The 143,146-nt window shown below is 40.5% G+C and overlaps 6 protein-coding genes and 1 long non-coding RNA gene across 17 annotated transcripts in view; 3 read left to right on the top strand and 4 right to left on the bottom strand.

The window, feature by feature from the left end:
* LOC138953839 (dimethyladenosine transferase 2, mitochondrial-like) overlaps positions 1-7,640 on the bottom strand; it is a 10,513-nt gene extending 2,873 nt beyond the window's left edge. The window contains exons 1-9 of one of the 6 annotated variants that reach the window (XM_070325796.1): positions 7,568-7,640; positions 5,967-6,462; positions 5,543-5,611; positions 4,758-4,849; positions 4,253-4,400; positions 2,493-2,641; positions 1,394-1,495; positions 730-780; positions 162-313 (exon numbers count right to left, since the gene is read on the bottom strand). In XM_070325796.1, coding sequence (XP_070181897.1) covers positions 162-313; positions 730-780; positions 1,394-1,495; positions 2,493-2,641; positions 4,253-4,400; positions 4,758-4,849; positions 5,543-5,611; positions 5,967-6,255 — 1,052 coding nt within the window. In that variant the 5' untranslated portion in view covers positions 6,256-6,462; positions 7,568-7,640. Of the gene's footprint in view, positions 1-161; positions 314-729; positions 781-1,393; positions 1,496-2,492; positions 2,642-4,252; positions 4,401-4,757; positions 4,850-5,542; positions 5,612-5,966; positions 6,578-6,969; positions 7,211-7,253; positions 7,473-7,567 lie in introns of those variants that run through there. The other 5 variants (XM_070325793.1, XM_070325798.1, XM_070325795.1 and 2 more) reach the window with 5 other exon arrangements.
* Positions 7,641-7,852: 212 nt separating this feature from the next.
* On the top strand, positions 7,853-31,280 carry LOC138953092 (mucin-4-like). 3 transcript variants are annotated; one of them, XR_011451480.1, is made up of 18 exons: positions 7,853-7,947; positions 9,844-12,131; positions 12,542-12,598; positions 13,087-13,190; positions 13,594-13,621; positions 16,009-16,813; positions 17,299-17,482; positions 17,788-18,432; positions 19,844-20,214; positions 20,774-20,825; positions 21,272-21,358; positions 22,141-22,361; positions 23,419-23,572; positions 24,102-24,209; positions 24,548-24,654; positions 25,117-25,234; positions 28,298-28,686; positions 28,758-31,280. XR_011451480.1 is itself a non-coding variant. In XM_070324872.1 (17 exons), the coding sequence occupies exons 2-17, from the start codon at positions 10,133-10,135 to the stop codon at positions 28,628-28,630; spliced, it is 5,352 nt and encodes a 1,783-aa protein (XP_070180973.1). In that variant the 5' UTR covers positions 7,853-7,947; positions 9,844-10,132; the 3' UTR covers positions 28,631-31,280. The 3 variants fall into 3 exon arrangements, 2 of the variants coding, with proteins under 2 accessions (XP_070180973.1, XP_070180972.1); XM_070324872.1 differs by having other exon boundaries at positions 19,865-20,214; positions 28,298-31,280; XM_070324871.1 differs by having other exon boundaries at positions 28,298-31,280.
* A 53-nt stretch (positions 31,281-31,333) lies between these two features.
* LOC138953095 (isoaspartyl peptidase/L-asparaginase-like) lies at positions 31,334-40,416 on the bottom strand. Of its 2 annotated transcripts, none has more exons than XM_070324878.1 (7): positions 40,277-40,416; positions 36,752-37,080; positions 36,131-36,273; positions 35,139-35,299; positions 34,448-34,578; positions 33,828-33,938; positions 31,334-32,874 (listed from the first exon to the last, which is right to left on the bottom strand). In XM_070324878.1, exons 2-7 carry the CDS (start codon positions 36,990-36,992, stop codon positions 32,672-32,674), a joined length of 990 nt encoding a protein of 329 aa, XP_070180979.1. In that variant the 5' UTR covers positions 36,993-37,080; positions 40,277-40,416; the 3' UTR covers positions 31,334-32,671. The 2 variants fall into 2 exon arrangements, with proteins under 2 accessions (XP_070180979.1, XP_070180978.1); XM_070324877.1 differs by having other exon boundaries at positions 40,254-40,409.
* Positions 40,417-42,781: 2,365 nt separating this feature from the next.
* Positions 42,782-47,332, top strand: LOC138953860 (uncharacterized). 2 transcript variants are annotated; one of them, XR_011451628.1, is made up of 3 exons: positions 42,782-42,920; positions 45,122-45,427; positions 46,609-47,332. It is a non-coding gene; the product is annotated as an uncharacterized lncRNA (long non-coding RNA). The 2 variants fall into 2 exon arrangements; XR_011451627.1 differs by lacking the exon at positions 42,782-42,920 and having other exon boundaries at positions 44,812-45,427.
* A 3,528-nt stretch (positions 47,333-50,860) lies between these two features.
* On the top strand, positions 50,861-57,277 carry LOC138952385 (palmitoyltransferase ZDHHC22-like). The gene is made up of 2 exons (XM_070324048.1): positions 50,861-51,681; positions 53,658-57,277. The coding sequence occupies exons 1-2, from the start codon at positions 51,309-51,311 to the stop codon at positions 54,236-54,238; spliced, it is 954 nt and encodes a 317-aa protein (XP_070180149.1). The 5' UTR covers positions 50,861-51,308; the 3' UTR covers positions 54,239-57,277.
* A 9,636-nt stretch (positions 57,278-66,913) lies between these two features.
* Positions 66,914-77,929, bottom strand: LOC138952384 (UBX domain-containing protein 1-like). Its single transcript, XM_070324047.1, has 11 exons — positions 77,789-77,929; positions 77,440-77,493; positions 75,664-75,737; positions 74,560-74,647; positions 74,120-74,251; positions 73,732-73,851; positions 73,197-73,268; positions 70,213-70,264; positions 69,652-69,756; positions 69,054-69,234; positions 66,914-67,482 (listed from the first exon to the last, which is right to left on the bottom strand). The coding sequence occupies exons 1-11, from the start codon at positions 77,839-77,841 to the stop codon at positions 67,439-67,441; spliced, it is 975 nt and encodes a 324-aa protein (XP_070180148.1). The 5' UTR covers positions 77,842-77,929; the 3' UTR covers positions 66,914-67,438.
* A 2,754-nt stretch (positions 77,930-80,683) lies between these two features.
* Positions 80,684-119,943, bottom strand: LOC138953093 (calcium-independent protein kinase C-like). Of its 2 annotated transcripts, none has more exons than XM_070324873.1 (16): positions 119,425-119,943; positions 119,049-119,112; positions 110,470-110,517; positions 105,013-105,166; positions 103,302-103,333; positions 102,441-102,526; positions 101,669-101,798; positions 101,024-101,163; positions 100,351-100,429; positions 95,638-95,852; positions 94,386-94,559; positions 91,315-91,469; positions 90,319-90,457; positions 89,592-89,780; positions 88,925-89,074; positions 80,684-88,367 (listed from the first exon to the last, which is right to left on the bottom strand). In XM_070324873.1, exons 1-16 carry the CDS (start codon positions 119,761-119,763, stop codon positions 88,194-88,196), a joined length of 2,268 nt encoding a protein of 755 aa, XP_070180974.1. In that variant the 5' UTR covers positions 119,764-119,943; the 3' UTR covers positions 80,684-88,193. The 2 variants fall into 2 exon arrangements, with proteins under 2 accessions (XP_070180974.1, XP_070180975.1); XM_070324874.1 differs by having other exon boundaries at positions 95,638-95,831.
* Positions 119,944-143,146: the final 23,203 nt, after the last annotated feature.

Raw genomic sequence — 143,146 nt, 5'->3', positions numbered from 1 at the left:
ATTGAGAACTCCATTCATACACTTATTTGGGTCATGCACTCTAACTCAGCTCACACACATACAACAGAACACAGAAAACCTTAACCTTTAAAACAAAAATGAAGAAACAAATCTCAAAATACACATTCCACCATTGTAATGGTACTTGACTTCCAACTTACTCCATCTTTGGAATGAAACGTTGCTTCTTCTTGCTCATCACCTGGCTGAGAAAACTTAAGAACACAGGGATCTGTGACAGTGGTAACTGCTGCTCAACATGGGGCCGTAAGCGTATCAAGTACCGCATGCTTGGTGACATAGTGTCGTCTTCCTGCATGGATTTGGAAAAAATGCAGATCAGCTTCACGTAGAGAGGTTTTGAAATTAGTAAAGAAACACGGATGAAAGTTCATAACTAAACATCTGGAGTTCCAGGTTTTTTCAATGGTTTTCAAATAAGTTTCCGGGATTATGAAAATATAAAAATCACTGTCCACAATTCGATCATCTATTATTTCAATACATTTGTATCCATCTTCACTTAAGATGAATCTGGCAGCCGGCCCTGTACCTCTTGCTTTTTCCCCTGATTTTCTATTTTTCCTAATTTCATTCATACTGCATCAATACCATCAACTCTTGCAGAAAAGAAAAAATTCTGTGTTTGAAATATCACTCAAAAGAGGTAAAAGAACACAGGCATTATACTGTTAACACGTTCAGGTTAACACTTTATGTTGTTCTTACCAGCTTCTGCCTTTTCTCTGGAAAGCTCGGGGTGAACTTCCACGCTGGTAGCTGCAAAAGAAACAGCAAACAAACTGTCAACAGGTACAAAAATAAATATGTGTGGCTACCACTGAAGCAAGGCGTAACAAAAAAACAGTTACCCCCGTCCATTTCCAGGTAAGGTAGTCAAGGCAATTTATTATACATTGTAATCCCGCGAGGAAATTGGGTTACTTTCTCTCATGGTACATATTCCAACCAAATAATTCATTTAAGACAATTTCTCAACATCCAAAAATAATACAGAAAAAAAGAGGAAAATTATACAAAAATTACTGAAAGGCAGGAACAAAGAATGACTGTAAGGAAGAACACAAACCACTCAGTCAACGACCAAAGGATATACATATGAGGGGACACACACACTATCATGCACCCATGAGCAAGCACACATTCCCGTGCACACACACACACACACACACACACACACACACACACACACACACACACACACACACACACACACATTCACAGAGAAGGAAACAAAGTACTGAAGTTCCTCTGCAAAAAGATGAATTTCAAAGACAAATTGAAGCACTCTTGTGCGCGCGCGCACGCACACACACACACACACACACACAACGAGAAAAGAGAAGGAAACAAAGCACTAAAACTTAATTACCTCTGCACAAAGACGAATTTCAAAGACAAGGTGAAGCATGATGGCCAGACGACTGAAGGATCTACTGGTCCGATTCTTATCTTCCTTGACAGTGACCAGATGCTGTAACACACACACACACACACACACACACACACACACACACACACACACACAAATCTAAAGTTCACCATCATAGTAGACGATGTTGGAAAATAACTTTGTCACAGTCAGGATTTTCAAGCAGTGTGGCAGATTAAGCGCCCCAGAATGTAAGGCGGAAGTTCTCCATGTTCACCGCGGCTTTTACCTGCGATCGCTAGAAACAACTTACTGTGTTGGGTATGCAATGCAGTGTGCACTTTGTATAAAACCTTTTTCTTTAAAAATACAAAAACAAATCAGAGGCATGCCGACTGATTGCAGTGGTCGGTAAAGCATGTGTGGTTTTATAAACTCACGTGACCTCAAGCCAAACCCACATGACTTCAAACAAAACATGTTGTCAGGGAACACTGCAGTCTATCGCTTATTACAGCAACAACAATCGGCAGCGGATTGTTGCTTCAATGACCATATTTTCGAAAGAAAAGGGTGTCATATTAAACGCACACAGAACAACATACGCATTACAGTAAGTTGTTCATTGCGGTAGCCGGTAAAGGCCGCGTGCACTTCAGCTTCACATTCTTGGCCGCTAACTCTGCTAATCCGCTTGAAAATGCTGACCAAGTTATTTCTAGAAAAAAACTATATTTTTCAATATATTTGCACTTTTTTAATTCTCTCTCTCGTTAAACATATTTATCTTTGAGTCAGGGTTTATCTCAAAAATAAGTGACATATACTGTTCAATCTTAAGTTACTGTAGAACAGAACTGATGATTTGAAAACCTGAGATTCTAAACTGCACAGGATATCATCCAGTAGTAACATTAAGTGGCATATGTAAAAGTACCTTGAAGAGAGATCAATGCTATCCATGTAGGGACATACCTTAAAACACACACACACACACACACACACACACACACACACACACACACACATAAACAAACAAACATTTATAAAGATAATCTTATCAAAACAGCTTTCTTGTGTACATGTATCAAAGTATAACCTTGTATGTAGCAGGGGAAATGACAATAAACCATTCAGGCCGACCAAGCAAGAAGAGCCCATATTCTCTTGCGCATGAGTACAAGAGATGATGCAGGAATACGTTGTCTTTTTTGTCTGCAAGTACTCCAACTACTGAAAGCGGAGGACCTGTGACAGGAAGACATATATTTTGACAAATACACATCACAAAGAAATCAACAAAATAAAAACAACAAAAGTTTCAACTGAAATCTGTATTACCTCATAGCCCTATCCTTTACACACACACACACACACACACACACACACACGCACACACATGCATGCAGCACATAACCCATCAACAATCCTCCACAAGGTCAATCATCATTACACATTTTCACAAACTACAGAGAGCTTGAAACAAATTTTCCCATTTTCATTTTGCTCCCTCTGTTAAAAAATGTGTGTTAAATCATTTCGCCATCCATTTTCTACATTTAAACTCAGAGAAACTAGACTAGTACAGAGAGGTTCAAACAAATGTTCCCATTTTCATTTTGCTCCCTCTATCTGGTTTAAAGATTTCGCTATCCTTTCTCTCAATCAAAACGAAGGGAAAACATGCTAAATACGATTCACAAAGCAATTCTAATTTAGTTGGACGATCCTGCAAACAGTGCCCAGATTGATTTTCATTTTACTTTTCAGTGGTGTATGAACACAAGGTGTTATGTCCGTCATGGTCTTGTTTTTAATGGTGTTTTTTCATTTAAGAAGAGCATTGAAAGACTACACGTGTCTTCCCTTCTGGTATACATGTTTTAGTTTTTTTTCTTCTCTTTTCTCTGCTCTCTGCCCTAAGACGGACTTCAAATGGCAAACAGAAAATACAGGGAGATGAACTTAGACCTGAGAAAGAATAGTTGACTGGGAAATGATGGAGCAGGAATGGATCTGCGGCTACCTAGAAAGACTTTCAGAAGACAGACCTCAGTGACAACTCTAGCTTGTGGAAACCTTGTGCGCAGCCCCGTACGAGGACAGAGTATACCGTAAAGTAAGCTTTTCTCTCCCCGTAAATGTGGGTGCATAGGATTTATCTGTCTGTTTGTTTGTCAGTTTGTCAATCAATCAATCAATCAATAAGAGGCTTATATCGCGCGTATTCCATCGGTACAGTTCTAAGCGCAGGGATTTATTTTTATTTTTTTTATATCTTTTTATTTTATGCAATTTATATCGCGCACATATTCAAGGCGCAGGGATTTATTTATGCCGTGTGAGATGGAATTTTTTTACACAATACATCACGCATTCACATCGGCCAGTAGATCACAGCCATTTCGGCGCATATCCTACTTTTCACGGCCTATTATTCCAAGTCACACGGGTATTTTGGTGGACATTTTTATCTATGCCTATACAATTTTGCCAGGAAAGACCCTTTTGTCAATCGTGGGATCTTTAACGTGCACAACCCAATGTAGTGTACACGAAGGGACCTCGGTTTTTCGTCTCATCCGAAAGACTAGCACTTGAACCCACCACCTAGGTTAGGAAAGGGGGGAGAAAATTGCTAACGCCCTGACCCAGGGTCGAACTCGCAACCTCTCACTTCCGAGCGCAAGTGCGTTACCACTCGGCCACCCAGTCCTTCTGTCCTCACTCAGATCTCTGGTGAGTATTGGCCAATTGTTTCTACCTTTAACGGAAGCGGGGGATACACCGACGACACGTTCTGGTTTCACTTGGATCACTTTTGAAAGTTTTAGTTGTGTTTCCTTCTGCTAAACTTACTTTCCGCCCAAGTTTTGTGTGGAAGTAGAGCGGCCATTTGATCCTCGTGATGCTTATATGGGCACTCCACCTCTGCAAGGCGGCGCCATACTGAGAGGTAATCCCAGTTGTACACTCTCATGATTTTCTGGCTGAATGTCTTGAGGTCCTGAAAGGCAGACCAAACCTTATGTCGTGAATAGTAAAACAGTGTAATCAGAAGTGTGTTTTTATCTTACATTATACAGATGGTGTTGTTCTCTTCATTCTATTTGGGAAAAAAATGCCCAAAATAGATTGAATGTGGAAAGTTAGTCTGATATTTCTTGTTCTGTCAACACATATCTTTCTTTGTTTCAAAAGCCATGGAATCTCCCCAGTACATTTTCATCTGAATCATCTCAGCAAGCACACACACACACACACACACACACACACACACAGAGATTTTTATGAAACTGTCAGTGTCACGCTTGTTAAACCACTGCACAAACTGACAGGACAAACAATAAACAGTATGACTAACCTCCAGGTAGGGAATGAACTCCTTCAAAGATTCAGCCAGCACGATGCGGTTAACTCCTGCTTTCAACAGTGCTTCAGTTAGAACACCTGTACCTGAAGAAAAAACCCACATATTATTTCGTTTGATTTCATTATCTGTTGTGCTTGTGATTTAAAGTGTTTCACTTTCAACGCTGGTTTCAACAAATCTTATGTTAAAGGCACAGTGCAGCTCACAGCCTTCGTTTTGCGTTTTTGTTGCAGCTGAGTGCATTTACAGTTCAAAAATCCTCCTATGGTAGTAAAACAAACCCAAAACTACCCAAGACGACATCTGTGAAGCTCGACAGTTTCTTGTTCACGCGAGTGCATAAATTAACCTAGTTATTACGTGGTGTTTGGTCGGAGTTCGATTCAACTGAGTGATTCCGGCCTCCATTTTGTTTTACACAAACTCATGATGACGTCTGACATAGTTTGCTAGTGACGTGTCTTTTTGTGCATGATGTGGTGATCTACCTGATCTAAATTTAGATCCAAAAATAGGTCAAGACCAGCCGGGTCCGAGTACAAAATTAATTCGTAAAAAAATTGCAGTTCTTGACTCTTTGGGTGCAAGTCAATGAAACTTGGTAGTTCTTCTAACGGATAGCTGCCCGAGGTATGACTAAAAGCCCCAGGGGCTCCGTGCACCTGGATTTGACAAGTTCAGTACCTTTAAGTGGTATATATAGGCATCAAACTGCTGGGTTCTTGCTTGTTGCTTTCTTACTTATATTGCTCTGGCAAAAAATACAGATATCATACCTGGATTAGCCTCCAGAACTGGAACACTCACATCCTCTTGGTTTTGCGTTACTGCTCTCGCTATTTCACCTTGAAGAGAACAGAAAAAAAACCCAGTGAGAAATGAATTTTCAATATAAAATGGCAATGCGCACATTAAAGAAAAGCAAATATTTTCAAACTTTTTTTCCTTTTAAATATGTACACACGTATGTAAGCGAAAAACAAAAATGCTACATTGACACTCAGTAAAACAACCTGGCGACAATAAAAAGACAACCATGCCACACACACACGTCTTTGCTATAAAATGTTTATGTTTTATCTTTTGCAAAAATATCTCCAGCTTTTTGAATGAAAAATGTTTTCCTAATTCTGTAACAGTGTATAGGTATTTGTGTATTGATAAAAAAAAAAAAAGATATTGATCAAGAGTCGAACAAACCAGCCAGAGCAGTGTCAAGGATGTAGATATGACGAGAAGCCTTTATGGGCAGGAAAGGAAACTTCTCATGTGCAGCTGTTTTGTCGATTTTAGATGCTTGTCGTGACTTTCTCTCTTCAGTTGTTCTCGCTTTGGCTTTGGTTGCAACATTCCGCACAACATTTGGCTGTTGAGCTGAGCTCAAAACTTTCGACAAAGCGACCATATTCCTGGTTGTATTTGTCATAGAAAACACAACTGAATGACAGGACACAGTCTTTAGGAGAATCATACACCGCTGACAAATCATTATGTCTGTTCACTGATCAATGCCAACACATTTCTATGTGCGGTTTATGTATGATAAAAGCAAATGCAAAATGTCCTTGTTTTATGTTATTCATGCACTTTTCTTTATGTGTTTTTTCTCTTATGTATTTAAAGCACATGTAGTTTTTCAACAGATTTTTCACAGAAACACTTTCTTCATCTTAACTTTAAGGCAATGCGACAGCGCCTGCAAAAACAGAAACAATTTAGAACAAGGCTACATCAAGTTTTCATGGACTTGTCCAGGTTTCAATAAAACTGTTCAATTGGGGTGAGTTTCTGACAAATTTGGCGAATCTGAAGAATCCACTGACTGAACCAAAATGAAGATGCATATATATTGAACGAATTGTATGGTAATTAATAAAATCAAAGTGAGTGAATGCGCTTCAGGCCATTAATTCTCTCCGGTGTTGGAAACAAAGAGTAGTCGAGAAGCGCCGCCTTCCGGCAAGAACTATGAATATGATGCCACAGCCTAGTAACATCATCAAACAAGTTTCTTTGACATCATGTACACAAACAAGGGAAGCAACTCAGCAGCAAAATCCTAACCTAACCCTCAGAAGGAGTATGTGCTTTTTCTTTTTACATTTAGTCGAGACTAAATGTTTTAACATAGACTGGAATCGAGATGAGCTCTACAAGACTTGTGCTATTTTACAACATTTAATCAAGATTTTCAAACACTTGCTTGTGCAAAGACCAAAGTGAAGGCAGTCCTCCTACGCAGAAGCATTATTTGGAATGCAGATTCTTATGGTATAACTTTGATCTGACTCCTGAGGGCCTTTTTTTCTATTATCGTTCAGGGATGGCCAAATCGTCCGCCCGATCGCCAGGGGCGAGTAAAAGATCGGCCGGGCTAGTAGAAACCGCCTGGCATGCCAATGAAAATTCTGGTCAAATGCAACACGCTTGGTTTTAATATCGAGTTTTCAAGCCATATAAACACTAAAGATCAACTGTGGTATGTACCGGGCCAGTGACATTTCTGCTGGGCTAGTGACTTTCTTAACAAAAGCCAATGCTGCTTAAATTCACTGTCACAACACGATTGTTTGCCTCTATTTGACGAGGGCGTGTTCACTGTTCACCTCACTTGAGCGAAGGGATGTAACTCTTTCAAAGCTTTGCAGAACATTATGATTGTCTAAAGCCAAAGGCACCTTTTATGGTGCACAATTTATGGTGCACAATAGGCATTACACTCAAGAACATCCTACATTCTCCTCCATTTGTGTTTCTGATGATTGACTTCGTAACATGAGCATAAATCAACGGTTATTTACGTAATACTGCACTCTCCAAATAACATGTCTCTAACAAAGAAGTCTTCTGACACTTTTAGCATTCAACTTTCATTTTCAAGTCGCCATATTTGGTTTACCGCGTGAACGTGATATTACGAGAAGTTGTGTTTTTGAAATACTATTCCTTGGCATCGCTTACAATTAATTAAGCCTATGTGCTATTGCCAAGGCTTTTACTTGAAGTACATGATCTTTTCACAAATGCTTCCTTATTACGTAGTTATCAGCATCACGAGATTCAAGCTGGCGAGATTGACGGTAAATGAAAAAATGATAAGCTTACGACACGAAAAGAGCCTGAGAAAGTTGTGTTGCTTTTGAAAACTGTCAAGTGTGTTTTTACTTTAAATTTATATGCGGTAAGAATTAGTGCGCTGAGGTATGAAGTGTTAGTCTTGGCCTCGTGGAATACCTGTTTCAAATTCCTGTACACGTGAGAACTATTTTAGCTGGTACTTCGATTTGTTTTCATCGTTCAAGTTCAAGAATCAATGTGCTTGGTCAAGTTGGTGTGTTGTTCCTCGATCGAGCACAATTTTATAATTTAACATGAACGTTAAATCAGATTTGCTACGAACATGCGCCTAACTTCAATGTGAAATGTTTGGAGATAATTTCAAGTGTTGGTAGGCAATGTTCTTGTCAGGTGTGTTGAGCATGAAACGTTGGAACTTGGACTGAAACTAAAATGGCATCACATCTCTTGACTGACTTGATGACGATTGAAAATTAAAACCGAGAGGATGTTCTAGGTAAACACGATTTTTAACGACCAGTTCGATGTATGACAGCAAGGAAAACATATGAGTGTGCTAAATATATTATTATCATTGCTGAAACAGCCGTACATGGTGCAAACTGTGTCGTGTCTGTTGTGCATGCTGTCTGCAGCATTGCTTTGCTGTTTGGCTAATGATTATCCCCCTTGGCCCTCACTGTTGAGTGGTAGTGTACTTGACGTGATAGAGGGCGTTGCAGTATATATTGTCTAAGTATAACCTTGTGCATGTACTCTAATGTGACTAATGCATGTCAAGAGGTCATGGGTTATTTCTTTCAAGGCACTTGCAATGTCATTGATTTTAACTGAGTAAGGGAAAATGCGATATGTACAAAATTGTACAAGCAGGAAATAATGACAAGGCATCGGGCATCAATGATTTTAGATGCCTGCACTTCACAACATAGTATCATTTGAGTTACACGAGCATATGACCGCATACTTCTTAATGCGAAACTTTACGCTGTAGAAATCATGCCCTGTCCAAGATAAATGTCACGAAAAAAGGATCAAAGACAGTACATATCATCATATGAAAACAGCATGACTCTGACAGATATTTTTTAATTCCAAGGTCATTTTTATTTGAAGCGTGTTATTACCAGTGAAACTGAAACAGGTCAACGCTTTTCTCAAATGGGCGCAGTAGCCCAGCTTCTCATGCTGAAAGTTGCGGGTTCGAATCCCGGCCGCGCTTGGTAAGGTGGAGATTTGTCCAATTTCCAAGGTCAACTTACGTGCAGATCTGCTAGTGCCTAATCCCCCTCCGTGTGTACACGCAAGCACCAGACCCAGTGTAATCCATGTCAGAGTTTGGTGGGTTAATACAATAAAAACACAAATATACCCAGCATGCTTCCACTGAAAGTGGTGTATGGCTGCCTGAATGGCGGGTTAAAAACGGTCATACACATAAAAGATCGTTGGAGTTTGAACCCATGAACAAAGAAGAAAAGAACGCTTTTCTTGGTGTGTTTTTTTTTTTAATCAGTATTTAAATACCATTTTATGAAGTAATCTGATCCTGGATATATATTCCAGCTTACAAGTTACATACTAGCTCTACGGAGAAAGAGCTGGCTCTGGCTTTTTCTAGTAACCTATTCAACGTGCCAGCATTGTTAACATCTCTTGATGTTAGTTGTTACATGAAAAAGGCAATACGTGTACCCACTTTCTTATTGCAACGGTCAGAATTGAAAGGTTCCTTACCTTTAGAGTAACAACTAACATACTGAACATTATTTATGAGATGAAGCACAAAAACACAAATTGTGGCCCATGCCCAGTGCAACTTTGCACAGTTAGAGCTTTGTCGATGATTGGCCAACATTTTTGAGTGTGCTTTATGCAGGAGATTTGAGTTATATATGGGGATTTTATTTCTTTGTAAAGAACAGTCTCTTATTAGTGTTATGTATCTTAACAATTTAAAACATGCTCACTTACACACATGATGTGCACTTTGTTTCAGGCAGCTTCAAGTTTTGAAATAGCTATCCCCTGTATCTTCAGTAAGCTGCCATGATCATCCTTGCTGACTACCTCTTCGGTTTCTAAGCAGTGTGCTGTATGAACAAAGGCAGAATGAACGACTTCCTTGGGTTGCCTACATTTTAGGAACTAGAGCTTGTGTCGTGGAAGTGATCGAACGAAGATGTTGAAAAACCAAGTGTTGTACACCTGGCAATTAACTATGCCTCTCCTTAATTCCATTGTGATACTCTGCAAATGTAGAGAAATTCAGTAAATGATAAGCCACTATGGATCATATTTACGCTGTCATAAACCCATCCCCCAAGGCAGAGGTTGTTGCAAAACCCCCTGCAGGTTCCTCCCTTTTGCATGACCACAGCTTTGCCCGACCAGCCTCTGAAACTGAAACTCCACAAGTCCCAGAAAATGCAAGGTCGGCGAGAAGATCAAGTCGAAGGTCCAGCGGACCAGATGAAGATCAGCATACCTCAGCAAAGTCACTAGCCAAGAAGCAGACAACCCGAGCAAAATCTCTGACAAAAGCACCGCCATCACAAGACAATCCGTCAACAGCAGAACAGACGTCATCAGCCAAATCAGAAAAAAAAGGTGGGAGGAGATCAAGAAGATCTTTGCAACAGAGCACGTCTCTCGCTGTAGCGGAGGAGGCGGAGGAAGAAGATGATGATGGTGAGTTCATTCCCGTGGCAACGATGGCATCAGCACCTAACAGCCCTGCCGGTATGAGGAGCCTCCTGGCCGAGCATCTTCTGTCCGCCAGAAGTATTGTGCAAGGTGAGCGGCTCGTCAGTCAGATGGATTTTGATGCATCGAATGAAGAAATAGCAACGACGCAGGATGAAAATGATAGTCCTGGACTTGCAAGTAAAGAAGAAAGCGGCAATGGGTCCTGTGGTATGGGTAGTTCTTCCACTCAGCAGCATCAAGAAGGCCTGGAAGAAGATGGGGTTATTTCAGGTCTGAGCGAGGAAGGCACAGAAGAAAGAGGACAGTTTGACAAGGCTCAATCGCAAGAGAGTCCTAATAATTCCATAACTCTTCCCAAGATGGTATCTTTGTTGACTGGAAAAAGCTGTCCACCTCTGAAGAAGCAGAAAAATGCTAATCTAAGTGATCAACGTGAAGACACTAAGGTAGATGGAGCTCATGTCATTCCAACTTCTTCAAATTCAGACGCAGGGAATGGAAATCCACTGGGTGAGAAGTCAGACGCTGGAGGGAAAGACACCAGTCTCACAGCTGTGGCTGAGACTTCAGACCAAAGCCGATCTCGGTTAAACAGAAATAGCAAAAAAAGAAGTGAACGCTCAAGTGTTTCAGACAGTGTACCTAGTACAAGTGAATCTAAAAAAACAGAACTAATGGAAACAGAAGAGAACATCTCTGTGAAAAATAACAGCAGTGATGTTACAAGCGCAAAAGATGTAGATATGGTAGAGGGTGAAACGCAACACAGAGGGGATGTGGAAGATAGTGAACTCGCTGAACCAGAAAAGACCAAAACAAGTGATAGAAAACAGGGTTCAGTTGCTAGTCCAGCTAAATGGGTTTCTGTTGATAGTAGTCTGTCCAGTGTTGCTGCCCCCGGTGCTAATTCTCCACACAGTTTCATCGGCTGCAGCATCTCAGAGTCAGTTAAACTGAGACAGCTTGCCCTGCTGGCGGCTAAAGATCAGAACGGAGTCCATGAGACGAAGGATGCTCGTTTGGCCGGTAGAAAGCGCTCAGTAGGAAAAGCTCGTCTGGACAGCACCAGCTCCCAGTCAGATGTTTCTCAAGATGTGACAGTGTCGCCACAAACACCTTCAAAATCTTCTCTGCGAGAAGTTTTAACGGAGAGCACACCTGCAAAATCATCTCTGGAACGGATGCTGACGCAGGTTACACCTTCGGAGACCTCCTCAGAAGAGATGCCGACAAAGAGTACACCTTCCAAACTTTCCTCAGAAGAGATGCCGACAAAGAGTACGCCGAACAAAACTCCCTCAGAAGAGATGCCGACAAAGAGTACACCTTCCAAACTTTCCTCAGAAGAGATGCCGACAAAGAGTACGCCGAACAAAACTCCCTCAGAAGAGATGCCGACAAAGAGTACACCTTCCAAATTTCCCTCAGAAGAGATGCTGACAAAGAGTACGCCTAACAAATCTTCCTCGGAAGAGGTGTCGACGAAAAGCACCCCCACCCCGGGTACACCTGCCACGCCAGAGAGGAAAGAGATCCAGTCAGAACCGCCTGCCAAGAAAGCCAAAGTATTCAAAACAGGTATTTGGCATGAACAGTTATTTGATTTTATACATGTACTTGTGTTAGATGGTTTGCAATACTGAATCTTTTGAATCAGAAAATAAATTTGGGAGTGATAGACTGCCAATGTTCCAAAATCAAGAATCATTTGAATAGGGAGAATAAAGTATTGAATTTGATTCACAATCACATCAGTAATATTTTAAAGCTAAAACAATTTCCACACTATGCTACACAAATAACATTTTACAACTCTTCGTTCAAGCAGTGCACATGCCAGAGGTGTATAATGTTTACCATAAATGTTCATAAATTTTTTCTTTTATTGTAATTGTACACCCTTGGAAGGCATTTTATCTTTGATTGCTGATACAGCCACCGAAAAGTAAGGCTTAATTTAATTTGACCATCTTGTCTTTTCTTTCCAGATCCTAGTGATTTGCCGTTTGATGTGGGACCATATCTTCTGCCCTTGGAAGAGCATGGTAAGTCAGAGAAAATCTTGGGAAACAAGCACTTTAAAGTAACTCTGAACATCTTTTTCGAGACTTGGATACAGTCAGGAAGCAAGTTGTTTAGGAAGCAGCATGTGGGTTCCTTTATCCGACATCGCTCCTGCTTGTGTTATTTTATGTTTTCAAGCTTATAACAACAGATGTGAAAGCAGGAAAATGAATGGTGCATCACAGCACCCCCCAGCAGCAGAATTGTGAACCAGCTGTGCATGTACACCGACAATGGCTTTATCCTTGTTGAAGTTGTACTTGATTCTTTTATCTTTATTCTAGTTTTATTAAATGCGTCTCATCACGCCCGTTTACAGATCTTTAACAGTGTTTCGCTTTTTCCTTTGATTCTTCTGTTGGTAGTAAGTTGAACAGTGTTTTAGCTGATACTAGGTGAAGAAAAGGGGATTTTAATCAAATGCATTGTAGTACGTATCATGGTTGTTATTGTGGTTTGTTACTTTCAGGCTGGAAGAGAGAGCTGGTGTTTCGAGGGGTCTTTGACGAGTTATCAAAGCGGAAGAATCCCCCTGCTGACGTCTACTACTTCACGCCAGAGGGAAAGAAGCTGGTACTGATGCATTCTATCTTGTTCTTCTACGTGTATAGTCCTCATAGGAAATTCTTTTATGCCTTTTTCCTGTCACTCTGTAGGCTGCTGTGACACAAAAGAGCTAATTATGCTTTATCCATCGTAACTGTAAGCTTAACAACATATGATATATTTGAGCTAAGTGTTGTGAAAACATTTTAGTTTTATCCATGTGATGTGTGAAAAAATGCATAGTTTGTGCTTATTATATCAAATTAAGGCGCAGGCCATCTAAAAAGGTGTTTCTGACTTTTTTCCCTTATCAGTTAGTGTGATGCATTTCTCCTGTTATTTTGTTGGATCATGCATATATGAATGTTTTTGGTTGTGGACTCATTGCACTTGTAAACATCTGAATACATGTCATATTGGGTTTTTTCAGAGATCTCGGGTCATGATTGGTGATTACTGTAAGTAGATTTCTTTTTTTCCATACTCATAGCGCTGTAGTATTTATATACCTGGTTCAATAAACAGGTTCAGCGAGGGATTTATTTCCCAGAGTCAACTTTTTGCAGATCCTTCTTGGTGTCTGAACACCCCAGTGTGCACGATAAAGATCCCACGTTCACAGCGAAAGTCTCAGGGCTTAATAACATGAACACACGCAACAACAACAAAATGTGGGTAGCGCCGTACTATGTGGCAGCTCGATTTCCCTGGGAGAAAGCAACACGAATATCCATGAGGTTAACCTTACAGGACTACAGTAGTACTCCCCCTTAGCGACCCCCCTGTTTACGACCACCCCCTTTTTACGACCGATTTTGCTACCACGGATGCATTCTACTATATAATGAACCCCCAGTGAACGACTCACCCCAAAACGCGACTTACGACTGAGCTTTTGGGGATGAATTACGACTTTCGCGCATTTATAGTCGAGCAGACGAAAACAATACATGGCGGCTCTTGCTCCTCGAACTATCGCGAGACGAAAAAAAAACTAAATCTCGCGCACGATAGAATCCGCGGCGACTTCCTTAGGAGTCGGGAAGACGCAAATCCTGTGTATCGTCAAGGATAATGACCCAAAACGCGACTTACGACCGAGCCTTTTGGGATGATTTACGACTTTTGCGCATATTTCGAGCAGACGAAAACACAACATGGCGGCTCTCGCTCCTCCAACTATCGCGAGAAGAAATAAATAAAAACGAAATCTCGCGCGCGCGAGATCCTGATACATCCGGTTTTCTTCTGCACACTATCTTGTCACGACGACTGTCTTGTTGACAAACGAAGATTCGCGAAAGAAAAAGAAAAGCGCCGACTCTTGAGTAGAGAGCTAATAAAGTAATCGCTAATCGAGCGAAGTGGCTATCCGCGGCGACTTCCTTGGGAGTCGGGAATACGAAAATCCTGTGTGTCGTCAAGGATAATAAGGACTCGGTGTTATCTAGATGGTGAGAAGGATAGCGAAGCGAAAGTACGCAAAGAGAGGAGCCTGTACGAAGACCTCAACAATCGTGGTCAAGTTTAGCGATGCAAGGCGACGAATCATTCATATGAGCGGAAAGATGATTCGGGAGAAAAGCCGTTATGCTTTCTATCGAGTTAGGACATTTGGATTTTACTGGTTGCGCCACAATGTCAAATGTGCTTCACTCAGCGGGGAGCGAGCATTACGCCATGAGTAAATTTTCTTTGAAATTTGAGTTCAAGTTGTTCTGCTGTAATGTGTGTGTGTGTGTGTGTGTGTGTGTGTGTGTGTGTTTTGATATGACAGTAAACTGCAACTGTGTGTTTGTGTGTAAACATGACAGTTCATACACTGCAACCAAGTTCATGACCGACCGGCCAAAAACTCAAACCCCCCTTTTAAGACCCCCCCTTTTTACGACCTAATTTTCAAGGTTTTTCCAAAGTCGTAAACAGGGGGTTCTACTGTATATGATACCTGATCCTTATGTATCTATATATATATATACGACTTGTGTCTCTGTGTGTGTGTGTGTGTGTCCGCGATGCACGGCCAAAGTTCTCGATGGATCTCTTTCAAATTTGGTGGCCATATTCAGGTACACCCCGGACACAACCTGGTCGATGAGATATTTCAACACGTGCTCTCAGCGCGCAGCGCTGAACCGATTTTGGTTTTTCTCTGGATCCATTCCCAGTAACTCTTCCTTATCTTCTCCAGTGTTTTCAGCGTTTATCTCCCTTCCTTCGTGTGGCGTCAATCCATATTCCCGTTTCTATTTTTAGAAGGTCACTGTCGACAACGCTCAATCCATATTCCCGTTATACTATTTTTAGAAGGTCACTGTCCCGGCAAAGCCGGGTATTACTCTTCTCCAGTGTTTTGCGCGTTTATCTCCCTTCCTTCGTGCGGTGCGCCGGCAAAGCCGGGTCCCCGGCACAGCCGGGTATTCGGTTTGACTTCTTCCCAGCGAAGCCGTACCCGGCGAAGCGGGTATTCATCTAGTAAAACATATATGAATAAGATTAAGAAAGAAAAAAATATAAATATATATATACATACATGTATGTACATAATTAGTCTGCATTGTTTTAGAAGTCGTGCACTTTTCAACCCATAATGATGTCATTTAAAACATTTGAGTGATTAATTTAATTGAAGCAAATCACAAAGATTGCCTTCAAATTGGCAGGAGTGTCAATGTCATTAGGCGTGTATTAGACGAGTAATTTTGCACTCAAAATCTTCATTCATGAATCACCAGCATCACTGAATTTTCTTTCGGCGTAAAACGATTAAAAGAAATGTGTTTGTCATTTTTTCAGAGTAGATTTGTTACTTGTGTATGTGTAACATATCTGTGGCTTTTTACAGTGAAGGAACACAGTACACCTGGTATCACAATGGACAACTTCACTTTCTACAAGAAGCCGATCTCTGAGGAACCTTTTGAGATGGTCCGACAGGCGGGGAAAAACAGTGGACGCAAACCAGATAAAAATTCACCAAAGACGTTTACTCCCAGCCCAAGCCCTGCGCAGATGCCAAAAATTAACAAGGTGAGAATCAAGATTGGAGCGGGTCTTGCAAGGAGAATTACGATCGTACCACAGCCCTCAACTTCAGGCACCCTCGCAGGGAAATCGTCTAGAACGGTTTACAAGACGTACGATACAACATCAAAGTCTTCGTTCTTCCACCCTGATGACCTCAGTGATATGGAGGCTCAAATGGATGAAGATGACGAGGAATATGACCCGTACGACGAAGACCAAAAACCCAAGTGGAACAAAACTCGTAGCGTATTTGGCAAGCACAGAGGCAGGCGGCAGCACGAAGACCGCGAAATCCTCATCCAGTCCATGCCAGAACCGGACATCATTATCGATCGAGCGGAAGAGTCACCGCACTTTGATGAAGCTGACCTTCAGGAAGAGGAAGGGGACAGTTTTGAGGAAAGTCCAGGAAAACCCCCGCGCATGATGCTTCTACCTGGCGATATTAAGGAGGAGCAGCTTAGCGACGAAGAGGGAGGAGAGAAGGACAGGGAGGATGGAAGTGACATCGGAACTGTGCATATTCATCGCTCCCCTCCGGTAAAGCCTATTCGTTACAAATCCACTGCCAGGAAAAGTACCACGCCTCGCTTCGTACCTAAAAAGACCGATTACACGTACAGGTATGTGTGCATTTACTGAGGTGCCTTGTTAAAGATAGTTACATTATTTTTACTTTGTAAGTTTATTATCCCATTGCTTGGAAATTTGGGTCGCTTCCTCCCAGCGGAAAGCTAGCAACAACAAGAATGCTGGGTGTGTGTACTACTACTAGTTGGAGAGTCAAGTTGTCACATGTAAGTTGTTAGCAGCTGTTGTTGCCGTTTTAGTCCGTGCATCTTGCTGAATTGTTGTTTCTTGGGTAGAAGACTCTGTATCTAACTTACAGAGACACCATAAAGTATCAATAAGTTATACAGGCAGTTACATATTTTGATGCCATTGTGAATGATAATATGAGGCTATATACACATCATTTGCTGATTGATTTCAACATTTGTTCATTTGTTTCTTTGCTTGGGTTTCCAGAACATGGCTGTCTATTGTTTTTCCTGATGCGACACACAGATCTATGACAGTTTCATGATTGGTTTGTAAACTTTTCCAGCAATAACAAATCCAAGGAGCTGGCTCTGTCTGATGGTCAGCTGTGCAGCAACAACTGTCCAGGACTGGACGGCGTCCCTCCCACCCTCCAGTGCTGCGTCTGCATGTGCCTCTTTCATCACCAGTGTGTCAATGTCGATCCTAACAAGGAGATACCCTGGACGCTGCCCACTTTTAAGTGCTTGGTAAGCAATACTTTAAGGGAGGGGGGGGGGGGGGGGGGTCTCACCCTTCTGGTTGAATTGATTTGAAAAGGAAATTAAGAGACTGTGAAAAGTTGTTGCAGATTCGATACTGTATGGTTTCAGAGGCAGATCCTGCCAACCTAGCAGCATCAGTGTACTGAACTGGCATCAGCTAATTCCTGCTTTCATCCGAAACATTTTCAAAAACCAGACATATTCACAGGCACACACACTCGCACATTGTAAAAAAAAAAAACCACGAAAACTAACATTCATTGTAATGTGGGATTACTGAACTGTTGCAGCGATGTAAGTCTACGCCATCGACCCAACGCATAGACCTGCCGCAGTCAAGGTCGTCATCTTCACCTAACACCTCCACCTTCATCCTCACTTCCGTCTCCTGTGTGCCCACCTCCATCTCACAGTCGCAGGGCACAAGGGTGTTGTACGTACGCACTCCATTGACCTCCGGTCAAACTTCTTATGCCACCACCAGTGCTACCATGGCCCCTTTCCGCCCACCCTTACTCGCAGTTCGGCAAGCACCGCCTGCGACTGGGCCGAGGATGGACTCCATACAGATGCTGAGAAATCTTGCACCCACTCCCATCACCCCTCCGCAGTTGGTCAGAGGCATAGCTGCCCCTCTCACCCTCCTATCTGGAAAACGGCTCCTCCCTCCCCTCCGCCCTCCAAGACTGACCGCCGCTCCAGGTGTTGCGATGTCCAGCGTTTCACACATCCCTACCACCATGTCCATGACAAACTCTTCTTCCTCTCTTGGTTTGACCCAGGTCAGTCAGGCTCAACCGCAGCCGCAGATTATGACGCTGCCTGCCTCGCTGCTCAGTCAGCTGAATCTGTCGCAGCCACTGGCGGTGAAACTGAACAACACACAGGTGGTAGTCCCTCCGTCCTGCATCATCAACTCTCCTGATGGTCTCAAGGTAGATATTTTCAGAGATTTGGGTTTGGTTTGACTTTGAGAGAATGTGTAGGTGTGGGTGTGTGTGTGTGTGTGTGTGTGTTTGTGTGGAAGGCTTTGAGCATTTAAATGTGAATCAAATGCTGGGTAGCTCAGTTGGAAGAGCACTGGACTTGTGATCCAAGGATCCACGTTTGTGTTCACAAGAGAATTTTTTATTATATTACTTGAGAGTGAAAGAGCCCCAACACTTTTGTGTCCCTATCAGACCGTGAATTCAGGTGTTTATTAATTGTATGTTCTCTGCTTATCTGGTGCTTATTTTTATCCGTTTCTTTTTGACTCACGTAAGTGTAGCCTATGCGATGCTAACTTTTGTCTGTCTGTGCGTGCGTATGTATACATGTATGTCTGTGGTAGAAACTTTAACATTTGACTGAACACCGAAATACTAATTTTACCTGGTTATTATCCAAGCAACAGCTTCAAAGTATTGAAGCAATAATCAACATTTCGTCGGTACGTATGTAGTTAAAGTATGTATCCAAAGAAAACGGGTGGTGGGGAGTTTTGGGGGGGTAAACACAGGTGACTGGTTTGTGTCGTGTGTGGTATGTAGACCAGGTCAGGGGTCAAGGTTAGGTCAGATCGCGTGAAGGATTGTGGTATAGATACAGTCATCACCGAGCTGCAGTTCGCCGATTCGGAGAAGACGATTTCACATTGTTCGGTTTCGTAGCTCCAGAAAAATAGATACAGAAGATACCAAAGGAGATTTCCTACAGGTTAATCTGCACAGCGTGTTTCCAGTGTCTGCGCAGTGTCGATCTGGCAGTCGTGTCCCCGTAAGTAGGCTACAGACAGACAGATCTAGATCTAGTGTCTCTCACTCTTGCACCGTGTCACCTATGCTTACTGTGTGTGTGTATATGTGACGGAGTTATTGAGTTTGTGTTACTGTTTGTCGATTTCTTACGTGAGCCTTGAAGGCTTCGCCTCTTGTTTCTTTTCAATTCCCAACCTTCAGTTCACCATGGATGTTAACTTTGTTCTCTGTATACATCCATTCCTCATTCTGACGGACTTCAAACTCTTCTTTTCATACCTTTTTTTGTTCTGCTGCTTTTGCTTTTGCTTTTTCCCCCTCTATATGTTATTGTTAGTCCTGAAGAAGCCCCCACGGGCGAACATTTTATTTGGTTTTGTATGTGCTGTTCTTGTAGTTGTATTGGTGAGTAAAGAATTATTTGGTTTTTCAACATTTTTTTTTCTTTTATTTCCCTTTTTATTTGCAAAGTACAGCCCTGTACTGTGTGTGTGTGTGTGTGTGTGTGTGTGTGTGTGTGTGCGTTAACATTTCATCATTGACCTGGTGTCAGACCGCTTCCTTTGCCATCGCACTGCATGCCTGATGCCTCGCTGATTATTTTCAGTCCCCTTTCTCTTCTATGAAGGTGCTGCTACCCCCCAGCACCTTCCCTATACCTTCTGATTCCAACGCCAAGGTGTCTGTCACCGTCTCAAACAACGCCAACAACAACACCACAGCAAGCCCCGTGAACTCTGGAACAATCTCCGCTGGCAAGGACGGTCACCAGAGTACCAGACCGTCTTCTGCTTCCTCGCAGGATACGATCAGCAGTAGGGGTTCAGAGTCATCGGAAAGGGTTCAAACCTACAAACAGCGCAGTAGGAAGAGTCACGTGGGCATTGATTTCACCCAGTGCAGAATGCACAGACTGTTTGGCGGATTTGATTGTATGCTTGAGATCTTCCGCTACCTCAGTGTTCCTGACCTTTTGAGGTATGTTGACCTTGTATCTTCCTGTGTGAATTGTCTAGTCTGGCGTTCACATTCAACTGAGATTTCAGGTGTATTTTCAGTCTTTGTGTGAAAATACAGGACACCAAAATTAATGGTCCAACCAGTTTTTATTGCATTTTACGGGTTTTCATATCAAAATAAGTCTATTGCTTTGTGATTACAATTTAGTTTGACCTGTTGCCGTGACCAATTGACTGGATTTTGTTTGAAGCATTCCTCTCGCCTTACCCATTTTCAAAACATCTAGTGTGGTCACTCTCTCAGTACTCACGCTTTGCCTCTCTCCGTCTGTCTCTGTCTGTCTCTCTGTCTCTCTCTGTCTGTCTGTCTCTCTCTCTCTCTCTCTCTCTCTCTCTCTCTCTCTCTCTCTCTCTCTCTCTCTCTCTCTTTCTCTTTCTCTTTCTCTCTTGTGAACTCTCAACAAGAAATGCTTGAAAAAAATATGATTTAATCTTTGTGGTATACCAGCACAAACAAATTAAAAAATTCTATGATAAGAAATCACACGATTTTTCATATTTGCCGTTGTTATTTTCAGAGCTGGTCTGGTGTGCAGAACGTGGCATCAAATTTCTTGTCAGAAGCAATTGGTAAGCTTGTTTGCCTAAGTGTATATTTGTATGCGTGATTAAGTGCACTTTTGTACTCTTGCTCTTACCATTTCATCTGTTGGATAAAGTACTGTGCTTTGTGATTTATTCTTCAGAGTTGATTATTTCAGCAGTAAAATAAGTTATGTGCTATGTGATTCCTTCATAGCTCTGTGATTTCTTCATTAAAAGTGACTGCTTGCAAACAGAGATCTGTAGCTGTTATGGTTTTCCTTATACAGTGCCCCCTTTTTAGAACACAAAAAACTAAGAAAATCAAGTCTTACAAAGGAGCAAGTCTTAAATTGGAGGTAGATTACCTGAAGTTATGAACAAAAAGTATGAGAAAACAGGGTCTAAAAACAGGAGGAAGTCTTAACTTGGGGGGAGGGGGGGGGGTCTTAAAATAAGTGTTCCACTGTATCGGTGAACTGTTTTGTTTCCAGTGGCAGAGAGTTGACCTGAAAGGGCTGCACATTACTCACTGGGATAAAGCCACAGAGTGCTTACGTTCCTGTGGAACACAGATCCTGGTACGCAATACATACTTTTTTTCTACTGAAACTCTTTTGCGTGAAAAAAAATGTTTATCTTGGTCTCGTTTGTTGTTTTGGTGGTTATTTGTGTGACTTTTTTCCGGGTGTTCTATGAAGACATTTTATTTTAATAAATATATTCAAAGTTGTGACCTTTATACTGAATAAGCCCAGTGACTCGTAACTGTCCTCTCTTATGCATTGAACTGGTATATTATAGCACTTGAAGACGGGCGCTGTGGCGGGGTGGTAAGACGTCGGCCTCTTAATCGGAAGGTCGAGGGTTCGAATCCCGGCCGCAGCCGCCTGGTGGGTTAAGTGTGGAGATTTTTCCGATCTCCCAGGTCAACTTATGTGCAGACCTGCTAGTGGCTTATCCCCCTTCGTGTGTACACGCAAGCACAAGACCAAGTGCGCACGGAAAAGATCCTGTAATCCATGTCAGAGTTCGGTGGGTTATAGAAACACGAAAATACCCAGCATGCTTCCTCCGAAAGCGGCGTATGGCTGCCTTAATGGCGGGGTAAAAACGGTCATACACGTAAAATTCCACTCGTGCAAAAACACGAGTGTACGTGGGAGTTTCAGCCCACGAACGCAGAAGAAGAATAGCACTTGAAAATTACATTGTGAAAGAAAGTTGTTCACATAAGATTGTGTTTTTGATTTCCACCTTACTTCGATTCAACAAGGTTTCAGTGACATTCAGTAAAAGCTTGGCAGCAAGAAAAATATTTGTTATTTAAAACTGAACTCAAGTTCTTCTTTTCTCTCTCTAGTGTCTACAAAACATCCACCACAATGGCAGCCCAAAGTCAAACGGTGACTGGATGTTGTCGTGGGGTCAGCTACTCAATTACCTTGACATATTGAGCGGCCTTCGCAGCGTAGAGTTCGGTTTGGTTCCGGCGCTGGTGCTGCATATGGTTGCAGAGAAACTACCTGACCTTGAAGTCCTCCGCGCCGAGCACATCTCCGACTTCTGCAATGAGGAAAAGTGGTGAGGTTTATTTTGTTTGGGTTTAGTGTAATTGTATGTATATGTGACTACGATTTTTGGAAGCAGGGGAGAGGAGTTCTTTTTTACATTTAGTCAAGTTTTGACTAAATGTTTTAACATAGAGAGGGAATCGAGACGAGGGTCGTGGTGTAAGTGTGTCTGTGTGTGTGTGTGTGTGTGTGTGTGCATGTGTGTGTGTAGAGCGATTCAGAGTAAACTACTGGACCGATCTTTATGAAATTTGACATGAGAGTTCCTGGGTATGATATCCCCGGACGTTTTTTTCATTTTTTCGATAAATGTCTTTGATGACGTCATATCCGGCTTTTTGTAAAAGTTGAGGCGGCACTGTCACACCCTCATTTTTCAATCAAATTGATTGAAATTTTGGCCAAGCAATCTTCGACGAAGGCCGGACTTTGGTATTGCATTTCAGCTTGGTGGCTTAAAAATTAATTAATGACTTTGGTCATTAAAAATCTGAAAATTGTAAAAAAAAAAAACCTAAAAAAATATAAAACGATCCAAATTTACGTTCATCTTATTCTTCATCATTTTCTGATTCCAAAAACATATAAATATGTTATATTTGGATTAAAAACAAGCTCTGAAAATTAAAAAAATTAAAAATTATGATCAAAATTAAATTTTCGAAAATTAATTTGAAAACACTTTCATCTTATTCCTTGTCGGTTCCTGATTGCAAAAACATATAGATATGATATGTTTGGATTAAAAACACGCTCAGAAAGTTAAAACGAAGAGAGGTACAGTAAAGCGTGCTATGAAGCACAGCGCAACCGCTACCGCGCCAAACAGGCTCGTCACTTTCACTGCCTTTTGCACTAGCGGCGGACTACGTTCAATTTCATTCTGTGAGTTCCACAGCTTGACTAAATGTAGTAATTTTCGCCTTACACAACTTGTTTTCTGTTTTGTCAGTGGCATCCGCTGTAAGGGCAAAATATTCAATTCAGGCATACTCTGATTAAGCTTGCATCCATCCCCCAAACAAAGTCGCCATATTGACTCTTTGCTGTCTTTCTTGGGTGTTCAGGACAGCCAAGAGCAAGCTGGACATTGGCAAGCTGGCGGGCCTTCGTAAGCTGTTGGAGTTGAGACTGCGAGGGGTGTCTGGCCTGACTCTGCCCCCCTTCACCTTCAGCGGCACTCTCTCTCAGCTGGCCAACCTCAGTCGTCTTCACACTTTGGTAGGTCAGACTTTGTTTTTCTTGGTCTGTCTTTCTCGTCTTTGTTGGGCGTAGTGTTGGTCGTAGTGTTGGGCGTAGTGTTGGTCTTTCTATCCCAATGATAACCTTGCCTTGCAGTTTTTACATAATATCTCCCTTTCAAGATTTAATCTCTGAAGTCTGAGATGGAAGTGTCTGCTGTATTAAAATTCTCCCTTTTGATAATCATCATCCTCTGAAGAAGAAAAGAAAGAAAGGAGGAAGGTCAGTTTCAGAACCTGCAATTTTTGTTTTGTTTTTTTGTTTCTGTTGTTTTTGTGAAATAGACACACTCCGGAAATAACTCTTTCAGGTTTGTACTGGTTTGGGAAAGAGTGAATACTCTTGGTTTTAGTGAGACAAGGTTTCTAAAAATGCTCAATGTGTTTCAGACGCTAGTGACTGACTTATAATGTCCAATGGGAACGTTTGCCTCAATAATAGCACACGTATTCAGTCTTTCACAATCCTAACAGACCCGAGTTATCGTCTATTGTCCTTGCTGTTTCAGTCTTTGACATCGCTGTGTGCCTTGCGGGACAGTGACTACACGTTCTTAAGTGAGATGAAGCAGCTGGAAGTGTTGGAGCTAGGTGACTGCCTCTACTGGACATCAGAGGTAAACACGGACAGGCATGAGAGAAATATGTACACTCATACATGTGTGCTTCAACACACACACAAACATGCGCACACATACATACACACACACACACACACACACATACACACACACGTCACTTGTCTTTCCGAGTGAAACTTTATTCCTGCCATAAATACCTGTGCATATACACAAATTCAGAAGACATACACACACAAAGCCTATTTGACAGAAGTGGGATTTGACAAAAAAATCGTCAACTATTAAATATGGGGATATTCGGTTTTTATAAAGTGACATACAGCTAGACCAGAAAAGTGTTAACATTTGTGAATAACCCCATGTACTGTTTTTAGACATACAAGCTACTGGCCGAGTTACAAAACCTGCGACACCTGAAGCTGGTCTGTGGGGGAGATATTCCTGACATTGGAGTTGGAGATGCCATTGCTAAGCTCACAATGTAAGTTTAAACACAGGTTATCAAAGGGTGCGTAACCTATTGGTTAGGACTTCCGTGTTGAAGGTTCAGGGTTCGAATCCCGGCTGCACCTGGGGGATTAAGGGTGGAGATATTTTCGATCTCCCAGGTCAACTTATGTGCAGACCTGCTAGTGCCTTATTTCCCTTTGTGTGTACATGCAAAGCATAAGACCAAGTATGCATGAAACAGATCCTGTAATCCATAATCCGCAACAGACTGCTAACAATCCAAATCAAGAATTAAAAGACAAAAACAGTTAAATATCTGGAACGTTTAATTAAGGACAAAACATGTTCATAAGAACCTCGACCTAACAGCCTTTAAGGTGGACAAACAAGAGACACCACAGAACAAAGAAAGAACAAATGTTGCTGTGACTTATCTTAGAATGTGCCCAGGATGGTGGTAACAATGACAACATTTACGCATGATCATTCCCAGGTTGGAGAGGCTGGAGTTGATTCTGTTTGAAATCCCTGCTTCCATGGAGTCATCGCTGAGTCGGCTTCCTAATCTTGACACGCTGGTGATATGGCCACACTCCAACCATGGCTTGATGGTGAGTTGTGTGTGCGCTCTGATGCAGTGCAACATAATGTTTTTCTATTCTGTGTGGACTGATTAGTGAACAAGAATGTCTTGTGTTTTTGTTTGTTTTTTGCTTTTTGTCTACATCTTTTTCTTGTCACACAGAAGGGCCTCATTGCAGGTGATCAGGGCATCAGAAATTTCAGTGCAGTTCAGTTCTGTCCACTGGCTGGAAGAGGGGTTTGGGATGGGGGGGGGGGGGGGGGGGGGGGGGGATGATGGTATGTAGAAATGAGCAGCATGTATAAGTCACTCTTCATACATCTTAATACATTAACCATTCTTTGATTTTTCATTATGCATCTTTTTGCACACACAATTTTATTAAACAGCCTTTTTTTTTACATATAGTCAAGTTTTGACTAAATGTTTTAACGTAGAGGGGGGAATCGAGACGAGGGTGTGGTGTATGTGTGTGTGTGTGTGTGTGTAGAGCGATTCAGAGAAAACTACTGGACCGATCTTCATGAAACTTGACATGAGAGATCCTGAGTATGGTATCTCCAGACGTTTTTTTCATTTTTTTTGATAAATGTCTTTGATGACGTCATATCCGGCTTTTCGTGAAAGTTGAGGCGGCACTGTCACGCTCTCATTTTTCAACCAAATTGGTTTAAATTTTGGTCAAGTAATCTTCGACGAAGCCCGGACTTTGGTATTGCATTTCAGCTTGAAGGCTTAAAAATTAATTAATGAGTTTGCTCATTAAAGTTGTCATTAAAATCGATTTTTTGCAAACAGATTTAAAATTGATTGCATCGTATTCTTCATCACATTCTGAATCTAAGAATATATTACATATGTCATGTTTACTCTTAAAATGTGATCACAATTAACGAAAATAGATTAATTAATCTTACGATTAAAATTTAAGAAATCGATCCAAAAATGATTTCATCTTATTCTTTATCATTTTCTGATTCCAAAAACATATAGATATGATAGGTTGTATTGAAAACAAGCTCAGAAAGTTAACAAGAATACAGAAAAGCGCGCTTTCCTGCTTAGCACAATACGCTACCGCGCTAATCTGGCGTGTCAATATCACCAGGGGTGTGCAAATTTAAAAATAAACAACTCACCCACGGGTTAGTAGAATCGCATTTCCAGCTCACCCGGGAAAAAAATAGGTAACCCACTACAACTTTTCTTATTTTGTCTTTGAAGTTTCACACACAGAAACATTGGATTATAAGTCACTGAAAGGTAGCATCTGCCGACGACCAGTCTGTCCGAACTAAGAACAAAGAAGTAAGTCAATAACAATGAAACTTCAAACATGTGATGGGTTTCTCGGGGATTTTCACATTATCCTTCTCACGTTGATGCTTAATCAGGCATCGCCGATGAGCAACGCTGCCATCATGAGAGCAGACCTGTTTACACTACACATTGAGCGTAGTAAACTACGAATTTGGATAATATACTACGCAACTACGCAAGTCTGTCGTTTTCTACGCAAACGGTATTTAAAAAAAAAAATTAAAAAAAATTCTTTTTTTTTTCTTTTTCGTCTTTACACCTGTTCCTTGTCCCGTTGTGCTCTCACACCGCCCCGTCCCTGCACGCAAACGGTATTGTTTCGGCTACGCATATCACAATCCGTAATTTTCTTCATCTCCCTTGACCGATCCATTTTCCAATCCATGTTTTCGGCCAGCAGTCGTTTGCTGCGTGCAGCGCGTAAAGCGCCCACGGGCGTTGCGTTGTAGCTTGTTAATGCCGAATAGGCTTCTCCAAGCAAATGCCGGGCACAACTGAAAGCGTTACTGCCAAACCATGCGGGCGTTTCGACACAATGGCTGAACGCAGAGCACACGAAAGTGAAGATGAGAACTGTGAAGAAAATGACTCCGAAAGGCCACCGACCAAAAAGAAAAAGACGAGCAATGCGCCGAACCAAGTCTTTCTGCCAAAATATCATCAGGACTACCCATGCCTTGTCTTCGCGGAAAGGAAAACATCATGCTCATTGCACTGTCTGCAATTCCCATTTTTCCGTCAGTCAATCAATACATGTGGTAAAAAGTAGCAATCATTGTTCTTGTTGTTGTGATAGGTCGACAAGAAATTCTACACATTCAATTACAAAACTACACATTTGCCTCATTTTGCTCCCAGAAAATACATATGCAATGTTTTAGGGGTAAACAGGTCTGTGAGAGTTGAGAGTTCCTTTGTGATAAGTTGTACAACCCGTAACAAACTCGGACTTGGAATTCGCGAAACTTGGAAAGTTTTTGCAACACTTGCACGTCATGATTCCTGTGCTCTCATCAAACTGTAGCCATGGGAACTCATCACACCAACTAGAAAGAAACGTCCTCTTACGTTTGTGACTATCGTACTCTTTGTCCGTCGCTTGTTTAGTCTTTATCTCAACACTTTTGCTTTCCGCTTTTGAAGTAGAAAACCCGAACCTAAACAACGCCATGGTTGTTTTTCAGTGGCCCGAAACAAATTAGGGAGCGCTTTCTCATTGGTCAAAATGTAAAACTAAACTAAGGGATGTAACTCACATCGTTGAAGCAGATGACATTTTTGAACACGATCAACACTTCAGAAAAAGCGCCTTAGAAACAGTACTTACTGTTTGGGCTTCGGTTTGGGCTTTGTTTTCATTATGAAAAATAAGGGGAAATGTATTTTGGCCATTCATTTGAGTAAGGAGTTGGCGTTTGAAGCTCTATCTTGAGTTTTGTTTGTGAAATTTTTAGCTAACCCACGGGAATGCTACTCAAAGACCTCAGCTAACCCGGCCAATTTTTAACTCCCCCCGGGTCACGGGTTAGTGGATTTGCACACCACTGATCACTACGTTTTGCACGTGGGAGGTGAGCGATTTCCTTCACGCGGGGATTGACGAAGCTGTACTGTCTTGGTGAAAAAATACAGTGCGTTCAGTTTCATCCCATGAGTTAGACAGCTTGACTAAATGTAGTAATTTCGCCTTACTCGACTTGTTTTTCTTTCTCTTCATCACTGTTGTTTTCCATCTCACAAAAAATTTACGTTTCTTTCGTTTTGTTTCTAGCCTGCACTGGTGAACTCCCATGCCCTGACAGCAGTGGTAGGCCTGACACAGCTGAAATCCTTAACCTGGGGCGTGGTCATGCACCAAAATGACGCAGACGAAGCGTCACCAGATTTCTCTCCCCTTACTACCTCATCAGACACGCCAAACACCATTCCACTTTTGAAACCCGGCACCACTCTGGACCCGGATGTTGAGCAAGACAGCAGTGTAGAGATGAACGTGTCGGTGACAGCTTTCACAGAGAAACTGTGCACGGCTCTGCCTAGTTCTACGATCATCAAGGTGTTTAACACGCAAGTTGTTGGAACAGAGCCGTCGTGTCTGTTGTAGGCAGCATGGCTCTGCCGTCATTCAGGTGTTGAAACAGAACCGTTGTGAATTTTGAGGCAGCACGGCTACCGTCATCATGGTGTTTAACATGCAAGTTGTTGAAACAGAGCCGTCGTGAATGTTGAAGGCAGCACGGCTCTGCCCACTTCTACCGTCATCATGGTGTTTAACATGCAAGTTGTCGGAACAGAGCCGTCGTGAATGTTGAAGGCAGCATGGCTCTTCCCACTTCTACCGTCATCATGGTGTTTAACATGCAAGTTGTTAAAACAGAGCCGTCGTCTTAAGAGATGAAAAAGTGTGTGCTTTTGTATTTCAAGTTTCAATGTCTGAGATAGACAAACTTAATGCAGAGACTGCATGGATCATGTGAAGATCGAAGAAGACTAGTGTTTGTGTGCAGAATTTTGAAGCAGGAGAACAGACAATGCAAAACAAAAAGATCAATTTGGGCATTTCCAAGCTGATGATTGTTCACTTGAGATCGATTTGAGGGGTTAGAGAGTAGAGGGTTTCAGTTGGAGTAGAAAAAAATAAGTACAGCTTTAGATACAGCTGTCACAAATTTATGTAGTATGCTTTCATGGATGAAATGGGGAATTCGATCTTCACTTCAGGATGACATTGGCATTTTTTGGGACACAATTGAAATTCAAAGAGAATGTTTAAGCTAGCTCTGGGGTGCCGGTTTAATTCCCCTCCATTTTGTATCTGTGAAATATGGGGTATGGTGATGACTACCGAGATCCAAACTGTACAAAGACTTCGAGAGAGTAACCTTGGCATTATTCTTCTGTCATACTATCACACAGCAGTCATTTCTTTCAAAGGCAGCAAAAAACCCACAATTCCACTGAGAAATGTATGTTGATGGACAGTGTTGTACATAAGCTTAAAGGTCCTTGTCTACATTTTTATACCGAAATCGCCATTTGACCGTTAAAATGCAGAGTCTATTATCTACAAATATCAACAATACACCCCCTTTCGATCAGGAAAGACGAAGCCAGTGTAGCTGTTTGAAAATTCATTGTAGTATTCCAGCGTAGTACTCATAGTAGGATATCCTTATTTGGAAAATGCCAAGCGCAAAACTCCTCTCAAATCCTGTGCATTTCGTGCGTTTAAAAAAAAAACGTGGACAGCGCTCCAGTGTCAAACAGTTGCTGCACTTGTTTGGGCGTGGCTATAAGCATAGTGACATGAATTTGATTGATCAGTATTTTTAGGCAAAGCACATGTTCTCAGCAAACAGAAAACAAAATATTGGAACTTGGAAGCGTGAGTCACGCTACCCAAAAATAAAATCTTTTTTTACATATATTTTTTTTTCTATAACTTTTTTTCCCATGGTTCATTCATCATCTGACATAACTTTTTAGCGAAATCTAACTATAAGATTATTGAAAAAAAGCAAAAATGTAGATGACCACCTTTAATTAATGCTGGTGCTTTTTGATGCTTTGCAAGAGTCGTTACCTGTGTATGTTACTGGTATAGCCCGACTGATCTTACTTTTCAAAGCTACATGTATTTCCAAAGTGTATAAATTGTGTTTTGTGGTATGAAGAAACAAAACAAATCTACCACGATTTGGACTTTGTTGGATGCTTGCATTGTTGTTATTTTCACGTTTACAGCCTGTGTGTAGAAACATATAAAGGTGATGACAGTTACTGGAAGAGACAGTAACTGTAGTTTTAACATTTTAAGCTTGCAGCTTATTTGTGCAATACAAACTTAATAATAGTTAAATATGCTGCTTTGTCAAGAATCAAGTTTGGTAATGTCAGACTTGGTGCAGTTTATTTTGTGTGTTTAAATTCCAAGTTTCATTTCTTTTCTTGCATGCAATTTCGATCGCATGAAACAGACACAGATTCAAATCTTTTCTTCACAGATGTTTTGTGCAAGTTCATATCCAATGTTTGTTTGTGTAGATTTATGTATCTTGTTTTCACACAAAAAGTGAGAAAAATGCTTCCAAACTGGACATTGTGATAATGTTTTCCATTGAACAGAAGTTTGGTTGATGAAGAGGAGGGGAGGCCTTGAAACCATTTTGTTTTTTCCTGGTGAATTTTTGATACAGTTGCATGTGTATATTGCAGATGTACAGGACTGAAATTATGTAAAGGGGAATTTTTGTTGACATTATCATTATGACCTGTTATGGTGTTTTTTTTCATTCTTTATAATGCAAGAAAAAGATCAATTGAAAAAAGTTAAAATGGGTACAAACGACCCTCTTCATACGTATTGAATTCTCACTTATCAACCAACCATTATTATGTATCATGCGTGGAGTACAGTCATGTTTGGAAACAGTCTTGCAAACACACACATACACTCACACGCATGCTCACACACACACTGCTGCAGGTTGGTACTTAAAATAAGATTGATTTTGGGGATAGTGTTTTTATTTTTTATTACTATTCTGTCTTATCGGTTGAGTTCATGTCTTTATTTTCATCTCCTGTTCTCTATTTTCATCCCTTCCAGTTCCAACCACCCCCCTCCACCCAAACATTCTTCCCATCCCAATATTGTGCTTTGATTTGGTTTGCTCTGAGTCTGATGTGTTGTATGCCATATCTCACTCTTGGTTTTTTTTAATTCTTTGAAATAAAGTCAAATTTTTACAGAACTTGTTTTACTGCCAATCATTTTTCTTTCCTGCTTAGTTACCCACTCAAAAAGTTAAGAATAAGAATACTTTATTATCTCGTAGAGAAATTCAGGCGTGGTACATAACAATAATACAAACAGGACATTGTTTTTACATAAGACATATAGCACTATATAACAGGGCAGGTTATAAACACACCTCCCACATACCTCTCTGGCCATTCCTTGCATTGTGCTTACGCATTCAGTCATGAACACATCCATGTCTCCATGGGTCCTGGGCTGATGCACAGGAGCTTGTATCCAACCACCGGTCGATAATTATTTACTCCTGCATGCTTATTATTTACTGCTGCATGCTTTCCCTTACTACTACTATTTATTAAATAGTAGTAGTAAGGAGACTGTAATAAGGAGTAAATATATGGAATAAGGAGTAAATATGATTGACCGGCGATTGGATACAAGCTCCTGTGGGTTGATGTGACTGGGTGGCCGAGTGGTAACGCACTTGCGAGAGGTTGCGTGTTCGACCCTGGGTCAGGCCGCAATTTTCTCCCCCCTTTCCTAACCTAGGTGGTGGGTTCAAGTGCTAGTCTTTCGGATGAGACGAAAAACCGAGGTCCCTTCGTGTACACTACATTGGGATGTGCACGTTAAAGATCCCACGATTGACAAAAGGGTCTTTCCTGGCAAAATTGTATAGGCATAGATAAAAATGTCCACCAAATACCTGTTTGACTTGGAATAAAGGCCGTGAAAGGTGAATGCTCACCTAATAGGCTACTGAGCTTTACTGGCCGATGTGAATGCGTTATATATTGTGTGTAAAAAATGTCTGTCTGTCTGTCTGTAAAAAATTCCATTTCAAACGGCAGAAATTAATATGTAAGCGCCTAGGGCTATATCTAGATTAGGCGCATAAAAATGATCACAATAATAATAATAATAATAATAATAATGTGCAGGAAAAAGTTACTGATTGGATTGGTTGAAATTGAGGTTTGTTTGTCATTTCAACCAATTAGAAGCTGTGGCTGGCTCCCATCTGGATGGCAAATTTCTCCTGCACATCAGCCCTGCTATGAAGGATCTAACCCAAGAAGTAAAATTTGGTCACTCTCAACACTTCTGCTTTCGGTTTAAGGGGAGAGGTGGCACGGAAAAGTGAAACTGCAATTTTGTTTGCACTATATTGATGCACTTTGACGCAAAAAAAGCACAAAAGACACATTCATGCTAAAACATTTCACCAAATTGTATTTTAAGTCGCACGCATGACAACACAGCAACATACCTGACAATACAGCAACATACTTAACTTAAAGAAGGACCACAACAAGTTCAAACTGCCAAAAATTGCTCAAATAATCTTCCCGAACTTTGCTCCATGCTTCCAGTGTAAAACTTTTACAGACACTCTTTCTCATGCTGCCCAGGATCTAGCCCATAATGCAATTCTCCGTCCTTGACCCATGCCCAGGCCATGCGCTCGGTGGTGAAGTTTGCCACCACCTCCCCTGTGGCGCTGACCACCACCACGCCACCTGACCCCTGCACTCGCTGTGTCATGTGGTCCAGGGCGGACTTTGACGCAGAGTCTGCTGACTGACCTGGAGAACATGTGAAGCATCAGATGGAATGAAACGGGCTAATTTTGTGTCGAACAAAGACCTGAATTTTCTTTCAGCTATTTTGATTGGAACCTCAAATGGAATGGAATGAAATTGAATAGGTTTTTTTCAGTAATTTTTATACGTGATTTGAAAGACAAATTGTCATAACGAACACAGTTTAGAATTTTAATTACAAAATCTGTTTTGTTTTGCCGAACTTGGAAGTATTTTCTTTGTTTATACAGTATGTTTTGTTTTGTGTGTGTGTGTGTGTGTGTGTTTATCAGACCTGAGAATCCATATGATTTCGCGGTATTTTGTACGCATGATTGTCTAGAATACGATCAGTATGGCCAGTGGAAAAAAAATACGACGAGAACAATTCCTAGACTACTTTTCTTCACAAGCGCAACCCGAAGCGAATACAGTACTTTTACACATGATTACAGTTTTTGTCAAAAAACATTGAAAGAAGTATTTGTTTTAAATGTATTGGTAAACTTAATTAACAGTGCGACAGACGTGTGTGAACCATGTTTAAATCATGGATGTTCAAATGTAGAATGGAGTACGCTCATTTTTCAAAAAATACAGTGCAAAACAGGGGTTCCCAAGTATGGTTTTATTTTTAAACATTTATCATTAAAAAAAATCCAAAATACTGAGAGAGAGAAAAAAGAAAGAGCTGTCAAATCTGAAGAATTTTTTTTAACAGTTATTTTTCTGAAAGAAGATCACACACACAAATGTCGGCACCAACATGACTGATAAAAGTTAAACCCCCTGCTTAAGCACACCAAGCCTTCCCCCCCCCCCCCCCCAAACTTCATCTATTTACTTCCATTTTAAAACTCCCTCCTTGTTAAGACTTGATTTGCTAAAAAACAAATTGTAAGGTCGTAAAAGGTCGTAAAAGGGGGATTCCACTGTACCCAGACGCAGCAACCAACCTGTTTGCATGAGGGTAGTGATGTGATGCGCTAGACAGGTGCGCATAATGGCCTCCCCATGACCCGTTGAAGACACTGCGCCTACCTGGCTGTCTGCATAACCCCCTGCACCTGTTGGGCAAAAACCATGAACAGCCTTTCACCTAGGTATTTCTTTCAACCTGTACCAAGTTTGCATATCCCAGCTTAAATTTTAATTTTTAATTTTTAAAGACACATTTTTTCACTACAAACCAAACGAATCCAGTTTCTACTGGATTGATAATCTCACCTCCGTCACATTCCACCAATGTTAACATTTTGCAGTTACAAACAAACCTTGATCATGCTAAACTGCACAATATATGCATAATCTACCATCCGTTCATATAAATGTTTGTGTACATAACCTCACCTCTGTCACATTCCATCAATGTTAACATTTTGCAGTTACAAACAAACCTTGATCATTCTAAACTGCCCAATGTAATCCACCATCCGTTCATATAAATGTCCACGAACATAACCTCACCTCTGTAGCATTCTATCAATTTTAACGCTTTTGCAGTAACGAAAAAACCTTGATCATGCTAAACCGCAAATATGTAATCCACCCTTCCTTCATAGAAATGTCCACGTACCTATAATAGGTGAGTCTCCCACCCTGCCTGGTCTTTTAGCTGTGATGCCGCCGGTAGAAGTTCCAAAGGCCACGTTGCCTGTTTTATCCAGTGCCACTGCGCCAACTGTGTCACATCCTGCCTGTAAGTCTCTGAAAATATTGAAAGTTTCCCTTACACTTTGCCATTTTCATAACATAGGTCGAATTCAATCCACTAAGCTAAACCTTTTTCTTTTATTTGTCTAATATCATTGGGTTTTTTCTTTTATTTGTCTAATATCATTGGTTTTTTTCTTTTATTTGTCTAATATCATTGGGTTTTTTCTTTTATTTGTCTAATATCATTGGGTTTTTTCTTTTATTTGTCTAATATCATTGGGTTTTTTCTCTAGTCACTTTTAAGACCATTGGGTCAATGAACTAATGAATGTTTGGTTTGTCAAAACCTAAACTTAATCATTTGCATCTTCTACATGTATTATAAAAAAAATAACTCTAAATCTATCAAAAGCCATGTTCCATTCTCTCAAAAAGGTGAATAGATAAATAGATACCTCTAAATGAAATGCACCGGTAGGTCTTCTACGCAAGAACAGTGTTGCACTTTCATGTTCTAAGTGAAAGTATCAGCAATTCCCCCCCCCCCTCCCCCTCCTTTAGGTGCGCAGTTGATTTTGTAAGGATATACTGGTATCTATTGTAAAAGTTACCTGTTGGAGAAAAGATCCTGGATGGTCTCATGGTATTTCATGAATCGCTCCCACTCCTTCCGTGCAGTTTCTGTGACCAGCGTTTCCATGGGAACCGTTGGGATTCCCATTTCTTCAGCGAAATGGTTTGCTCCTTTACCCACCAACAAGACATGGTCTGTCTGCATAATATATAATTAGAATTCTGAACAACAGCTGTCAGAACCACACTTTCATGAAAGAGCATGGAAGCTGTTGAAACAGCACATTGTTGGTATCCAATGGTTTTTATCATGGCAATGAAGAAATGAAAGTTGCAAAATGAAGAAGAAATAGGGAGTGTGGTGTGATTGGTAATTCATAGTGGCTAATTACCAAAGCCGTTTTCAAAGCAAAAACATAAATAATTCTCAGGTAGCCCTAAATGTGTGAACGAAGACCTGTACTACATAATCTTTGTCGGTGATGAGTTGTTACAGCTAAATTAGGTTTTTGTTGTTCAGTGCATATCAATTAAAGTTTGAACTCAAAACCCATGCTTCTTGTCATCTGTCTGAGGTATTCCGTGTTCTGCACATAGACCACCTACACTGAATTAGTGAAGACCTCTACTCGTACCCATAATGATCCAGCAAACTGATGTTTGCATCTTCTCCACAGAGACTTCGGTATAGGATGCTTGATGTTCACAGGCCACACACAGCACATACAGTGAGTCCAACTTAACCCCCTTTACCCTATGACATAGTTGTGGCCTTTTTCTTAATATCTCACCTGGGCGTGAGCAAATGAGTTAGAAATCTAGGTACAGCGGAACTTCTTTTTGTTTTTAAAAAATGTAAGACCCCCCCCCCCCCCCCCCCCCCTTGTTTAGGACTCCAGTTTTTCAGATTTTCTTTTCATAATATCTGTAAATGTACCTCCGTTTTAAGACTCCCTCCTTTTTAAGGTCTGATTTTCTCAGATTTGTTTAGGTCTTAAAAGGGGGTGTTGCACTGTATGTGATTTCCTACCTTATCCATGATGAGCCTGGCCAGCTGTACAGGATGCTTGATGTTCTGCACGCAGGCCACACCCCCTGCTTTCAGCGTCTTGCCATCCATCACCACAGCGTCCATCTCAACCTCACCTGCTGCATTTAGCACAGACCCTGTGCCTGGTGACAACATGAAACACAGCTTGGTAGACAGAAAATAAAAGTCCAGGTGATCGATCCTATACATGTGTGGGTTGGGCACAAAAGTTATAAACATGTATGCTAGTAAAAGTTTGTTATTACATGTACAAGACCCATTTTAATGTACATGTACATACAACCCCGCCCTGGGTGGATCCTTTAGTTTGTACCATTTTTCTTTTCAATTGCTTCCAAAATAGATTCTTTAGATAGACATCTTCCACGCTTACAGTGCAAAACCCATAATTTTACAGGCCAAAAACTGTGCAGAAAAATTTTGATGGCAACATTTTCTAACTCCAAAACAAATATATACCCCAAATACTTGGCCATACAGCTCAAGATAACACACATTCTTGCATCGAAAGTTGGGTCATTTGTGATAACATTTTTACAGCTTTCAAAACAAATAAACATCTAAAACATTCAACAACACAACTGAAGACAAAAACCTAACCTGCATCAAATGCTGGGTCATCCTCCAAGAGGGACACAGCAGCTTCCACAGCGTCCACTGCAGACCCTCCCCTCTGTAACACGGCTTGACCGGCACGTGCGGCTTGTTTTACGCCCTCCACGCTGGCTGCTGCCAGACTTTCTGGAATCGCCCACGCCCCTCCGTGGATCACAATCACAGGGTCTACACTGCCCTGGGATGCCTGGTCGGGTGTGCCATCTTTGTTGACACTGTTGCTCATAGCTGACTGTAGATGAATGTTACAAGGCCGAAGCTGGTGCTACAGTCTTTCTGATGATCTGTGTGAAGTCTGCTAGTTGTTACATAACCTGGTGCATCTCAGAAAATTAGTTTTGATGAGCTGCAGGAGGAGGGAGCACAATAAAAATGTAGATCACAAGCATTTGTTTACCTGGTAGGATCACAAGTGCTTGTATAAATTTCTGCTATGATCAGGGGGGGGGGGGGGGGGGAGGGGGGGGGGGGGTTCCAGGGGTTCCCCTGGAAAGAGCATGTACCTTGCTTTGAGTGTTTTTTTTGTTTGTTTTTTTTAAATAAATTTTGTGTGTCTCTATTGGGGGCTAGGACTTTTACTAGTTTTAGCACCAAAACAATGCTGCTCTTAACCCTCAAAACAAGGCCCAGAATGCACCAGATTGCACAGATTTTAACCGTTTTTCAAACATTTTCCGGGGGAGCATGCCCCCGGACCCCCCTAGTTCGCGCGCCTGTGGCTTCGCTGATTTGCCCCCCAAAAAAAAGAGGAACCCCCCCCCCCTTACATCTCATTTGGTCCGGCCCTGGCTATGTAAAACTCTTTGATCCTATTTTTCTCTTTCTTTTTTTGTTTCTTTTTGAAAGAAATGAGGAAACACTACCCATATGTGTTAAAATGCATTTTTGTTCTCTCATTTTTACATTTATGGTAGTCAAGTTTTGACTGAATGTTTTAACATAGAGGGGGAATCGAGACGAGGGTCGTGGTGTATGTGTGTGTGTGTGTGTAGAGCGATTCAGAGTAAACTACTGGACCGATCGTTATGAAATTTTACATGAGAGTTCCTGGGTATGATATCCCCAGACATTTTTTTCTCATTTTTTTTATAAAAGTATTTGATGACGTCATATCCGGCTTTTTGTAAATGTTGAGGCGGCACTGTCACACCCTCATTTTTTAAATCAAATTGATTGAAATTTTGGCCAAGCAATCTTCGACGAAGGCCGGACTTTGGTATTGCATTTCAGCTTGGAGGCTTAAAAATTAATTAATGACTTTGGTCATTAAATATCTGAAAATTGTAATTAAAAATATTTTTGTTATAAAACGATCCAAAATTACGTTCATCTTATTCTTCGTCATTTTCTGATTCCAAAAACATATAAATATGTTATATTGGGATTAAAAACAAGCTCTGAAAAATAAAAATATAAAAATTATGATTAAAAGAAACTTTCCGAAATCGAGTTAAAAACAATTTCATCTAATTCCTTGTCGGTTCCTGATTCCAAAAACATATAGATATGTTATGTTTGGATTAAAAACAAGCTCAGAAAGTTAAAAAGAATAGAGATACAGAAAAACGCGCTATCCTGCTCAACGAAACCGCTACCACGCTATACTGACTGGCTTGTCAGTTTCACTGCGTTTTACACGTGCGGGGGATTGACGAAGCTGCCACGTATTGTCTTGGTGAAAAAGTGCAGTGCGTTCAGTTTCATTCCGTGAGTTCGACAACTTGACTAAATGTAGTAATTTCGCATTACGCGACTTGTTTCTTCTTCTTAGCATGCACAGAATAGAATAGCCGGAAAAGCATTTACAAATTACAGTACCAGTAGTAACTATTTTCTTCGCATTCTTAGGTTCAAATTAGGAATACAACAAATCGCGTAAGGCGAAATTACTACATTTAGTCAAGCTGTGGAACTCACTGAATGAAACTGAACCCACTGCATTTTTTTCACAATGACCGTAGTCCGCCGCCAGTGCAAAAGGCAGTGAAAGTGACGAGCCTGTTTAGCGCGGTAGCATTTGCGGTGTGCTGCATATAGCACGCTTTACTGTACCTCTCTTCGTTTTAACTTTCTGAGCGTGTTTTTAATCCAAACATATCATATCTATATGTTTTTGGAATCAGGATCCGACAAGGAATAAGATGAAATTGTTTTAAAACGATTTCGGAAATTTTATTTTAATCATAATTTTTATATTTTTAAATTTTCAGAGCTTGTTTTTTATCTGAATATAACATATTTATATGTTTTTGGAAACAGAACACAATGAAGAATAAAATAAAAGTAATTTTGGATCGTTTTATAAACAAATAAATTTAATTACAATTTTCAGATTTTTAACGACCAAAGTCATTAATTAATTTGTAAGCCTCCATGCTTAAATGCAATACCGAAGTCCGACCTTCGTCGAAGATTGCTTGGCCAAAATTTCAATCAATTTGATTGAAAAATGAAGGTGTGACAGTGCCGCCTCAACTTTTACAAAAAGCCGGATATGACGTCATCAAATACTTTTATAAAAAAAATGAGAAAACCGTCTGGGGATATCATACCCAGGAACTCTCATGTCAAATTTCATAAAGATCGGTCCAGTAGTTTACTCTGAATCGCTCTACACACACACACTGTGACACATGCACAGACACACACACACACAGACACACTACACCACGACCCTCGTCTCGATTCCCCCTCTATGTTAAAACATTTTAGTCAAATTAAAACTTGACTAAATGTAAAAAGAGACAAGCAATACATTTATTTTGTAATTAAAGTGTTCATTCCTGTTCATTTCAAGCCAAAAACCATCTAGCCAACATACAAAAGAACACTCAGAAGCCTTGGAAGGAAAAAAAAGGCACTGTGATTACGTGCACCTTTTCTGAAAATTGTGCAGTGACCCAATTTTCAGAAAAGATGCACATGACACTTCTCACTTTTTCTATTCACGTGACTGGAGAGTGCCCAAATCAGCAGTTTATATTTTCTGAGAAATTGCTAAACAGGTCCATATCTGCACAAACGTTCAATTCCTTCTCAAAAGATGAGAGATCTTGTAGTTTTGTTTCTCTTTGAACAAAACAAACAACGGTAATGAAAAGGAAGAAGAAAAAATAAAATAATGAAAATTTTATAAAATAATTGTTGCTGTTAGTGTGCCCACAAGACTAAGGGTTATACCCTTATCAGTATAAACTGATGTGGGTGTGTCCTCTGTTGCAAAAAAAAAGCATGCATAGCTTGCTGACACAAAAAAATATGCTTGTTAACAAATTTGGGGACATACTACTAGGTCAAGCTTTCCCACTGCAGTAATCTGTGCAATCCGTTTGCACTGTATTGTTTTTAATTATACACATTCAAACCTAGGTGCTAATCTGTTGCCTCACATGAACACACACACACACACACACAAACAACGCTGTGTGCACGCCCATGCACATACTGCATACACAAACACACATACATTGCATACTTCGTAGCTTACATGTCTGCAACAAAAATGTGTACCCGTTCAGTTTTCACTATCAACACCAAGAAGTGAGCCCAAGGAAGGTAACCAAAACTGGAAGCTTGAGAGCTGCAGGTCAAATTATTCAACACACACACACTCACACATGTGGACAATGCTCTGTGTGTATGAACATGTGTTGGTGAATATGGGGCGACATGTCCCTAGTGCAACAAGCAGCCAAAGCTAGGTCACTGTGCCGATAAGGGTACAGGCAGATGACAGTTTTGTTATTTGGGATTTGTTCATTTGACCCCAACTGTTTGCATATATATATATATACATATATATATATATATACCGGGGTTTCATTTACTAGTGCGCCCTGCGCCAAAATCTGAAAATGTCCCATCACAATTTGCGTCAGTGCGTCAAAGGGCGCATTGAGATTACGTACCACTGCGCCACCAAATGTACACTTTACATCGGATCACACACACACACACACACACACACACACATACAGAGATAACACGATATAGCGCCTAATTCTCAGATGGCACCATATTGCACCATTTTGCATCTTTGGTCAAAACGCGTACAGGCCTCTTTAGCGCTTTTTGCCTTCGACTATGCCCCATCGGAATTTGGTTGAGGGGGACAAATGTCCCATTGCCTTTTTCTCCCAGGTTAAACCCGGTATATATACAGTGTAGCCAGCTTTTTAAGACCAAAACAAGATGCAGTTTACAGGTATAGTGAACAGAAAATCTTAACAATCAAGGTCTTAAACTAATTAAAGGGTGGGATTCTTAAATCAGGGGTTGGTGTCTTAAAAGGGGTTTCCACTGTAATCAAATGCATTTCATATATATTTCATATTCATATATGCATACTACTAACTGCCTCATTCATAAATCTTCTAACGCCATTATTCCTTGTAAAACATGACATTTTTTGTTTATTTTATTTTTCTTTTGTTTTATTTTGTATGCTTGCTTTGTCAGTTGTTTCTTGCATGCATGTGTTTTTTTGAGAAAATGCAGCTTTTTATTTTAGCAACAATGTTACTTGTGACTGTATTGAAGGTTTAGTTTTACACACACACACACATTAACAAGCACACACATAAACACCAAAAAGCAAGTTTTAACAAGTATATTCCAAACATATTCGGCAACCTCACTGCAGAATTTCTGTACTCAGCAATGAGCACATATAATCACACAGTAGCAATCTTAAGAATAGTTTTGTTTTTTTAATTTTAAAAACAATCCTCCTGGAAGCGAGTGTGCACACACCCACGCCCACCTTCTACTTCCCTTATTTAACAAGCAATGAAAAATTCAGACCATTTATACACACCTACACAAAGGTTAGAAGAAATTAAATATTATTAATAGAGTCCATTCACACACACACATTCACACATACACATGTATGTAAATTAACACACACACACACAAACTTTTGAACTGTTATTCAATTCATGGACATAATTTTGTTTTTCCTCCTATGTTTCAGATTTTCACATGCAATACAACTTCAAACTCTGTTTTAACAAGGTTGATTAAAGCGGGTACAAAACCTAAACAATTAAGTTGTCATATTTAAGCTCAGATGTCAAAACGAGACTTTCCATTCCAGCGAATGCATGTGGCTACCCCACCAACTAGCTCAGTTGGATTACTTCCAATGTGTTTATTCTAAAATTAGCATGTTTATTGCTGTTCCTTTCTGTGAACCGCTTACTTCATGTATACATGTATGCATGCTTTATAGATCGTTTTGTCTAATTTCAGTCCATGCATCAGTGGTGTTTTGTCTTTTTTCAGTTGAAACGTTCTCAGGAAGATGTCTTCAACATTTTGCTTTTGTACAACAAATGCATTTTAACTCGATCCTGCCGATGCTGCAGGACACCAATAGAAATAATAATCCTGCCCAGACTCCTGACGTATGCATGCACAGCTTTATCTTGAGCCAAGCACTGGTGCTATCTGACAGATGCCAGGCTTTACTCGAAATGCGTGGTGGCGTTAATAAATGATAAAACACCTGTGTCAGAAAATAAAAGCAGTGAACCAAAGCTTGTACTGCTAGTCATAGAAGATTCGGCAGTTCTCAGCAGTTGAGTCAATGACTTTTCAAAGGCAAGACAGTGGTCACAAGTTGGATGCTTCTGCTTGGAGCTGGTTGTAAGTTTCATTCAGACGATTTCGAAGCCTGTCTCTCTTTCTTTGGAGATATCGAATTCGCCATGTTTTCAATTTGTATCCGACGAACACACCAACCCCAAACGTTATAAAACACAGAATTGATGTCTGCCTTCCCGTGAATTGAGCGACATGACCCGCCATGATAGTTGTTCGTTGTTTACAGTGTTCTCCCTTAATTGTTGGCGAAAGCAGACGACAGCTGCTAAATGCCCTCGTTATCGCCTCCTAACTGTAACACAAGTTCAGTTTTGCTCTTGAAAGTTATAATTGTGTCAATAGATTGTTAGCCCATACTTTATCAGTTTTCATCTGGCTGCTTGTTATTTTATAATACGGAAAGTGATAAAACCGGCGACTTTCGTTTTAGCGACTGCGGCGCCTTTCAGATAATGAACTTATCTCAAAATTGTTGACGAAACTCGATTGCCTCGCCGGCTTCTTGCAAGCGGACTTTGAAACAAGTTTGGGTCGACGTACCGTAAATGTAACGTTTCGTTTTGTCAATAATTAAGCGTTCCAATAACCTGTAATTCTTGTTGTTTACTTGTACTCAAGTTTCGATTTAAATTGCATGAGAATTTCTGAGAATTATACCCCCAGACGAATTTTTCATTTTTTCGATAAATGGCTTTGATGACGTCATATCAGTTTTTTTTGTGAAAGTTGAGGCTGCACTGTCACACCTTCATTTTTTTGATCTAATTGATTGAAATTTTAACCAAGCAATCTTCGACAAACGGCCCGGACTATGGGCCTGCAATTCAGCTTCGAAACTTAAAGATGATTAATAACTTTGGTCATTCAAAATCTCAAAATGCTAATTGAAATCAAAATTTAAGTAATCGATCCAAAAATGATTTCATCTTATTCTGTATTGTTTCCTGATTTTAAAAACATAGATATGTTATGTTTGGATTAAAAAAATAACTTAAAGCTCAGAAAGTTAAAAAGAATGCAGAAAAGTGCGCTTTCCTGCTAAGCGCAAACGCCACTGCGCTATACTTGCTTGTCAATTTCACTACGTTTTTCACGTGAAAAGTGTCAGCGATTTCCTTGGCGCGGAGTTTGACGAAGCTGTATTGCGTCCTTGTCCGATTAAAACCTCGTAACTCAATTTTTTGCGAAATCTACCTTTCTACATCAAAATAATCTACGATTTTTTCTCTATTTGTGCATCTGGTACATGGGATGTTTCCGTACTTGGATTCACAGCAAACGTTGCATTCATAGTTTGTGGGGTTGCAACGTTGGTGAATCACAATGTTTGGTTTGCTTCACTACTTCCATTACTCATGGAAGATAGTGACTTTGTTTCCAAGTGAAAGCTGCACCATCAATTGACCCCTGCTCGCCCTTGCGGAGCTTGCACCAGACAGAACAAACATGACTCCTAATGCAAACAACGGTCGAGCAGATCAAGTTTGTGTCATGCTTTACAGTTGTTAGGTCCATGCAGTCCACATGAATGGACACAGTACACCCACGAAACACAATCAGAGTCAATACGAACAGTGATGTCATCTATGATAAGTTCCGTTTCGAAATCCCATGGTATAGAACTTTTATTCAGGCACACACAGCACAACAACCTAAGATCTTCAAACGAAGATAATTGACTTTCAGGTGTGAAGGACCCACTGCCAGACATGATGGACTGCATTCAGACACTAGAATACAACTTCAGTACGTGACATATGCATACTTGTACATCTTCAGCTAACCGTTGAAATAAGATCAGAAGTTCAGGACTGAACTATTACATAGTCAGAATACTTTAACTACTTAATCTCTCTTTGTAGTTATGTTTTTGCACTCAGCAAAGGAAAAATACTAACTAAACAATCATTTGAACAATAACTGATGTCGTAGTTTGTCATTGTACTACCCAATAGGTAATGTGGGCACTTCTAACTTCCTTAATGACGCTAATATTGAATTTTACCTAAACTCTGAGCGTACGGACATCTTACCGTAACCTCATATCTAACAGAAACAGTTCATTTACCGCCGTGTTTAGATGTTAGAAAACTTGTAATTCGACATACGAGGTTTGCATCTGCCAAAACCGAATAACACGCGAACGAAAGCTCGTAACTCAAGTTACGTGTAATTTTGGTTCGCGGTTTTGCCAAAATGATATACGAGGTATTTTTGTACCCATTTTTAACTGACTTCCAGCAATCTTAGGCTTTCACCACAATAACCAAAAAAATTGCCGGCCGGTGACAAAATGCAGTGCGTTCAGGTTTCAGTCATACAAATTAACTAACTGTAGTAATTTCGCCTTACTGGGGCGACTTGTTAATTCCGAGTCTTCGGGTCAGGTTAGAGGTCCGGCCTGGTTAGACGTGAAAACAAAAAACATCTACATTATTTCAAATTGCTTCAGATTACATACATGTATGATTTTTTTTTAGTGTTGGCTGGTTGGTTTACGTGTTTGTTTTTAAGAATCGTTTGACTGCGGTGATTCATCCGGCCACCACAAAGTAGCCTATGCGGCGGCAGACTGAGACAAAGTCAGTTTCGTCCGGGTACTAATTCGATCCTTTTTAGCTTCAACCGATGAGGTGGAGACAAAGGTGACAGATAACTGCTGGTCGGCAGAGCCTGAACCCATTGTATCAGCTCTTTTATCTTGCCCTGTGCGATAGCAGTCTTTCCACGTCAATCGTCTCATTTCAGTGTCTCCTTTCACTGAGTTTCATCTGCCTTTACCACACTCGTGCACCGACCTGAGAAGCCGGTTGTGACATTACTGTCTTCTCACTACAGTCAAACACCGAAGAGAGCGTCAGTCGTACAAAACCCATCTAAACTCAGAATCATGAAACCATCTGGAGAAGCAACTACACTTGTGGCCGTTGCCTTCGTTTCGTTGGCCGTTGGTGTCTTGATCGGTATGAAAATGAAGGACAGCAAAAACAAGAAGTAGACAGATCCACGTTTCATTACCAGCATCCGTCATGACACTGATTGAGAAAATGGAAGGTGAGTGTTGCGCGAGAAGCATGCATTTTTCAATTCGTGGGCCATGGAGTAAGTCTGACAGGCTTCCTTTTTACATTTAGTCAAGTTTTGACTAAATGTTTTAACGTAGAGGGGGGAATCGAGACGAGGGTCGTGGTGTATATGTGTGTGTGTGTGTGTGTGTGTGTGTCTCAGTGTCTGTCTGTGTGTGTGTGTAGAGCGATTCAGACTAAACTACTGGTCCGATCTTTATGAAATTTGACATGAGAGTTCCTGGGTATGATATCCCCAAACGTTTTTTTAATTTTTTTGATAAATGTCTTTGATGACGTCATATCCGGCTTTTCGTGAAAGTTGAGGCGGCACTGTCACGCCCTCATTTTTCAACCAAATTGGTTCAAATTTTGGTCCAGTAATGTTCGACAAAGCCCGGACTTCGGTATTGCATTTCAGCTTGGTGGCTTAAAAATTAGTTAATGACTTTGGTCATTAAAAATCTGAAAATTGTAAAAAAAATATTTTTTTTATAAAACGATCCAAAATTACATTCATCTTATTCTGCATCATTTGCTGATTCCAAAAACATATCAATATGTTATATTTGGTATAAAAACAAGCTCTGAAAATTAAATAAATAAAAATTAATATGAAAATTAAATGTTCAAAATCAATTTAAAAACACGTTCATCTCATTCCTTGTCGGTTCCTGATTCCAAAAACATATAGACATGATATGTTTGGATTAAAAACACGCTCAGAAAGTTAAAACGAAGAGAGGTACAGAAAAGCGCGCTATCCTCTCAGCGCAACTACTACCCCGCTCTTCTTGTCAATTTCACTGCCTTTGCCGTGAGCGGTGGACTGACGATGCTACGAGTATACGGTCTTGCTGCGTTGCATTGCGCTCAGTTTCATTCTGTGAGTTCGACAGCTTCTTGACTAAATGTTGTATTTTCGCCTTACGCGACTTGTTTAAATTTTAAATTTGTCACTAAATCTTTTATTTTGTTCCATCTGTTACTTTGTGTTCTGTTTATAATTACTGAAGAGGGTTATCTGCAAACGGACTGACCGACTGACTGTTTACTCTCCTTGAAACTCCATTAACATTATCATGCAGGCTTCATCGCCGTCATCACATTGTATACATTGTTTGAGATGGTAACAAGTTGTTTTAGTTGTGGACATATCTTTGATTTCAGAGGCATTCCGGCGACCACAACCTAATGCGGGGCAGCCAACTAACGAACAAACGTCCCCATGTCACTTGGCACAGCCACAACTACAGGAATTTGAAATCGAACATACACTGTGACCGACTGAATCCGTGGCTAGTCTGTTTAAATACACTGAGTAATTGAAATTACTCAAACTGTCAAAGAAAACTGAAGCCCAGATAAGTATGATACGTATTTACCGTGGCTAAAGTAAAACGGGCTGTGATGTCCATTTGCATCTTGTCATAGTTTCAGTAACACTTACTTTATTTATCGGCATTAATTGTGTGACGTTTAGGATTTACTTTCTTTCTTAACTTTTTTCTTGGTAGCTGCTATGTCGGATTTCCAACACTGAGCAGCAGTGATTGAACTAATAGTGGCAATTTAACTAAGTTGTACCTATGCCGAGAGCAGGCTTCGAGCAGTCACATCAGTGTAAGTCTCTTGCGTGTAATATCAGCTATAAACGAATTTGTAGTAAGTTGAACCCTGTTAAAAAGGTTGATGATCAGAACCACCAATGCCGCTTGCCTCTTCTATTTGTCCAGTTACAGTAAGTAAAATCATGTCACAGTTGGTAAGGCCATTTAACTGTTAAGCAAGATAATCAAAACCATCCATGCCACTCCAGTGCCTCATGTTTTTGTCCAATGTCAAAACTCACTTTCGTGTAGTGTTCAAGAAAAAGTGGTTGTATTTGTAAGAATTGTTGTTGGAGCGCATGAATGGAACGGGCGTATGTCAATTATATATGGTGTATGAATGTCACTAGAATAGCAGGGGCGGATCAGTTCATTTTATGGGGGGGGGGGGGGGGGTTCCAAAAGTATATTGTGAAGATATGGGTGTGAAGGCGCGAAGCGCCTAGCTTGCTAGGGGGGTCTGGGCGGATGCCCCCACGGAAAATTTTGAAAAAAAGGATGCAAAATGGTGCAATCTGATGCATTCTGAGAATGATCATTACCAGTTTCAGGCAGCAGATTTTGTCACTGATTAACAACCCCAAAAAACACAAAAAAGTATTTTTATTATTTGGCTGGGGGGGGGGGGGGGGGGGTCCGGAAACCCCAGAACACCCCCCCCCCCCCTCGTCCGCCCCTGAGTAGAGTATCTGATATATGTTTTGCCTGTGTCGTGACATAGGTCCTGTTAAAGGTGGTCGTCTACATTTTTGCTTTTTTTCAATAATCGTATGGTTAGATTTTGCTAAAAAGTTATTTCAGATGATGAATGAACCATGGGGAAAAAAGTTATAGAAAAAAAATATATGTAAAAAAAGATTTTATTTTTGGGTAGCGTGACTCACGCTTCCAATATTTTGTTTTCTGTTTGCTGAGAACATGTGCTTTGCCTAAAAATACTGACCAATCAAATTCATGTCACTATGCTTTGTAGCCACGCCCAAACAAGTGCAGCAACAGTTTGACACTGGAGCGCTGTCCACGCTTTTTTTTAAACGCACGAAATGCACGGGATTTGAGAGGAGTTTTGCGCTTGGCATTTTCCAAATAAGGATATCCTACTATGAGTACTACGCTGAAATACTACAATGAATTTTCAAACGGCTGCACTGGCTTCGTCTTTCCTGATCGAAAGGGGGTGTATTGTTGATATTTGTAGATAATAGACTCTGCATTTTAATGGTCAAATGGCGATTTCGGTATAAAAATGTAGACAAGGACCTTTAAACACTGATACAAACGAAAAACAAGTCGCGTAAGGCGAAAATACAATATTTAGTCAAGTAGCTGCCATTTTTCAGCAAGACCGTATACTCGTAGCATCGTCAGTCCACCGCTCATGGCAAAGGCAGTGAAATTGACAAGAAGAGCAGGGTAGTAGTTGCGCTAAGAAGGATAGCACGCTTTTCTGTACCTCTCTTTGTTTTAACTTTCTGAGCGTGTTTTTAATCCAAACATATCATATCTATATGTTTTTGGAATCAGGAACCGACAAGGAATAAGATGAAAGTGTTTTTAAATTGATTTGGACAATTTAATTTTGATAATAATTTTTATATATTTAATTTTCAGAGCTTGTTTTTAATCCGAATATAACATATTTATATGTTTTTGGAATCAGCAAATGATGGAGAATAAGATAAACGTAAATTTGGATCGTTTTATAAATTTTTATTTTTTTTTACAATTTTCCGATTTTTAATGACCAAAGTCATTAATTAATTTTTAAGCCACCAAGCTGAAATGCAATACCGAACCCCGGGCTTCGTCGAAGATTACTTGACCAAAATTTGAACCAATTTGGTTGAAAAATGAGGGCGTGACAGTGCCGCCTCAACTTTCACGAAAAGCCGGATATGACGTCATCAAAGACATTTATCAAAAAAATGAAAAAAACGTTCGGGGATTTCATACCCAGGAACTCTCATGTCAAATTTCATAAAGATCGGTCCAGTAGTTTAGTCTGAATCGCTCTACACACACACACACACACGCACACACGCACACACACACACACACATACACCACGACCCTCGTTTCGATTCCCCCTCGATGTTAAAATATTTAGTCAAAACTTGACTAAATATAATGATTGTTCACGGTTTCAAAGTTGAGCGTGTGTGTCAGCGTCGAACTCGGCCTATACGTGGGCTATTTGAAGTTTTCTGAAACCGTTGCTGTCGTCAGTAAAATTAACAAGTCGCGTAAGGCGAAAATACAATATTTAGTCAAGTAGCTGTCGAACTCACAGAATGAAACTGAACGCAATGCCATTTTACTCGTAGCATCGTCAGGCCACCGCTCATGGCAAAGGCAGTGAAATTGACAAGAAGAGCGGGGTAGTAGTTGCGCTAAGAAGGATAGCACGCTTTTCTGTACCTCTCTTTGTTTTAACTTTCAGAGCGTGTTTTTAATCCAAACATATCATATCTATATGTTTTTGGAATCAGGAACCGACAAGGAATAAGATGAAAGTGTTTTTAAATTGATTTGGACAATTTAATTTTGATAATAATTTTTATATATTTAATTTTCAGAGCTTGTTTTTAATCCGAATATAACATATGTATATGTTTTTGGAATCAGCAAATGATGGAGAATAAGATAAACGTAAATTTGGATCGTTTTATAAATTTTTATTTTTTTTTACAATTTTCCGATTTTTAATGACCAAAGTCATTAATCAATTTTTAAGCCACCAAGCTGAAATGCAATACCGAACCCCGGGCTTCGTCGAAGATTACTTGACCAAAATTTGAACCAATTTGGTTGAAAAATGAGGGCGTGACAGTGCCGCCTCAACTTTCACGAAAAGCCGGATATGACGTCATCAAATTCATTTATCAAAAAATGAAAAAAACGTTCGGGGATTTCATACCCAGGAACTCTCATGTCAAATTTCATAAAGATCGGTCCAGTAGTTTAGTCTGAATCGCTCTACACACACACACACACACAGACACACACAGACACACACACACACACACACACACACACGCACATACACCACGACCCTCGTTTCGATTCCCCCTCGATGTTAAAATATTTAGTCAAAACTTGACTAAATATAAAAATACAGTACTGAAAATATATGCCTATTCCAATGTGTGTGTGTGTGTGTGTGTGTGTGTGTGTGTGTGTGTGTGTGTGTGTGTGTGTGTGTGAGCACGGTCTGTGTGTTTGTGTGATTTGTATGATTTTTTTTATTGCCTAATGTGTGTTGTAACGAGGTAAAACATCAAAGTCACAATGGCAATTTACTGAGAATGACACTAACACACACACACACTCTCTCTCCGACTCTCTCTCTCTCTCTCTCTCTCTCTCTCTCTCTCTCTCTCTCTCTCTCTCTCTCTCTCTCTCTCTCTCTCTTAGTGGTAGGCAGTGCTCCAAAACAAATCGAAACTGCCACAACAATACAGAGCATGGAAAACTCTAGAATAATAGCAGAAACCAAATCCCCAACCAAGCATGTGCAGACAGCGACCCAAGAGCAGCGAACTCTTGCAAGTCTTGACCTGTGACACAGGGAGCTAGCTATTCGTTCCAATCTTGCCGCAGCCTACCTACTGCACGCTGAAGAAGTGGGTGCAGCATTAAAAACAAGCTTGGTCGATCTTGTAATTTCGTTATTGGATACCTTTATTGGTGATTCTGCGCACATAGTCTGTGCGCGCTTCTTGTCCCAAAACAAGTCTCTACACTCCGCTGTTTTGAAAACAATGATTACTCCCTGTTTTGACCCTTCGCACCATGACAACAGGTGACGCTACTCGGGATTTCCCTTTGGTGCCAGCAAGGTGCACGTTGCGTCCGCACATGTGTGAGTGCACTTCTGCGCTGTAAAACTCAGCATTGTAAGAAACGGGATTTCTTCAGTCTCTTGCATGAATGTAGAGCCTTCGATGAAGATTTAGAAAATTGCAGATAAAGGTGCGTGGTCTTTTAAAAGCTGCACAATTCATTTGAACCCTGTGTTCGATCGTGATCGAGGTAGATTGTCCGGGTAGGTGCTTGTTTCCAGTTAACATGCTAATGAATCAACACTGAAAGCACTAATCTTTGACAACAGAATACCAAGAGAAACGGAAGTGCAAAATTATCAAAGAAAAATAAGGTGTTGCTTAAAAAACAACACCACACAAACAAACACAATTAAGAACTGTAAGAAATAAAGCAGAAATTTAGCTAGAGGCCAGCTTCTTCACTCAAAGTGTCACAATGCATCGGAGGAATACCAACAACACGCTGGAGGAAAAGCTGAAAGACCACTACCACAAACGCGACTTTACGCCTAAACCTGCAACAGTCTCGAAGCTGGGCATGCTTTTCACCGCATCCCTCATTTTCATTCTCTTCTTTGAATCACTGTACACTCTGCTGCCTGGCATCTACTCAGAAGTGTCAGAGAATGGAAAGGTGGTAAGCAGAACAGGGCACTTCGGGGAGGGGTACTGGCTGGCATTTTTCGTGTTGCTGGTGACATGTGTGGAGGTGACCTGGAACTGGTGGAGGGTCTACTACGACAAGCCCAACTGGGTCACCAAGGAGCTGAAGGAGGAGCATTTTGGTCAGACCATTGAGACCCCTGCAGGTGAGTGTTGTAAGACATAGGACATCAATCATAAGATATAAGAATGTACATAGGTGAGTGTTGTAAGACATAGGACATCAATCATAAGATATAAGAATGTACATAAGTGAGTCTTGTAAGACATAGGACATCAATCATAAGATATAAGAATGTACATGTATTTTATACAGTGCAAACCCCTCTCCCCCCTCATTTCAGACCTCCAACATTCTGAAAAAAACAGGTCTTAAAAGAGAGGAATTCTAAAATGGGGGTAAATTTACTTAGATTAAGAACAAAAAGTTTGAAAAAAAACATGGTCTTAAAAGGGAGGGAGTCTTGAATTGGAGGGTCTAAAACATTAGTTTCACTGTAACCATGTACAATTCCATAATGGTTTGTGAGATAATTTTTAAATAAAAACATAAAAATATGTAAAAGCCATAACATTTACAGCAGAATTTCATCAAAACAAAATGGTCTGATTTTTTTCCTGTTTCATGTAAGGTAATCATTGAAAAAAAAAGCACTGGTTTTATACAGAAAGCAATACTCGCTGCTTAAAATGAAGGTAAATTGACAGACCTTGTGAACAAAATGTCTGAAATAACAGGGTCTTAAAGGGGAGGAGGTCTTAAACAAGGGGGGATGGGCGGGGGCTTAAAGTAAACTTATTTATCCTACATATGTGAGAGAGACACCCGTGAGATAATAATCATTCAAATCACACGTGTGTATATCATGTAAATGAGGTCATGTCAAGCAAGTCTGGCAGGGACCTGTTTTTCCTCTGCTTATGATGCCAAAGTCACCAAGACAAACGTCATTATAGAAACACAAATTGCGCTCGCTAATTACCCTTGATGAATCTTTAGAACTAACACGTCACGCCACACTTTCAGAGTGACGTTTATTTGCTTTGACGTAATAGATTGCACGAGGCTTTAGAAGAGATCGAGGTTCCAAAACAAGCGTCTTCAATTTAGCTGCCTCGAATGCAGGACATTTTCAGTAAAATACACGTAAATACAGTATGTAGGATAAACAGAATACTACATGGCTTGCTGTGTCGTACCAGATTTACACTCGTTGCTTTTTCAAATAGTGAACACCTCGCTTTTGCTCGCAGTTCAATATTTAAACAAGAAGGGCAAAGCCCATACGACTCACATGCTTTACACATTTTTCCTACCAAAATACATGTGACCTTGACCCAAGGTCAAGGTCATGCAACACAAAGCTGTTAATTCAAGACATAGGAAGTACAATGGTGCTTATTGGCTCTTTCTACCATGAGATATGGTCACTTTTAGTGGTTCACTACCTTATTTTGGTCACATTTCATAAGGGTCAAAGTGACCTTGACCTTGATCATATGTGACCAAATGTGTCTCATGATGAAAGCATAACATGTGCCCCACATAATTTTTAAGTTTGAAACAGTTATCTTCCATAGTTCAGGGTCAAGGTCACTTCAAAATATGTATACAATCCAACTTTGAAGAGCTCCTGTGACCTTGACCTTGAAGCAAGGTAAACCAAACTGGTATCAAAAGATGGGGCTCACTTTGCCCTATATATCATATATAGGTGAGGTATTGAATCTCAAAAACTTCAGAGAAAATGGGAAAAATGTGAAAAATAGCTGTTTTTTAGGCAACATTTATGGCCCCTGCGACCTTGACCTTGAAGCAAGGTCAAGATGCTATGTATGTTTTTTGGGGCCTTATCATCATACACCATCTTGCCAAATTTGGTACTGATAGACTGAATAGTGTCCAAGAAATATCCAACGTTAAAGTTTTCCGGACGGACGGACGGACGGACGGACGGACGGACGGACGGACGGACGGACGGACGACTCGGGTGAGTACATAGACTCACTTTTGCTTCGCATGTGAGTCAAAAACCAACTCGTGTAAACTTGGTACGACACAGCAAGCCATGTAGTATTCTCTATATCTATCAATGCTGAACTGACCTTATACGGTGTGCAGGATGGAAGCACTGCCCCACCTGCCAGCTGGACGCACCCCCTCGCTCTCACCACTGCAACTTCTGCGGACACTGCATCCTGAAGCGGGATCAGCACTGCTTCTTCACCAGCTCCTGTGTGGGACTGTACAACCAGCGCCATTTTGTTGTCTTCTGTCTCTATGGTGTGTGGGGCTGCCTCATGGGGGTATACCTCCAGCTGTCTTATCTCAACATTTCCTATCCCCTGTCTGATGAGAACTTCATGATGTACGTGCCTCCTGTCCCGCTTTTCCAGCTGCTGATCGGAAACCTGTCCTTTGGATCGTTTGTGGTGATGTTACACGTCTACGTCAACATTTGCATCATGTGTGTTGCTGGCTTCCTTGCCGCATGGCAGCTTCTCCTTATAGTCAGAGGTCAGACATCTCATGAGGCGTGGAAGATGATCAGGGCGTACAATGCAGGTGTTTACACCAACATTACATCAGTCTTTGGATCGCCGATGACGTCCTGGATCTTGCTTTTTGCACCTCTGATGCTTCCCCTTGAACTGGACGGTGTAAAGTGGAACATACAAGGCAAACCTGAGAAGGCAAACTGAGATGGCTGAAGTAAATTTGAACAAGACATGTTGCTCATAGTGTAGTACCGGTACATTGAATAGCTTCAAAATGCAGCATCAAGTTGTGTTCAAGAAGTCTTGATATGTTTGCTTTTGAAATGCTTCTGATATTGGAACAAACATAAAGAGAGATAGAATAAGGTTTGAACCTAAAAATTATGGAAAAAGGCAATCATAATTATTACATGAGTTTTCATCCTTGCCTAAAGAGACACATTGTTCACAAATGTTACAATTTTTCTCTTGCTGCCTTGCTGTACTTTAAAATAAAAGATGTTTTGTGTCATGCATGGTGTGGAAATAATATTAATCACAATGCCTAAAATCTCTTTTGTCAGTTCTCCCACATCCACAGCTGTAAAGCTTTTTAATAATCAAAATTTGCCAATTTTTTCACTTCTACCCCCAAGAATTGTTGCCCGACGCAATCTTTTCTTGCTTCTTCTGAGCTCATTGGCTGCAACTCACATGGGATTTTATGCGCATGATTGTTTTTTCCCTGTCGTTTTAATCAGAGTGCCACAATCAGCCTGTGTTTTGGAGAATCCATGCATAAAATTGTGTGTTTGTGTGTGTGTGTTTATGAGAGAGAAGTTCCAATAAATTATGCAATACACTGCCTCTTCCTTCAGTTAAAGAACTGAAGTCGTGGGGATATCAAAATCACATTTATAAAGTTGTCAACATACACATTGATTACAGTGGGACCCCACTTTAAAGACCCCCCAAATTATAACCTCCCTTTTTAAGACCTTGATTTTCACATTTTCTGTTCACAAGCTCTGTTGTATTTTACAGGTCTACATTGTAAGACCTTGATTTTCACATTTTCTGTTCACTGGGTGGCCGAGTGGTAACGCACTTGCGCTCGGAAGCCAGAGGTTGCAAGTTCGACCCTGGGTCAGGGCGTTAGCAATTGTCTCCCCTCTTTCCTAACCTAGGTGGTGGGTTCAAGTGCTAGTCTTTCGGATGAGACGAAAAACCGAGGTCCCTTCGTGTACACTACATTGGGGTGTGCACGTTAAAGATCCCACGATGGACAAAAGGGTCTTTCCTGGCAAAATTGTATAGGCATAGATAAAAATGTCCACCAAAATACCCGTGTGACTTGGAATAATAGGCCGTGAAAAGTAGGATATGCGCCGAAACGGCTGCGATCTGCTGGCCGATGTGAATGCGTGATGTATTGTGTAAAAAAAATTCCATCTCACACGGCATAAATAAATCCCTGCATAAAAAAATAAAAAATAAAAATATTTTAAAAAATCCCTGCGCTTAGAACTGTACCCACGGAATACGCGCGATATAAGCCTCATATTGATTGATTGATTGACAAGCTCTGTTGTATTTTACAGGTCTACATTGTAAGACCTTATTTTCTCAGATTTGTGGTTATTAAAACAGGGGTCCCACTATACCAAGGTAATGTCCAATGATCTCGAGAAACATGTGTTTAGTACAGTGGAACACCCCTGTTGAGACCCCAAATTTAAGACTTCCTCCTTTCTCAGATGTTCTCTTTATAGCCTCTGTAAATTACCTCCATTTTAAGACCTGTTTTTGTCAGATTTTGGAAGGTCAAAAAAGGAAGATTCCACTGTAAACTAGTTTTTCCATTTTTTTTATTCTGATCATATTTTGTACTTTTCATATATTTCATACATTGTATCACCCCCCGAGGGTTAGGGGGAATAATTTACCCGATGCTCCCCAGCATGTCGGAAGAGGCGATTAACGGATTCTGTTTCTCCTTTTACCCTTGTTAAGTGTTTCTTGTATAGAATATAGTCAATGTTTGTACAGATTTTAGTCAAGCAGTATGTAAGAAATGTTAAGTCCTTTGTACTGGAAACTTGCATTCTCCCGGTAAGGTAATATATTGTACTATGTTGCAAGCCCCTGGAGCAATTTTTTTATTAGTGCTTTTGTGAACAAGAAACATTAACAAGTGGCTCTATCCCATCTCCCCCCCCCTTTCCCCGTCGCGATATAACCTTCGTGGTTGAAAACGACGTTAAACACCAAATAAAGAAAGAAAAGAAAGAATACATTGTATCAATTTTTCTGATGAAACTGCATGTGCAGTGTGCAATTGCTATTTAATTGTTTATTTGGTGTGTTTTACAAACTGACTCGTATGAGTGCGTGAAAGGAAATTGTATACATGTAAGACCATGTTGCTCAATTTTTCAGGACTTCTATGTGCTTTCTTAACACATATATATTAAAGAATACATGTATGTGAATTACGCAGTTGTGTCAGTCCAAAGCCAGAGGTACAAACTCTTTAGTTTATTTACAAAATCAAATGTACATCTGAACAAGAAGAGCAAACGCTCGATCGAGTCACTTTCGCAGTTCTGAATATTATATGAGGCATCAGATGGACAGGAAGAAATTGCTATTCACAACACAATACAGATGTAAATAATTTGATGTAAAGAATAATCCTATAAAGTTTGAATCAAATCCGATGAATAGTTTCAGAGATATGATATTTCAATTTTTTTCCTTCAAGACATACCTGTGACCTTGAAAAAGGTCAAAGGTCACCAAAGCAGACGTCAAAGTGTAGGTCACTGGGAGTCACGTTCACATAAAATTTGAGCCCGGTCACTTTTATAGTTTCCGAGAAAAGCCCAACGTTAAGTTGTGTGTTGCCGAACAGAAAAGGCTAGTTATCTCCCTTGTTTTTCTGATAACGTTCGTAAAAGGCTACAGATGTAAATACTTTGATGTAAAGAATAATCCTACAAAGTTTCAATCACATCCGATGAACTTTGTCAAAGATATAAAATGTCTAATTTTTCCTTTGACGCTGACCTGTGACCTTGAAAAAGGTCAAAGGTCAACGAAACCATCGTTAAAGTGTAGAGGTCATTGGAGGTCACGACTAAACAAAATATGAGCCCGATCGCTTTGATAGTTTCCGAGAAAAGTCCAACGTTAAGGTGGTGTCTACGGACGGCCGGCCAGACGGCCGGCCGGACAGACTAACACTGACCGATTACATAGAGTCACTTTTTCTCAAGTGACTCAAAAACACAAGCATAAAAAAGAACACACGCAGACACATTTTTTTCTTTAATGACAAATTGCTCTAATACACACTGTTTATATTTATATCATTTTTATTTAAAATCTTTGAAGAAAAAAAAATGTAAATGACATCCCAGTACAAGGTTTTCCCCTATTATGTGTGGCAACAGAAAATACATGCCGATTTTGTAACAGCAGAAAATTTAGTACATGTATACAATGGCATTTGCATAAAAAGACCGTGCGAAAGACAAACAGATTGTTACAAATGACTTCCTCTTTTGAACTAATTACAGTACTAAGGAATATACACATTCATGATGCTGTGAAAGGATAAATAAACAGATAAGCCTGTTTTTCTTGAAAACAAAACTATTTTGGTGTAAGTAACATTTCATAGATACATGTAGCTGATTCATTTCATGAAGATAAAGCCAAGCGTTTTCAGTAGTTCTTAACAATTCAGCCGCAATAAAAACTAAATAAAAATATAGGAACTTGTGAAAGAGAGATTACAGTGTGGCGGGAGAGCCAGATTTGAAGAAAGTTTGATGTAGAAGTTAGAGATGAAAGGCTTAGAATGGTCATGGTGTACAGAGTCCTTTCTGTCACGCTATCGCTGTTTTCAGCTTGTCAAAGAAGAGAGAGAACAATAGGGTATAAACAACAGCAGACGATGCAAGGGAGGTAATTCCCTTTTCAGTTCCGTGTTGGCGGCCATTTATGTGGCGCGGACACGATTTTACCAGCATACGGGTCGATAAATGGTGGTAGAACTTGACCAATGTCAAGTTGAGTAACGAGAGATTGGATGAAAGTTGTGTAATGGATGTAATTTAGTGACCACAAGATGTTATTTTGGTTAATAACGTAACAGGAATATGATGATTGTTCGTAGGGTTGGAAACAACGATCGCCGGAAGAAATCATTGTTAGATCAACAAGAGGCGAAGCCATCAAGGCTCACGTAAGAAATCGACAAACAGTAACACAAACTCAATCACACACACACACACACACACACACACACACACACACACACACACACACACACACACACACACGGCACACACACACAGAAAGAGCATAGGTGAAACTGTGCAAGAAAGCGAGACACTAGATCTAGATCTGTCTGTCTGCATGTAGCCTACTTACAAGGACACGACTGCCAACTAGTCTCGGCGCGCTCAAAATAATAATGACCGAGACTGTCAGTACTTCCTTCGCGTGACGTCTAACCCTCTTACGTCATAATGTGACGTCAATGTAATGTGACGTCTTCAAATGTTAGAGTTTCTACCACAGACATACACACGCACAGACGCACGCACGCACGCACGCACAGACAGACAAAGTTACGATCGCATAGGCTACACTTACGTGAGCCAAAAAGAATAGGAATGGTAAAAGAGAGGAGAGACAAGGTTTCTTTGATGAAGATAGTGTTGTAGGTTGCTTAAATATTACGAACAGTTATTAAAAGAGCGCTTGTTGTGATCAGCAAGTGTAAAGATAAAGGAAAAAGGACGGATTACATTGTCCGCGTAATGTTTTGAAAGTAGTGCGGTTAATGTTCTTTTTCGGTCAGCCAATCTGCCTCTGGTTCTGTGTGTTTGTTTGCGTTGCCATGCAGATTGGTATAAAAGACAGTGTAAAATGAGGTTACTACACGCATTAGGACAGGCTTTAGAACAGAATAGGATGGGTTAGAGTAAGGACATAGACTGAGGGCGCTAGGTTAGGGATTAGAATAGGGAGAGAGTAAAGACAAGGTAGACTAGATCAAGATTTAGAATAGGGACAAGAAGAAGAGACTTCGCATTCTGTTGAAGGGTTAGTGTAGGGAAAACACAGCGTAACGATAAAAGAACTTAGAGATTCTTTCTACCTTTTCGTAAATTAGGACAGATCAGGTATAGCCAGTTACAAAGGACGACCGCGCATGTTACTGATTGCTTACTTCAAGCAAAAGTAAAGGTCTAAAAGATATGTAGGCGAGAAATTCCGTAGATAGTCAGAAATAAACAACCGGACTGTTAGAGCGTCGGCGTGCGTTTGATTGAACGGTCCTAAATTAGATAGCTAGGTGTGGTAGATTAAACATTAGGTGACCTGCGCAATTCTAGGTAAGCTCCTGTGTTTTTGGTGTCCCGCCTGTTTTGCGCATGGTACTTTGTAAAAGGGGAAACTGGAATTAGGTTAGGGACAAACAACTTTGGTGACGAATAGGGAGGGTTGACATTGACTCTGTCCCGTTCTCACTAAAGTCAAAATAGTAACTTCTGAAGTCTTAGACTAACCTTAAAACTTAGCCCAAAGCGGGAAGAACTGTTTCTCCCATTCAGAATTCCATTAAAGATCAGGTTTGAGAGAAATTCTTAGATAGTCAGTCAGAGAACAAAAGATCCTGTATGGGATAAAAATATAGCTAGCTCGATATGCGGAGTCTCGATTTAGGATAGGATTATTTGGGGAAGGGAGATTAGGCGGCTTCATTGTTTTTCCATGATAATAATTTGCGCATTTTTGATGTTTGCCATGTAAAGGATACCCGGGTTTTTGTATCAATTTTGTATGTGAATTTACGATATTGAATAATTTGCACTTGTTGTATTGGAAGGCTTGTACACTTTTCTAGAAATGAGTTTAATAAACTATTTTATAGAAAAGTAACCCTATGGAATTGACTCCATCACTCGACTGAATGATTTTCGTTGATACCTGAGTCGTCACTTCTTCTCACTGATTTAACCTTTTTGGAAAGATAAGCTAACTCGGCAATTTTAGATGGAAGAGGATAAATAAAGCGCACTAGCAGATTTTAGTTGCACGCACTAGGGAAAAATGAACACAACGCGAGGCCAAATCTAGATCCGTAAAGGAGAAAATAACAGGTGCACACACTAAATAACAAATCTGTAGAGCCGCATAAAAGACTCAGGTCTTGGTTATTATCTACAACTTCCACGGTTTTCCGCCGGGTAAATAAACAAACATTCAATGCAATAGGAAAACTGCTACATTTTGGTGGCCGTGACCAAGGATTTAATATTAGCTTATCTTTCAGGGTAGTAGAAGGCTACATTTTGGTGGCCGTGATCAAAGATCTAATATTAGCTTTTTATTTTATCTTTCAGGGTAGTAGAAGGCTGCATTTTGGTGGCTGTGATCAAAGATCTAATAGGCCTAATTATTAGCTTTTTATTTTATCTTTCAGGGTAGTAGAAGGCTGATCATTTCAGCACAAAATCAAGGAGAATTGTAGAAATAGTTAGTTGTGAAAGACGACTTCACGTGACCTGAGAATCATTCGGATGAAGAATGGATGCGGAGTATTCTTGGTAGTTCTGTTATTGTCATTTCGTGTCAAGCGCCTGTGTTTGACAGCCAGGTGATCGCAACATATTTTTCGTGAGAGATCTAAGCGGCTGTAAGCTTAGTCAATATGTTTTAGATTACTATTGTTCGTTAGATGGGATTGACATCTTCGTTACAGGGGTCTAAGAGGAAAAGTTTCTTTTTCTAAAGTACGTTTAGAAGTGGGTGATTGTGATGACGGTGGCGTGTTCTTAGCCTATCTGTAGGTTTAGAAGTTTTCTGAATGAAGAGGCTGTAATAGGCCTAGGGTCGTGTTGAGATGGAGGACGACGAAACGGGTATTTTGTCGAGTTGGTTACACGCGGCAGGTTATTTTGGTGGATGTGTTCTGCTAGGTTGGGTTCTTAGGGCTATTTTTGGCAGAAAAGTAGATGAGATAGAACAAAGATGTCGGGAAGATATCCCACCTTGTGGAGAAATGCAGAAGCACACAAAGAAACAGTATCACGTAAATCCAGAGAGAAAATCAGGAAATCTTTTCACATATTCTGCACCGCAGAATGCACAGAAAGTGTCGGTTCATTCTAGACAAGGGAGGTTTTATTCCTCACAAGAATATTGCTATCCTAGAACAAGAAGTAAGCTTGTTTGTCAGCGGGAGTCTGCTGAACATGCGTGCAGGGAGGAAGAACGCGAGTACAGAGATTACTACGCGCGTTCCAAAGGTCGCACAAGTCAAAAGTGTCACAAAGAATGTACAACAATTGGTGACGTCGGTAGACATGACGTAAAGTTTGGGGTTCGTGGAGACTGCGGTCCAAATTCTTATGGGGATGTCAGACGAATCCCAGCGGAAAAGTATTATGGTCCTGTCAAACGGGAATTGCACTCAGAAATCTTTACGCACAAACGGCAACAGATGGAGGCAGACAAGTTTGATGGAAGTACGAATGTAAAATTGTACTTGGGGAAATTCGAGAGAGTAGCTAAATGGAATGGGTGGTCGTATGAGGAGAAGGGAATACAATTGAGGATGTGTCTAAAGGGAAAAGCGGATTCGATAGTGGAAAGGGTGTTGAAGGGGATGGACGGAGAAGACTACGAGTCATTGAAAAGGGTGCTAACTAAATGTCTCACACCGGTAGGCGCCATTAACATGTACAGGAATGAGTTCAAGAATAGAAGAAAAAGACGAAACGAAGACATCCAAGAATTTGGACGATCTATCCAAGAACTGGCTGAGAAAGCATACCCCGAAGACTATAACACCGGCCTAGAAGAGATCCTTATAGATAAATTTATTGGGGGTTTAGACAACGCAGCAATGAGAGAACACGTGTTGTATGGTAAACCAAACACACTCGACGAGGCAATTGAACTTGGCCAAGAGACCGAGTTAGTACAGAGATACGAGGAGGGCCTGCTTAATGAGCGAAAGGGGGAAGAAAGAAACACACGGGAAGAGGACGAAAAAGTAACTGCCAGTATGGAAGCTGTCCTGAGACAGATGAAGAAAACAATGGAAATCTTTGAGGAGAAGATGATGGGAAAGCAGAAAGAAAAAGAACAAAGACAAAAGGGGGCATGTCATGTTTGTGGGGACTTTCTACATTATGCTCGTCAGTGTCCTAGAAATAAAAATGGAAGGGATGACAAAAACGGGAATTGTAGAGGGAGCCGTGACATGTTTTGTCCTTCTCATACTCATATGAATACGAGGGCTGTGGAGGGTCACAACCAGAAAACACAGGGTGAGGAGAGTACCCCTGATAGCAGAGGTGACTTATTACAGAGGGCTGGATTTGAGGCCGGTAACTCAAACAAGGGTAGAGATTTTGATAGAAGATCTCGAGGGAATAGAACAAGGGAGTTTGTTTGTTCCAAAAGACTTCCCTTCAAGGGGAAAGGTGATTCCAGGTTTAAAATAGGAAAGGATGAAATGAGTTCTCCTAAAGCAAACCAAGAAAGAGAAGCAAGTTTAGAAAGGGATTTTTCGGTTGAATCAGTTGTTCAGAGGAATTTTGCCTCGCCAGAAGGTGAGGATATGGCTGATTCGGCTCAAGATAGTGTGATAGATACGGGTGACAATAGTAACTCTAGGGGAAGAGTTGTGGAAGATTGTACCCAGGTATCAGTAAGAGGGGTTGTGAAGAAAGAATGTGTTCTAGTGAATCAAAGTAAGGCGTCTTGGGAGATGCGGGATTTGACTAGTTCAGACTTGGTGGGTTCACCCCTTGATAGTTGTGAGAAGAAAGGTCTTCTGATTGAACGTATTTCAAAACTTGATGCTTCAGATATCGGAGTAGTCCCAGAGGTGGGAGATGGTAAACGGGAATCACAGACACAAGTCAAAGATGTATCAGTTGCTCAGAGACAATCTGACGTACTCGAGAGTAGGGATGTAACTGATCCAGTCGATGATTGCCTACTCAGTACTGAAGACAGAACTAACTTTGAGAAGAGGGTTTTAGTGGAGGAAACCTGTGGAGCAGAACAAAAAGCTGCGGACAGGGAAGGTACTCTAGCTATCCAAAGTAAGGAGTTGCAAGAGACTCCAGCTAGTGGGACAGAACAAGGTAGTTCTGACCAAGATGATTCATCTAGGTGCACTTCAGTTGTTGTACAGACAGAGCAGACTACAAAGACAGATGAGAGCTCATGGGACGTGATTGACCTCAAAAAGGGTCATGGGATCAAGGTTGAGACAATTGACAGTGTCAATAGAGCAACCAAAGCCTTGTTGGTGCTTGTTTGGGAGACAGGGTGGGTTTTGCCGTGTAAATTCAGACCACCAGTCAGACCTCCACCATGGCCAGATCCTGGCTTTTGGTCAAATGTGGAAAGAAAAGCAACAAGGTTGTTTATCGCTCTGATATGATTCAGCTAAAGTTTACTGCCGTTCATAACAAACAGTGTCTTTTTGTCAGAATCAGAGTGATGTATTCTGTCCGATTGTTTTGTCTGGGATATTAGGACGGTTTGAGCGACTTTGATAAAGGTCACCATAGGTCCGTATCTGTCTCAGGTAAAGTGTTTTTCTCGTGCCTTAACATGATCGTATACTCATATTTTAACCAGATACATAATAGTTCATTATTAGTACAAGTAAAGGAGATGGGGAAAGAAGAGGATCACCGTTGTTGCAGATTGTTCGGAAGGGCGTACTTCGATACCCCTTGCTTTCCGTCCCGTCAATCTGTAGGGCTACAAATTAGATTTCGCAGGAGGAGGTACACCGATACCCCTCTGAACGTAACTGTGAAATCTAATAGGAAATGATAATCCAGACCAGTAGATCAGAAGGCAGTACCACGATACCCCTTTCAACTCTAGCTGACTATTAGGTGGACTGCACCTGAGTTTCCGGGAGGGCGTACAGCAATACCCCTCACAACTTTAACCGTTGGCTTAGGAAGTAAGGATAAGTTACGGAAGGGCGTACTTCGATACCCCTTACAACTTTAGCCGTCAACTTGGACGTAATGGACACCAGCGTGATCCATTGATGAAAAAGATGACCGGTGAGAAGGCAGCAAAATTCCACAACGAGATGACCATAATTTAAGTTAAAAATCAACTATGATGATGATGATGTTGTTGATGGTTCAATAAAGAATGTTTTATAGTTAGTTGTTATTTTGATGAAATTAGATAGTTAGTATTGATGAATTTGTTGAAAACACAACAGGTGTATGTTGAGCATAAGCAGGTAAACTTTATTCAAATCTCTTATAGTTATTCTAGGTAGTTTGTTCCAAACGACATAGAATTTGAGTTGGGGGGAATGTGGCGGGAGAGCCAGATTTGAAGAAAGTTTAATGTAAAAGTTAGGGATGGAAGGCTTAGAATGGTCATGGCGTACAGAGTCCTTTCTGTCACGCTATCGCTGTTTTCAGCTTGTCAAAGAAGAGAGGGAACAATAGGGTATACACAACAGCAGACGATGCAAGGGAGGTAATTCCCTTTTCAGTTCCGTGTTGGTGGCCATTTATGTGGCGCGGACACGATTTTACCAGCATACGGGTCGATAAATGGTGGTAGAACTTGACCAATGTCAAGTTGAGTAACGAGAGATTGGATGAAAGTTGTGTAATGGATGTAATTTAGTGACCACAAGATGTTATTTTGGTTAATAACGTAACAGGAATATGATGATTGTTCGTAGGGTTGGAAACAACGATCGCCGGAAGAAATCATCGTTAGATCAACAAGAGGCGAAGCCATCAAGGCTCACGTAAGAAATCGACAAACAGTAACACAAACTCAATCACACACACACACACACACACACACACACACACACACACACACACACACACACACACACACACACGGCACACACACACAGAAAGAGCATAGGTGAAACTGTGCAAGAAAGCGAGACACTAGATCTAGATCTGTCTGTCTGCATGTAGCCTACTTACAAGGACACGACTGCCAACTAGTCTCGGCGCGCTCAAAATAATAATGACCGAGACTGTCAGTACTTCCTTCGCGTGACGTCTAACCCTCTTACGTCATAATGTGACGTCAATGTAATGTGACGTCTTCAAATGTTAGAGTTTCTACCACAGACATACACACGCACAGACGCACGCACGCACGCACGCACAGACAGACAAAGTTACGATCGCATAGGCTACACTTACGTGAGCCAAAAAGGATAGGAATGGTAAAAGAGAGGAGAGACAAGGTTTCTTTGATGAAGATAGTGTTGTAGGTTGCTTAAATATTACGAACAGTTATTAAAAGAGCGCTTGTTGTGATCAGCAAGTGTAAAGATAAAGGAAAAAGGACGGATTACATTGTCCGCGTAATGTTTTGAAAGTAGTGCGGTTAATGTTCTTTTTCGGTCAGCCAATCTGCCTCTGGTTCTGTGTGTTTGTTTGCGTTGCCATGCAGATTGGTATAAAAGACAGTGTAAAATGAGGTTACTACACGCATTAGGACAGGCTTTAGAACAGAATAGGATGGGTTAGAGTAAGGACATAGACTGAGGGCGCTAGGTTAGGGATTAGAATAGGGAGAGAGTAAAGACAAGGTAGACTAGATCAAGATTTAGAATAGGGACAAGAAGAAGAGACTTCGCATTCTTTTGAAGGGATAGTGTAGGGAAAACACAGTGTAACGATAAAAGAACTTAGAGATTCTTTCTACCTTTTTGTAAATTAGGACAGCTCAGGTATAGCCAGTTACAAAGGACGACCGCGCATGTTACTGATTGCTTACTTCAAGCAAAAGTAAAGGTCTAAAAGATATGTAGGCGAGAAATTCCGTAGATAGTCAGAAATAAACAACCGGACTGTTAGAGCGTCGGCGTGCGTTTGATTGAACGGTCCTAAATTAGATAGCTAGGTGTGGTAGATTAAACATTAGGTGACCTGCGCAATTCTAGGTAAGCTCCTGTGTTTTTGGTGTCCCGCCTGTTTTGCGCATGGTACTTTGTAAAAGGGGAAACTGGAATTAGGTTAGGGACAAACAACTTTGGTGACGAATAGGGAGGGTTGACATTGACTCTGTCCCGTTCTCACTAAAGTCAAAATAGTAACTTATGAAGTCTTAGACTAACCTTAAAACTTAGCCCAAAGCGGGAAGAACTGTTTCTCCCATTTAGAATTCCATTAAAGAACAGGTTTGAGAGAAATTCTTAGATAGTCAGTCAGAGAATAAAAGATCCTGTATGGGGTAAAAATGTAGCTAGCTCGATATGCGGAGTCTCGATTTAGGATAGGATTATTTGGGGAAGGGAGATTAGGCGGCTTCATTGTTTTTCCATGATAATAATTTGCGCATTTTTGATGTTTGCCATGTAAAGGCTACCCGGGTTTTTGTATCAATTTTGTATGTGAATTTATGATATTGAATAATTTGCACTTGTTGTATTGGAAGGCTTGTACACTTTTCTAGAAATGAGTTTAATAAACTATTTTATAGAAAAGTAATCCCATGGAATTGACTCCATCACTCGACTGAATGATTTTCGTTGATACCTGAGTCGTCACTTCTTCTCACTGATTTAACCTTTTTGGAAAGATAAGCTAACTCGGCAATTTTAGATGGAAGAGGATAAATAAAGCGCACTAGCAGATTTTAGTTGCACGCACTAGGGAAAAATGAACACAACGCGAGGCCAAATCTAGATCCGTAAAGGAGAAAATAACAGGTGCACACACTAAATAACAAATCTGTAGAGCCGCATAAAAGACTCAGGTCTTGGTTATTATCTACAACTTCCACGGTTTTCCGCCGGGTAAATAAACAAACATTCAATGCAATAGGAAAACTGCTACAACAGTATGAAGAACACTATATTGATGTTCAGCAATAACAACACTATCAATCAAACACTCTGAGTCTGAACTCTCAGTTCATCCAGGACATTCAATCCTTGGTGATGCCTGAATAACGCCATGTCTATAACTCTGACAAATGCCTGGGTTATTCTGTCAGTGTAGCAACAACATTGCTGCACTTTCAGGCTTTGATTTTCACAAACTTGTGACCAATATTTTTGAAATAATGCGTTCACTCGGGAAAGTCCTTATTTGAGCAAAGCACAGATTAAAACTCTGCGCTCAGCCAACCATAACTAATTGCAATGATCTCTTAGATCAACATACACAAAAATACAGATGATTAAAAAAACACAGTGGACACTCAGATTTCTTGGATTTAACTACATGTCGTGTGCACAGGTTTTTGATGAAGAGAGGTGCATGGTTATCATTTCAAAGTCTTTTTTTCACCAACAGCCAGCAAGGACAAAAGCAGAAGACAAGAAAGAATTCATTCACACACACAGACACACATCACAGTCGTTCATCACTGGGTTTTGGTAACCATGAGAACGGCAGAAGGCACGAGACCTGCAACATAGAATACATTTCTTAGCCAGAGGATTCTCAGTGAAAACTGCTAGTGGTACAGAACAGCGATTTTTTTTTTTTTTTACAGTGAATAAGGCAGATATAAGACAAAAGGAGAATATTTTGGGGAACACAGTAGTTTTAACTCAAGCTAACCACCTCAAGAATGGTCCTGGTGGCCACTGAAACTGAGGGTTTCAGAGAAAACATGGTAGATCCCTACACTGTGGTACAGTACATGTCTCACAGAAAAACATCTCACAGTCATATCACAAACCCTAAGAAGAGGACATCAAAAAGACAAGATACTATTCTCCAAAGAGCCAGTAATCACATCATACTGACCACACTGTGCGAGTGGTTATCCACACAAAAAGAAGAATAATGACAATAGACTGGAATCTGTAATGATAAATAATGCTAGTGAACACCGATGGAAGCAACTTAATTTTCCTCTCTTCCACACTTACTTCCCCTCCTGCATAAAGAACCTTCTTAGTTCAGGGATATAAATAAAAGGAAAGAGTTTCAAACATGCAGACTGTCATGTGAACTGAGAATTGAAACAAACTTGCATCGGTCCCAGATATCGGTTGAAGGGACATTAAAAACAACAACCAACCCTACTTGCATCTCTCTAACTCTTGCACACTTACTTCACTTACCACATTTATCTCTCTCTCTCTCTCTCTCTCTCTCTCCCTTACTTCCCCATCTGTCTCTACATAACACTTACTTCCCCGCTTACCACATTTACTTCTCCATCTCTCTCTCTTCCTTTTCCATCTCTCTCTCTTCCTCCCTTACTTCCCCATCTGTCTCTATATAACACTTACTTCCTAACCTGCCTAGCGCCTCTCTCTTCCATACTTACTTCCCCGCTTACCACATTTATTTCTCCATCTCTCTTCCTTTTCCATCTCTCTCTCTTCCTCCCTTACTTCCCCATCTGTCTCTATAACACTTACTTCCTAACCTGCCTAGCGCCTCTCTCTTCCACACTCACTTCCCCGTTTACCACATTTACTTCTCCATCTCTCTCTCTTCCTTTTCCATCTCTCTCTCTTCCTCCCTTACTTACCCATCTGTCTCTATATAACACCTACTTCCTAACCTGCCTAGTGCCTCTCTCTTCCTTTTCCATCTCTCTCTCTTCCTCCCTTACTTCTCCATCTGTCTCTCTTCCTCCCTTACTTCTCCATCTGTCTCTATATAACACTTACTTCCTAACCTGCCTAGCGCCTCTCTCTTCCACACTCACTTCCCCGCTTACCACATTTACTTCTCCATCTGTCTCTCTCTCTCTTCCTCCCTTACTTTCCCATCTGTCTCTTCCAAACTTGCTTCCTCATCTGTCTCTATTTCACACCTACTTCCTAACCTGCCTCTTCCACACTAACTTCCACACCTGCCTCTCTTCCACACTCCCCATTAACCTCTCTTTCACATTTACTTCCCTCATCTCTATTCCAGTCCCATACTTTCTTCCACATCTGCAGCTCTCTTCAATACTTTCCCCACCCGCCTCTCTCTTGTACTTTTACTTCCCTGTCTGCCCCTCCCACACTTACCAAGCTCAGTCAGAGGTTTGCCCATGTCGTCTTCAGTGAAGACTTTGCGAGGAAAAGAGGTCATCAATGTAAAAGGACCGCTGCCGTCTGAGCGATTCATCTGAACGTAGACTCGCACTGCCGCCAGGGTTTCCTTAGCCTTGAAGGTCTGGGTCAACGCTTGACCATTCGTCAGTCGAATCTGCCAGGAAAGTTGCAAAAATGATGTGGTATTGTACAACAGTCAACACAAGCACCTTTTTCCAAAGCTTGTTTCCAAGTGAGGAGAGGCGTCTGCCTTCAAAAACATCTATGTTAGAGATTTAAGAGAAAATTGGCAGAAGCTTTAACACTGTATGATTCATGACAAATTGCTAACCTGAGCCAACAATGCAGTGTAATACTACATATATTAAAAAATCAAAACTTTAAAAACAGATGTTCTGTTGTACGCTATCTCCTCATAAAAAAGTTTGGCTTCTTTTTTGGGGAAGGAAGACTGACAAGCTGTGCAACCTTTCTTTGAACTGATGCAAAAGCCTGTGGTTATCTCTCAGAATGCACACACAAACTTGTGTAACACATACACACACATGTTCACACACACAAACACACTCACCTGCAATCTTGCTTCATCATATTCTTTCTTCTCTGCAGGAGCAGCGGGGGTTGATGCAGCAGGGCTGGCTTGTGCAGGAGGGCTACTTGGCGTCTGTTTGGCAAACTGTAACACCATTTGTGACACTGATTTCAAACACAACTCAGAACAGATAAAGAATAAGGAGTTAGAAGCAAACAAAATGTGAAGGCACAAGAGACAAAAATACTTAAATAGTCACACACACATACTGAAGCTCCTCACTCTAACCTGAACCAAACAATATAGATAAGTACAATTTGTTGACACAGTAGCATGGGTGGGAGCTCAAATGCTGAACTCAGAATTTGGGTAAGGGTCCTAGGGTCATTCATATGTCCCAGTGGGGTGCAAAAAAAAACACACACACAAAAAACATCTAATCAGAAAAGATTTACAATATGTAAGGATTCACACCAATGCAGTTGAATAAAAAAAAATCAGGTTCTGGATCCTCCAACCCCCCCCCCCCCCCCCCCCCCTAAAAATGCAATTGAACATTCATCCTGATTTCCTCTCAACATCAAATTGATAAGCTCTTACCCGCGCAGCTCTCTCTATCTTGTCTTTTTCAATCTCATCTTTAACCCTCTGTCTGAAACCATAACAAAGCATAAAGTCAACAATAAAAATAAATTACATCAATGTACATTCACACACACACACACCTTCAAATACACTGAGATTAAAAATAAAATGATACAGACGAGTAATAAACAGTTTTAAACATGGTCATGATCTCTTTTTTTACATTTAGTCAAGTTTTGACTAAATGTTTTGACATAGAGGGGGAATCGAGACGAGGGTCGTGGTGTATGTGTGTGTGTCTGTCTGTCTGTCTGTGCGATTCAGACCAAACTACTGGACCGATCTTTATGAAATTTGACATGAGAGTTCCTGGGAATGATATCCCCGGACGTTTTTTTCTTTATTTCGATAAATGTCTTTGATGACGTCATATCCGGCTTTTTGTAAAAGTTGAGGCGGCACTGTCACACCCTCATTTTTCAATCAAATTGATTGAAATTTTGGCCAAGCAATCTTCGACGAAGGCCGGACTTCGGTATTGCATTTCAGCTTGGTGGCTTAACACTATTGTGACTAGCATTGCCACGGCGTTAACGTCCTGCCTGCCCAAGCTTGCCACCATGAAACTTCCCAAAAAACAGTAACTGTAAAGAAATCTGTCTAGCAAGCTTGAATTAAGTCCAATCACCACCAAATTTTGTGTACTAATTAAAAAATGAATGCCCAGTTCAGTCGTGCTATTTATAAGTTTGCCACGCGATTTGTTTTAGCAAAGGGGGGGGTGAAAGGGGGATAATTTGTGTTTTTTAACGTTTTTTTGTGTGTGTTTTCTTTTCCACTGCTTTTTTAAAAGTTATTTTTTAACAGAAAGTATTATAAATAATTTTATAACCAAACAAGGTGTAAAACCTATGAATTAGCTGAAATATTGTTAAAATTCTACACAGGAATAAGGAGACAGTACAAAGAAAAAAACAAGCAAATCCCGCATTCACTCACAGCATCCTGACTCAAATGAAACAAAACTGTGACACTCACCAAATGATGTCTAGGTAATCCATATTGAATATAAGTCACATTTTCACAACAAAGTCCCAACTGTACACCTATGAACATTTCCAAAAGGATTAGGCTCCAGCCATCCATTGTTATCAGTGCTGCCACGCCCCCCTTGCAACTACACATTCGAAGATTCATGCAGTACCACCCTAACACATGTAGTTTGCCGACTCATACTAGCAGCAACAACAGGACTGTTTCATCCTCAATATCACTGCTATTATCGCTTTCTTGAGGCGAAAACAACACGTCTGAATCATGATCTACAGGGTCCTCAAGATCCAACATCCGGAGAATCTCCTCCCGTGACAAGGCTCGCCTTCGATTCATTTTTTTTCTCGAAAAAACCGCACAAATCAGGCTAATATTGCATATGGCGGAAGGGCACACCAAGTGTGTCAAGGGAAACAACTCAATTTACTGCAAGCTTCAAAAACCGGGAAGCAATCACGAGTCGTGTACCTTGTATGTCTAATACTAAAATAGTCACTTCCCGTCCGTGGGCGTTGCAGCGCTATTACTAATATAGTCACCTCCCGTCGCGAAAGTGTTAAAAATTAAATAATGACTTTTGTCATTGAAAATCTAAAAATGGTAAAAAAAAAATTTTTTTTTTAAAACGATCCAAATTTACGTTCATCTTATTCTTCATCATTTTCTGATTCCAAAAACATATAAATATGTTATATTTGGATGAAAAACAAGCTCGGAAAATTAAAAATACAAAAATTATGATCAAAATTAAATTTTCGAAATCAATTTAAAAACACTTTCATCTTATTCCTTCTTGGTTCCTGATTCCAAAAACATATAGATATGATATGTTTGGATTAAAAACACGCTCAGAAAGTTCAAACGAAGAGAGGTACAGAAAAGCGTGCTATCCTTCTCAGCGCAACTACTACCCCGCTCTTCTTGTCAATTTCACTGCCTTTGCCACGAGCGGTGGACTGACGATGCTACGAGTACGTGTATACGGTCTGTTGCTGAAAAATTGCATTGCGTTCAGTTTCATTCTGTGAGTTCGACAGCTTGACTAAATGTTGTATTTTCGCCTTACGCGACTTGTTTATTATTTAGTAATTGTACCATGGAACCAGCTAAGTTCAGGAAAGACACAACAATAACATTTAACAAGAAGGGCAAAGCCCATACGACTCACATGCTTGACCTTGACCTTTACATGACCTTGACCTTCAGGGTCAAGGTCAAATAACTAAACCTAGCAATGACATCATACACTAAGAACTGCTTTACACATTTTTCCTACCAAAATACATGTGACCTTGACCCAAACACAAAGCTGTTAATTCAAGACATAGGAAGTACAATGGTGCTTATTGGCTCTTTCTACCATGAGATATGGTCACTTTTAGTGGTTCACTACCTTATTTTGGTCACATTTCATAAGGGTCAAAGTGACCTTGACCTTGATCATATGTGACCAAATGTGTCTTATGATGAAAGCATAACATGTGCCCCACATAATTTTTAAGTTTGAAACAGTTATCTTCCATAGTTCAGGGTCAAGGTCACTTCAAAATATGTATACAATCCAACTTTGAAGAGCTCCTGTGACCTTGACCTTGAAGCAAGGTCAAGATGCTATGTATGTTTTTTGGGGCCTTGTCATCATACACCATCTTGCCAAATTTGGTACTGATAGACTGAATAGTGTCCAAGAAATATCCAACGTTAAAGTTTTCCGGACGGACGACTCGGGTGAGTACATAGACTCACTTTTGCTTCGCATGTGAGTCAAAAACCAGAATTATTGAAAATTACATGAGAACTGCACTTTAATGTTACACAAAACATAATACATACACTTTTTCAATATTTCTCCCTCTCTTCTCTCATACATATATCACATGCTTAAATGAAGAGTATCCTGATATGATTGAATTATCTAACAGAACACACCACTCTCAAATCATTACCTTGCCATCTTTTCTTCCAGTTTCTCTCTCCTGCGTTCTTCAGCAATTTTTCTCATTTCTGCTTCTTCGTGTCTGTAAACAACACAGCACTGTATAAGATTCCAGGCAATCATTTGTCTGTTTATTCAATATGACTTTTAGCCAATGTTACACTCCAGACACACCCACATTAACAAGGAGAAAAGATATAACACTATGCCAATATGCTTTTGAATTCCTGTAAAACTGTTGATTACAGCAGGTCTCATTTTCTCATGCACCTAAACCATCATAACCAGATTTGTTACCAAAACGTATTACACGTCCCAGATAAAAAGTAAAACAGACATCTAAAAGAAAGAAACAAGAAAACAAAAAACATGCAATACAAAATGTACAAGAAAAACAATGAACAAGTAAACAATACTCCTTGAGTACACAGTGAAATAGACAGCGTTTATGCGTGCGTTTGTCTGCAACTATGTGTTGCACAATTTCATATTTTTTCACCAGCAGCTTTGTCTCTTAAAGATCCAACAAAAATTAAACACCCTACTTTTGCTTGATATCAGTAAGGTCTTTGCCAGCGGCGCGGCGAATCTTTTCTCGCTGTATTTGCTCTTCTTTCTCCTGCTGTTCCTTTTCTTGTCGTTTCTGCTTCAGCTTTTCCTGCAACCTGTCAACAAAACGCACAACCTACATCAACATGCAAACACACCATTAGTTTAGCTGTTAAGTCAGCCAGAAAAAATGTTGAGGAGCTGAAATCGAAGACTAGTTTTTGTGCCCTTTTTTTGTGTACAAGATTCCAAGACTTTGTACAGAACCCCCCACACACAAAAAAAAAGAAGGAAAAAAAAAGAACTAAAACACATAGAACGTGTGTTTTGATTCAAAATCAGTATTTGTGTGTGTTTCACTGTTTCCATTTTATGGCTACCTACTTCTGCTTCTGTTCTTCCTTCTCTTCTGCTGTCAATGGTTTGATCTCCTCAACACTCTCAGAAAAACTGGCATGTTGTGTTCGTGCTGCATGAGCCTGAGCATCCAGCTCGCTTTTCAGCAGTTTACCACACCTGCACAAAAAGGGGAACAATGTTATTATTTTTTTATTTTTTAACTGGTATGAAGTCTGACTGCTCTAATAACCAAATAAAAAGGTTTCTCACATTTTCATGATAAAAACTTCCGAATTACCTACAAACACCAGCACACAAAGAGAAACACTTACACACAAACAGTTCAGAAACATGCAGAGTTGCCTACCCTCCACCTATGACACAGACTCTCACACACACACATGCATACACAACACCCCCCCCCCCCCCACCCCTCCCTAAACACCTTTCCACCATTGGAGACCAAAGCACAAACTAGCACTCACTCATCACACTTGATTGACTTGGCCTGTTCCGCAGGTGGATCCCCGCTTGCAGCAGCTGTTTCTCCACCTGTTTCTTGTACCGCCTGGCCTGTGATCAAATACAATCCCAACCATTTCAATGTCTGCAACATTTCATTTAGAACATCAAAGTTTAGAAAACACTACTGTGGACCACAATTTTCTTGTTGTATTATTTGCTGGTATGAAAATTGAGTACAAAACAAAATACCCTACAATCAGTGATCGCCCTTGAAGAGTAATACACCAGTCAATTATCATAATGCTACAAACTATAAAGCAGAAGCAGAAGCTCTCATGCAGGCCGCCTCCTTGGTTCAGGACTCCGCAGACCCTTGCTACCAAGTTGTCTTCCTCTCGGACGCCCTTTCAGTCCTTCAGGCCCTAGAGAACGACAAACTCCCACAGCTGGCCAAAGCATTACAGATGGTCAGACACACCAGAAGAGTTGTCCTCCAGTGGATACCAGCACACTGTGGGATACCAGGAAATGAAAGGGCAGATGAGCTGGCGAAAGAAGGAGCCGTGGAAGACCAACCTGAAAACAGTGTCAGCTTTAGTGAGCAGAAGACAATCATCAAGGCATTGATGAGGCCAAGGACAAACAGAGATGACTACCACACATTGTCCAGAGAGCAGCAAGTCAACCTCATCAGGCTGCATACTGGCCACAACAGGCTCAATGCTCACATGAACCGAAAGTTCAAGCTGGCGCCATCACCAACCTGTGCCTGCGGTCAAGAAGACCAAACAGCGGAACACATCTTACAGCGATGTCCCTTACTAGATGAGGAACGAAAAGAAGTGTGGCCGTCACCAACTCCCTTGCAGACCAAACTATATGGCAGTCGACAGGAGTTGGAGAAAACGACAACATTTATCACCAGTGCTGGACTGATCGTGTAACCTCTGCGAACGCCAAGAAGAAGAAGAATTATCATAATGCTAAAAACTGCAGCCGCAACGTCCTTTAGTTTCTGAAACACACCTAGATCTTGAAACTGACAAGGAAGATATTAAGATTTATAGGTGTGAGTCCCACAATTTCCCAAAATGTGTCAATTTATAGCAGTTTTTCAGGCTTACCAAGCACGTTTCCTTCTGGATTTTTTATATCCATTGGTACATCAATGTCAGGGTCATCTTCATGGGCCATGATCCTGTTTAGATTAATCAGAGGAAAAAATTTAAATAAAAAGAAAACTCACCAGTAACCAGGTTAGGTACGTTTATATCTATAATCAATATTTCGGCACGTTACTGCCTTCTTAGAAAAAAATTAGTCAGAAAAGAATCCTGGATCTTCAAACTGCAAGAGAAATATGAATTATTGAAGTATAAATTAATGATTCAAGTGTCATATCCAGGCAGTTCTGACTTAACTCACAGGGCTTTTGTTAAAAATCCATACAAATTTGATTCTGAAGATATCGTGACATAATGTACAATAGTAGTTATGGTTAGATGTGGCTGTGATATCCACATTTATCAGTCACAATGTCGAGAAAAGAGGAATCATATCAGATCGAGGCGTAAGCCGAGATCTGATGTTTCCGCCTTTTGAGACATCGTGACTGATAGATGTGGATATCACAGCCACATCTAATGATAACGAATTTATTGCGTTTTGTTTTGGACAGTTTTATGCATCCTTTTTCAAAATAAACAAGACAGGCTCTTCCGTAAACCTCCTGTCGGTAGCTGCTAAGGAGTCTTCTTTGGGATCACCTCAAGGTCTCGGCCAACCAAGACTATGGCATACTCGTAGCAAAGCCGCCAAATGGTACCGTAAACCAAGAATAGTGACGTAAGAGAATAGAATGTCGTCTTTTGATTTGGAACGTGACGTGTTTCAGAATTTCTTCTCGACAACTCGGATGGTCGTTTTCACTGAACACATTGAACTGAAGTGATCAGAATTTCACTTGCACAGAACTGTCCCTGCTGAAAGACTTGCGATTATGTAACAATGCGCGAGTCGCGATGATCCAGGTAGGAATTATGCACAGTGAATGTGACCTCTTCCAGTCTCTCTCCCTTTCATTCCCTGTTTTCTTCATCGAGTCGTCAGGTCAGTTACGTTTTAATCTCAGGGCTGGTGCGGTGTAAACCATTGTGCCTGCAGACACTTTTGCTTCTATCTCGCTAGGGGGTGAAATTTCTTTCAAATTGTAGTCAAAGTTATCCAGTTCTCACAAGTGTCTGCTGCTTGTGTCTCTTGATGTTTTTCTGCTAAATTACCATTCAATGCAACCCCCGTCGGTAAGACTTCAGATCCCATTTCTAGGACACATGACTGCGTACAAAAGATTGGGCATGCTTTTATCTTTTTTGACGATTTGCCTTTTCACTTGTGTACTCAATTCTTCATCAAAGAATGTTTATGGGAAATATCTCGCTCCACTGTTTTTGAAGTGACCGTCTAAAGATGGCGCCCATAAGTGATTAGTCACTTCCTGCGAGATATCACTTGGCTATGACGACTTCCTGCAATGTATCAATTGATATAGGGTGCATGTTTGACCAATGGTTAGTTACAGTTTCATCATGTGACCCGTAAAAACGCAATAAAAGATGTTGTAATATGATACAGTTCCTCAGGCGTAACGCCAAATTAGGTTTACCAATCAATCAGACTGTGTGTATTAAATAGTGCTACCCATTCACAGTGAACATGGACATACTTGTAAACCTACAGAGTACAGTATACCCCCAACCTGCCCTAAAGTAGCTTTATACTATTTTGCAACATTAGTCCAAATCTATCCATAAATTATGGAGTCCATACGTGTTGAAACATTTGTGTACTTTCCTTAGTGGAATCATTTTTGGATATACCACATATCTCTATCTTGTACTCACCAGTCCATTGCAATCTGCACTCCCTTGTACCCTGTTTTTGCCAGAGCCTTCTCACTATACAAGCACAAAAGTATAAACACAATGATGTATTATGTCATTTTCTGCGTAAGCAAGCAAAGTCATATGCTTATAAGTTCATTATAGATGAAGACAGTAATGCGGATCAGTGTCTTGACAATCAATTACAGCATATTTAAAAGTGAAAGGGAAAAACACAGGTCTCATCACTCATGAGTCAGCAGGTGAACACTCCAACAGCAAGTCGGGCAACAATGCGACTTATTTCAACTCGAATCAGCTTTGTATTTTGAAGACATACTATTGAAATGGTTCAGCAAGCAATACTCACGCTCTGACTTGGGGAAACCCCATCTCACCCAGAATTTCAACGTCTGTGGGCATGTTTGGTTGTTATGAAGACAAATTCCACGCGCCTCTTGTTTCTCAGTTTCTGTTCTCCAATGGCTGCCGACCTTTACTACTTTCAAACAAGAAAGATTGATTCATCAAGGGAGAGCACGCTTCAAGCTCTAAATTCTGCGGTGTCGTCTGCTCATAGATGTGTATTGACGTCAAGGGATATATCTATGGTCTGCTTCACTACGTTGATGTTTAACTTTCCTTTCAAAGCTTGAATGATAAACGCCATAATATGCATGCTTCGATATAAAACAAATTAAAAACCCAACAACGTTTGCTGCTACATGAGTTTAGCTGCTGCATCAGCAGTAAGCTTATCCTTTTCTTGTGCATCTATATATATATACGACTTGTGTCTGTCTGTGTGTTTGTGTATCTGTGTGTTTGTGTATTTGTGTATTCGCCATGCACGCCCAAAGTTCTCGATGGATCTGCTTCAAATTTGGTGGGCTTATTCAGAGAGACCCCGGACACAACCTCATCGATGAGATATTTCAACACGTGCTCTCAGCGCGCAGCGCTGAACCGATTTTGGTTCCACCTCAGCTATTTTGGTTCCACCTCAGCTACCCGGGCCCCCATACCGACACACCATAGCCGCTACACCACATCACAACGCCAAAGTTCTCGGTGGATCTTTTTCAAATTTGGACACCGTATTCAGCTACACCCCGGACACAATATCATCGATGAGATATTTCAACACGTGCTCTCAGCGCGCAGCGCTGAACAGATTTTTGTTTTTGTGTTCATTTCACCATTATAAGTAACTCTTCCTTATCTTCTCCAGTGTTTGGCGTTTATCTCCCTTCCTTCGTGTGGCTTTCCCGTTCAGTTGTAAGTTACTATTACTATTTTTAGAATGTCACTGCGCTGTCCACAACGCTTCCCTTGCACCCGTAAGTTGTTCTTACTGTCAAAGTGAAAAGGTCGAATCAATTTATAGCCACGCGAAAAATACACTCTCACCTATCTCTATATATTTATAGATACAGATATGCATATATATATACGGCTTCTCTGTGTGTGTGTGTTTGTGTGTGTGTGTGGGAAAAAACCTGTGTTTTGTAGAGTTCTGTTTGTGATGTGGTCTAGCGGCTTTTGTCTGTCTGTATGTTCTGGCATGTGAGAAGCCACAGCAGATAATATAGGGCTAAGAAATAAGCTCTAAAATTCTCAATCCCGTTTGACAGGACTTCGCCTTCAAAGGTGATTGTGGTGAACCGCCACGCTGTCTGTCTCTGTCTCGCGCCGTTCACCTCAAATTCCCGTTTCTGAGGTTCTATTGTTAGAATGTCACTGCGCTGTCCACAACGCTTCCCTTGCACCCGTAAGTTGTTCTTACTGTCAAAGTGAAAATCAATTTATAGCCACGCGAAAAATACACTCTCACCTATCTCTATATATTTATAGATATAGATATACATATTTATATATACGGCTTCTCTGTGTGTGTGTGTGGGCAAAAACCTGTGGATTGTAGAGTTCTGTTTGTGATGGGGTCTAGCGGCTTTTGTCTGTCTGTATGTTCTGGCATTTGAGAAGCCACAACAGATAATATAGGGCTAAGAAATAAGCTCTAAAATTCTCAATCCCGTTTGACAGGACTTCGCCTGCAGAGGTGATTGTGATGAACCGCCACGCTGTCTGTCTCTGTCTCGCGATTCACCCCGGCGAAGCCGGGTATTCCTCTAGTAATATATATATATGTCTCCCTTTGGCATTTTTTAAATTTGTCAAATTTTAAAGGTGGTCGTCTACATTTTTGCTTTTTTTCAATAATCTTATGGTTAGATTTCGCTAAAAAGTTATGTCAGATGATGAATGAACCATGGGGAAAAAAGTTATAGAAAAAAAAATATATGTAAAAAAAGATTTTATTTTTGGGTAGCGTGACTCACGCTTCCAATATTTTGTTTTCTGTTTGCTGAGAACATGTGCTTTGCCTAAAAATACTGACCAATCAAATTCATGTCACTATGCTTATAACCACGCCCAAACAAGTGCAGCAACAGATTGACACTGGAGCGCTGTCCACGCTTTTTTTTAAACGCACGAAATGCACGGGATTTGAGAGGAGTTTTGCGCTTGGCATTTTCCAAATAAGGATATCCTACTATGAGTACTACGCTGGAATACTACAATGAATTTTCAAACGGCTACACTGGCTTCTTTTTTCCTGATCGAAAGGGGGTGTATTGTTGATATTTGTAGATAATAGACTCTGCATTTTAATGGTCAAATGGCGATTTCGGTATAAAAATGTAGACAAGGACCTTTAACAGTGATTCTGGTGATACATGCAGGTCTGTATTCTATGATCCTCAGGTCTTTCTCAGTCTCAATGTGTATCATGCCATTTTTTTTCTTTAATTGTTCCCACGATAGCATCTGTATTGTTGTTCCAAGACTTTGAGGACAATATATGTCAGTTGCAACCTTGGATTGGAAAATATGTATCTACAGGTCCAAGTGTCCTGGCTACAACAAAATAATTTGCTCAGAAGACCTACATGGGGTCGGACCAAAGCATCAGAACAAAAAAGTATTTGCCAGAGACCCAACAACCTGATAGCAACTCTGCATCATATCTGCTGGTGTGTGTGTACCAACCATTCACCATTTTCTTGGATCAGTGCTAGTTTGCAAGTTAAGACTAGTCACATGCTGTAAATTCTCTCATTACCAGCCACTCACTCACTCTTTCTCTTTTCACACACAAAGCCACATGCAGTCTCTTGCTCTCTCTCTCTCTCTCTCTCTCTCTCTCTCTCTCTCTCACACACACACATACACACTCACAAAACAAGCTGATGACACCCGATGACTAGAATAACATTAACTCTTTATTTTGTTGAAAAATGAGCCAAACCAAAACAAGTAACAACAAAAAAGAGACGGTGACAAGGGGGACATACTAAAACCTATCTGAACTGGCTTCCACATGCAACCTGTTCATTTGTAGCTGGGTAACTAACTCAATTCAACATTGAATGGGCAGCAAATTACTACTAAAAGTTTCCATAAGAAATACACCAAATCAGTGTTAAAAGTCAAATAGAAATAGAGCAGACACAAACATTTCAAGTCAACTGCCGTTCTTCTTAGATTAATATTCAACCAGACCTGTACGCAATTTGTATTTTCTTTACTGAAAAAAAGTAAAAGATACATATGATAAAACCAAAGACAACCTTCCCCTTCAAAGTTTTAGGTATTATAATCAGAACCTATTCCAGGTAGCCTCCATAAACCAACGTATCAAATGAAAAATCATTCCGATATATATGGCTTTGCATATCAACAACACAGGGTATAAGTTGCGGTATGATACTACTGTATCTGTAAGGAAAGACTTGACTTGACTGCTTTTTTTGATTTCTCATTAGTTAAATTCCATTATCAGGAGATATTCTTAGATTAATTTACTGCAAAAAACAGTAGCAGAATAAACAAATTTATATAATAAAATCAATTAATTTGAAATAAAAAGTAATGTTTTTGTTACCTAATACAGGTCCATCATATCTATTCTCAGGCTTCAATTCAAGACAGACACATTAAAGTAGAATTAGTACATCTGAAATTATCATTTGCAGTTTTATCACAAAGGAAAATATGTCTGGCCAAATGTCTTCTCATTATAGTTCCCATGCACTCTACCACCTGAACTTACACTACATCTCGCACACACGCTCACATAAACAGGAGAAAGGGGAAGGGGAAGATTTTTTTAAAAGAACGTAAGGGACAAAACAGGCTCCACAAAAAGTACAAAACATCTAGCATGTGCAGCCAGTGCAAATAAAATGATGCCATATGACTTCATGTGAATCTGTCAAGGTCACAGAAAGTTTATCTCAACACTGTATCTAAATGAACAGAAACACTATAACTTCAAAACTGTCACGACTCGGTTAAACCATACATGATAAACTTCCATCAAAGATTTTGTTGTGTGCAGATAGGAATTGTCTCGCATATAGCAAAGAGCGATTATAAACTGACCTGGCACACCAATGTGACGTACCCCATTTTTCTTCACATGTATACAGCCAGTCATACAAAATAAAAGGAGGAAAAAAAACACCAGAACTAGAATTAGCAAAGAAATGCTGAGTTCATGACAGTTTAAAGTCCTTTTTTTAGGGACAGGGTTCTGCATTCAAATGACCATGATTTTCAAGAAGAAGAAATTGAGAAATGAAGCCTTTTACCCTTGTCACGACTGTGTGCTTACAGCTAATGATTTTCACACTTGATGGAGCATTAGTAAACCTGTGGGAATGGGGGGTGGGACATTGGGGCAGTAAAGAGCTGAGGCATAAAAAAAGACAACAAATATCTTGTAAACACACGATGCAGACAGACACAATCTTAACACGTTTGGAAAGTCTACCAGGTCTCTCAGATCTTTGTAATACATCAAATGAGAAAAAAAGAATGACAAAAATCTTTGATAATGAACACAATGATAAATGTTAAAATCTGTAACAGATATTGCATTTCATATAGTACAGCACATGTATTCAAAGTAAACAAACACACATTTCTGAAAGTGAATTATATAAGTTAACATTCAACAATACTTTGCACAGTTCTTTTAAAAATTCCACAGTGATGTTTAGCAGACAGACTTGACATTTGTTCTACAACTAAACACGAACTGTAAAACAATCCAGATGCAAAAATGAGCTGGTGCAAAGTCTTAAAGAAAAAAAGCTGGCTCACAAATATGTATGATATCAACACTTTGCTCCATATGCATGATGCCGACTCTCATAGCCAAACGACCAACCATTATCACATTCATGTGGTAAACGGCACAGATCAAAAATATGATTCAATGACCACATAATTCTCTAAATTTCCAGATGCTAATTTTACACCAGAAGAAAGCTAAACAGTATTGGCATTTAAAAACCAACAGTTACTGTCGTATCACCTTTTTACAAGGAAGTTTGAACCACCATTGCCTAAAATTCCACAGACGGCTAATTTCACGAGAAGAAAGCCAAACTATTTTGAACTACAGTATTGGCATTTAAAAACCAGCAGTTCCTGTCTTCTCACTTTTTCATTAGTGTATTTGAACAATCATTCTCAAAAACTTCACAGACATAAATTTCACAAGAGAAAAAAGCTAAACTGAACTTTTGCTGTATTGGCATTTAAAAACCAACAGTTACTGTGCAATCACTGTTTTCATGGGAAGATTGAACCAGAGACAAAGTAATAAAAAAGATTCTCAGAATTTCATTTTATCAAAAAGCTCAAGCTGCCAATAACTTGATCCTTCCCTTATTCACAAATGACTCCAAACACAGACGACATTTTTTCCTTCTTTCTTCTTCTTCATGCGGTGGGTTAAAATCTCTTAATTTCCAAACAAAAACATCTGCCATTTTGAGCATAGCTTGGTTTTTAACTTTTTACTGCTTGAACTTCTTTACAAAATCAGAAGTTTTAAGAAGGGTTGTAAACGAAGACAAGTCAACATGTCTATGGCACCTGTCTTATAAATAATGAGATGCAGCCACAAAGGTTACACTGACATTACACACATACACATTTGGCACATACATTCAAAACTGACGGCCCCTTGGCAATTGAAGTCTTCTAGAAGTTCAGCCTTACAACACTAGTGTGAAAAATGTAAAGTCCCTTCAAGCTGATGTGGCCCGAGCTCACACCAAATATCCCTGCCCACTTCCATTGAAATTCTAACCAGTGTCTACTGAAAACAGAAACAGGAAGACCTACATTTTTGAGAACAATCTAATAATGGATTGTTGTTGTTGTTTATATTTTTATTTTGTTATAAAAAAATTTTTTTTAATAATCTTCCATCATAACCTTACAACTGTTCTGCCACAATGTTTATGGCAAAATGTGCATTTAATGCATCAACTAAGACACCCTGTCTCTGTGCAAGATACACAGAAAATGAGTGATTCGTTTTTCGTTCGGGTGTTTTACTTGTGTACAGAGCAAAAACCTCCTTTCTCCTAACAGAAGCAGAATGAAAGTGCAAAACAGATTACACAGACAAGCACATGGAGCATTAAACAGGTTGTTTAGAACAAGCTAATTGCACTATGTATTAACATTTATCTTTGACAAGTGACTTGAGGCCATTTAAAATCTTTAACTGACTTAGATCTAAAAGCAACAAACAACAAACAAACAAGAACCAAACGTCAAACTGTCTCACATTGAAAATGAGATGCTGAACAGTTGTCCGAATGTGATTGTGAATATAAAACCAGCAAGCAAACATGACTGAATGCTAAACTGTCTTATATTAATGCGTAAATAGTCAAACTTGCGTTTTTTCGCTTCCTTCAATTTCACATCCTAGATAATGGGATAACTTTGCTGTCAATAAAATAAAAGAAGAGAGCATGCACACGAACACATCTTGAAACTAGAATAAATTACAGAGCAGATACCGCTTTGTATCCCCTCCTCCCCCCGGGGCGAACCCCCTTCTTAGCCCCAACCTCCCAATAAACAACAAAGCCAAAACCAAAAATTAGTCTATACCTCTACACATGGCATGTCTCGTCATTTAAACATTTTTGGAACACTTTTATCAGTTGACTGAATCAGGCCTTCTTTGAGGCATTACTTCCTCTATTCAGTGAAATGTTCCAATTGTTTTTCTCTCTATGCACCCAGCTTGCTTGACATGGATGTCACTTCTAGACTGCTTGATCATTTAAAAAGCCTTGTCACCTTACTCCAAACAAAATTTTCTTGCACCTGTTTTGACTCTGAATCTCAGTCAAACTGATATTTTCCTCACAAACTCATCTTCAATCAATCAATCAATGAAGCTTATATCGCGCATATTCCGTGGGTACAGTTCTAGGCGCTCTGCAGTGATGCCGTGTGAGATGAAATTTTATACGGCCAGTAGATTGCAGCCATGTCGGCGCATATTTACCTTTCACTTAACTTGTATAAACAGGTGTGCCGTAGTGCATAAAAGGTCCCTTCAAGTTCGATACATGTAACCGATTTTTCTGACATTGCTGTTGTCAAGTTCAACTAAACAACCATCTTCTTGTTTTTTGTCATATATGTCAACATTTCTTGTCTATTTAGACGATTTGTGGCTAGGTAACAGAGGCGTAGCTGACCCAAGTTTTTCGTCAATTACCTTGACATGCTGATGAAGAATAAAACCGAAGAATAATCACAAGTTTTGGAAAAATGTTGAGAAACAGATAAAGAAATGTTAAAGTAGACGTAAACATTTACATACCGCCCAGAGAAAACTACACCAAAACAAAACAAAAAAATAAATAAAAAGAATTAAAGCTTTGGATGCAGTTAAACGTTCACATTAATTTCACTTTACTTTCAACACCTATCAGTCTAGCACTGAAACCAGGCTTTTTATGTGTACAGCAATCAATTGCAGGACAACTAGTGAGAGCATCTCCACCCACAGAACACACTTCTCTCGTCCATCCAAACATTTACGAGCAATATCAGTGCATTTTTGTCTGATTACCAAAAGCTTGATCATACTCAGCGGGATAATTCAACAATGCACAAACTGCGTGTCAATCACCAGTGCAGGAACGAAATGGGGGAATCAAACACAACACCTAGACAAGAATCAAATGAAGTCTGACATTCAACACCCCTGTACTTTACCCGTACTTCAAGTTTGAGAGGGAGGAAAGAAGAACCATTTCTGATTGGAAAAAAAAAAAGCACTACAAAGTTCCATGTTCAAACAAGTAAGACTGGAAAATGTACAAGTGGGCAAACATAACGGTTCAAGGTATGTAACAGGCCCATGGACTGGATGCCTGAAAGTTCGAGCACACACACACAAACTCGTTCACACACACTGTTTTTCTCTCTCTCTTTCTCTGCCTCTCCCCCTCAGACACACACATACACTCACAGATACACACATTACTCATACACAACTGTGATCGCTCTCTAAGATGAATTATACCATTTAGTCCTAATAACAACGCTTTCAAGAAAATAATAAGTAATGTAGCATATGCATTATTAGCTCAATAGCAATGCATACAAACCAACCAACCAATCAACAAATAAATCAATCATGATATAGATTCACACGCTAAAATAGCATTCTAGCCAGAAAAATCTGCTAGTCTCAAGCTATCACAATCTGCTTCCTCTGTTGACAAAAGAAAAAGAATAAGTAAATAAAAATTAAATAAATAACAGAACCAAAATAAAAAGAGAGAAGTACTGATAACAAAGAGAAGGAAAAAGTAAAATGCTGTGCAAAATTACAATAGATAAATCTTTCATGACATGAAGACTACATTATTGAAATGTAACTATAAATAACACAATACACATCATAAACAATTATTTGTTTACAAATTGTGCTTGCTTGCCAAGATTGGCATGCCTTCCAACGCACAATATCTACCAAACAGTGTATAGTAATCATAATGTTTCAATGGAGACAAGTGACTTTTAGTCTGCAGAATATTTCAATTTCTTTCAGATACACGTTTTAACTCTTTTTGTCGTTCTCAAGGAAGGAGTATCACATTCAAATTAATGACAATGGTAGGTATGTAATTTGCATGGAGTAGAAGAGGTGGGGGAAAGGGGGAAGGAGAGGGGAAAGTGGGGGAAGGGGGACAGAGTGACACTGCACCCTACAAGATTCAGACTGCTGATCGTGGCCATCTTGACCACGAACAACTCAAACACACCTGTGAATTCTTTTAACCTCCACGTGTTGTTACATGAACATTTTGACCTTTGGTCCCCGCACGGCCCAGAATCTCACAGACTCAAACAGCAGACAAAGAATTCAGCCAACAAAAACAAAATACGTCGCTTAAAGTTTGCAAGCTTGTCCAGAAGAGAAATAAATGAAGCATGGCAGTTTTCAAGTCTCTTACTGGCACCTCCTCAAATAAGTTTGTTTTGCTGGCTGTCCCACGAAGAAAAGAAGTGACGAAACATGATGATGTGATGTCCACAAAATGGCAGTATCATTTACACACTGACGCCTGGCCACACACAAATATCGTCCTCAGTTCACTTCCCATTCCTGTGATGAGAGATATGATTGAACACACACATAGAAATAACAAAGTATTTAGGCCAAAGGAATTCCTGGCTCAAGATTTTTATTTTTTTCATTCTCTCCTAAACAAGAACTCGGTGACAAAACTAATATGTTCATATATTGCATCTGCTCTCGTCAAGAGAAAAATGAGACAAGCTAGTAAACAATTGCTTTGCATGGAAACGACTGAAGTGTGTGCAACATTTGGCTGAGGATGATTGGGACAGGTGGGCTGGGTATTGCTGTTGGGGACAAGTGGCAGAAATCAGCTTGTGGGAAATGTTGAGAAGAGATGCGCCAATGTTAGTATTTTTTTCTGACTGCATGAGGATAAAATGACATGATGTTTACCATGTTGTTTGGAAAGAGCATTGAAAATGAAGAGAGATAATTCTACTGACCTTTTCTTAATTTTTTGTAAAACTTAAAATAAATGTCCCTCACAGGTGTCAAAAAGTGAGCATCTCCAGTTTGTTTTTACATTGTACACATCATCTTGATTATACCTTATGATGGGTTCTCTGTTGGACTGCTCATTTTAACAACAAAAGTCAGTTCATGTGATCTAGCATCGTCAATGTACAATGAAAACAAGCTGTGACTCCCATCAGTACGCTTGTTCCAAAAGAAAACAAAAGTCACCCACGAAGGAATGAAACCGGCATGTGGTGCACCTTTGTAATTTTTGCCATACGTTATTACACTTGTGACAAACTCCGCCCTCTTCAGTCCATGATCCTCTGTTTCAGTGACACAGATGAGAAAGAATCACCGCTGACCCTACACAACCAGCGTTCCTGCTATGGATGGTTGTCATGGACACAGAGAATGTTCTGGAAGAAGCTAAAACGCCGGGTGGAGGAAAATCACAGCCCTCATCCGCTCGCAGGACCAAATGGAAGGGACATTGCTCGCCTTATGATGCAAAAAGTGATTTAAATTAAAACAATGATGACGAACTGCTCAAACAGGTTCTTAGATCACCTCCCGTCCCCTTCCCCACTCCCCCCACAGTACTGCAAACGGACAAGACTTGCAAGGTCACAGAAATCACACTGCCGACTCTTCGCGTGTAGGCAGTTCACCTCTCAAGAGACAAGTCCTCCATTTTTTTTTTGCTGGTGCATCAAGGGAAGGTGCACGCTGGAAGTGTAGGAACTGTGGGCCCTGGGCTACGCACATCAAGGGAGACAAGTGACGAGAAAGAGGAGAGGAGAGAAAAAAATGTCAAGTGGATATTCTTGTTGGTTCAGAGGACGCCTGCACCCTCAAGCGTGAGTTTGCCGTACTCGGGGTTGATGAAAGAAAAGCCACGGAACTCCTCCTGGTTGATGGCCTTGACCACTGCCGCGTCCACTGGGGTCAGCGTGGGCTCCTCGGACGTGAAGTCGCGGTCAAAGTTGTTGGCGTCCACCTTGGATTTCTGAAAACCACGTTCATTCCAGGTAAGGCGTTTGAATGGCCAACTTACTCATGGACTACGCATTTACTTAACAAGTGCGCCTCTTTTGAAGATTAGTAACAATTTTTTTTCACTTCTAGCAGATTTTCGTCTTATGGAAACCTGTTGAGAAAGTTACTGACCGACTAATTACTCGCTTTTTCACTCTCAGCACTTAAAATGATGCGACACACGAAATACTGAGAGCTTTTTCAAAGTTTGAAGTTTTTGTTCTACCCTGAGTGATCTGACCAAAACTGGGAACATTTTAACCCTGAAGAAGCCTTATTGACCCACCACACTGACCTCTCTACTGTGCTGGGTGCAGGTTTTTCACACCTGTCAGGTTCTCTTGATTTGTGAAAATGTACATGTACAGGGCTCAAAATGCAAAACCTTGAAATAAGTCATTTTAAAACAAGGTAGTACTAACCGTCGTGAACAACTTTTCTTCTTACGCACTACGGAAAAATTGCTTGGATTTTTTTTATATTATAAAAAATATCCTCGTACTCCAATAGGTATCACTTCACACTTACTATTTTTGGCTTGAATGGTGGCTTGACTTTCCGTTGCTCCAGCCCCTCCCAGTCGATTTTCTGATGAAAGAAGGAGTGGACAAAGATGGCTTTCTCTGCCCCCTGGGACTTAACACAGCCGAGACGCTTGGCAGGGTTCTTAGTCATGAACTGTGACAGACAAGCAAAATTCTCTCAGTGAACAAAGAAGCAAAAAAGCTAGTAAGAAAGCAACCAATCAACCAAGTAACAAACAAGCAAAAGAAGCAGCATGAAAAACGAAGAAGAAGAACCTAAATCAGAACTGCAAGACGCAGCAATGATTTGACCATACCTAGTTCAACATGGTGTGAACTCAGTATATCCTTCTCTTATGTGGACATTTTCAATGCACTCTGAATGGTATAGAAATGAGGGCAAGCATAGTTGTACCAAAAAAAGTACATACATGTAAACTGTGTGGGTGTTTTTCTTCTATTTATCTGACAAAATGACATACATACACACAGAAAAAGCTGCACATAGCAAAGAAAACTCACAGGTTTTAAATTCAGACTTTCATACTCCTCTAAGAGTAAATGACACACACACACACACACACACACACACACACACACACACACACACACACACACACACACACACACACACACACAATATGGTTAGCCAACAGAAAGTCAATTCTTACCCCCTTGAGTATGGAGACAGCTTCTTTACTGAGCCAGACAGGGTATAGAACGTCGTCGTGGAGTATTGACTCGAACAGATCATCTTCATTGTCTGCCTCGAAGGGTGGCTGACCCGCCATCATTTCGTACATCAACACGCCCAACGCCCACCAGTCCACTGACGCATCGTACTCCAACTCTTGCAAGATCTGAAAGAGACAATTCAAGAATTAACAGAATAAAAAAAACAAGAATGGTAAGGTCCTAGAACGTTTTAATTTTAACAAAACAAGACATTTCCAAGTTCATCGATCCAATGGGCTTTATAGTGGACAGATAGACAAATAAATAAATTGAAAACTTATCTCATTATGATTTTGGAATGTTAGCAGTCTTTGTGGATTTGAAGAATGAACAGACCTGTTATTTAAGCCCTTTTATAGAGCTATCTGAATTCTTTAAACGTATTAATTACGTACATCTCTTCTCATGCCTGAATGATTTCCATGCAATGTTACAATTTTTGCTGTAAACTTGGATTCTTGAAGATAGACAAACGCTGACAGCAAGGCCTCAGCAGAGCAAACAGCACCCGCAAACCTTAAGTGACACACTTGGCAATGCTCAGTTTACTTTTCCTATGCCGCCCACAACAAAGAGAAAAAAAAGAAATAACAACCCTTGGCTTGGCTGCACACAAGAATTACCCTGCAAGACAATACACAAAACACTTTTCAACCGACTTACCTCAGGTGCGATGTAGTCTGGTGTACCACAAAATGTCTGGGTAAGTTTTCCTTCCGTCATGCCCTCCTTACACATGCCAAAGTCTGCTATTTTGCAATGCCCTTCTGCGTCAAGTAGAATATTGTCTAGCTTCAGATCTCTGTTGAGACAAATGAAAAAAAGAGACTGTAAGATACAAACATTTTTCACATAGGTCTTTGTGACAATACAGTAAAACCCACCTTTCAAGGCCTCTAGAAATCCGAGAAAATCAGTCTTCAAAAGGAGGGAGTCTTAAAATGGGGGTAAATTTACAGAGGTTATGCAAAGAAAACACAGTCTTAAAAGGGAGGGAGTCTTAAATTTGGGGGGTCTTAAAACAGGGGTTCCACTGTACCCAGATTTTGCTCGTGTGGGTTTTGTCATCAAGTGGAAAGACTCAAAATTGTCATTCTTCTCACAGTACATGCATAGTGTCCACAGGGCTATATCTGATCTGGAGTATGCTGCTTTTATCTAGGTTTAATTGCATACCTTTGTTGAGAAAGAGAACAATACGAGAGACTGCAATCAGGTAGTCTCCTTGTGGTAACATATTTTTGCAGGGAACACGCAGTTTCATAGTACATCTTTGTGGAGAGAGAAAGAGAGAAAAGTATAGGAGGCGATCAGATGGTCTCCTTAGCAAAAATGTGCCAAAACAGTCCAGTTACAGTTAAAACAGCGACGAAAAAGAAGACACAAGTTTCTTCCAGCGCATTAACTTGTACCCCATTACCCAGAAGAATGTTCTTCTTGAACAGTCAGCTGTATAAAAATACACCCAGTGTGGTTTAATTTCAAAGGTTAGGAGAAAATAGCAAAAGTTGTTTCGATGACATAACCTATACATTCTGGATTTTCTATAGTATTTGATCACCATTTTGGCAACAGCTTATCATCTGCACAATCCAAAAGCAAGTTTAAATTAGAATAAGCTTCAGTAGCTTTGAATATGACCAAAGAAAAAGATCCTACCTGTAAATGATACCATGCCTGTGTAGAAACATCAGTGCTAACGTGACTTCTGCTGCGTAGAATCGCGCTCGAGGCTCGTCGAACTTTCGAGCACGCTGAATTTGGAACATCAGATCTCCTCCGTTGACATACTCCATCACAAAGAACAACCTTTCCTGGGGAAAATAACACAAAGATAATAAATTTAACATGCATGAGATCAATGAAATATTTCTTCTTTTTCTTCGTTCATAGGCTGGGACTCCCACGTTCACTGATTTTGTTTGTTCGTTCATGGGGTGAAACTCCCACGGCTTTTACGTGTATGACCGTTTTTACCCCGCCATTTAGGCAGCCATACGCCGCTTTCGGAGGAAGCATGCTGGGTATTTTCGTGTTTCTATAACCCACCGAACTCTGACATGGATTACAGGATCTTTTTTGTGCGCACTTGGTCTTGTGCTTGCGTGTACACACGGGGGGTGTTCGGACACCGAGGAGAGTCTGCACACAAAGTTGACTCTGAGAAATAAATCTCTCGCCGAACGTGGGGACGAACTCACGCTGACAGCGTCCAACTGGATACAAATCCAGCGCGCTACCGACTGAGCTACATCCCCGCCCTACGTTCACTCATGTTTTTGCAGGAGTGGATTTTTACAGGGAAGAATGAAATGTTTGAAACTAAGACCACCTGTGACCATCGCAGACACTAGAACATCTTTTTACATTTAGTCAAGTTTTGACTAAATGTTTTAATATAGAGGGGGAATCGAGACGAGGGTCGTGGTGTATGTGTGTGTCTGTCTGTCTGTGCGTGTGTAGAGCGATTCAGACCAAACTACTGGACAGATCTTTATGAAATTTTACATGAGAGTTCCTGGGAATGATATCCCCGGACGTTTTTTTCTTTTTTTCGATAAATACCTTTGATGACGTCATATCCGGCTTTTTGTAAAAGTTGAGGCGGCACTGTCACAGTCACACCCTCATTTTTCAATCAAATTGATTGAAATTTTGGTCAAGCAATCTTCGACGAAGGCCAGACTTCGGTATTGCATTTCAGCTTGGTGGCTACAAAATTAATTAATGACTTTGGTCATTAAAAATCTTAAAATTGTAAAAAAAAAAAATTTTTTTTTATAAAACGATCCAAATTTACGTTCATCGTATTCTTCATCATTTTCTGATTCCAAAAACATATAAATATGTTATATTTGGATTAAAAACAAGCTCTGAAAATTAAAAATATAAAAATTATGATCAAAATTAAATTTTCGAAATCAATTTAAAAACACTTTCATCTTATTCCTTGTCGGTTCCTGATTCCAAAAACATATAGACATGATATGTTTGGATTGAAAACACGCTCAGAAAGTTCAAACGAAGAGAGGTACAGAAAAGCGTGCTATCCTTCTCAGCGCAACTACTACCCCGCTCTTCTTGTCAATTTCACTGCCTTTGCCACGAGCGGTGGACTTACGATGCTACGAGTATACGGTCTTGCTGAAAAATGGCATTGCGTTAAGTTTCATTCTGTGAGTTCGACAGCTTGACTAAATGTTGTATTTTCACCTTACGCGACTTGTTATTACCTGTCGTGATACAAGTTATGTAAACTGATTCTGATCTGGAGAGGGTTATTTTTCTTGTTTACACAACACACTTTGACTTATCACAGAAAAAAAGAGCTTTCATGTGGTTAACTGGTTTCGATATATATCTATCAAAGAGGTGTGTTTCTTGGACAGCAGTAGCCTCAGTCTGGTCTAATTCATTCTCCAAGACCTTACGAAGGTGTGTACATGTACATCTATAGCAATCAGTCTGTCATAAAAGGTTCAATATTCTAGCATAACATAATGCTTGTTTATTTGCGCTACCCTTTCATCCCAAAAATATTATGATGCTCTACATGAACAATACTGACATAAAAAAATAAAAAATAAAAAAAACAAAAAAAACACACACACAGACCTGGGAACCCCTGTTTTGCACTTTGAGTATTCTGAAACAAACTTGGTGTATTTTCAAAAAAATGAGCGTACTCCACACAGCGTTTGCACATCCATGATTAAAACATGCCTCATGCGCGTCCGTCACACCGTTAATTAAGTTTACCTATACATTTAAAACAAATGCTTTTTTCAATGTTTACTGACACAAACTGTACCGTATTTGACTGACTACAAGCCGCGACTTTTTAAAAAAAAATCGCATTGCGGCTTATAAAAAGATGCGGCTAAAACGTTACCTAAACTTGAATAGCATTCACCTAATGGAAGTCGCCGCGGATTTTCATTTCGTTCGATTAGCGATTACCGGTACTTTATTAGCTCTCTACTCAAGACTCGGCGCTATTCTCTTTCTTTCGCGAATCTTCGTTTGTCAACAAGTCGTCGTGACAAGCGTACAGAGAAACACCGGATGTATCAGGATCTCGCGCGCGCGAATTTAGTTTTTTTGTGTCTCGCGATAGTTGGAGGAGCGAGAGCCGCCATGTTGTGTTTTCGTCTGCTCGAAATGTGCGCAAAAGTCGTAAATCATCCCAAAAAGCTTATTCCGGGCGGGACTACATGTGTGTGTTGGTTAGAAATTGTGTGTGTGTGTGTGATATTTTTCTTCAAACTTTTTCACTTTTCTTCTTTGTTTCACTTGTTTATTCTCGGAGCCGATTTCGACAAATACCGTACTTTCGTTTGCCTGGTTGTTTTGATTGATTGACACGATCCGATTATATCTTTTTCGACGGCGGCTAATATAGTGATGTAATCATGTGCCAAAATACTGGATCGGCTTCAGGATGGGCTTGTGAAGAAAAGTAGTCTAGGAATTTTTCTCGTCGTATTTTTTTCCCACTGACCGTACTGAGCGTATTCTCGACAATCATGCGTACAAAATACGGCAAAATCGTATGGGTTCCCAGGTCTGCACACACACACACACAATCAATAGAAAAACAGAGAAAAACTGAGAGAGAAAGAGAGAGAGAGAGGGAGAGAGAGAGATGGGTAATGAGAATTAAGACAAGGCACACTCTCTCACACACTCTCTCACACAAACAGTACAGTGCACATCTTTAAAACACTGACTTTTGTCTGGAAGGAGCAGTAGAGAGCTGTGAGGAAGGGGTGCTTGGCTGAAAGAGCCAAAATTCTTTTTTCCGTCATGGTACATTCCACATCGTCATCTTGGATAATGACATCCTTTTTTAGCACCTTGACCGCAAACACCTCATCTGTACCTTTCCTCTCCGCTAACATCACCTGCAAAATAACCAAGCAAAATCAGCACTAAGTTGCTACTGTAACCAGTACTTCCGAGTCAAAAAAGAAAAGTTAGTTAAGGTGGAGGTTACGTCAACTAATATGTACGGAAGTCACAGTTTTCAATTGCATCGTGCATCTTCGTTTCTAAACCAGTACTCTTGATTTTAGTACCGTTGTGTCCTATGACTCTGCTCCTTTGATACAAGGCTCACTGTGTATATCTGTAATAGTCGCGAATGAATGAAGTATTTAGTTTGTTCCGATTTAGGTACATGCTGTGACTAATTGGAACCTGGCAGTGAGGAGGGTATCACCGCAACAGTTGGTCTACATCCTTATGTGCCCGTGTTCGCATGTTTGGTTTTGATTATCTGCTAAAGGAAGTAAATATCAGCAAAATATTAATTATGGCCGCCATTTGCATTTCATATTTTCCAAAATATCTACTTTCTCTAACAGATAATCCAAACGAAACATACTAACACAGGTACATAAGGATGTAGACTAACTGTTGCGGTGATACCCTCCTCACTGCCAGGTTCCAATTAGTCACAGTATGTATTGTGTTTGTTGATTTGAAAATTGTGTTGCATGAATGAATGCAAAATAAAAAAATAAACAAACAGCAGCATGCCAAGAACAATAAACATTAAAATTACGTGTCTGCTTTTTCATGCTTGAAACTAATTCATATAAAGCAGGAAACACACAGACATTTTTTTTTAGCCATTAAAGGAGTGTCTATTGTAATTCACAGGTAATAAATTGTTATTTGCACCATCGCTCACATCGTGATCATCGTTGCAATGAAAACCTTTACCTCTGGCCATGTTAGTTTGGTAGCATTGATCCATTTTTTTCAAGCAAGAGTTCAGTGGGAAAGTTGCAGTATTCTTTTCAACATAATTATGTTTGGCCATATCTATTTGTTTTTGTTGGCATTGTTTCAATGTCAAACAGCTTGAACAAAACCCTGCAGTAATCATTTGACTCGGGAATAGAAGTGCAACCATTTCCATCAGCGTTGGGATGGGGGGGTGGGGGGGTGGTGTACCAATCTACTACACATTCTCACCTTGCCGAAGCTTCCCTTTCCTAGAACCTTGATAAAGTTGAAGTCGTGAAGATTGAACCGATCTGATCGTGCCCTGTCTGCAGACGGTGATCTTGCCCGTGACCCTCCGTGATCATTTGTTGCTCTAAGTCCTCCGCTTATCAGCATGTCTTTGTCGCTTGGCAGGCTGAAGTCTGACCTCTCACCTTCCTCATCTGCAACGAGTCCACAATGCGCTGAAATAAATGACCACCATATTTTATAAGCATTCAAAGCTTTAGGGGCAGTAGAGTTGTGTGTGTGGGTGCGTGTGTGTGTGTGTGTGTGTTTGTGCGTGCATGGGTGGCTGGGTGTGTGTGTACGTGCGTGCGTGCATGCAAGCATGCATGCATGCGTGTGTGTGGTTTTATCTGTGTGCATGAGTGCCAATTCCTTTCTTCCTGTGTAAACAAGCATGTAAACCATCAGAGATCTTTCCAGGCTTATGCATGGGATAAGAGCATGCTTCCACTTATATATATATATATATACACAAACATACACATGTCCATATGGAACGATGCTTTTATCCTGTAACAGTATAAAAGCCTGGACGGATCTACGGCACTTTAAAAGATGTTTTACATGGGAAGGAAAGTATCTTTAAAAGCACCTGAACATTCCCCTGACACTCTTTCGGGGTCACACCCGGAAACATGTCTCTAATGTGTGCTTGTGTGTTGTGATCGTGTGACTGTGTGTATGTATGTGTTTGTGTACGTGTGTGTGTGCGGGTGCGTACGAGTTTGTAGAATGCTCTTGGTCTTGATACACGCGCATGTGTTATCTATCCATGACCTTTTAAATCATGCCTGTGTGCCATTATTACCCACTCAATCTGAATATATTTTATTGTTTTTAGTTAAACTGAGATAGAGAGAGATGGCGAGTGAGAGAGAGAGAGAGAGAGAGAGAGTGTGTGTGTGTGTGTGTGTGTGTGTGTGTGTGTGTGTGTGTGTGTGTGTGTGTGTGTGTGTGTGTGTGTGTGTGTGTGTCTGTAAGTGTGAGTGCTGCGAGAGACGCTCAGGATGTTTACATGTGTTTTAATGCAATTCTAATTCTAAGTTTACAGCAAATATGAAGCGGGCTAGAGTTATTAGTTTTAAGTGCAATCGTTTAATTCTTAATACATGTGATGTTTTATGTCTGTGATCGCCTGACACTGTAAGGCAATTTTCCTTGTTTTTATGAGGACAGTAAACATTTTGAGTCTTGAGTCTTGAGTCTAATGGTTTTATCGTGAGGGCGTTAAACAACATTTATCATCTGACAATTTCCTTTTTCATTGATGCCTAATAGGCTAAGTGCTAACTTTTTAGGAGTCGGGAATACTTTAAATCAAGCGTGTGGTTTTTTTTTTAAAGTATCCTTTCATGTCAAATGGGAAGACCACATGAAGATGGTTAACTATAAATAAAACTATGTTGAAGCATGAATGGCCTGTTGCTTTGGAGGAACTCACAAATTAATATTAATCATACGCAACAGTGGTCTTTTCTTCATCTGAAACAATTAGCCGCTACTCTATGTATCAAGAACACTGTTTGATTCATACTAGCATAGCTATAGTGCTTGGTAAGAAGCAACCGATTGATTGTTCTTATATAAGGCCAACAACAAAAAAGTTGTATGTTTCTGGTAACATGGCTACAAAAAATAGGGTAAGTAGGTTGGGATTTTTTTGTTTTTTGGTCAGGGTAGAAAATAACTATACAGTGACGCAAAGAGACTGGACTTACTATACAAAGAGAAAGACAACACATTACAAAACAAATGAGACAAAAGGGATGCGGGGTTATCCCCCTTGTGTCGTCTGCCGTCTGTTACTTTCGTTTTGACTCTTTTTTTTTTGCTTTTTTTTTTTTTACAAATGCAATAAAAAAAAGTCTAGGGTCGGCGGGAAAAAACTAGGTAGGGTCGGGTGACCAGAAACATACAACTTTTTTTGGGGGGGCCTGATGTATAATCATATGAGCAAATGAGAAGGATTATTGTGTCTACACACCCTTCTTTGCACGAGTAACACACACCTTGTTTTTAAAAAGCAGAACATTAACACGCAATCAAATGAAGATAATCATTGTTTTTACATCCGTTTCTTTCTTTCTTTATTTGGTGTTTAACGTCGTTTTCAACCGTTCAAGGTTATATCGCGACAGGGGGAAAGGGGAGGGGGGGGGGGGGGGGAGATGGGATAGAGCCACTTGTTAATTGTTTCTTGTTCACAAAAGCACTAATCAAAAAATTGCTCCAGGGGCTTGCAACGTAGTACAATATATGACCTTACTGGGAGAATGCAAGTTTCCAGTACAAAGGACTTAACATTTCTCACATGCTGCTTGACTAAAATCTTTACAAACATTGACTTTATTCTATACAAGAAACACTTAACAAGGGTAAAAGGAGAAACAGAATCCGTTAGTCGCCTCTTACAACATGCTGGGGAGCATCGGGTAAATTCTTCCCCCTAACCCGCGGGGGGATTTTTTACATCCGTGCTTCACACCAAGTTTCAACGTTTTACAAGACAAGTCCTCTTAACAACATAACCCAGGTGTGGAGAGGAGAGAGAGAGAGAGAGAGAGAGAGAGAGAGAGAGAGAGAGAGAGAGAGAGAGAGAGAGAGAGAGAGAGAGAGAGAGAGAGAGAGAGAGAGAGAGAGAGAGAGAGAGAGAGAGAGAGAGAGAGAGAGAGAGAGAGAGAGAGAGAGAGAGAGAGAGAGAGAGAGAGAGAGAGAGAGAGAGAGAGAGAGAGAGAGAGAGAGAGAGAGAGAGAGAGAGAGAGAGAGAGAGAGAGAGAGAGAGAGAGAGAGAGAGAGAGAGAGAGAGAGAGAGAGAGAGAGAGAGAGAGAGAGAGAGAGAGAGAGAGAGAGAGAGAGAGAGAGAGAGAGAGAGAGAGAGAGAGAGAGAGAGAGAGAGAGAGAGAGAGAGAGAGAGAGAGAGAGAGAGAGAGAGAGAGAGAGAGAGAGAGAGAGAGAGAGAGAGAGAGAGAGAGAGAGAGAGAGAGAGAGAGAGAGAGAGAGAGAGAGAGAGAGAGAGAGAGAGAGAGAGAGAGAGAGAGAGAGAGAGAGAGAGAGAGAGAGAGAGAGAGAGAGAGAGAGAGAGAGAGAGAGAGAGAGAGAGAGAGAGAGAGAGAGAGAGAGAGAGAGAGAGAGAGAGAGAGAGAGAGAGAGAGAGAGAGAGAGAGAGAGAGAGAGAGAGAGAGGGGCACTGATTTTTATTGTGTAGGCCAACGACCCATTCACAAACAGGATGAAAAAAAGGTGTTCGAACAAACAGACAAACACACAATCAGACAAAATTCGTTTTAAAAAAACAAAAGAGAGAGAGAGAGAGAGAGAGAGAGAGAGAGAGAGAGAGAGAGAGAGAGAGAGAGAGAGAGAGACTGGCACTGATTTGTATTGTGTAGACCAACAACCCATTCACAAACAGGATGAAAAAAGGTGTGCCAACACACACAATAAGACATCTGTTTAAGAAAACAAGAGAGAGAGAGAGAGAGAGAGAGAGAGAGAGAGAGAGAGAGAGAGAGAGAGAGAGAGAGAGAGAAAGAGAGAGAGAGAGAGAGAGAGAGAGAGAGAGAAAATTGAATTGAACTGATTTGAACTTTATTTTTCGATGGTGACAGAATAAGCAATGCAAACATGCTTTTTACATTTAGTCAAGTTTTGACTAAATGTTTTAACGTAGAGGGGGGAATCGAGACGAGGGTCATGGTGTATGTGTGTGTGTCTGTGTGTGTGTCTAATCGATTCAGAGAAAACTACTGGACTGATCTTCATGAAACTTGACATGAGAGATCCTGTGTATGTTATCTCCAGACGTTTTTTTTCATTTTTTTGATAAATGTCTTTGATGACGTCATATCCGGCTTTTCGTGAAAGTTGAGGCGGCACTGTCACGCTCTCATTTTTCAACCAAATTGGTTGAAATTTTGGTCAAGTAATCTTCGATGAAGCCCGGACTTTGGTCTTGCATTTCAGCTTGGAGGCTTAAAATTAAATAATGAGTTTGCTCATTAAAGTTGTCATTAAAATCGATTTTTCGCAAACAGATTTAAAATTGATTGCATCGTATTCTTCATCACATTCTGAATCTAAAAATATATACATATGTCATGTTTACTCTTAAAATGTGATCACAATTAACAAAAATAGATTAATTAGTCTTACGATTAAAATTTAAGAAATCGATCCAAAAATGATTTCATCTTATTCTTTATCGTTTCCTGATTCCAAAAACATATAGATATGATAGGTTGTATTCAAAACAAGCTCAGAAAGTTAACAAGAATACAGAAAAGCGCGCTTTCCTGCAAAGCACAATACGCTACCGCGCTAATCTGGCGTGTCAATATCACTACGTTTTGCACGTGGAAGGTGAGCGATTTCCTTCACGCGGGGATTGACGAAGCTGTATTGTCTTGGTGAAAAAATACAGTGCGTTCAGCTTCATTCCGTCAGTTCGACAGCTTGACTAAATGTAGTAATTTCGCCTTATGCGACTTGTTTTCATTTGGCCTTGCCCATTGAGGGTAACTATAAAATCATGATTTGATCATTGAAATGTGAAAATTAAATTGAAAAAGAGAGAGAGAGAGAGAGAGAGAGAGAGAGAGAGAGAGAGAGAGAGAGAGAGAGAGAGAGAGAGAGAGACTCTTTTTAGATAACAGCTGAAGAAAAAAGTGACATTCATACCTCCTGTGTCGGGTATAGGTGAGGATAAGGAACGGCTATGAAGTGCTCCTGACTTGTTTGGAGATTCACTGATTGATGGCTGAAAACAAAATAAATGAAGCTATTGTTATCAAGAACAAAATCTAAGAATCCAACAACTGAAGTCAAATTTTAATTGATAAAAGACACAGAAGACTTTTCTTCTCACAACAGTCAATACTTAATCAGGTATTTTAAGAAACACCCCCCCCCCCCCTCCCTCCAGACCCTTACACTTTATTGGAAGGGGTATGGGGGTAGGAAAAGGTACATCTGTTTGCAGTAGTGGTCATCATTATAGCATGCAACACAGAAATGTGGCTTCCTTGCCATGGATCTTTCATGAGGTGTGAAGCTTCTTTTGGAAAGAGAGCTAGTGTCTGTGTCTCTGTGTATACAGAATAGAACATCAAATTATGCCTTCTTCAAACAACATCTTTGATGAAATATGAGGCTTCTTTTGTTTGTGTGCATCATGGTAAGTGTGTGCATATGCGTGTGTATGTGTGTGTGTGAATGTGTAAGTGTGTGTGTGTGTGTGTGTAAGTGTGTGTGAGTTTGTAAGTGTGTGTGTGTGTGTGTGTGTGTGTGTGTGTGTTCTCGTGCGTGCGTGTGCAGATTACGCTGAATGTTAAATACTCTATTCCACCGTTACCTTCTTCTGTCTGGGCCTAGGTCCGAGTTTTTCCCAAGAGATACCCATCTCCTGTAGTATCTGGGCCATGTCACGTGTGTTGGTGCCGCAGTTGTTGGCAACATTTCTTTGGCAACGTTTGTGGATGTTCATCTTACACACTGCACACAAATTACAACGTCGGATGTAAAAAAAAGAAAGAAAAAAGTTACCAGATGCAACGGAAGGGGGAGGGCAGGGGGAGTTTACGAAGTCAAAATTATGAAAGGGAAATCTAAAGAGGGAAATGTCAGAAGTCAAAGTTATCAGCTCGAACTGAAAATGGGGAGTTTCAGATGTGAAAAGTTATGCGATAAAACTGAAGAAAGGGAGTGTCTGCAGTCAAAGTAATGACATGGAACTCACGAAAGGAAGTGTCTTTAGTCAAAGTTATCAGACGGAAGTGCAAAAGGGTCGTGTCTGAAGTCAGTAATGAGGTGAAACTGACGGTTTTTATTTTCAAGGTTCAAGGTTTACTTTTATTCCAGACATTTTAGACGTCAGTATTTTTCACTCCACATGCAGTAAAACACCATCCAGGCAACTGAAAATATCAACATATGCGTGAGTAATATTCAATTTAGCCAACTGAAAGTCCAGTGTTTCTTGCCAAGTGACAGCACTTACCCTCACACTGCAGGCCTTGCTTCATTAGGCCATAAAGCAGTGATCCGCAGTGGTCACAGAAGGTGGGGCGTCTGTAGTTGTGAACATTAAAGCGGTGGGGGACATTGATGTTGAACCGAGTTCCACTTGTCTGCACACACACGCACACAGAGAAAATTAAGCACATGAAGTGGTTATACTTCACATAAAACTTTTTACATTTACAGCTAGTTCATATGCAGGTCTTCAATAACATGTGTAACTTAATGAGTTATTGATGTTCAACAGAGTTCCACTTGTCTGCTCACGCACACAAGCACAGAAATAATACAACAAACCCATTATGCTTCAAAGAAAACTAATACTGACAACTTGGGTTAATTCACAGGCAGGTCTTCAATAACATGTGTAACTTAATGAGTTATTGATGTTTAACAGAGCTCCACTTGTCTGCTCACACCCACCAATAATACAACAAACCCATTATGCTTCAAAGAAAACTAATATTGATAACTTGGGTTATTTCACAGGCAGGTCTTCAATAAATTGTGTAATTTGTACAGTAATTAATTTACTTATGCTACCTACTCTGTCCACTGGCATGTAAGGCAGCAGTGAAGAACCAGTAATTCATCTGTTTCCAGTAAAAATACATTATATCTTCAAAAACCGTTGGAAACAACTTTTGGTCAAACTTACAGTTACTCCCATCCCTCACTACGTTTCTTCTCTATTGTTGCTGCCCCTTTAACCTTTGAATCAACCATTATTTTCATACAGAGTAACTCCTTGCCTCAGCGTTCGAGGAGTCGTCTTTTGAACCAGGACACTTTGTTACTATGTGTTGATGGCATCGCTTGTGTACCACACATGTACATACTGAAAAGAAAAAGCACAAACCATTGAGAAATAATTATGCACTGTTTTGCAAGAACACTTTTTATGTGGTATACTTTCCTGTGTTATCCTGTTCTGATTCTTACTTGCCAGTGAGAAGAACAAAAAGTTTTGTGAAAGCAGTTCTGTACCTGTGAATGCCACAGATTCTACATTTACATTTTCAAACTAGACATTCAGCCTAACTTCACTGATGTATGAAAGCCATGACTGGCAGGTTGTGCCACCATCTTTAATCTGGTTGAATGTCCAAAAAACACTCTTCATGAAGTGAGGCACTCTATATATATGAGTATATATCTTAAATCCTTCTTTGTTTTTTTTAAAACCTTTATTTCCCATTTCTGTTTTTAATATTTTTTTTAGAATGTAAAATTTGGATTTAATGTATTACATGCATAATTCAGTTATTCAAAATTAGTTTTCTCTTTTGGGCTGACATACCCTTTGACATACCCTTTGCAGAACAATATACTCCACTAAGGTAATGATTTTTCTTTCTCAATCTCACATCTGAGGGTGGAAACCTCTCACTAGAGTCTTGCTCTTACAACATATAACTTTTGAATAAAAACACTACCTGTTCTGTAGGTCAAACAAAAACATGTATTCCATGACTGGCTTTTTAACTGTGCAACACAAACACTTAAGAAAACCTTACTCACTCCTTAGAAGAAAGCATCAACAATGCAGACAACTAAATTTGCACGCAAGAGCATTTACCTATGTCACTGCCAACAAAGAGGAAAAAACTTACCTTGACACTGGTAACCTTGCTTACACAATCCCCTGAAAAAAGAAAACATGCATGTATGAAGTTCATTGTTTGTTTTTCTGTTTGAATTCAAATTGAATTGTTTTTCTGTTTGAATTCAAATTGAATTGTTTTTCTGTTTGAATTCAAATTGAATTGTTTTTCTGTTTGAATTCAAATTGAATTGTTTTTCTGTGATACTCTGTGTACTCTCTATTTCTCATTTTCTTTTTGCACAGTATTCTTCTGTCTCCTTCTTCTTCTGCGTTTGTGGGCTGAAACTCCCATGTACACTCGTGTTTTTTGCACGAGTGGAATTGTACGTGTATGACCGTTTTTTACCCCGCCATTTAGGCAGCCATACGCCGTTTTCGGAGGAAGCATGCTGGGTATTTTCGTGTTTCTATAACCCACCGAACTCTGACATGGATTACAGGGTCTTTTTCGTGCGCACTTGGTCTTGTGCTTGTGTGTACACACACCGAGGAGAGTCTGCACACAAAGTTGACTCTGAGAAATAAATCTCTCGCCGAACGTGGGGACGAACTCACGCTGACAGCGGCCAACTGGATACAAATCCAGCGCGCTACCGACTGTGCTACATCCCCGCCCTTCTGTCTCCTTCAATACAACAGGTTATTTTAATATTACCCATACTGTTTGCAAATAACAGCAACTCATTGACTTCTTCGCATTCTGTTTGGTTTTTCTACGAACATCCATGCCCAGGAGTATTTCTCTTATACATGTATCTGCTTACACCGGTTCTCTTTATTGTGGTTTCCTTTCTGTTTCTTTGTTATGTTATTTTGGTTCTCCATTAAATCTTTCTTGAACTACTGAACTATTTATAGTACACAAAAACAATGAATAAAAAATGTAAAATGATTTTAAAGAATACATTACATTTCAATCAAATAAGAATTTTTAGACAAACAGACAAAAACAACACACAGACAAATAAACAAATCAAAAAGAGAAAACGAAAAACTAAAAGAATGCAAAAAAAGTGGCAAAGCCCAAATGAGGTACCTTTGCAGTACATGTATAACCAGGGGCGGACGAGGGGGGGGGGTTTCTGGGGTTTCCGGAACCCCCCCCCCCCAGCCAAATAAAATTAAAAAAATTGGTGTTTTTTGGGGGTATTAATCAGTGAACAAATCTGCTGCCTGAAACTGGTAATGATCATCCTCAGAATGCACCAGATTGCACCATTTTGCATCCTTTTTTTCAAAATATTCCGGGGGGGGGGGGGGGGGCATGCCCCCGGACCCCCCTAGCAAGCTAGGCGCTTTGCGCCGTCGGCTCGGCGCTTTGCGCCTTCACACCCATATCTTCAAAATATACTTTTGGAAACCCCCCCCCATAAAATGAACTGATCCGCCCCTGATAACTAACCAAACTTGACCAAAACAAGAGTACGTTTTCAGTATAGAGCACCTCAAATGTACATGTACTGAATTTTATTGGAAGTACATTTTTGATACGTTTGAGGTACATTTTTAAGCAATTGGAACATATTCAGTACATTTTCAGCTCATTTTGGGTATACCAATTTTGTACTGATGTGTATGATCACAATGTCGGTCACGTAAAATGTCCTATTGAAATTCATGAAGCCGGTCAAATGTCCTATTCATGTTGATGAGGTAAGGACAATTGTCCGATTCACACAAATGTGCAGCAACATCCCTGGATAGTGGGTTGAACTCACCACATGAAGTCTTTACACAGTGAGCAAAACGTGGGCTGTGGGAAAAACATGGCCATGAACTTGTGTCCGTTGACCTGGTGTACCCTGCGTCGCATCGCACCGCGTCGGCGGTTGAGCATCCCCTCTTTCTCCTTGAACACCCTGTCTTTGCGTTCTGTGGACACAAATAAGATAAGATAAAATAAGATAGGATAAGATAAGCAGTGTTGTTGCCAGCCTAAGAAGACAATAGGTCATTTGGACCTCCCTAAAAAAAAACAATAGGTCCAAATGTCCTGGCTTTAAAAAAACAATAGGTCCAAATTGTACCGCCATACTTTGTTGCAACTTTTAGCAACTTTTTTTTTTGCCACATTTTTTTTTGCAACATTTTCAGGCTATTCGCGTTTTTCCCTATCCTTCTTATTGTGAACCTGTTTCAAGTCCTTTGGCATTGCTATGATGTCGCTTCCTAGTTTTAATTGTTCATAAACTTTGCGAGGAGAAAGAGCCTGACATTCCAGGCCTACCCTTTCCAATATAGTCCCCGGTGTGCGAATGTAGGGATCCTGCCTGATCTTCGCATTACGGTTTTTACCATGCCGTAGTATTATATTGATGAACTTTCCGCTGTTTGCGTCGTAAACGCAGCCTCGAGTGTCAATGACGACAAACACGGACTCGGCACTGAATGCATTTTCACTCGTAGCGAACATGAGCATTTCGATCGGGGTTTGTTTTTCGACTTTGCAACTCCCATTCCATTCATTGCAGACCTTGTCCGTCTTGAACGAATATGCATCCTATCTTATTTTATTGACCACCAAAACGTAACAACTATCGGTCCATCGACCGGACAAGGCTAGGTCCAATCAATGAGTCAAATCAGAAAGGAATGCGTCAGAGACCGAAGACCGAGGCCTGGCAACAACACTGGATAAGAAACATTGAATGTCCATTTTCAGTTTAAACAAACATGGACATTTTTCTTTTGGCACCTCATCACATTTGAATATGCATGCAACCTTAGAAACATTGAAGAAAATTACTTTTTTTTCTCTTTGAACATCTTCTTTATGCATTCTGCATTAAACTTTGAAAGGATCAATGCTAAAAGTAACAACAGGGGTGGGGAGAGAAAGTCACACTTGAAGGAACTCTTCTTCTTCTTCCTCTTCTTCTTCGTTTATGGGTTAACTCCCACATACACTTGTGTTTTTTGCATGAGTGGCATTTTACATGTATGACGTTTCTTCCGCCATTTATGCAGCCATACTCCAATTTCAGCAGATGCATGCTTGGTATTTTTGTGTTTCTATAACCCACCAAACTCTGACATGGATTGCAGGATATTTTAGTTCTTTGTCTTGTAATTGCATGTGCACAGGGGGGAAAGGGCAGTAGCACAAATTCTCCTCCCTTAACCCACTAGGCGCGGACGGAATTCGAACACTAAACCTCCTGCATGGGAAGTGGACGTCATCAATTTTTATCCAACATTGGTAAGAGAGACCACTCATGAGATAACAATATCGTTCAAAGCACACGTGTGTATATCATGTAAATGAGGTCATGTCAAACTAGTCTGGCAGGGACCTGCTTTTCCACTGCTTATTTTGCCAAAGTCACCGAGACAAACGTCATTATGGAAACACTTTTGCGCAATATGTTCCCCCTGTAAGAGTCTTTAGAACTAACACGTCACGCTACACTTTCTAGAGTGACTTCTCTTTGCTTTGACGTTAAAGATTGCACGAGGCTTTGGAAGAGATTGAAGTTCCAAAAGAAGCATCTTCAATTTCTACGCCTTGACTGCGGGACGTTTTGAGTAAAATACATATAAGTGCAGTATGTAGGATAAACAGAATACTACATGGCTTGCTGTGTCGTACCAGATTTACAGGAGTTGTTTTTTCAAAAATTGAAAACCTCGCTTTCCCTCGCAGTTCAATATTTTAAAAAGCAACTCGTGTAAATCTGGTACGACACAGCAAGCCATGTAGTATTCTCCATAAGCTATTAAGTCTAAAGAAAGTCTCACAAAATGGAGGGAAATCTGAGGTGCTTGTCACCAGATTGAGGTAAGTCTGACTGAGGTGCTTGTTACAAACACATTGTTGTGATGGAGGCTTCTGCAAGGGTGTAATTGCTTGTTGCTGATTGCTTTTTCTCTCACAAAGTCGACTTGCCATACAGGTCCTAAAAATTGTGACATTTGCAACAAAAGCTCAGTTGGTGTGTGTGTGTGTGTGTTTCTGATGTTTTCTTTTCAGTTAATATCATATGGCATGCTGACATGAAATGTGAAAACTTTACATGTGTATGAAACATTCCTTTTTTTGATGATCAGGGAAGGACATAATTATTAGCCACACACACACACACCATTTGGTGTGTCAAGTGTGTACATATTTACTACCCAGCAAAACACACACTCACACACCTATAATGTACACAAACACAGTGTGTGTGATGGTGTGCATCATGCATGTTCCACAAACAGTGTACCTGCATACTCGTTTGGCATATCCGGACATACAGGTGGGTGTATATTTGTGTGTGTCGGTTTCTGTGAATGTGAGCAATGTGAAGGTGGGTGTACACATGTGTTTGTCCGTTTCTGTGAGCGTGAGTAAATGGGACTGGGAGAGGCCTTCAAACAAAAGTCTCATTCACTGTGTTCTTTCACTTTTGTATCACTCGGGCTTAATAATAATATTTATCTTGTAGGCTAGTCACTTTAAGTTGGGTCTAAATCACGAAGCTAGGTGTTTACTGAAGAGTCTGTGTTATATGTCATTGTCTTCACTCTCACGCTGTAAAGAGTCAACCCATCTATTAAAGGCACAGTAAGCCTCCTGTAAACCATCACAGATACGGTCAGGCTTTTACACACAGTACAAACACCCTTTTATTTAAACACTCACCAATTGAGAACATCCTAGGTGCCCTCCGTAAAGAGCGAACAATTTTCAAAGAATTTATTTTTGCGTGGTTTATCTTACCCCTGAGCCATCGTGAACCCGTGTGATCCAGTTTCCCTTTTTCACAATGTAGTCGTCAGTTAGTCATTTGAATGCGACTCGATGTGAGCTTATTTACAATAGCACGTTTTTATGCACGAAACAAACAGCTGTGGTTCACAAGAACTCTAGCGATGGCTTTTGACTGTTGAGAGGAACGGCGATATGCATAAACCGTCGTCTGCTACGACCCTTGCGTGACCCTGCTTCCGGGCTTTTCTTTTTTCAAACTTTCACAACTTCGAATTGTACTGATCTTGTCTTGATGAAAAAAGAATTCTTTTATGATTAAAGAATGTTTGTGTAACAAGCTGTCAATTTATTATTTAGATTTTAAAAGTTAGGTTTAGCGCAAAAACGCACCACGGTCCAAAAACATTTTGATAATCATCGATTCACGGCTATCGCCAGTTTACATCGATAGAATGAGACCCGAAGGGCAGTAACTCATGTTTGACCTGAGTTCAGGATGGGTCCAAAAAGTGTTCGAGACAATCTGCAAAATTAATTCTTTAAAAATTGCTCGCTCTTTACGTAGGGCACCTAGGATGTTCCCGTTTGGTGAGCGTTCAAATGGAAGGGTGTTTGTACTGTGTGTAAAAGCCTGACAGTATCTGTGATGGTTTACGGGAGGCTTACTGTCCGGGCGTGATTTCCGGTATCGTAACAGCCGTCCAGCACCAAAACGAGGCGCCATTGTTGTTGAGGACCAAGTCCACGAAAATAAATTCTTTGAAAATTTCTCACGCTCGACAGAAAGCAGCCAGGATGTTCCCGTTCGGTGAGCGTTCAAATGGAAGTGTGCTTGTACTGTATGTAGACGCTCGGGGAGCTCTGTGATGGTTTATGGGGGGCTGGGCCGCTATTGCGCGAATCTAACCCTAACCCTAAAGATTCGCGCAATAGCGGCCCCGCGCAATAGCGGCCCGCGCAATAGCGGGCCGACCCCGTTTATGGGAGGCTTACTGTGCCTTTAAACTTTCCTGATGAATTCACTGGGTACTTTCAGTTTCACCTTTGAATCACTGGAATTTAATGTTTGTTTTGTAGGCTAGTCAACTTAAGCTGGGCTTAAATCATTAATCAAGTCGTTTAGTATACAAGGTTGTGTTCATGCCCTCACTTGTCCTAGACTTAGCGAGTCCCCCATTGACCAAACTTTCCTGATTCCATTTACAAACCTTTACACTTTCTAAATAGATATCAAGCACCAAACTTTGATCATCAAGGTTTTCCTGGAAGGTGTGCCTGAAAATGTTTTTTGCACTAGAAATAGTAGAATTGTCCTGAAAAAAAGGAAAATCTATCCTAATTCTTTCCCTTTCAGTGTTTGGAGTGCATAATTTTCCTTCTTACAGGCCAAATCTATAGTATGCCACATTTGAAATCATGAATACTTGAGCAGACCTTTTTCTGAATCTCAAATCCATTTAAAAGTTCTTTTGGTGCACCATCTGAGACCTGACATGACAACCTCTGAAAATCTATGGTCATCTGACTAAGTCTAAGACTGAGCGTTCATACACCTGTTTCAACTGAATCTGTGCATCCATTGTGCCTTTAGAATCCACAGCTAAGCTGAGGTTATGACTTATAAGTTTTATCAAAGTGTGTGTGTGTGTGTGTGTGTGTGTGTGTGTGTGTGTGTGTGTGTGTGTGTGTGTGTGTGTGTGTGTGTGTGTGTGTGTGTGTGTGTGTGTGTGTGTGCACATTTGACTGTCATCATGTGCATATCCGTCTGCGTCCATGTGCAAGATTGTATGCACAACCATGTTTTCGTGTATGCTTCGGTGACTGCATCTTAGAGCTTCGTTGGTGTCGTGACATTTTGTTCCAGGCTGCAAATAGCTGCTCCACGAGCGCTATGACGTAGAAGATATTGACAGCCCTGATGACTGTTCCAATTTATTATTTTCTTTTTAATACAGAAATCTGATCTAGTCATGCCTTTGCCCCACCCCTTATGGCTTGGCTTTTGAAAGCAGGTTGGAACCAAATGTCATGACACCATCAACCCATTTCTCCTGTCTGGCGCATACAATTCTGTTGCTCCCTTGTTAAAAGTTTAACAGCAGAAAATCGAAAGTATCTTTTTACATTCAGTCAATATTTGTCTGAATGTATTCCAGTCGACTGGGATCGAGAGTGTGCGAAGGATGTGTGTGTGTGTGTGTGTGTGTGTGTGTGTGTGTGTGTGTGTGTGTGTGTGTGTGTGTGTGTGTGTGTGTGTGTGTGTGTGTGTGTGTGTGTGTGTGTGTGTGTGTGTGTGTGTGTGTGTGTGTGTGTGTGTGTGTGTGCGTAGCAATACCCATACAACTACCGGACAGATGATCATAACACTATATATGTGAATTCCTCCAGATAATATTCCCAGTGCAACAACAAACCAAACCAAACAAACAAACACACAAAGTACAAACAACCAGCAGACAAAAGAAGAAACAACGATACTTACCATGAGGTTTGGTAGGGACTGCCTGACCACCACTGGTGTCAACGGTTTCTGAAACAACAAAAACAACAAATAAAATGTACATACAGATCTCCTAATGATTGTAATGCTGAGGCCGAGTTCACAATCGCAGAGTGTCATTTAAATAACATGAGCACTAACTTATGAAGGGACCATGAACGGGGACTTAGCACCCAATGTCAACAAACAGCGACCAGTACATTATGAAAAGATCTCAACATATGTTTTGGGCTTTTTTGTTCAATATTTGTGTTTTTGTGTTGCTTTATCATTCACCAACACAGGATAATGGGTTTGTTTGTTTGTTTGTTTGTTTGCTTAACGCCCAGCCGACCACGAAGGGCCATATCAGGGCGGTGCTGCTTTGACATATAACGTGCGCCACACACAAGACAGAAGTCGCAGCACAGGCTTCATGTCTCACCCAGTCACATTATTCTGACACCGGACCAACCAGTCCTAGCACTAACCCCATAATGCCAGACGCCAGGCGGAGCAGCCACTAGATTGCCAATTTTAAAGTCTTAGGTATGACCCGGCCGGGGTTCGAACCCACGACCTCCCGATCACGGGGCGGACGCCTTACCACTAGGCCAACCGTGTCGGTCAGGATAATGGGTGCCCGGCGTAATTTAGAAAATGCTGTATAGTTGTACTATACACATGTATGTTTGTATTCAAGCTACATGGCGGTAACGTAGATGACGGGCGCTTGCATTTCATCTCACGACAGAGCCAGGAGTCACCTGACAGCCCTGCCAATTTTGTTCACGTAGTATACTCCTGTGGGCGAACATTAACTGTTTCTCATTTGCCAGAAAAAGCCAGTAAGGTAGATGACAGTTATGGAACCCCCAAGTCTGTTTTTTCTCTTAGGGGCTTCGCTACACTCACACGCACAGTGGTACCTGCCATGAAAGGACATCCTTGGGACCAGTTAAAAGTGTTCCTACATTGCAGGTGGCCTCTCATGACAGGTAGATTTTGGTGAAGATAATAGACAAAGGGCCTCAAGAAAGTGTCCTTTCACGGGAGGTGTCCACTCATCAGAGGGGCCTCACATCACAGGTACCACTGTAGTAAACAAAGCCATGTACATAAACTAACAACTGTTGAAGCCCGTTTTAGTGTATAAAGTCAAAACTGGAGCAAAAGTAGGAATTCCAATTTCCCCGGACATTTACGTTTTGCCATGGTGTCGACTCACAAGGACTTTCTCCTGGACAAAAATGACTGCAGCAAAAGCACTGATGTTCGTCTCATTTAGAATGATAGTGCATGTGATCAGAAAGAGCTAGTCTATATTTTTAAAAATAAATGTATGGTCTTCAAAAGTACACCGGGACAGTAACGCGGATGACGTTTTTTTTGTAGTATTTATTACTCTCAGAGCCAGGAGATACAAGTCATTGGCATGTATTGTGCCGAAGTTACCCTTTCGCCGACCATAACAGAGGTGAGAAAAGTTTATTTTTGGTTTTTCATCTTTTTGTATTGGCTGCAGGACCCCCAGACAACGAAGAAACGAAATGGTCGCTTCTTATTGACATTGAATGTTAGTTCAAAGACCAACTTCACCTACAATACAAATGTGTACTAAATACTTGTAAAGAAACACCTGAAATCCTTCAAAACTAAAAGATGCCTTCAATCTCATGTAACCCTTCATGTCAGCCCCTAAGGATCCGTCCAGGCTTTTATAAGAGATAGGACCATCCTTTAAATTGAACACATACCAAAATTCAATTGCCTGGCTACTTTTTGTGCAGAATTGGACTTTTTTTCTTGAATTTAATAAATTATTTATGTTGTAACCGACAGTGACAGAATGACAGGTCAACCTGTGAAATGTATTCAGCTAAATATTCTCAAACTGCACAGAAACTGATGCAAGTCAAATCAGGTGGGCTTTGTCTCACTCTCAGTATTTAATTAAAGTTGAACAGAGATTTCTACAATTCTTTCACTGTTTGATTTTTGTGTAGGGGACAAATGATGGCAGAGCATAAAGAAGACAATCTCAGTTGAAACCTGCACTAACGACAGAACAAGCTGTGTAGTTTGTATTTGTTCTCATGCAAAACTGCCCCGATTTGTAACCTGTGATTTGTAGATTTGCTGAATATCTGCAGTCACACTTTACTACATGTAGAGCTCAATTCTTCAGTGAAGCTCTAAAACCTTGATAACACACAGAGGTTTTGACATAAGGGTTTTATTTAGCTTTAAAGAGAAGCAAAACATACCCTGAAAAATAATCAATTTAATTTTTAAACCTCTAGTTTAGGACCAAAGGTTTAGACTCACAACAAAATCCTTGCTGATACACAGCCAATTAAGGACATGTGTTGATAACAATTAACATGCTTCAATGCTTTTGGTCCCCTGGATTCACTGCTAAATTCCCTTTCAAAAACTTTTTGTTACACAGGTTTCTCTTCAGTCTGAACATTATAATTTTCTCAGTGGTAAGACTGGGTGGGAGCATCTTGTTACTCTCCCGTATCGTTACTCCCCCGGCTTGTTACTAACCCTAACCCTAATAGGGGGAGTAACGAGCCGGGGGAGTAACGAGCTGATCCCCTAAGACTTGTTCCTCTTTTGAAACTGCCCTTCAAAAGTTCAAATGCCTCTCTGTGTGAATTATCAATATGAAGATTGCCCCTTTTTAACTACATGTATGTAAAACCTATCTTTCTTAACCTTCACCGGATCACGCTGTGGACTACACAGACCAAGTCCAAACCGGATGGTGTGGGTTCAATACTTTCTTAAGAAGGATTCAATGTAAAACAAGTATGGGTTGAACATGACCAGCGCCATCCGAATCGGTATAAACTTTTATATAATAAAGACTGTAAAGTTCCTTCTTAAATTCCTCATATAATATCGGGGTCGTCTACAACCCACATCATCCGGACTGTGTTAGTTAAGTTCAAATTACGTCATCTTTTTTGTTTTGTTTCCAATACAAAGATGTAATCCTGTAAAAAGTGATGGTTTGTGGTTGGAAAGGTCCTGTGGTGTTCGCGGATTACATGAAATCTCAAACCAAAACTCCCAGGAGTTACAGAGATACAGACACTTTTCTAAGGCTTTGGGTTGTCCATGACCCAAAAAGCCCTGCGAAGGTTAAAGGCACAGTCCTTCCCGTGAAAATATTTCGGCTTACTATCTCAGATGTGCGAAGGCTTTTACACAGGGCAAGGCTATCCCTCCACTTGGACACATACCAACAAACAACATCTTGATGGCTTCTAGTGGTAATTTTTGGATGAATGAATTTCGCAAATGAACACTAGTGCCAGTTAAGATATTAAATCCCCCCAAAAATTGCACTCTGCCTTGAAAGCATTGGTACATGTCCAAACAGAGGAATGGTCTTATTCCATGTAAATCCCCTGAAATTGGCATATGCTGCCTGAATGGCGGGGTAAAAACGGTCATACACCTAAAAATCCACTCATGCAAAAACACGAGTGAACGTTGGAGTTTTAGCCCATGAACAAAGAAGAAGAAGAGATTCCATGTAAAATCTAAAATCCTGGCAAGATCTAAAATGGTGAAGCTGGTTTAAAATGACACAGGAAGGGCTGTGCCTATAACATCCGATCCTCTCAGTCTCAGTACAGACATCTACTGTGTGAAGATCTCTTCCTCATTCCACAGGGATGACCAGGAAATAATCAGATTTGAGTTGCCAGTGGGCAGCAAACTGATTAGGATGCCCCCTGATCAATCCTAATATTCCTGGCTGCAGGTTAAGTGAGTAATCACCCTGCTGCTTTTGAAGCAAAATGACCCAAGGCAGATCGACTGGTCAGTGCATTTGACTCGATCACCTCCCAATGCCAGCAAAGAGGTGACCTGACTAGTCTGGTTGGTCATTTTTTCCTGCACTACAGCCTCTTTTTCAAAGGGGCTGCTTATGAAATTTGTGATACAGTGGAACCTACAAATGATGACCATAACATGATCTTTAAAGAGGGGTGGTTTCTTTTCTTTATTTGGTGTTTAACGTCGTTTTCAACCACGAAAGTTATATCGCGACGGGGAGAGGGGGGAGATGGGATAGCTAGAGCCACTTGTCAATTGTTTCTTGTTCACAAAAGCACTAATCAAAAATTTGCTCCAGGGGCTTGCAACGTAGTACAATATATGACCTTACTGGGAGAATGCAAGTTTCCAGTACAAAGGACTTAACATTTCTTACATACTGCTTGACTAAAATCTTTACAAAAATTGACTATATTCTATGCAAGAAACACTTAACAAGGGTAACAGAAGAAACAGAATCCGTTAGTCGCCTCTTACTGGGGAGCATCGGGTAAATTCTTCCCCCTAACCCGGTGGTTTAATTAAAGGTACATTTACATATGCTGGGAACAGAAAATCTGAGAAAGGATAGTCTTACAAGGAGGAAGTCATAAGAAGGGGAGTCTTAATTGAGGGAGGGGGGGTCCAATGCACAACAGATGATACTTTGATAGTTAAAACAACTTCTACTCTACCATCCCCAATGGTAAGATATAATCATTTACTGCTGTTTGCATGTTTGTTGTCAAGTTAACTGTAGTTTGTTAGCTCGTTAGATCTTTTTCAGCAAAACTGTCAAAAGTTATTGGTATGGTTTTCCCCTATAGTGTCTGATTGCTTCTCTTCTTGAATACCTAGGAATTCTACAACACTTAACTATAGCAACAAGAAATTGTGTAATAAAAATCCAGTCCAAGGCCTGATTGCCGCCGCTGAATATTAGAAATTTAAGTTGTAGCTGTCTTTTCACTTTCGGCTATCATTTTTTCCAGTATGTCTTGATTGATCAACTAACTGTTAAACCTATTGGTATTCACCACTTAGCCTTTTATTCCTGAAGCAGAATGTATAAAACAACATTGATGTAGTGGTGTGAAGCTTTCTGATTTCCTCTAAGTTTGTACTTTTTCCATTAATATAGTCTTTTCCCTCCAGGAAAAGTTTACAAATTCTCAACAGTGCTTTAAATGTGAAAACATGGAAGAACGTCCTCACCCATACACAAAAAAAGCAGCCAAACAGGATGGCAATGAAAGGAAACATATCATAAGGAAATGATCTTGAAGAGCCACGATGGTGATGGCATATCTGTGATATCTTTGGAAAATAATTCCGCACTGTTTTAGAGTACCGCGAATTCAGCGAATCAATAAATGTCCTCAGCTGAGAGCCCTCATTGAAACTTCAGCTATTCTGTTTCAAACTTCACCATTTTTTAATTTTAATCCATTAAAATAAAAAAAATTTACCAGAGAAAAAGTATGCAAAATTTGTGAAGAAAAATACACCTTTATTTAACCATTCAAAATGTTGTTATTTAAATGTATAGCAATATTACAATACAAGAGAATTTACTTACAAAATGTCTTGAAAATTACTGTGACAACCCATTTGAAATGTATCTCCCTTGCTTACTAAATGAAAGCGAATAGAATTTTTGTGTATGACTCTTTTAAATAGTTGTCTTACATCTTAACAGCTAGAGTTTTGTATGCAAAAAGGTGTTCAGTTGAGAACAATGTTATTACTAAGTACATATTTTTAAATATGATGTCTTTATGTTACATGCATCACCTCTGCAATTTCTCCATGAGATAATAAAGTTGATTTGATTTGATTACTTAGGGAGGACTCTCTTACTGCCAAACACTACACTGGACCATAAGGAGACTTCACTGAATCCTTGATGTGTCCGCTCACTACTAGTTACTTATGGTCATTTGGTGTGCTTTGAAGTTGATCTATGTTTTCAAAATTGTGACCTCCCAGCAAAATGTGTGACTAGCATAGTTAAATATTTGGAGTAAGAGAACTTTAAATGGATAAACTGAAGTAAAATTATATAAAAATACTCTGACTATGACCTCAAATTCTGTTTGTCAACTTTTGGACACATCATATCATTTAACATCTTCTGGGTCTTTTTTTTCCTTGAATAAAATTGTCAAAATTATCTGAACATTCAGTTAATCAAGGTTATATTAATCTTGTTCCGACAAAATGTCTTTTGAACTATTTATGACATTACCAGCTTGAAAAGACAGCATGTGCACGAACTGAATTTAAATTTAATAACAAAGACACTGCTTCACTTTACATTTTATCTATCAATAATCAAAGAAAACAATGAAAGAAAAATGGTCTCATAAAAATACTGCTGAACACCTGAAGAATATGTGTGCAGAAACAGAGAGAGAGACAGAGACAGAGAGAGAGAGAGGGAGGGAGGGAGGGAGAGAGAATAACCAACACACATTATTATACACGAGATCCCACGATTGACAAAAGGCTCTTTCCTGGCAAAATTGTATAGGCATAGATAAAAAAAATGTCCACCAAATACCCGTGTGACTTGGAATAATAGGCCGTGAAAAGTAAATATTCGCTGTAATGGCTTGAGATTTACTGGCCGATGTGAATGCGTGATATATTGTGTACAAAATTCCATCTCACACGGCAGAAATTAATATGTAAAGCGCTTAGAGAACGTCAAGCGCTATATAAATCTCCCATATAAATAACTAAATAAAATGTAGAGCGTGAAACCACTTTAATAAGACAAAAGGGCAAAGAGAAAGTTTTAACGTTTTTAACATTTGTTTTGTGCTTCATAAATGTTATTGAGTTATTCTGTGTAACTGTTACTAGTGTAAGTCTGCAAATATGTCTCTGCTTTATGTATGGCTTTTAAATAAAATATTTTTTGTTTAGTACCCTACCTTACTAATGCTATACAATGCTTAAATTATAAATCAAATAGTTTTTAACTATAAATCTCATGGTTCTTTATCAAACTACTGTAAAATTATTCTAAACTACGTTTTAATTTTAAATATGAACCATACTCCTGTCTACGTTTACAAACTACACTTGTGCGTTATGTTTATAGTTAAAAAAGAATGTATTCACTCTCAGTAGGAAAGTGTTCTTGTGTGAAACATTTATGCGAAGGAAAACCACATGTTTGTGACAGGAAGTCTGCGCAGAAAAGTATTCAGTGTTAACATTTTTATTTGAAAACGCTGTAGCACACTTTGGTGAGTGTGTGCACACAGTATAGGCCATTTCCCAAGTTTGTTTGTTTGTTCGTTCATGGGCTGAAACTCCCACGGCTTTTACATGTATGACCGTTTTTACCCCGCCATTTAGGCAGCCATACGCCGCTTTCGGAGGAAGCATGCTAGGTATTTTCGTGTTTCTATAACCCACCGAACTCTGACACTTGGTCTTGTGCTTGCGTGTACACACGGGGGTGTTCGGACACCGAGGAGAGTCTGCACACAAAGTTGACTCTGAGAAATAAATCTCTCGCCGAACGTGGGGACGAACTCACGCTGACAGCGGCCAACTGGATACAAATCTAGCGTGCTACCGACTGAGCTACATCCCCGCCCCTACTTTCCCAAGTAAATGAGCAGATTCTTTGTGCCCGTTTGTGGTCACAGCTATTTCCCAGAACCAGCAGATTTCCTTTCCAGAGTATTTCACAACAAGAGTTTCAGTTTCACTATCTTTTTCTTTGACTCCATTGTCTTAATGTCAGTATGCCTTTTCTCTTCTTTGACTCCATTGTCTTAATGTCAGTATGCCTTTTCTCTTCTTTGACTCCATTGTCTTAATGTCAGTATGAGTATGCCTTTTCTCTTCTTTGACTTCATTGTCTTAATGTCAGTATGCCTTTTCTCTTCTTTGACTCCATTGTCTTAATGTCAGTATGCCTTTTCTCTTCTTTGACTCCATTGTCTTAATGTCAGTATGCCTTTTCTCTTCTTTGACTCCATTGTCTTAATGTCAGTATGCCTTTTCTCTTCTCACTACTCAGCCTTCTCACTTATCTCAGCATAACATTGTGTAAGCAGCCTTATCAGAAAGTGGAAATGACATGGATGACTGACACTGTGTGACCCTAACCCATCAGGACAGAACCTAGCCTCTCACAGTCCTAGTCAAAAGAGCTTTCATTGTGCCCTATGGACGATGGTTGGTGCTAGTCAGCAAGGGGAAGTATGCGTATGTGTGAAGTATGGCGTTTGGAAAAAAAGGATGCAGGACTGTTCAAGATCCTACACAGCACCATTTGGGGCACAAAGACGTTAATACATGTGCACTGTGACAAGGTGTCGTAAGAGCGGACAGCCCCATCAAGAACCATGATGTGCCACTGTCATTCCTTGCTGGCCCTTCTTGAGTGTATGGCTGCTTCTGTCTACTTCCGAAGCGACGGCACCGATATCGCCCATACCAGCCAGCTGCTCATTAGCATAAACAGTACAGTGTGCGGGAGTCGGCCAGTGGCAGTGGCAGCGACAGCCTGGCGAGAGGAATACAGAGCGCGCGTCACGAACTCTTGCTCATTCCGCATCAAGCTCGCTACAGCACAAACCCTCGCCACAGCCTCCACACAAACACTCTCTCTAGTCCAAACTCTAAACAGACCATTAGATCAAAACTTATGGGGGTCTACAACATGGCAGCAGGGATGGAATGTGTATGATAATGATAAGGCGCGGGGTTTTCTCACTCACCCTCTGAGGTCGATCCATTGAGTTCAATCTGAACGTGCACCTTGCCGTTCGGTTCCAAGTCGACCTGCAAACGATAGCAGCGGTCACCTAAAGCGGTCAGCACTCGCAGACGAAGCACATAAACTCTTCAATCTCACACGGACAAACAGAACAAAGCATTTAGTCGCACAAGATCACCACAAGACACAAAACAACATGATTTTCTGGAATAACAAATGTCAATTCGGAAAATGTTCCGTGAAATATGCCCCGAGAAATGGCGAGATAATCAGACTGGCATCCACAAATAGGTCTCGGTGAATCGGAATCTGGACAAAGTCCGGTCAGTTCGTTCACCGAAACTAACCAAATACACCCCTAGACAAAGCATACATACCCAGAGATCTGCCTTATCCTTCAAATCCTCGAAAGAAAGGGTGCAGATGGCAACGAATTCGTCTGGTGGAATGGTGGAGTCATGAAACACAGTCAAATTAACATTTTGTCCGTTGTGCACCTCGGACGTGAAATCCTCATTCCAAACGGGTTTCGTCGTCTTCGCCTTCGTCGTCGACCTCGCCATAAACACCTCATCGATGTCGATGTTGATGTACGGGTCTAGAATGGGTGGCGTTTTGCTGGGACCCATCGACACGAATCGAGTCGAGAAGTCGGTAGGCCGCAGCTCCACTGCCTCGCAGAGCTTCAGCTTCATAGACCCGTTGAAATACACCATTTTCGCCTCGAGTCGCTGCGCGATCGACACAGACAAACAGCTAAGGGTCCAGTCTAACCGTATCCGAATGTCTTGAAGGCATCTAGAACCTCAACCATCCGTGAGACAAGCACAAATACAGGAGAATACACAAGGCATAAAAAAATTTCACGGAAGTTGTAATGTGAATATTCTGCAAACCCGTCAGAAATGCATAAGCTTTGCGCATGCGCAATAATTAGTTGCTTTTACCTCCGACCCCCCTCCCCCCTGCCATCACACTCTCATACAAAACTGAAACGTCCAACATCTATTTTGTATCAAAAGGTTGGAAAAAAATTCTCGTGATCGCAGAGATGTATATTCTTGGCAGTTACGGCTGATTCGACACACGAACAGCAACAAGAGCGAAGAATATCAATGTTGAGTGATTGCGAAGTTCATCGATTGCACTGGGTCAGACACCGCCCACCTCAAAATTTGTTCCCCGTGAAAGTATGCCCTCGTTACTCCTCAGTACTCCTTGCGCAATGTCTCTCATGATGCATCAAGTTTTGTAAGCGGAAATAATGTAATACACCCGGCAGTATCGCATTCCTTTTGTAGACGCTGTTAGTGAACTTCATTGCACCTGCAGACCGTTTAAATGTCGAGTCACTAATAAAGGGCGGCGTCAGTCAGTGCCATTACTATTGTGTCGCGCGGCCTGATTAATGTCAAGCGGTTTTAAAGATTCCTTCCTTCAGTTTCGTGTAAACGATCATGTAAGTGAGACACGACAGGTTTGTTTAGGCTTTACAATTAATATAAACATCCTTTTTACTAGGCTGACATACCAGATAGAAAAAAAGAAAGTGTCCGACACTCAGCCAGACCGTTAAATGAATAAGCTCAGTGTTTGCGCGGCCTGTGTGTGTGTGTGTGTGTGTGTGTGTGTGTGTGTGTGTGTGTGTTTGGAGCGATAAAAAAAAACCTACTGGACCGATCTTCGTGAAACTTTACACGTTCTTCCAGATGATATTCTCAGATGTGGGTTTTTTTCTGTTCATTTTTCCGATAAATGTCTTTGATTACGTCATATCGGTAAGAAATTTGCGGCGGCACTGTCACGCTCTCATTTTTGAGTCAAATTGGCTGAAATGATCAGGTCAAACAGTCTTCAACTCAGTCCGGACTATGGACTTGCAGCAGTTTCTGCTCGGAAGACTGATTAGAAATCAATTAGTTTGTTGATTCCAGCAAAACTGGACGGTATCGCACGCACACAGGCACTAATGATAACGCGGGAAAGGAGGGCAACTTAATTTTATGTGGACAGCGGGATTAATTTAACCACCGCCAGTTCTCCAAAACACGTTGATGGAAAGCTCTAACTGGTCATTAAAAAACGGGCACTTTGACTGGCTAAAATTTGCTGGCAAAAACTTGGCTTTAAAAAAAGAAGCAGCGTCTAAGGTTCCACATTTTTGCATATTGCATTAAATATAATTTCTCTAGACTGAGTCACGAATTCGTGAATAAAGCTATTTCAGAACACAAAATTGCCAAAATATTTACTTGATGCAACGGTACATCATTGTACGTCACATTGACGCAACTTACATTAAGCCACGTGCTTAATGCATTTTATTACAAAGTTCGTTTAGTGATGCAAGTATGAAACGTCTAAATTGGACCTCTACTTAGAGGAAAATTTGGACCACTGGTCCAATAAATCCGATGCATTATAACTGTGACATCATTTGTAAAATTTATGGAAAGCCAAATCGGCCAACGATGCGCGCAATTACAGCCGGAATTCCGCGCGGACTTTCGAGCTATTCTCGTCGTTGATGGTCAGAAAGTCCGCGCGGACATTTATTGTCCGGGCGGAATTACGGGCGTACTTTTTCTCTACTCACTAAAAACATGGAATGGGAATTTACCGAACACTCATATATATATGTAAGTGCCTTGAAATCAAGGGCGATCACTCAAATTCTTCAAAGCGCGGGATTACAAATGGCAATGGATGTTGCACTGTTAATGCAAGACGTGAATGCGCATTCTGATAATCATCGGCCGGTCCACGCTATCGCTCATGTCTCTCTGACAGGATGCATAATTACTACGCGAAGTAAAGGGAAAGAAGCGGAGCTATAAGCCGAAATTTATCAAAACAATAATACAGAGTTATCTCCCATATGTTTTTCGCTAATGTTTCTGACAAAAGACAAAAGTGATTGCAGAATGACCGACTTCGACAGTGATCTCCGTTCTGTTCTTCACAGTTATGATAAAGACATCGTTCAAAGGTCAAAACAAGTCGAAACTTTTGAGACTGGTGTGGGAAGGAGACCGTGATATTGTTGCATCACTCCCAACTGGTTACACCCTCTCTTTCTCTCTTATAGTTACCGTCATTAAAGTTTGTGTTGAAAGCCTTCAAGAAAAAGGATCTCATTCTTCTTCATTTTCTTATGTAATCATTCCGAGCTATAATATACACTTACCGTGCGCACACACACACACACACACACTGACGCGGCACACACACACACACACACACACACACACACACACTGACACACACACACACACACACACAAGCATAAGAAATGTGCTGACAGTAAATATTATTATACTGTCCGAGGAGTGTCAATGGCAGAAGGAACTGAAACGTGACATATTTGAGATTCAAGTTGACACAAACCCTCGTTTCATCTGTTGAGGTTGAAAGCGGTGTACCATGACTTTTGGAAGCACATTTTAACAAGTCGCGTAAGACGAAAATACAACATTTAGTCAAGCTGTCGAACTCACAGGATGAAACTGAACGCACTGCATTTTTTTCGTAGTATCGTCAGACCGCCTCTCGTGTCAATGGCAGCGGAATTGACAAGCCAAAATAGCGCGGTAGTGATTGCGCTGAGCAGGATAGCACGCTTTTCTGTATATCTATTCTTTTTAACTTTCTGAGCTTCTTTTTAATCCAAATATATCATATATATATATATGTTTTTGGAATCAGGAACCGACAAGGAATAAGATGAAATTGTTTTTAAATCGATTTCGGAAACTTGATTTTAATGAACATTTTCATAATTTTAATTTTCAGAGCTTGTTTTTAAATCCAAATATAACATATTTATATGTTTTTTGGAATCAGAAAATGATTAAGAATAAAATAAAATTGTTTTGGGATCGTTTTATAACAAAATAATTTTAAATACAATTTTCAGATTTTAAATGACCAATCTCATTAATTAATTTCTAAGCCTCCATGCTGAAATGCAATAACAAAGTCCGGCCTTTGTCGAAGATTGCTTGGCCAAAATTTCAATCAATTTCATTGAAAAACAAGAGGCGAAGCCATCAAGGCTCACGTAAGAAATCGACAAACAGTAACACAAACTCAATCACTCCGTCACACATACACACACACACACACACACACACACACACACACACACACACACACACACACACACACACACACACAGACACACACACACACACACACAGAGAAAGAGCATAGGTGAAACTGTGCAAGAAAGCGAGACACTAGATCTAGATCTCTCTGTCTGCATGTAGCCTACTTATAGGCTAGGCAGATTTCATCAGATTTCACCTCCTGTGTGAACAAATTGCTATAAAATTTATTTCACCTTTTTTGTACTCTACATGCATCCATTGATCAGGTAAAACAGAGTTGGCCAACGTTTTCCCATGCGAACTATATTTTTGAAGCTTTTAAAGAATGATGACAACTGCGCAATAACGGTATTCCGAATATGCTCCGTCCCTCACTTCTCACGTCTATAACATGTCTTATTTTAAGGGATGTGCCATATGTCACTCATATAATATGTAAGAAAAGCACATTCAGTTGATAAATCGGTTCAATTGTATTTATTTAGCGCGAAATAACGTAGCCGAAGCTCAAATCTAGCGCATTTGGTGTGGTTTCACAGGGCGCGTCTCCCGGGTCGCGTTTGACAGGTATGTGAGTTGACAATTACTGTGCTGATATTCTCCCTTCTTTACCCGTTACTGTTGCAATACACATGTGAACATGCACACGCACACTCTATTCAACATGACCTCGTACTTACGCTAAAGCCCGTCTTCATCGTCTGATGTACCGACACAGGCAACCTCGGTCACAGTGTTGGCACAGCTCTCCCCTCTGCACTCTCCACAGCCAGACGTACACACGAGGCCGTGTTTTCGGCATGAACATCTTGCTGTTCGACACTCTGTCTTGCAATTGCATCGGATGACATCGAGTAAATCACCAGGAGCAGCAGCAATGTCAATGAGAATAGGAAGCATGGCGCCTTGAACAATCTCCCATCCCCAGTCCATCGGATCCAGGAGGAACTGTTCTTGATGCAAGTGCATCCATTCTTGCACCTGGAAGTATGTTCTCATGGAATGGAATTTAGCTGCTGCTGATGTAGGTGGGAGTTTGCAGGGCTGAAACGATGAGGTACATGTAGAGACTTTCTGCATGTACTTGATGTAGCGGAGGAAGTTCAAAGTGTCTCTTTCCTTTCCCCCATAGAGTTCTACAAAGGCCCTTTCTCCTGCTCCTATCAGCTCATCAGTGTCTCTGCAAGGACTGGCGCTGAAGACATGGGCCTGCTGCACGAACACTGTTGACTGGGTCAATTTCTTTAAACACACTGGTTTTCCAATCCCGAATGGACTGCTAATTGTATCGCATCCACCAAAGGCGTGCGCAAACAGGATGTTCTCACAAACTTGAGATCCAAGAACAGTCTGGACTTTTCTGATGTCCCACACTTTTGCAGCTGATTTTGCTGTCGATGATCTCACTGATGTGAAGAAGACGGGGCAGTGATCTGGCGTAAGATGGTACAACAGAAGGATGAGCAGATCGGTGTCCTCGCCAACCAGAATCACGTTTCCCTTCCTTGCCAAATCCAGAGAAGTCTTTACGACGAGCCTATCAGCATCACCAGTTGCATGGACAGTGTCAAAGCCGTGCTGTGAAAAACGGGAACTAAGGAGGTTGATGAACCGCTGTTTGTTGTTTGGATTCGTCAGGAAGCGCTCCTTTGGTTCCCACAGGACCATGTCACCCTCAAAAGTGATGGCACATGCTGTATTGGCTCTGCTTGTTCTTCGCAAATGGGCTGCATCTTTGGTGGTAGGTCCGCAGCTGTATCCATCAAAAACAACAGTTCCTTTGCCAAAATGACGAATGAGAAAGTCTACGTAACTCTGAGTAAGCTGGTTGTATGTTGAACCACGGCACCAGGGCAGAAGGTGCAACAGCAAGCCACCATCGATGACATATGTTACATCATCAGGAATAACACCATTTACCTGCTTTGTTGAAGTCCAGATGTAAGTTGCCAGTGCAGCCTTGGTACCTTGTCTTGGCAGACCACCCGAATCAAACAGCGATGCTGGGACACTGCACATCTCAAAGGCAAAGGCGTCCTCAAGACATCCGTTGGTGTTCTTCACAGTTGTCACTAGTCTCTGGAACAACAGCATGGAGTCAACATGTACTAGATCATCATGCAGATTGGACGACTTGGCTTTCAGAGCCATGGTTACAGCTTGATCCTTCTTTTTAAAGGTGAAATCCACAACATTATTTCCGATCATGCTGCTCAGAATCTTGTTTCCTACGCCTTTTGCTTGTTCTGCATTCACAGTAGCTTCAGCTTCTTTTCCGCTTGAAATGGATCGGAGGGCTGTATCCACAGTGAAAGGGTTCCTATCAAGCAGATATCTCAAGATCAGCTGAATGTCTGTGTGATCTCGCTTCTGCCTTGCCACGCTCAACTCTTTGTGCTGCGTTTGTTGCTCGCTAGAACGGAATGCAACGTCTGTGACAGACTGCATTGCGTCGTGGATTTCTGCACAGGCAGGCATACACAGTAGCCAAACAAGTCGTTCTGCCTCCCCCATTCCAGTACCCCGAGTGAGACCACCATTGCTTTTCACAGACCGCATGAGTACTTGCTCAATTGCAAGATCAGTAGAAATCCCTGCCCAGAAACGATTAGTTCTTCTCACGACATGATGGCCTCTGCTGAAGAACGCGTGCACTTCTGGGTGGGTATCCTGAAGATCAAGCATCTGTTGAAGATACAGCCAGCCAGACTTTGTGTAATTGTTGTGTCCAGATGCTGCAAGAAACGGCAACATGTCCTGAACAGATTCCAAGTGAAGTTTGAAATTGCCAGTTCTTTCCGCTTTTATTGACTTTCGAAGAATTTCAATCATTTGCATGTACTGAATCCATAACGCCGCCGTTCTGTTGCTGGATAGCATTTCCTTTTGTTGGACTAGCTTGCTGTTAATGAGAGGGACGACTTCATGTCTGATAGCTTCATCAGTCGATACGCTGCCCGCAAAGAGATCTTGCAGGAGTTTCTTAGCTGTGTTCAAATCGTCATGACCCAGGTCCTCCACTAGATGCCCATCAAGTTCGCTGCGTTCTGGTGACAGCTCCAAAACTGCAGCAAGAGATGCGCCTTCAGACTCCTCTTCTTCGTCTCTGTTGGATTCTTCTTCCTCTGGGCAAAACAAAATTTGAGGGACCTGGAAAGCGTCTGCCATCAGAAGGGCATGAAGCGCAGAATCAGTGAGCAAATGTGCCCGGATCGCTCGTGCGTAGGCTTTCCCAGTCAGCATATGTACAACTGCATTTGGAGCAAATGGCACCTCGAGCAGTTCCTGGAGACCAGATCCCGCCATCAAATAGCCTATTGTGCCCAGGAAGCTCATCTGAAGATGGAAAGTTCCGAGACGCAAGATGAGATTTTGCAACTCACTGTCGGCATTCTCACTTCTGGTGATTGAAAGTGCTTTTATGTAGAGCGGCTGGTCAAAGGTCAAGATGGGAGCAACCTTGTTCTTGAAAGCTTGACCACAAACAAACTTCAGCGTGGAATAGATGCATGACATGTCAGTGGAACTAAGATCAATCATTGGTAAGAAGATGAAACTTGACTTCCCAGGATGTTCTCCGTCGTGCATCATTTGCATCATTCCATTCCACAGTGGGCACGGCGACTTCAGCGGCCATGAAATTGTCCATAACAGGTCAAGGTTGACAGTGTCGTCGTCCGATTGGATGGTGGGAGTTTCGTGGAAGACCAATGCTTTCAGTCCTGCCCAATCAGACCTGAAAAAGAAGCATGGAAACTAAATTCAAATGTCTCTTACTTACCCACATTTTTCTCACTATGTCTGTCTCTCTCTTTCTCTGACACACACACACACACACACACACACACACACACACACACACACACACACACACACACATACACACCCACACATACACACACACACACACACACACACCACAACACAACACAACACAACAACAACAACAACACCCTCCCACACACACACACACACACACTCGACGTAAGATAATCATGCCATCTAGTCAAAATGATCTGCATTATGTCAAAGTTCCATCAGTAGTGTAGACACACGCCCTACTCTTGTTAAATGGATGTGGAAGAATATACATAACTGAAGCCATTTTACAAAGATATGTGCATAATGTACCGTTACCTGTAGAAGTTGATGTTGATCTGTCCAATGGCTTTGATGTCTTTCATGCTGACTTCTCGTCGTGGTATTTGTCGGGCTGTGTTGACACCAGGGGTGATAGTGGCCATAATACCCATACCATGGAAGGTGTGTCTTCCATCCAGCGTCACCGAGTTGTGGTCAACATTGTCTGCAATGAACTGAACACTGTTGCTTTCGGTAGTAGGTGGGAGATCAATGCCATATGATTGCGCAGCATTCAGTTCAAATTTCCGTACCTCTGTGTAAGAACAGCTAAAGCCAAGGTGGCTGAGGGTGTCGATCAGAAACCGAGAACCGAATGATCGGTGCATTTGCACGCCAAGAGCAAACTGCAATGGTGCAATAAGAGTGTTTGGCCTACTGAGCTGAATGATAGCTTGTCCTATTGCTGACATTTTCAGGTTGCATTCTTTCTTTGTCACATGCTGCAGAAATTATGTCAATGAGTGTGGCACATAGTTCTGGTGATCCCTGATTGATTCTGTGTCAGGATAGACGTCTTTTGTACCTGCCAACGATGCAATATCACTTCTGATGAGACTTGCAGCAGCCTTAATCAGTCGTATTGCTTCTGTTTCTGAATCAGAGTTTCTTGCTTCCTTATAAAAGTCACGTAGAATTGTATGTGCCGTCCTTTTAAGGGAGATGACATCAGCCTTCTTGCTGGATTGCGCAAACACAATTTCATCACCATAATGCTCCATTAGCTTTATTTGCATGTACCTATGAGAGTAAGCTTGACATTCAGAGTCTCTCAATAATTTGTTCATCTCTTCTACTAGGTCTCTCACTGTGACTTGAGCTGTGTCAAAAGATTCCAAGTACTGAGGAATATGAGAAAATGCTTCAAGACGGATTTTGTCTTCAGGCCTCCCAGCACAAAGAGTTATCTTGTGTTGCACATCGTCATGACACATTTGGGGAATATTTTTGCCAGTACTAAAGTTGGTGTAGCACACACAATGATAGACTGTGTCACTAGCAAAACAGTCTTGCACATATTCTATTTTAGCTTTGACTTTTTGCGCCCATGCATCATCCCTGCTCTCACACGTTTCAAGCACTGTCTGCTGGAACTGCATAGTCCTGACAGGCACAAGACCTCTCCTTCCCTTGTTCAGCCGTATCTCCCCTTTTTCACAGAACAAACATAGTGGTTGTACGTTCATGTCATTTGGCCTTATGCATCGCCGTTTTCGGGTTGAAGGTAAGTCCTGAACTTCCTTTAGCTTTGCCTGCACTCTTTTTTTATGCGTATAGGACGTTCGACACCGTTTATGTACAGAATCTCCTGCCTCTGCGTGAACTGCATCCCCGAGCTCCTTACTCACAGAGTTTATGGAGGTACAGCCTTTCTCTCCCAGTGTCACTTTTTCGGTCGAAGTTACACTAATTTCATGGAGACAAACTACACAAATGGGATCTGGAAGCTTCGGAAACTCCTGCAAAAGAAACAGAAACAATACTGTAAGAATTGTCTTCGTGTTGTATCCTTAATTTCAGTGTCATTGAATGCACTGATATAATGTCAGGTAACCTTGAAAGAAATACATGTACATATCCACTAACAAATGCACAGATTAATAAATAAACGCAACGTAAATAGGTGAAGCTGAACATGCAAAAAACGTATTACCTAACAGTCACATGCACGATTTACGTTGTTTTCAATGGACATAATTTCACAAGGCACATAGACAAAGACTGAATCTGCAATCGCCTAATTATCATTATAATGCGAGCAGTGAAATGCGCCCCTGGGAAACAAACAAATATATCTATACATAGATGAGACCAATAAACTGTTTACTGACTCTCACGAGAAGCTCATACTATATCATCCTATCCAACAGGGAGTGAGAAATGGAGATGAAATCAGTCGGTGCCAAACACACGTGTAGATCTAAACACACACCGTGACCTGCCGGATTAGTTTTACACGGCGATATACATCAACACTGTGTGAATAATACAACTACATGTGTGCATCTACATAAACGGCTGCTGAAACAGTTATTTCTCAACAGAATGCGAGTCAATTCTTACCTCTGATGTGCTTTGACCAGGCGCTTCCATCATGGCGCCAGAGAGAGACGCCATGCTGATTAAGCTGTCGTGTGATGTTATTGAATAGTTTCCTTGGGTAGCTTGTGAAAAACTGTCGCTCCGAAAACTAAAATAAAATGTACGATATTTCGGACTCATCGCATGGTTTTTTCCCGGCCAACTCGATTAGATGTGTGCAGGCACACTGAAATGAATCAACTGCACCTAAAATGAATTTTATAGCAATTACTTCGCACACATCCAAACGCTTCCCAGCCTATTACAAGGACACGACTGCCAACTAGTCTCGGCGCGCTCAAAATAATAATGACCGAGACTCCTTCGCGTGACGTCTAACCCTCTTACGTCATAATGTGACGTCAATGTAATGTGACGTCTTCAAATGTTAGAGTTTCTACCACAGACATACACACGCACGCACGCACGCACATACGCACATACGCACGCACGCACAGACAGACAAAGTTACGATCGCATAGGCTACACTTACGTGAGCCAATTAGGGTGTGACAGTGCCGCCTCAACTTTTACAAAAAGCCGGATATGACGTCATCAAAGACATTTATCCAAAAACGTCTGGGGATATCATTCGCAGAAACTCTCATGTAAAGTTTCATAAAGATCGGTCCAGTAGTTTACTCTGGATCGCTCTACACACACACACACACACACACCGACACACACAGACACACATACACCACGACCCTCGTCTCGATTCCCCCTCTATGTTAAAACATTTAGTCAAAACTTGACTAAAATGTAAACACGGTGGAAATACCAGCTCAAAATAAATTGTTGTCTGCTGCAGAACTGTGTACTGTCAGTGGCACACGTGTAACCATGTTCGAGGAACGAAAAGGAAGTAAGTCGCGTGAGGCGAAATTACTACATTTAGTCAAGCTGTCGAACTCACGGAATGAAACTGAACGCACTGCATTTTTTCACCAAGACAATACAGCTTCGTCAATCCCCTCGAGAAGTAAATCGCTCACTTCTCACGTGCAAAACGCAGTGAAATTGACAAGCCAGATTAGTGCGGTAGCGTATTGCGCTGAGCATGAAAGCGTGCTTTTCTGTATTCTTGTTAACTTTCTGAGCATGTTTTGAATACAACATATCATATCTATATGTTTTTGGAATCAGGAAATGATAACAAATAAGATGAAATCATTTTGGATCGATTTCTTAAATTTTAATCGTAGTACTAATTAATCTATTTTCGTTAACTGTGATCACATTTTAAGAGTAAACATAACTTATGTATATATTTCTAGATTCAGAATTTGACGAAGAATACGATGCAATCAATTTGATTTTAATGACAACTTTAATAAGCAAACTGATTAATTAGTTTTTAAGCCTCCAAGCTGAAATACAATCCCAAAGTCCGGGCTTCGTCGAAGATTACTTGACCAAAGTTTCAACCAATTTGGTTGAAAAATGAGAGCGTGACAGTGCCGCCCCAACTTTTACAAAAAGCCGGATATGACGTCATCAAAGACATTTATCGCAAAAATGAAAAAACCGTCTGGGGATATCATACCCAGGAAATCTCATGTGAAGTTTCATGAAGATCGCTCCAATACTTGTCTCTGAATCTCTCTACACACATATATACATCAGTACAGACACATGATACATACACCAGACCCTCATCTCGATTCCCGGTCAACGTTAAAACATTTAGTCAAAACTTGACTAAATGTAACAAAATCGATTACTGATCAGCTATTTGTAACCATGGCTGAGGTGCACGAGAAAGTTACCACCCAAACGGGAGCCACCCGCAGTGTTGGATTGGTTGAAACTGAGACTATCGTCCGCTCCGTAGCCATTTTGTTATGATCACGTGACAAAGTTGATTATCACGTGACACTTTTGCCATATTTAGAGTTGTTTGCACAGTCACTGAATACATCCGCGAAAGATAGCTCGCTTGAAACTGTCTTACATAACAATTCCTTTGTAATTTAAAAATTACACAACACCATGAAAAATCATTATCGACGATCGCGAATCTGCTTATATCAATAACATATTACGAAAAGCTCTAAACATGTAAAAAAAAATATATAAAAAAATCGATTTCTTCTCCAGAGAAAGAAAACAAAGGCATCCTGTCAGGAATAAATGAGACCCGAAGGGAAGGAACTCATTTTACCTGACTTCAGAATGGTGAATGCGATCATTGCATGGCGATCTTAACAACTAGAACGCTATGGATCATTGCCAATCGCTCGGATGTGAACGCTACACGCGCACGAGGCAGCATGCTCAGAAAGGTAAGCACCACAGATTCAGGATAGATCTGAATTGAACATACATGTTGAATACAGGCAGATAACTCCGACAAGTAAATTAATGTTGGTTCCGGCTTCGATCCGACTCTCTTGGCGTTCCAACCCGGCAGGGCCGGACCAAATGAGTTGTAAAGGGGGGGGGGGGGGGTCCTCCTTTTTTTGGGGGGGGCAAATCAGCGGGGGAAAAAAGAAGAAAAAACCCCCACTCAAAGCAAGGTACATGCTTTTTCCAGGGGTGGGGTTCCGGAACCCCTGGAACCCCCCCCCCCCCTCCCCCCCCCCCCCCTGGGTCCGGCCCTGAACCGTTATTCAATTTCTCTATCTAAAAGTCCTTGCGGAACGAGTGCCGAAAGTCCGCGCGGAGTTTGAGATAAAAGTCCGCGCGGAATTGCGCGCGGACTTTCTCGGACATTCGGGCCAATCAACCACGAGAACTTAGCTCGAAAGTCTGCGTGGAATTCCGTAATTGCGCGCGTCGTTGGCCGATGTTGCTTTCCATAGGAATTTGGACCAGTGTACTTCAAATGCAGCATGTCATCATTGCATCTATAGTGCTGACATTTTTAAGCTGGGTTTTCTTCTTCTGGTGAGTGATCAGCTGTGTGACATTATTTTCCAATTTAAAAAAATACGTAAGCCAAAAATAAATAACAGATATCTGGACGATTAAAGGCTAGTTTTTGAGAAAGGCACCAATGCTGAAATCATTGATTTTTGTTTGTTTGTTTGTTTGCTTAAAGCCCAGCCGACCACGAAAAGCCATATCAGGGCGGTGCTGCTTTAACATATAACGTGCGCCACACACGAGACAGAAGTCGCAGCACAGGCTTCATGTCTCACCCAGTCACATTATTCTGACACCGGACCAACCAGTCCTAGCACTAACCCCATAATGCCAAACACCAGGCGGAGCAGCCACTAGATTGCCAATTTTAAAGTCTTAGGTATGACCTGGCCGGGGTTCGAACCCACGACCTCCCGATCACGGGGCGGACGCCTTACCACTAGGCCAACCGTGCCGGTAAATCATTGATTTTAACATTTAGTCAAGTTATGACTAAATGTTTTAACATAGAGGGGGGGAATCGAGACGAGGGTCGTGGTGTATGTGTGTGTGTGTATGTGTGTGTGTGTGTGTGTGTGTGTGTGTGTGTGTGTGTGTGTGTGTGTGTGTGTGTGCGTGCGTGCGTGTAGAGCGATTCAGACCAAACTACTGGACCGATCTTTATGAAATTTGACATGAGAGTTCCTGGGTATGATATCCCCAGACGGTTTTTTCATTTTTTTGATAAATGTCTTTGATGACGTCATATCCGGCTTTTCGTGAAAGTTGAGGCGGCACTGTCACGCCCTCATTTTTTAACCAAATTGGTTGAAATTTTGGTCAAGTAATGTTCGACGAAGCCCGGACTTCGGTATTGCATTTCAGCTTGGTGGCTTAAAATTTAATTAATGACTTTGGTCATTAAAAATCTGAAAATTGTAAAAAAAAATAAAAATTTATAAAACGATCCAAATTTACGTTTATCTTATTTTCCATCATTTGCTGATTCCAAAAACATATAAATATGTTATATTTGGATTAAAAACAAGCTCTGGTGCTGCATGTGTGTGTGTGTGTGTGTGTGTGTGTGTGTGTGTGTGTGTGTGTGTGTGCGTGTGTGTGTGTAGAGCGAGTCAGAGTAAACTACTGGACCGATCTTTATGAAATTTGACATGAGAGTTCCTGGGTGTGATATCCCCGGACGTTTTTTTTCGTTTTTTCGATAAATGTCTTTGATGACGTCATATCCGGCTTTTTGTAAAAGTTGAGGCGGCACTGTCACACCCTCATTTTTCAATCAAATTGATTGAAATTTTGGCCAAGCAATCTTCGACGAAGGCCGGACTTCGGTATTGCATTTCGGCTTGGTGGCTTAAAAATTAATTGATGACTTTGGTCATTAAAAATCTGAAAATTGTAAAAAAAAAAATGTTTTTATAAAACGATCCAAATTTACGTTCATCTTATTCTTCATCATTTTCTGATTCCAAAAACATATAAATATGTTATATTTGGATTAAAAACAAGCTCTGAAAATTAAAAAAATTAAAAATTATGATCAAAATAAAATTTTCGAAATCAATTTAAAAACACTTTCATCTTATTCCTTGTCGGTTCCTGATTCCAAAAACATATAGATATGATATTTTTGGATTAAAAACACGCTCAGAAAGTTAAAACGAAGAGAGGTACAGTAAAGCGTGCTATGAAGCACAGCGCAACCGCTTCCGCGCCAAACAGGCTCGTCACTTTCACTGCCTTTTGCACTAGCGGCGAACAACGTTCAATTTCATTCTGTGAGTTCCACAGCTTGACTAAATGTAGTAATTTCGCCTTACGCGACTTGGTTTTTTATTAACATTGATTAACATTTTGATCAAGCAATCTTCGACGAATCCGGGAATATTGGAATGCATTTCAGCTTTCAGTTTGGTCATTAGGCCAAAAAAAAAAAAAGGTCTGTTTACGGTAACATAGGCCCAAAAAATAGGGTCGGTAGGTCGGGATTGTTTTGTTTTTTTTTTTTTTTTTCCAAAAAACCATTTTTACGTTATTTTGCAAAAAAAACCAAGATTTTTTTTTTCCCCCCCAAATGCCAAAAAAAAAGTCTAGGGTCGCGCGAAAAAACTAGGGTCGGTCGGGTTACCGTAAACAGACCTATTTTTTTGTTTGGCCTTATAACAATCTGAAAATTCTAATTTAAAGGTGGTCGTCTACATTTTTGCTTTTTTTCAATAATCTGATAGTTAGATTTCGCTAAAAAGTTATGTCAGATGATGAATGAACCATGGGGAAAAAAGTTATAGAAAAAAAATATAAAAAAAGATTTTATTTTTGGGTAGCGTGACTCACGCTTCCAATATTTTGTTTTCTGTTTGCTGAGAACATGTGCTTTGCCTAAAAATACTGACCAATCAAATTCATGTCACTATGCTTATAGCCACGCCCAAACAAGTGCAGCAACAGTTTGACAGTGGAGCGCTGTCCACGCTTTTTTTTAAACGCACGAAATGCACGGGATTTGAGAGGAGTTTTGCGCTTGGCATTTTCCAAATAAGGATATCCTACTATGAGTACTACGCTGGAATACTACAATGAATTTTCAAACGGCTACACTGGCTTCGTCTTTCCTGATCGAAAGGGGGTGTGTACTGTTGATATTTGTAGATAATAGACTCTGCATTTTAATGGTCAAATGGGGATTTCGGTATAAAAATGTAGACAAGGACCTTTAAATCAAATTTTTAGAAATCGATTCAAAAATGATTTCAACTTATTTTTTGTATCGTTTACTTATTAAAAAAAACCCATCTAGATATGTTATGTTTGGATTAAAAACAAGCTCAGAAAGTAAAAAATAAAAATAAAAAAAGATTTTAAAAAAGCGCGTTGTCCGGCTATTAAAGGCACAGTAAGCCTCCCGTAAACCGTCACAGATACTGTCAGGCTTTTACACACAACACAAACACCCTTTCGTTTAAACATTCACCGCTTGAGAACATCCTAGGTGCCCTACGTAAAGAGCGAGCAATTTTCAAAGAATTTATTTTCGTGGACCCTCTGATCTATCCTGATCAGCAAATCAGGCGCCTCGTTTTGGCGCTGGAACTAACTTTTAAAATCTAGATAATAAATTGACAGCTTGTTACACAAACATTCTTAAATCATAAAAGAATTCTTTTTTCATCAAGACAAGATCAGTACAATTCGAAGTTTTGAAAGTTTGAAAAAAGAAAAGCCCGGAAACGTGTCACACAAACCGTCTTTCTTGTAGCAGACGACGGTTCTGCCTAGCGCCCGTTCCTCTGAACAGTCAACTGTCATCGCTCTAGTTCGTGTGAATCGCAGCCGTTTGTTGCGTTTAGATTCAGAGGGACGCAATAACGTGCCATTGCAGTTGAGCTTACAGCGAGTCCCATTGAAATCACAAACTGACGACTATACATTGTGTAAAAAGAAAACTGGATCACACGGGATCACACGGGTTCGCGATGGCTCAGGGGTAAGATAAACAAAAATAAATTCTTTGAACTTGCTCGCTCTTTACGGAGGGCACCTAGGATGTTCAAAAGCGGCGAGTGTGTAAATGAAAGGGTGTTTGTACTGTAAAAGCCTGACAGTATCTGTGATGGTTTACGGGAGGCTTACTGTAGCTTTAAGTGCAAGCGCTTCGGTGCTATGATACTGGCTTGTCAATATCAGTACGAGTTTTTTTTACTTGAAAGTATTAGCGATTTCCTTGCCGCGCGGTATTGACGAAGCTATGATTGTCAAGGTGGAAAAAATGCAATGCGTTCAATTTCTTTCTGTGAGTTGACTAAATGTAATAATTTTGCTTTACGCGACTTGTTTTGTTTGTTATTTTTTTTTTAATGTTTTTTTTAAGCGGCATGTAAGCTTATATATGTAGAGGAATGGCTTATTCGATATAAAACTCTGACCAGATCTGCGATGGTGAGCCAAACTCGGGAGCTTCCGTCAAACTTCTACTCAGTAATTTCGACACTGAGTTACACTGAACATTCCTGGTGTGATGCATCATTATTTTAAATCCCAAACCGAACTGTATACCACTTGGGGTGATTTTAAACAGTTCTTTTTGGGCCAATAACATATAATCCCTTTAAAGTTGCGTACTTTTGGGACAAGCTTTTAGCCTATTTGTAGGAACGGCTTTGAGCACGAAAGCGTATGCGGACATCCTTTCATAGGCGAACAGACTTTAGTCATACCAAAGTGTCGTCTGCATTAAGCAGACCCGACTGTGAACAGTGCAGAGAGAGAGAGAGAGAGAGAGGAGAGAGAGAGAGAGAGGTTACAAACTGATGTGGTCGTTGAATTTTGGCGTAACTCGATTCTTGGCAATTAATTTGATGTTTTTGTGCTTTAGACTTAGTAAATCATTCTCCATGAAAAATATTCTCTTAAATACGATTCAGTGACAATACATGATTTACATTCTTTTCAGTATCTTTCTATCCATACCAGGAACGAATATCAACACTATTTCATTATAAAAACAAAAAATCAGATTATAGATTTTAAAAAGTTTAAAAATCTGTTTGAAACGAGTTACGCCAAAAATCCACTGACGACGACGTCGCGGAAACACCACTGACTCACGTGACATGAACGAAAGACAGACAGAAAGAAACAACCTGAGACCGGACAGCGGAGGTCATAAAAGAAAGCGAAAAGAGAAGCAAACAAAAGAAACTGAAAATGTAGGGCCGGGGGAGGAGGGGGGGGGGGGGGGGTGTTCTGGGGTCAGTGAAGAACCTGGACGACGGGGTTAAAAAGTTAAAAACATCAGTCTGTCTTTTTTGCTTGTAAAAAAAAAAAAAGTCGCGTAAGGCGAAATTACTACATTTTGTAAAGCTGTGGAACTCACAGAATGAAACTGAACGCCCTGCATTTTTTCACAATGACCGTAGTCCGCCGCTAGTGCAAAAGGCAGTGAAAGTGACGAGCCTGTTTAACGCGGCAGCGGTTGCGCTGCGCTGCATAGCACGCTTTACTGTACCTCTCTTCGTTTTAACTTTCTGAGCGTGTTTTTAATCCAAACATATCATATCTATATGTTTTTGGAATCAGGAACCGACAAGGAATAAGATGAAATAGTTTTTAAATCGATTTCGGAAATTTAATTTTAATCATAATTTTTATATTTTTAATTTTCAGAGCTTGTTTTTAATCCAAATATAACATATTTATATGTTTTTGGAAATCAGAACATGATAAAGAATAAAATAAAAGTAATTTTGGATCGTTTTATAAAATAATAATTTTAATTACAATTTTCAGATTTTTAATGACCAAAGTCATTAATTAATTTTTAAGCCTCCATGCTGAAATGCAATACCGAAGTCCGGCCTTTGTTGAAGATTACTTGGCAAAAATTTCAATCAATTTGATTGTAAAATGAAGGTGTGACAGTGCCGCCTCAACTTTTACAAAAAGCCGGATATGACATCATAAAAGACATTTATCGGACAAAATAAAAATACGTCTGGGGATATCATACCCAGGAATTCTCATGTAAAATTTCATAAAGATCGGTCCAGTAGTTTACTCTGAATCGCTCTACACACACACACACACACACACACACACACACACACACCACGACCCTCGTCTCGATTCCCCCTCTATGTTAAAACATTTAGTCAAAACTTGACTAAATTTAATACAAGTCGCGTAAGGCGAAATTACTACATTTAGTCAAGCTGTGGAACTCACAGAATGAAACTGAACGCACTGCATTTTTTCACAATGGCCGTAGTCCGCCGCTTGTGCATAACGGAGTGAAACTGACGAGCCTGTTCAGCGCGGTAGTGGTTTCGCTGTGCTGCATAGCCCGCTTTTCTGTACCTCCCTTCGTTTTAACTTTCTGAGCGTGTTTTTAATCCAAACATATCATATCTATATGTTTTTGGAATGAGGAACCGACAAGGAATAAGATGAAATTGTTTTTAAATCGATTTCGGAAATGTAATTTTGATCATAATTTTTATATTTTTAATTTTCAGAGCTTGTTTTTAATTCAAATGTAACATATTTATATGTTTTTAGAATCAGGAAATGATGTAGAATAAGGTGAACGTAAATTTGGATCGTTTTATATAAAATAAAATTTATTACAATTTTCAGATTTTTAATGACCAAAGTCAGTAATTAATTTTTAAGTCACCAAGCTGAAATGCAATACCGAAGTCCGGCCTTCGTCGAAGATTGCTTTGCCAAAATTTCAATCAATTTAATTGAAAAATGAGGGTGTGACAGTGCCGCCTCAACTTTTACAAAAAGCCGGATATGACGTCATCAAAAGTATTTATCGAAAAAAACAAAAACGTCCGGGAATATCATTCCCAGGAACTCTCATGTAAAATTTCATAAAGATCGGTCCAGTAGTTTGGTCTGAATCGCTCTACACACACACATGCACAGACACAGACACACACACACACACACACACACACACACACACACACACACACACACACACACACACACACACACTCACACACATACACCACGCCCCTCGTCTCGATTCCCCCTCTATGTTAAAACATTTAGTCAAAACTTGACTAAATGTAAAAATGAGTGCGTGACAGTGCCGCCTCAACTTTCACAAAAAGTCGGATATGACGTCATCAAAGACATTTATTAACTAGTCGCGTGAAGCAATATAAAAACATTTAGTAGAGGTTACATGCCGAGTCTCAGTGATTATTAAAAATAATGGTCGAAGTTAGCGGATCATGAAAAATGCGAGGTTCAGCGAGCTTTTTCATGACCGCGAACTGAGACCATTATTTTTAATAATCACTGAGACGAGGTGTGTAACCTCTTTATTCCTCCTTTCTTCAGTTATTCCAAAAAAACAGGAGTTTTTGTGCGAAAGTTTGATCGAATCCGAATCACTCAACCAGTCAACCTGCGCAGGCGATCGATTAATGCGCGGTTGTATAGTTCCGTGCAAATCATTCCATTCTGTTAACACTTTTCAGTTTCCCTGTTTTGGACTAAAATCAAGTACACAGATCTTTATGCTGTTATTCTGCTGTGGCGGTAAAGGCAGATATTGTGTGTTCTGTTTATGTTTTAGTATCGCTTAGTAAATGTTCTTTCGTCAAATGGGACTAGCAGACGAACTTTTGCACCCGTGTTCCAACGTTAATTACTGTATGAAGTTCAGTTTTCTGGGGAAAATAGTGTATGAAACCGCTTTATGTTGTTTAAATTGATGAGATGTGTGCATTTGGTTGCGTGTGATCTGTTTATAAAATGAAATATTGTTGAAAACTGACCGTCGGATTGCAGTCAGTGTTGTCGAAGAAACTGCGTTAAAAGAAGGGGAACTACTCTTGTCGCTATAGTATGAGTTACCTGCCTTGGGAATTTGCTTGTGATGAACGGTTTGTGCACGGCAGATCTAGATTCAGAAAACAACCAAACTCATGGATTTTATATGGAGATTCATGTGTTCAGGCCTGTAGTTGTTAATTTAAATGCGGTATGTTTGTATTGTTTGCTCCAGAGATGTATACTTCGTACGTATAGAGCGTTCGGAACTTTTCAGTCGCAAAAGTAGTACCGAAACAGAACAGCTTCTCAACCCATTGCACTATCGAGGATTCAGGCTGTTGCTGGCTCGTTATTTGTTTGGTTGCTGGGTCATTATCGAAAAATAACTAGCTCTACAAGTTTACAGAGGTAAAGAAGCAGAGATAAGTCAAGATAAACACCACAAACCAATCATCGCCGAGACTACATTCAGATAGTCTCGGTTAACCATACCGAAGACCGAGACGAGTCACGCTCGCCGTCGCGAAGCACGCGTCCGTAGTATTTCTTTTCTTTATTTGGTGTTTAACGTCGTTTTCAACCGTTCAAGGTTATATCGCGACGGGTCCGTAGTATACTTAATGAACCTATTTTCTTTCATTCTGAACACATTTTTAGAGTAAACATGACATATCTATCTATTTTTGAAATCAGGAGAAGATGAGCAATACAATGCAATCAATTTTAAATCTTTTTGCGAAAAATCGATTCTATTGACAACTTTAATGAGCAAACTCATTAATTAGTTTTTAAGCCCCAAGGCTGAAATGCAATACCAAAGTCCGGGCTTCGTCGAAGATTACTTGACCAAAATTTCAACCAATTTGGTCAAAATGAGAGCGTGACAGTGCTGCCTCAACTTTCACAAAAAGCCGGATATGACGTCATCAGACATTTATAAAAAAAATGAAAAAACATCTGGGGATATTATACTCAGGAACTCTCATGGGAAGTTTCATGAAGATCGGTCAAGTAGTTTTCTCTGAATCGCTCTACACACACACACACACACACATACACCACCACCCTCGTCTCGATTCCCCGTCTATGTTAAAACATTTAGTCAAAACTTGACTAAATAAAAAGAAAAATGAAAAAAAAAACGTCTGGGGGATATCATCCGCAGAAACTCTCATGTAAAGTGTACACTACATTGGGGTATGCACGTTAAAGATCCCACGATTGACAAAAGGGTCTTTCCTGGCAAAATTGTATAGGCGTAGATAAAAATGTCCACCAAAATACCCGTGTGACCTGGAATAATAGGCCGTGAAAGGTGGATGCAGCGCCTATAGGCTGTTGATCTACTGGCCGATGTGAATGCGTGATATATTGTGTAAAAAAATTTCCATCTCACACGGCATTAATAGGTAACATGCGCCTTGAGTCGCCTTGTGTTGTGAGATACGTGCGCGATATAAATCCTCGTAAATAAAATAAATAAAGTATGAAGATCGGTCGGTCCCGCCGCAGTAGTTTTCTCTGAATCGCTCAACACACACACACACACACACACACACACACACACACACACACCACCACCACCACCCTCGTCTCGATTCCCGGTCTATGTTAAAACATTTACTCAAAACTTGACTAAATGTAAAAAGACAAGGCCGGCTGTGACAGGCGGCTTTACCCATCGTTTTCCGGAGTTAAATCAGTCCAATCAAATACTGCCAGAGACTCGGTGTCAGCGGAGGCTGTTATCTCGGACTAGAGCTCGGTTTGTACATTGTTATGGCGAAAACTGAATTCCATCAAGATAAGTTTATTGTGATATTGTTTGTCTGTTCACTTAAAAGACCGTTGGGTCGACATATTTGTGACTGTGACGTAATTTTGTCAATAACAACGTTCCAACAACTTACCTTTCTTGTTTTTTGATTCATTGTTATGTTAGTAGGGGGTACTGAAAAGGAAATAAGCTGTACTATTCTTATCTTGTAAGAAAACACTCATTTACTCACTGTGACACAGTTACACAAACAATGAATATAAGTGAAAAAAATAACAAGCAAAAAACAACAAAACAAACACCCAACAGTTTCAGCAACCACGAAATAGAAAACAAGAGGCGAAGCCATCAAGGCTCACGTAAGAAATCGACAAACAGTAACACAAACTCAATCACTCCGTCACACACACACACACACACACACACACACACACACACACACACACACACACACACACACACACACACACAGAAAGAGCATAGGTGAAACTGTGCAAGAAAGCGAGACACTAGATCTAGATCTGTCTGTCTGCATGTAGCCTACTTACAGGGACACGACTGCCAATTAGTCTCGGCCCGCTCAAAATAATAATGACCGAGACTTTCAGTACTTCCTTCGCGTGACGTCTAACCCTCTTACGTCATAATGTGACGTCAATGTAATGTGACGTCTTCAAATGTTAGAGTTTCTACCACAGACATACACACGCACGCACGCACGCACATACGCACATACGCACGCACAGACAGACAAAGTTACGATCGCATAGGCTACACTTACGTGAGCCAATAACCTTTTTCTTAAAGGCATATGTACTCGATGACTATACACGCTAATTGCTTTACCAACAGCTGGAGACATGCTAAATTAAGTTCCCTGCAAAATATTGTGGTCTAGGACCCCTTCAATGTTGAGATATGTTAATTTTCATTTTAATCTGGATCGTCCTATTTATAGATTTGGCAACACATGTAACGTTGATGCAAGGGAGCTAACACCGCGGCTTTGTTGACATCCTCACTTTTTCAGAGGCTAGAACAAGCTGTAATGCATATATTATGGTCCGCGCATGGTGACATATCGTCATTATATGGTCTTATGGTGCGTTTGACATCGATTATGGGCAAACTACACTTTGTAAACACGGGAGCGCGTACATATGCCTTTAACAAAAAGTTTAAAAAGACTTACAAAAAAGTCATACAGTCAAATAAATCCGAGTTTATGATTTAAACTGTTCAAAAGCATCGGCTGTGTTATAATTATGATAAGGTGATTTTTTTCAGTTTCGGAACATACCTGAGCACCGTGGCTAATGGCGCTTTTGAACGGCTGTCAGTGTTCAAAGTCAGTCATATTTTCTATTTATTTCTGTTTCTTTAAAAAAAAAATTCATTCATTCTCTTCTTTGTTATTTATTTTCTTATTTTGAACAACTTTATGACTATACTCTCCCTTCCATGCGCAATGTGAAACTTGTGCGGCTGGGAATGACACGACCTGCAGCATGCAGTATGTTTCTTCACTCGACTGATTTTATGCCGGGAAGTCTTCAGCTTTCGATTAGAGCTGTTCAGTCCACTGCTTACGAGTCATTCAAGACTGCGGGTGTTTATAAGTCCGGGTCTTCTACCATTTTCATTATTATTTTGTTGTTTCTTGTTTTGTTTGTTCTTGTTATAATATTATTTCTTTTCGGCAAATGCATCCCGGTGTCCGCATGCGTGCGAGCGTACGTCACAGTGTGTGCGCGTGCGTTTGTCCGTGCGTGTACTAGTCAGTCGTATGCGCGAACGCATGAGACAATTCGATGGTCAAAGCACTGGACATTTCGT

Source organism: Littorina saxatilis, linkage group LG17, assembly GCF_037325665.1.
Source record: "Littorina saxatilis isolate snail1 linkage group LG17, US_GU_Lsax_2.0, whole genome shotgun sequence".
In the NCBI taxonomy this organism is placed as follows: domain Eukaryota; kingdom Metazoa; phylum Mollusca; class Gastropoda; order Littorinimorpha; family Littorinidae; genus Littorina; species Littorina saxatilis.
Note: the sequence above shows the minus strand (reverse complement) of the source record. Positions and strands in the feature narration are given on the sequence as shown.

Bases quoted from the DNA above. Each gene is read 5' to 3' on its own strand.
- LOC138953092 (XM_070324871.1), top strand. From the start codon at position 10,133: ATGGATCATATTTACGCTGTCATAAACCCATCCCCCAAGGCAGAGGTT. The intron at 16,814-17,298 runs GTATGTGTGCAT...AAACTTTTCCAG, and splicing joins AAGACCGATTACACGTACAG to CAATAACAAATCCAAGGAGC. The intron at 23,573-24,101 runs GTAGGTCAGACT...TTGCTGTTTCAG, and splicing joins TCAGTCGTCTTCACACTTTG to TCTTTGACATCGCTGTGTGC.
- LOC138953095 (XM_070324878.1), bottom strand. From the start codon at position 36,992: ATGAGCAACAGTGTCAACAAAGATGGCACACCCGACCAGGCATCCCAG. The intron at 34,579-35,138 runs GTAACTTTTACA...CAATATTTTCAG, and splicing joins CAGGATCTTTTCTCCAACAG to AGACTTACAGGCAGGATGTG. The intron at 32,875-33,827 runs GTTGGTTGCTGC...CATGTTCTCCAG, and splicing joins CACTACCCTCATGCAAACAG to GTCAGTCAGCAGACTCTGCG.
- LOC138952385 (XM_070324048.1), top strand. From the start codon at position 51,309: ATGCATCGGAGGAATACCAACAACACGCTGGAGGAAAAGCTGAAAGAC. The intron at 51,682-53,657 runs GTGAGTGTTGTA...TACGGTGTGCAG, and splicing joins GACCATTGAGACCCCTGCAG to GATGGAAGCACTGCCCCACC.
- LOC138952384 (XM_070324047.1), bottom strand. From the start codon at position 77,841: ATGCCCACAGACGTTGAAATTCTGGGTGAGATGGGGTTTCCCCAAGTC. The intron at 73,269-73,731 runs GTAGGGTGTTTA...TGTTGTTTACAG, and splicing joins CTTACTGATATCAAGCAAAA to ACACGAAGAAGCAGAAATGA. The intron at 69,235-69,651 runs GTGAGTGTGTTT...CTTTCCTGGCAG, and splicing joins ATGATGAAGCAAGATTGCAG to ATTCGACTGACGAATGGTCA.
- LOC138953093 (XM_070324873.1), bottom strand. From the start codon at position 119,763: ATGGTGTATTTCAACGGGTCTATGAAGCTGAAGCTCTGCGAGGCAGTG. The intron at 91,470-94,385 runs GTCAGTGTTTTA...TATTTTCCCCAG, and splicing joins ACTGCTCCTTCCAGACAAAA to GAAAGGTTGTTCTTTGTGAT. The intron at 90,458-91,314 runs GTAGGATCTTTT...TTGTCTCAACAG, and splicing joins AGGCATGGTATCATTTACAG to AGATCTGAAGCTAGACAATA.